Raw genomic sequence first — 144179 nt, forward strand, 5'->3', positions numbered from 1 at the left:
TGGGCGGCCCTCTCTGCAGGTTTGTTGTGGTGCACATTCTTAAATAATAATGGATTTAATGGTGCTCCGTGGGATGTTCAAAGTTTTGGATATTATTTCATAACCCAACCCTGATCTGTACTTCTCCACAACTTTGTCCCTGACCTGTTTGGAGAGCTCCTTGGTCTTCATGTTGCAGCTTAATTGGTGGTGCCCCTTGCTTAGTGGTGGGGTGTCACGCCCTGGCCTTAGTATTCTTTGTTTTCTTTATTATTTTAGTTAGGTCAGGGTGTGACATGGGGAATGTTTGTGTTTTGTTGGTTTTGGGTGTTTTTTATGGTAAAGGGGTTGTTGGGTATAGTATATGGGTTTGTGTGGAGTACATGTGTCTAGTGTTGTCTATGTATGTTTAGTTGTCTAGGAGAGTCTATGGTTACCTGAATGAGTTCCCAATTAGAGACAGCTGATTTCGGTTGTCTCTGATTGGGAGCCTTATTTAGGGTAGCCATAGGCTCTCATTGGTTGTGAGTAGTTGTCTATGTAGAACGTTTGTAGCCTGTGTGTGTATGTGCACAACGTTATTTAGCTTCACGGTCGTTTGTTGTTTTGTATAGTTTGTTAAAGTGTGTCGTGTTCGTTCATCTTCTTTAAATAAAAAGAGAAGATGTATCATTATTCCGCTGCATCTTGGTCCGTCTCTCCAGTACACGATCGTGACAGAATTACCCACCAATACAGGACCAAGCGGCATGGAAAGCGGCAACAGGACCCACCTACACAGGATTCGTGGACATGGGAGGAGATACTGGATGGTAAGGGGCCGTGGGCACAACCGGGAGAATATCGCCTTCCTCGTGAAGAGCTGGAGGCAGCTAAAGCCGAGAGGAGGCGATATGAGGAGGCAGCACGGAGACAAGGCTGGAAACCCGTGAGTACAACCCAAAAATTTCTTGGGGGGGGCCTTAAAGGGAGTGTGGCGAAGTCAGGTAGGAAACCTGCGCCTACTCCCTGTACTTACCGTGGAGAGCGAGAGTACGGGCAGACACCGTGTTACGCAGTAGAGCGCACGGTGTCTCCTGTACGTGTGCATAGCCCGGTTCGGTACATTTCAGCTCCACGTATCGGCCGGGCTAGACTGAGCGTTGAGCCGTATGTCATGAAGCCGGCCCAACGCATCTGGTCACCAGTGCGTCTCCTCGGGCCGGCGTACATGGCACCAGCCTTACGCATGGTGTCCCCGGTTCGCCTACATAGGCCGGTGCGGGTTATTCCACCTCCCCGCACTGGTCAGGCGACGGGGAGCATACAATCAGGTAAGGTTGGGCAGGCTCGGCGTTCAAGGGAGCCAGTACGCCTGCACGGTCCGGTATTTCCGGCGCCACCTCCCCGCCCCAACCCAGTACCACCAGTGCCTCCTCCACGCACTAGCTATATGGTGCGTGTCTCCAGCCCTTTACCACCAGTGTCTAAACCACGCACCAAGCCTCCTGTGTGTCCCCAGAGTCCTGTGCGTCCTGTTGCTGCTCCCCGCACTAGCCCTGAGATGCGTGTCCAAAGCCCGGTGCCACCAGTCCCGGCACCACGCACCAGGCCTACAGTGCGCCTCAGCCGGCAGGAGTCTGCCGTCTGCACAGCGATGACTGAACTGCCCGTCTCCCCAGCGCCATCTGAGCCATCCGTCTCCCCAGCGCCATCTGAGCCATCCGTCTCCCCAGCGCCATCTGAGCCATCCGTCTCCCCAGCGCCATCTGAGCCATCCGTCTGCAATGAGCCTGCAAAGCCGCCCGTCTGCCATGAGCCCACTGAGCCGCCCGTCTGCCATGAGCCCACTGAGCCGCCCGCCAGACAGGAGCCGCTAGAGCCGCCAGCCAGACAGGAGCCGCTAGAGCCGCCAACCAGACAGGATCTGCCAGAGCCGCCAACCAGACAGGATCTGCCAGAGCCGCCAACCAGACAGGATCTGCCAGAGCCGCCAACCAGACAGGATCTGCCAGAGCCGCCAGCCAGACAGGATCTGCCAGAGCCGCCAGCCAGCCATGAGCAGCCAGATCCGTCAGCCAGCCATGAGCAGCCAGATCCGTCAGCCAGCCATGAGCAGCCAGATCCGTCAGCCAGCCATGAGCAGCCAGATCCGTCAGCCAGCCATGAGCAGCCAGATCCGTCAGCCAGCCATGAGCAGCCAGATCCGTCAGCCAGCCATGAGCAGCCAGATCCGTCAGCCAGCCATGAGCAGCCAGATCCGTCAGCCAGCCATGAGCAGCCAGATCCGTCAGCCAGCCATGAGCAGCCAGATCCGTCAGCTAGCCATGAGCAGCCAGATCCGTCAGCTAGCCATGAGCAGCCAGATCCGTCAGCTAGCCATGAGCAGCCAGATCCGTCAGCTAGCCATGAGCAGCCAGATCCGTCAGCCAGCCATGAGCAGCCAGATCCGTCAGCCAGCCATGAGCAGCCAGATCCGTCAGCCAGCCATGAGCAGCCAGATCCGTCAGCCAGCCATGAGCAGCCAGATCCGTCAGCCAGCCATGAGCAGCCAGATCTGTCAGCCAGCCATGGGCCGTCCCTCAGTCCGGAGCTGCAGTCCCTCAGTCCGGAGCTGCCATTCCTCAGTCCGGAGCTGCCATTCCTCAGTCCGGAGCTGCCATTCCTCAGTCCGGAGCTGCCATTCCTCAGTCCGGAGCTGCCATTCCTCAGTCCGGAGCTGACATTCCTCAGTCCGGAGCTGCCATTCCTCAGTCCGGAGCTGCCATTCCTCAGTCCGGAGCTGCCATTCCTCAGTCCGGAGCTGCCATTCCTCAGTCCGGAGCTGCCATTCCTCAGTCCGGAGCTGCCATTCCTCAGTCCGGAGCTGCCATTCCTCAGTCCGGAGCTGCCATTCCTCAGTCCGGAGCTGCCATTCCTCAGTCCGGAGCTGCCATTCCTCAGTCCGGAGCTGCCATTCCTCAGTCCGGAGCTGCCATTCCTCAGTCCGGAGCTGCCCCTTACCCTGGTGCTGCCCCTTACCCTGGTGCTGCCCCTTACCCTGGTACTGCCCCTTAGTCCGGAACTGCCCCTTAATGCAATGGGGTTAATGTGGAGGGGGGTCATTTGGAGGAAGCCTAGGAGGTGGTTAGGGACTGTGGTGACGTGGGGACCACAACCAGAGCCGGAGCCGCCACCGTGGATGGAAGCCCACCCAGACCCTCCCCTAGACTGTGTAATGGTGCGCCCGGAGTTCGCACCTTAAGGGGGGGGTTATGTCACGCCCTGGCCTTAGTATTCTTTGTTTTCTTTATTATTTTAGTTAGGTCAGGGTGTGACATGGGGAATGTTGGTGTTTTGTTGGTTTTGGGTGTTTTTTATGGTAAAGGGGTTGTTGGGTATAGTATATGGGTTTGTGTGGAGTACATGTGTCTAGTGTTGTCTATGTATGTTTAGTTGTCTAGGAGAGTCTATGGTTACCTGAATGAGTTCCCAATTAGAGACAGCTGATTTCGGTTGTCTCTGATTGGGAGCCTTATTTAGGGTAGCCATAGGCTCTCATTGGTTGTGAGTAGTTGTCTATGTAGAACGTTTGTAGCCTGTGTGTGTATGTGCACAACGTTATTTAGCTTCACGGTCGTTTGTTGTTTTGTATAGTTTGTTAAAGTGTGTCGTGTTCGTTCATCTTCTTTAAATAAAAAGAGAAGATGTATCATTATTCCGCTGCATCTTGGTCCGTCTCTCCAGTACACGATCGTGACATGGGGCCTTTCAGAACAGGTGTATATATGCTGAGATCATGTGACAGATCATGTGACACTTAAATAAAGTCCACCTGTGTGCAATTAACTAATTATGTGACTTCTGAAGGTAATTGTTTGCACCAGATCTTATTTCAGGAATTCATACCAAAAGGGGTGAATACATATGCATGCACCACTTTTCCATTTTTATTTTATTAGAATTTTTTTCATTTCACTTCACCAATTTGGACTACTTTGTATGTCCATTACACAAAATCCAAATAAAATCCATTTCAATTACAGGATGTAAAGCAACAACTCCAATCGGGAAGAATACTTTTGCAAGGCACTGTATAATGTTAGCCTAAAACATAATAATTTCTAACCTTGCTTACATTTGTATACAATCACGTGTCTCTTTATTATGCGTGGGAATACTTGGGAACAGATATCTTCAATGAAAATCAATTGGAGTTTATTTCCTGGTGTTTTTCCAGTCTTTCCATGCCAAGAGTGTGCAAAGCTGTCATTAAGGCTAAGGGTGGCTATTTGAAGAATCTCAAATATAAAATAATTTGTTAAAATATGTTGTTTATCACTTTCTTGGTTACTACATGATTCCATATGTGTTATTTCATGGCTTTGATGTCTTCACTATTATTCTACAATGTAGAAAATAGTTAAATAAAGAAAAATCCTTGAAAGAGTAGGTGACCAGTAGTGTAAAAGACTGGAAAAACACCAGGAAATCAACTCCAATTGATTTTTATTTAAGGTATCCCCACGCATAATAGAGAGACACGTGATCGTATTGTTTTATTTTCCTTTGCTCAGCAAAACTGGGGGGCCAAATAAAACCACCCACGGGCCAAAGTCCAGTTGGGGAAGCCTGCTGTAGGCTTTTTGCAGAAATTTAACCAACTGTGTAATTTGGTTTCTATGGTTTTTCAGAGCTTGCCATGTGTGATGGTGTACGCCAGAGAGACATGGCCGAAGACTTCTGATGTCTTGTGCTCACCCCTTTCCTTCGGGCAAGACTAGTCACACACGCACAAACATGCACAGAGTTTTACATACAATAACCGGTTTATAAGGTATAAGAGCAGCAAGAACACCTTCGTAATTGCCAATAATAATTTGCATACAGAAAGGTTACAAACAGTGTATTATATAGCAAGTTATTGCTTACACCGTTCCTTTCAGCAAAAAAAAGTTTTTTGTTATCGTTTTTTGCACCACCACACACTTTTATTTGTGAGTGAATAACTGCCTTAGGACTACAGTAGAACCTCAAAGATACAAACCTTAGATTTACGAACTGACCGGTCAAGCGAGCAGGCAATATTAACCTGGATGGTTTTTTTTGTTATCCCCCCCAAAAAACGCATTAAAACAATACACATTAATGTAAAATACTAATTCATATTTTCCATAAAGGTGTATGTCAAAGTTATTTCAGTGTTCCCAACGACCTCCATTCTTGATCTGAGGTTCTACTGTCATTCATCTGTTTGTCCTCTGTATGATATTTTCACTTCGATCACAACGATGTCACTGGTTTAGAAGCAAATATTTTGCCATTGCCAGAGAAGATATAATATCTATCAGTGGAAGAACCTAGAATCAATGTTTTCCTATGATTTAGTGCCCTTCGTGTAAGTTATGAAACATCATGAACTGTCATTGTGCTTACTATCAAACAGACAGCTGTTCTCAACCACTATGGGTAGTGAGAAGGGAGTCTGTGGCCACACAGAGATGGATGAAACGTATGAAAAATGAATATGCATTTTTCACTGTCCATTCAACTCGTTTCACCTTTTCACATATGAGTTGCTAACTTTAAAAAAATAATAATATGGATAAGGCTGTGCATAGACATTTATCATTTCTGTTGTCCTCAACCTATGACCCCCATAGAAAAATCCAGTGCCTCAATACATTTTTTTGACGGATACTAAATCTGTCTTGCCGCAACCTAAATTGATTGAAAAAGATCCCATAATGATAATAGTGTCTATACTAATACAATAATAACTACTTCCACTAATTACCATGTGTATAAAATATTTGTATTAATTCCCGCTATATTCTGTTTATATTTGCACATCTATCAGCCCTGTGTATATATTCTACTGTATATATTAGCATAAAACACGTTTTCTTTGTTTGCACTGTTCTGTCTGTGGATCTGCCCAGAAGGGGAAGAGTTTTGCCTAATTTATAGTCTACTTAAGTACTCAGGACAGCCATTTTGCATTCTTGCATTGCATACTTACATTGACTATAAATAAGCTTTTAGAATATACTAACAGAGGTACACTTCATTTATATTTCCCATTAACATCTAAAGCTTGTCATTATTTGTCAGTCACCAAATATTGTACATTCCATGCAAAAAGAGTACATTCACTATTAAAAAAAAAAAATCCCATGATGAGCTTTGTGAAACGTGTATTTAGTTGTATTTATTTGTTTTGTATTGTACAAAACAGTTTTATTTTCATTAAAGTGCTGATAGAATAGCGATCCACTCAGTCTTCGTGATTGTATCTGTGTATGAAACTCTATACCTGATGCTGGAATTCACTGTCGATGGTAATAAATATAGTTAATTCATAGCATTGTATATTTAAGCAATAAGGCCTGAGGAGGTGTGGTAGATGGCCAATATACCACGGCTAAGGGCTATTCTTACACACGACGCAACGCGGAGTGCCTGGATACAGCCCTTAGCCGTGGTATATTGGCCATATTTCACAAACCTCCATGGTGCCTTAATGCTATTATAAACTGTTTACCAACCTAATTAGAGAAGTACAAATAACTGTTTTGTCATACCCATGGTCTGATATACCACAGCTGTCAGCCAATCAACATTCAGGGCTCGAACCACCCAGTTTATAGTTGGTAGTAGGTAGTTACAGTACCACTTTTTCAGTACTACGTTTCACCACTGGAGGGCCACATGAAGTTCTTAGCACAGAATGTGCTGAAAGCTATGTGCAGTGCAGGAGGTAAACAAGACTGGTTGACAAGACTGTATAAAGTCTAGATCTGGAACTGAACTTGGACCGCGGGTCATCTGCACTTCACTCGAACAACCCTTATTTTCTGAAAATAGTTGTGGCTCGTCAATAGTTATGTATCATTAATAGACTTATCAATTAATCAACAATCCATCAACACTTTAGGGCCATACTTTGGTTCATTGAAGTGGTAGTCTCAGGTCAGTTATAGCAATAGAGGCTTGTTATGTGATACTGTACAGGTCAGTTGTAGTCTGGGAGGAGGATGTGAAGGATGAGGTTTAACAGTGCTTCGTTGACCAGCAGTAACGCTTATGTGATCTCCTCAGGGATCACTACTAATGGCCTGAGTCCTCTCTCTCCCTCTCTCTCTGTGTCTCTGTCTCTGTCTCTGTCTCTCTCTCTCTCTCTCTCTCTCTCTCTCTCTCTCGCCTAGCTCCCTGATATCAACTCTGATAGAAACAAATTCCTGAATGGTTGTGTAACCTCCTCTGACGATCCCTCTGTTACGGTGATCAATAAAGGATGAGGAGGGACAAATGAGCTAAAGGCTGTCTTTAAGCACCGTTCGGATATCTGATACAGACATGGCCCAGTGAAAGTGACATTTTAGCTTTCCTGTACAGTATAATTATCCAGTTTTGTAACTTGATAAAGTGAAGACAGGATTAGGATACCAAGAATAGGATATTGTGTCTATGAATGTACACAGGCCGAGGTTGTCAAACTTTTTACTGTGATTTTGCCCTCCTTTCTTTTTGCTGTATTCAGTTATAAAGGAACTGTAAAGTACACACCCCTGGCGTGGTATACGTATTAGTGGCCAGGGTTGTAGTGTGTAAAATGTGTGTGCATGTCTTAAACAGTATTTTAGTGTGTAATGTGTGGACATGTCCACAGGGGCAGCAAATCACATTAGAGGTAATAATGTAATGACCGCTTAGCCCACTTGCCCTCCTCCGCCATTTTAGAAATTATACCCCAGACATATGTAAGCTGCTAATTCTCTCTGCTGCACCGGCTCACACATCACGTCACAGTTTGTGAGGAGTGAGGAGAAGAAGGCGTGGGTCATTCCATGGCGTGAGAACCAACCTACACGACAACACAACGGAAGCCATGATGTTCTAAGCAGGGCCAAGGACCTTCCAAATCCTCCCTCCCTCAGATCAGGGATAAAAGGGAAGAAGATTCTATTTCAGCACTACAGCAGCTCCATCGATCCTAGCCGTCACCACTTCCCTTCCCTCAGTCTGGCCCTCCCTGTATATGGCAGCCTGGCCTGCGGAGGAGGAGGCAGGCAACCTGAGTAGAGCTGCATCGATTCAAGCCGTCCATCATACAGGAGGCAGGGACTTACAGGAGGAGAACCTACCCAGCCAGGGCTGACGGGCTGGCGCTTAAGTGGGTGATTGAGTCCCCTGATCTCCAGTCTCTTTACTGTCCACCTGCAGCCTGCTCCTCCCCCATCCTCCCGTCCTCCTCCAGTCATTATTCTGGACCAGAGGGGGAGTACAAATACACAGAGAGGAGATAAGTGCCTGGGTGGAGCCGGTGGTGAGGAGAAGAGAGCTATATACTGTGTGTGGGGAAAAGGAAAATAAGCTGTCTTTATCTTCAGAGTCCCTCTCTATCAGTGGTGTGTTGTTGTTGTTGTTGTTGTTGTTGTTGTTGTTGTTGCTGATGTGTGGGCCAGTGCGGACGGAGATTGAAAAGTCAGGATTGTGAATGATGCTCTGTTGAAAGGCGGAAGTGCTATAATTGCCTGTTGAATCGATTAGTTCCTGGTCCATCTGCCTATCCTGCCCAGCCCAGCTGATGTTGCTCTACCTCAGTCTGGCCATGGAGTCCAACGAGAATGGGGAGAATTGGAGGGAGGAGGAGAATGGAGAGAAGTGGATGGAGGACCAGTGGGAGAAATGGTACAGTAGTATTTATATACTGTAGAGTTAAACCAGGGTCACATTCATTCAGGGTAAAAAGTAACAAAATGTTGTTCCAATGGATAACTAAAACAAGTGTTTACCAGACAAGCGTTTATTTGCCATTAAGGTCTAGACTTCTTGGCAGTGCCGTGCAGTAATGCTAATGTAAGACATAGAGACCACACTTTTTTCCTGTCTTTCTCGGGCCTTCATGCGAACCCCAATGCAAGCCTTTTAGTTAAAGGGTTTAGAGCTTTTTGATGTCAGCACAGATGGTTGTCCACCTGGTTGTACAACTGCCACTTACCATCAGGAGTATCAAGCACTACCTCACTAAGGTGAACGTGTGACTAAGTCGTTTGTCTGCAGAGAGCGACACCCCTGTGTTGACTCTCTCATTGATGTGTGTAAAAACAGTGTGCTCTGCCCTCAGCTCTCAGAGATGTTGAGTGACGGCGTGGTTTGTTTACTGTAGTGTGGTGTGACACGGTGTGTGTATGTCATGTCCTCAGGCTGACCCATGACATCAGCCTGGAGGAGTTTGAGGACGAGGACCTCTCTCAGGTCACAGAGATCACCGGTGAGGCGGGAGCCAGCCTTAACTACAATGACCTTGACTCTCAAGTAAGCTAATCTACATGTACACACACCAGACCTGGGTTCAAAAACACTTTCAAAGTGTCTAATGTGCTCGGATTGCAATTTTGCGACTTTTCTATTGGTCCATTAAGCCAGGCAAGCTCAATCAAGCACAGATCAAGTATTTGAAAGGATTTTGAATAGTATATGAACCCAGGTCTGGCACGCACAGTGTGGTGCCAGACTCAACTAAGACAACCTGGAGGACCAAGTAAGCTCCTCTGCACCAGTTTCCTTCAACAAACTCCTCCCTCCCTTCTCCCACAACACACCGTCTGACTTCACTCTGTTGCGGTCTTCTTTTTCAAAATATGAATATTCATAACGGAAGGTTGAGATATTGAGATAAATGTCGCTTCCATTATGTGCTTGCTGTTATTTTGGGGCTGTCACCGTGAGATGGTAGCCGCAGCGAAAGCACAAGCGGTAGTGGAATCCAGTTTAAGTAGTCCAAAGTCACTAATCAGATTAATGACTGCAGGCGGGGATGGTCTTGGTACACATGTGTTCCAGAGCCGAGTAGAACTAACATGCCACACGTCGTTAAAGCCTGGCCATCGCATCACTGGCCTCCGCCTTTAGCCCTGCAGATAGTCTACTTAACTAGCTGCTAGGGTGAACTGTCATTTTAGTACCAGTCAAATGGAGACGTCAGACCATACGTTAGCTTAGGGGAAGGTTGTATGATGTTGATGCACAGTCCAGCAGGTCTGTGGGCATCTTAATATTTTGTGGTTCAGGAAATGATTCCGTATTAAACATTAACTTTAGATTTGACGTCCGTGTAAAGACGGTAAGGATGTTACACGCTGCTGTTGTATACCTCACAAAACAGAAGAGTAGCCTAGCTTCGCCTGTGTTTGTTTTCAGGGAGGTTTATCCTACGACAGTATGATTGAATTAGAATGGCATTACAGTGAGCATGAGCAGAGAACGAGCCACAGGCTCAGGCTGCTGATGTCATTGCCAGGCCGTGATTGACTGGCTCCCTCTCTGCTCTCCTCCTCCTCTTCCCCTCCCTTCCCTTTCTCCTCACTGAATCCTTTTCTCTCTCTCTCTCTCTCTCCACTCGCTCTCATTCTTGCTTTCTCCGCCTCCCTCCCTCTCCCCCTCCACCTCACTGAATTATTCTCTCTATCTGCTGCAACACTGCTGCCTGGCTCTTCCCAGGACCATGTGACGTGGCCAGCCAGTAGCGAGGCGGGGAAGGCAGACGGGCGGGGGTTCAGGGAAGTGCAGGCGGAGGTGCTCCACTTGGACCTGATCGATGCTGAGGAGGAGATCCAGGAGGAAGAGGAGCACTGGGGCCTGATCCATGGTTCCCTCGACGACCGCAGACTCAACCAGGAAGAGAGAGGGGCCGTCGTTCTAACTCCTGTCAGACAGAAACAGCCCAATGTGATAGAATTCAAATCTGCTGAACATCCAGTCGCTATGGACACGTACAGGCCCAAGAGACCCACCACACTAGCGCTGTTTCCACAGGTGCAGCCTCAGCCTCCAAGGACTCAGGTGGGGACTGTTTATTTCTACCCTCTGTGATGACACGGCATCATCACATCATCTGTTTGGTCCATGTAATGTTGGATTAGCCATAGAACGGAATCTGTAAAGAGGCATTAAAGGGGCTGCTTCTATATCTTCCCTGGGATGACAGGCAGAACACATACGGTATCATAGATCATGTTAGGTTTGTTTGAAATATGAGATTCGATAGGATGGGATCTGTATGAGAGCAGTATAGAAGCTGGTAGCTTACACCCAGCACCAATTTACAGTAGAGATCCTGCTTATTTTCTCCTCTGTGATTACAGATCGTCTGTTTGGTTTAAATAATTAATGGGAGATGAGATAGAATTGAATCTGTATCGAGGCAGCATACCTTACCCAGGCACCAATTATCAACACGGATTTCCTTTTAATGTGATGTAAGCAATATGTCTACAGTGTGTATTTGTTAACGTCGTTAAATGGAAATATTTTCATTTCACATTGACAGCCACTGTACACCAGAAAAATCATCATGCTGGGACGGCCGTGGTTCTCGATCGAACCATTGTAACAGTAGAGGAAATGTTATTTCGTGTGACAACGAATGTGCTCGTTCTCTCTCGACGGAGCCCGTGCCTGCGACGGTGTTTGTAGCATGTGCTCCGTTCGATGTGCTGTGCTGTCCTTGATCTTTGCTGTCTGTAAATAGCGCACCCTTCCGTCCTTCTGTGAGTCTGTCAGCTTCCACCGCCAGCTGAGTGGCATCAGACAGGGAAGGAAGGGTGTGCTCTGCTGACTAGGGATAGCGATGGAAAGGACAAGTGTCAGTCCAAGGATAGGGCCGTTTACAATGACAATCCTATGTAGAGTGACTAAACGAGTGAGGATCTGCTCCCTCATCTTTCATCCGTTGCATCTCATGTTGATCTTTATAAAAAATATCTTTGATCTTTCCCTCGGAATAGACCTCTTGCCAGAATTAGATTTTGTAGGTTAGCATTTGTCGTAACAAAATGTGTTTATTATTGCTCGGATGCTTTGACATAGTCCAGTGAGCTTCAGACCTGTCTTCATTGAAGAAGTATACGACGAGGAGAGGGCTGTCATTTCTCCGGAGCAGATTTGGAATGATCTTAGTAATTGCCCACAATGCTCAGCACGACCAAATGCTCTACAGTCTCTAGTAGTAGAGTGCAGACTGCAGGTTGAATGTTTGACGGTTTCATCTTTTCACCTAAGCCATTCGTAGGAATATTGTAGTGTATGTACTGTATGTATGATACATGTACCCACCCAAACATCTCCACCCAGTTATAACTAGTTAAAATCAGGTATAACCAGTTGAAACCAGCGAGTTAGTTATAACCAAAACGTTAAGATGCTAAAAAGAAAATGTTTCAGAGAATCTGTTTCACAAGGATATTCATGAATGATGAGCACAATGTCTTTGTGGCAGATTAAATTCAAAGAAGATCAGGAATACCAAGATAAGGTGCGTGAACAGATGTAGGTTTGGACAACCTGCTACACTGACTGGTTAATCCTTACCCTGTCAAGGTTTCTTCCCATCAAATAACTTAACACCACATCCACTTTAGACTCAGATTCTGTCTGGCACTCTCGGCAGACTAAAGCAAATGCTACAAAGTATTCGAAAGATTTTGAAAGTATTTATTTTGAACCCAGGTCTGGCATGGGGAGGATGTTTTCTCCTCTGGGAGGTGTAATTCCTAATTCTAGCCCTGTCAGACCTGGTCACGTGACTATCGTCTCTGTGTATGGCACCACAACACGCCCTGACCTCAGAGTCCTGCTGCTGCTCGTGGTCTCACGCTGTGTTGGGAAGGATTAGGCGAACCACGGTTTAATGTCTCACTCCTACTCTGTCTGAGTGGTAGCCTGGTACAATGACAGAGACACTTGAGCTCAAGGCCTGGGGAAACGGGGAGTGAAAGCTTGATTCAGATAGCCTGGTCCCAGATCGGTTTGTGCTTTAGCAAGGCAGCACAAACCGATCTGGGACCAGGCTATCTGAATGGTGGTGTTCACTGCCTATTTTCACAGTCCTTGAGATTACATCCCCCTCAAGATCAACCCTGTTTCTGTAGGTTTTAGCTCCAAACCTAGTCTAGCGCCCCTGATTCTAGTAATAGTTAGCTGGTTGATAAGCTGAATCAGGTTAGTTACAACTGGGGTGGAGTGAAAACCAACAGGAGGCTAGCTCTCCAGCAACAGGGTGGTAGAGCCCTGCTCTATACTATATCACACCCACTCAGGTTTCTAATGTGATCAAGGTGAACGATTACTTAGAAACCTTAGCCCCTTTGTTGAGACTAAAAACCGGATTACTTTGATTGTGAACAACATCTGCCAGCCATATGTCACCATGGCTGTTGCCGTCACTATGTGTCCTACCTTGTTACATCACGCTGATGTGATGGATGGGTTGAGCCGTGTGTGTGTGCGTGCGCACGTGCGTGAGTACGTATGTAAGCTGCATTGGACAATGCAATGTGTGGCCAATGTAGCTTATGGAGCACACGGTTGTTCAATTATCATTACAGTCATCTCGGTTGTTTATTTGGGCTAAACACTTTTCTGACAATTAGGCTATTAGACATGATGATACTACTCTAAACTATGCCGGTGCCATGTTGTCTGAGACCTGAATCTCTCAGAGCAATATGACTGATTATGGTGGTGTCATGAATCGGATTACACAGTGGATGGTTATCAGTTGCCGGGGTTGGTTACTGTGGACAGGAGGACAGGAGGCCAAGGGGGAGGGTGAAGTGTACCAAAGTTTGTGAATCTACGTGAAGAGTAACCTTACCTGAGAGCCGAAGACTTCAACCAAAGGGATAACAGCTACCAAAATGATAACACAGTCTTGATAAACAGTCAGCCCCATGAATTCCAAAATGTCTTATTTTCATTTCATAAATAGAACTTGGAGCATTTCAACATCAAACCGTTCTATCAACACAAACCCCGACACACCAAAGAAACACACACACACACACACACACCTACACACAGTTTCTCTCTCCTCCAGTTCCTGGCCACGGTAACCATGGTAACAGAGCCAGTTCCAGTGCCCAGCAGCAGCTGCATCACGACTGTGAGTCAGCATCATCACTGTGAATGATCTCTATGACAGTGTGCTGCTGTGTAGTGTAACAGTCTTGACTTCCTCTTTATTGGCTAGCTCCTGATTCCTCTTCCTGGCAGCCGGATCAGATTGTGATGGTATGTGAGATGATGTCATCAGGGCTTGGTGAGTCTCGCCCCAAGCCAGCGCCATATATTTAGATGGCTGGGATCTCGCATTACCGTACTCCAAAGCCTCGTTCATCACTCGGCTGCAGGAAGCCTGGAACAGAGGCTAGGACTGAATAGATGTGATTGACAGCTGAGACAAGTCATTGATCATAGAGCTGCTTGGCTAGAAAAGGGCTGTGGACTGACTGGGCTGGACTGTGTGGTAGTAATAGAGAACAGCCGTCTTCTTAGGCAGAACAACCACTCATGCTTTTTAACAGCCACTCGTGTGTGTGTGTGTGTGTGTGTGTGTGTGTGTGTGTGTGTGTGTGTGTGTGTGTGTGTGTGTGTGTGTGTGTGTGTGTGTGTGTGTGTGTGTGTGTGTGTGTGTGTGTGTGTGTGTAACTATTCTTGTGGGGACCAGAAGGCTATTTCTATGGGGTTTAGGGTAAAGGTGATAATTAGGGTTATAATTATGTTAGGGTTAGGAGCTAGGGTTAATTTTAGGGTTAGGTTTTTAGGTTAGGGTTAAGGTTGGGGTAAGGGTGAGAGTACAGGTTAGGGGTTAGGGAAAATAGGATTTTGAATGTGACTGAATTGTGTGTCCCTACAAGGTTAGCTGTACAATACTGTGTGTGTACGCACACTCTTAAAGGGTGATGTAATGTTTATCAAATAAAAGTTACATCGAACTATCTTTCTCTCCTCTCTCTCTTCCTGTCTCTCGATCTTTACCTCTCTCTGTCTGTAATATCATTGTAGGACAAGGATACAATTAACAACAACTCATTTGGAAAGAAGGACACGTGGAAGGAGAATCTGTCAAACTCCAACTCCTCCTCCCCCCACATAACAGGTGAGAATGGGATATTCACTGGTATAAACCACATACTGTGCATGTATACAGTACTTTCTTGTGAGAGTAATATACCAACATTAACTTTGAACAAGGCAGCAACGCTTCTGTTCGCAGAAGTGGACGCATTTCGAAAACGACAACTTCCCGTGGCGTTGTTCTAGACATTTTTCTTTAATTTGTGTCAATGAGCACAAAGTAATTCCACACATGTCAACACCACAGTACAGTATTTTATTCAACTCCAATCCGCTAATCCCCTCATAAAGGCGAGCCCGACATGAACACTCACAGTCATAATCCTTAACATTTTCAAGAGATAGAAAATATTAAAAGCCCAGCATCTTCACTGTTCTCATACTTCAGTATGATACATACAACAAGAACATGTTGGCCAGGAAACCCGACAATGGCTCTCATCCTGTAACTCTTTCCCATGCAGCACGGATACTGTTACTCTAGCTACATCCCTTATAATCCTTCAGCAGTTTGAGGCCTAATTAATAATCTTTTGTTTTTGCTTGTGTTGTTGTTTTGCTTGTGTGTGTTAAAGGCGATCTGACACCCACTAATGAGCAGGTCAACGATGAGTCTAAAGTCCAGCAGCACAACGATGGCTCTGTGGCCAAACAACCCCAACACAGAGGTACAGTCCCAGAGAAGGCAGTCAAGGCATACAGCAAGGACTACTCCACGTTCATCTCACATGGACCTACAGAATCACGGGGCAGGCAGCGTGGCGCAAAGCAGCGGGACAAGAAGGCCTCCACTGCTCCACACAACCAGACTACAGCAGCAAAGCCGAAAGCAGGCAGTATGAGAGACAAAGCTGTGGATGGGGATAGGGATGGGAGCAGAGGGCGAGGAGGACAGGGGCAAGGGCGGGGGTGCTGCCGCGAGGAGAAGCGCCAGCCAGAAGCCACGGAGGAGATCTACCTGACACCGGTACACCAGAAGAACGCAGACACTGACCGTCCAGACTCTGACCGTCCCTTCCTGTCTCAGAGCAGCGAGGGCAATCGCATGTCGATCAGCTCCGACGCGGAGGGACCCCCAGCGTACACAAACACTGCCCTCCCCAACCGAACAAACCCCTCCATCAGCGAGGAGGACGAGGTCTACCTGCAACCCCCTGCACCTCCTCCGCGTTCCTCCTCCATCTCCTCATGCTTTAGGCCATCTGACAGTGAGGGAGGGGAGCGGGAAAGAGAGTTGTGGGACAGGGGCTCTAAGTCTAGGTCTAAGGGTGAGTCGGGGGGGTCGGGGGCCCTGCGGACTGCACACGCTCAGAGCTCCGAGGCCGATGGCCTCTCCTATGACTCTGTTAAGTACACCCTAGTGGTGGACGAGCACGCCAAGTTAGAACTGGTGAGCTTGAAGCAGTGCTACCAGAGCTACAGTGATGAAAGCGACACAGAGACGGTATATGAGTCAGCCAACGAGGAAGAGGACTATGAGGTGGATCACAGCGAGCTGAAGAGAGAAAGGAAGTCATCACGTCTGTCGAGGGCTTCTTCGTCCTCTGAGGCAGGAGTTGGCGGGGGACCTCGAACACGCAAGTTCCGCAATGTGTTCGTGAACAGACATTTACACTCTTCTGGTGAGTTTTGTGTGACTGGCTGCTGCCAATGATCCTTTTCTTCCCCCGAGGCAGACCAGGCTCAGGATAATGCTCATACTCAATTGTATTGTAAATTCATTGAAACCATGTTTATATTTCTGAAGACAAAGGACTGAACTTACTTTCTTACTTCAAAGGAATTACAGAAGTTAGAATGCCCTATTTAACATGATTAAAAGACACCAAATTCAGCAAAGTTACTCCTGTATAGTACTCTTGTTTTGGCACTTTGTTATTCCATTTTTATCACAATGACCTAAAGCTCCTCTCCTGCCTTGTGTCCTCCAGGTGCGGAGTCCTTTGGCCTGTTCTCCTGTGTGTTAGATGGAGTAGAGCAAGAGCAGAGCCACAGAGCTGTGTTCAGGTGAGGCATTGCTTGGTTTTACTCTTCATAAAAACTTAGTTGATATAAAGACTCATGAATGAGCCATTATAAATGAGTTATCCGTAAGTGATAATCAACGACGAGCGTTCTATGGAAAAAGTTACATTATTTGCCAGAGAGCGCATAGAGCCACGGCAGCTAGCCTAGTGGTTAAGAGCATTGGACCAGTAACTGGAAAGTTCACTGATTTGAATCCCCAAGCTGACTACGTGTAAAATCTGTTGATGTGCCCTTGAGCAAGGCATGTCACCCAATTGCTCCTGCAAGTCGTTTAGGATAAGACCGTCTGCTAAATGACATGTATATATATTTATACCACAGCGTTGATGGATACTGGTTCTGATTGGTTAGCATTCTAGAATGGACAATAGAAGCATATTAACCATATAACGGAAACGGTTTGAAAAGATACCGGGACAGTTAGAAAAGATACCGGGACACCTTGCAATCACGACACAATAAGCCCCTACACATGCAAACCATACAAAGTTACAGAAAGCTAAACCAACAACCACACCAACCTGAAATTGGATACAATGTAAACGCAGGTCCAACAAGGAAACAACGTGGTGAACATGAATCCTACTGTTGCAGTCTTGAGGCATGTGGAGCTACAGTTGAAGTCGGAAGTGAACATACACCTTAGCCAAATACATTTAAACTCAGTTTTCACAACTCCTGACATTTAATCCTAGTAACAATTCCCTGTTTTAGTTCAGTTAGGATCACCACTTTATTTTAAGAATGTGAAATGTCAGAATAATAGTAGAGAGAATAATTTACTTCAGCTTTTATTTCTTTCATCACATTCCCAGTGGGTCAGAAGTTTACATACGTTATATTAGTATTTGGTAGCATTGCCTTTAAATTGTTTAACTTGGGTGAAACGTTTCGGGTAGCCTTCCACAAGCTTCCCACAGTAAGTTGGGTGAATTTTGGCCCATTCCTCCTGACAGAGCTGGTGTAACTGAGTCAGGTTTGTAGGCTTCCTTGCTCGCACACGCTTTTTCAGTTCTGCCCACAAATGTTCTATGTGATTGAGGTCAGGGCTTTGTTATGGCCACTCCAATACCTTGACTTTGTTGTCCTTAAGTCATTTTGCCACAACTTTGGAAGTATGCTTGGGGTCATTGTCCATTTGGAAGACCCATTTGCGACCAAGCTTTAACTTCCTGACTGATGTCTTGAGATGTTGCTTCAATATATCCACATCATTTTCCTGCCTCATGATGCAATCTATTTTGTGAAGTGCACCAGCCCCTCCTGCAGCAAAGCAACCCCACAACATGATGCTGCCACCCCCTTGCTTCATGGTTGGGATGGTGTTCTTCGGCTTGCAAGCCTCCCCCTTTTTCCTCCAAACATAACGATGGTCATTATGGCCAAATAGTTCTATTTTTGTTTCATCAGACTAGAGAACATTTCTCCAAAAAGTATGATCTTTGTTCCCATGTGCAGTTGCAAACCGTAGTCTGGCTTTTTTATGGCGGTTTTGGAGCAGTGGCTTCTTCCTTGCTGAGTGGCTGTAACGGCTTTCGTCTTCCTCCTCGTTAGAGGAGGAGAAGTTAGAAGGATTGGAGGACCAATGTGCAGCGACGTAATTGTTCATCTTTGTTTAATAAAAGTGAACACTCAAAATACAAAAAAACAACATGTGAAAAACCGAAACAGTTCTGTCTGGTGCAGACACACGAAGACTGAAGACAACCACCCACAAAACAGGCTACCTAAATATCGTTCCCAATCAGGGACAACGATTGACAGCTGCCTCTGATTGAGAACCATATCAGGCCAAACACAGAAATAGCAAAACATAGAAATACAAACATAGACTGCCCACCCCAACTCATGCCCTGACCATACTAAATAAAGACAAAACAAAGGAAATAAAGGTCAGAACGTGACAGTACCCGCCTATAGGGGAGGGTCTGGGTGGGCATCTGTCCGCGGTGGCGGCTCTGGCGCTGGACGTGGACCCCACTCCACCATTGTCTTTGTCCGCTTTCTTAGCGTCCTTTGAGCGGCGATCCTCGCCGCCGACCTTGGCCTGGGAACCCTAATAAAGGGCCCCACTGGACTGAGGAAACTCTTCATTACTGAGGGGCAGCTCAGGACTGAGGGGCAGCTAAGGACTGAGGGGCAGCTCCGGACTGAGGGGCAGCTCCGGACTGAAGGGCGGCTCTGGCAGCTCCTGACTGGCGGGCGGCTCTGGCAGCTCCTGACTGGCGGGCGGCTCTCGCAGCTGCTGACTGGCGCGTGGCTCTGGCAGCTCCTGACTGGCGTGTTTGAAAAACGAGTTTGACCAGTTGTTTTCAGTTTGACTAGTTTGACCAGTTGTTTTCAGCAACTGACATTTTATTTGATTGTCATATTGGCAGGTTTGTAGCAACAAACTATTTAGCTAGCTTCTAGCCTAGTGTTTGATATGTATTGAGATTTCCTTGTCATGACCCGTGTCGAGTGTCCCTTGTCATGACCCGTGTCGAGTGTTGTTTGTAGCAAGTACAGTCTGCATGTGTCGGCGCTTATTGTGTCATGATTGCAAGGTGTCCCAACATCTTTTCCAACTGTCCCGATATATTTTCCAACTGTCCACTCTAGAATGCCCTTCCAGCCATTCATAAACGACTATTCAACAATGCTATGGTATAAAATGATTAGAATTACTTTGTCTCGGGCCTAACAATACCGTGCCAATATATCCCCTCCAAACACCAGCTCAAGCCCTAGAATGGAATTCTAGCCAGTCAGAGACGAGGACTCAACAATGCTGTGATAGAAATATTTGTAAATGCTTGAAGCAATCTTACACAGGGTCCTCCTTCAGGTACCGACAAACACATTAGAGATTCATTACATGGATTAATATCAAACATAACATCATAGTGGTCAGTGTGATTAACACCTCATTAGCAAGATAATCCAAAAAACACTTTGTAAATACATTTGATTGATTTATTGATTGAATGATTAACCATGCCGTCTGTGTGATTAACAGGTTTGTCCCTCGCCATGGCGATGAGCTGGAGCTAGAAGTGGACGACCCTCTGCTTATGGAGGTTCAGGCTGACGATCTGTGGTGTAAGGCCTACAACATGAGAACTGGGGCCTGCGGCATCTTCCCTGCCTACTACGCTGCCAAGGTCACCCAGGAACCCATCAAAGGTATCAAATATGGTTTATACTGTTTATGATGGTCTATTTAATCCATTAGACAGGCTTTGGACACAGCAAAGGTACTGTCATCAACACACTTTGGGAATCAGTGTTTGGTTATAGGATCAATATAGACGTTCTATGAAATGCATTCAGTTCATTAGCCTGAGTGCAAGTCTGTGCCCTCTTGCCAACTCCTTGTCCCTTATTGTCATGCCAAATATGTTTGCCCATAGGAGTTGGCATTTTGGCAAGAGAGCACAAACAGTATAGGATGGATAGGATCTTTAAATAGCCTGATTTGGCTCTGAATGAACCTCTAATGCATAATATGCTGACAAATAGAACTCTAAGTGTGTCTTTGCCCTTGCCTTTGTCTTACCCTATCTCCGTTAGATGACAAAGAGGACTGGGTAGACAGGTTCCGAGTGAAGTTCCTGGGTTCTGTTAACGTACCCTACCACAAAGGCAACGATGTGCTTTGTGCTGCTATGCAAAAGGTACAGTATCCGCTCCCCTGGTGGTGTGTTGAGGTTTGTAATCTCAACCATAATTTCACAATCCTCAATTGGAAGAATAGAGACAGAACGTGATTAGGCAGCCTATTGTACTTACAGCAAAGTCTGAGAACGGATTGGCTTATTTAAAACCTGAGTGGATACGCTGGCGTGCACATGTAAACAATCAAGCTGCGCTATTGTGTTCGTCAACAGATTGCTAACAACCGCCGGATGACCATGCAGCCTCCCTCTGCATGTATTCTGGAAATCAACATGAAGGGGGTGAAAATCATTGTGCAAGATGAATGTAGGACCTCGGAAAGAGTATGTCCTCTCTTATACACTGAAATGCCCTTTTTTATTGATATCTGTGTTCACAATGCCTCACTGTTATTGGTTTATGCATCAGTGTTCAAGGCCGATGTAAATGTACACATTTTTCATTTCGATTAGCTAGACACATGTTGTGATAAGGAATGTTCCAGTCAGACCAAAGTTAATCCTGTAAGTCATTTGTAGTCATACATTAGTCCTAGTCCCTCATACGTTTGTCATACATTGGAAAATACAAGTCTGGAGTATTTCTGTAGGCATGGAAAATACAGTATAACTAGACCTTTTCAGAACAGGGTTCAAGCAAGGTTCAACACAAGGTTATGTACGACTAGATCTTTTCAAAACAGTCTTGGGTGGAAAGCAGCAGTCCTTTAGCAGGGTGGACATTTCCCTCCTGGGATACGGTGGTCCTGTGGTCGGTGACATAACCCCTCTTGCATAATGACCACTTAGTTTTAAGACTTTTTAATCCTCCTCACTCGTGGTTCCACCAGTGTGTCCCATTGGACTGGCTTACTGTATGAGTAAACTCTCAGACACAGACCATAGGGTCTGAGCCTAACATTATGCTCTGTTCTTACCGAGGTATGGTGTGGTGTGGCCTGAGAGTCAGTCTGTTTCTGCTCTCTTGACAACTCTTTATTGAAATTGCCATGGCAAACATGAGCGGAAACAGACTGGAACCCAGGCTACGCTAGTATAATGCATCCACTCAGGCCCGACAGCCACTGTACCCATAGAAATAGAACTAGCACATTCTATAAGTACTCTCTAATTCTATGACATCACATGCTAGTGCAGGAACTCACCGTGACGATCTCTCATCTCTATGTATATTTTCACAGGGGGATAAGTGCTTTCACTTTTTCCAGCTTAAGAACATCTCCTTTTGCGGCTGTCACCCAAAACATAACAAGTGAGTAAATGACACATACTGTAACGGGTGACGCTCTCCTCATCCTCGGACGAGGTGAGGAGAGAGGGATCTGAAGACCAAAACGCAGGCTTTGGGAAATAAGCCATCTTTTATTTAATAACGATGATGGCAAACACGAAACGAAACAAACACTTTCAAAACTACAAAATAACAAAACGACGTTGACGAGACCTGAACATAAACTTACATAACTAAACAAACTTACGTACAGGAAACAGACGACATCGAAACGAAACAAACAAACGCTACAGTCCCATGTGGTACGAACAGACATACGGACACAGGAGACAATCACCCACAAACAAACAGTGAGAATGCCCTACCTAAATATGACTCTTAATTAGAGGCGAACGCAAACCACCTGCCTCTAATCAAGAGCCATACCAGGCAAACCAAAACCAACATAGAAACAGATAACATAGAATGCCCACCCAACCTCACGTCCTGACCAACTAACACACAAAAACTAACATAAATAGGTCAGGAACGTGACAGTACCCCCCCCACAAGGTGCGAACTCCGGACGCACCAGCACAAAGTCTAGGGGAGGGTCTGGGTGGGCATCTAACCACGGTGGTGGTTCAGGCTCGGGGCGCGGTTCCCACCCCACCATAATCCATCCTAACTTCCTCCCTCCAAGAATGTCCACCCTCTTTCTTCCCCCACAAAATCCTCTTAATAACATATCTAAGAATGACAACACCGGGACAGAGAGATAAACCAAGACAGAGGGATAGATAAGAATATAGAGGTAGAAAAAGATAGAGAGGGAGATCAGGATAGAGGGGCAACTCCGGACTGAAGGGCAGCTCCGGACAGAGAGACAGCTCTGGACTGATGGGCAGTTCTGGGTATCTAGCCTTTTCAGGCTGAAGGGCAGCTCATGGCTGACTGACGACTCTCGACGCTCATGGCAGGCTGACGGCTCTCGACGCTCATGGCAGGCTGACGGCTCTCGACGCTCATGGCAGGCTGACGGCTCTCGACGCTCATGGCAGGCTGACGGCTCTCGACGCTCATGGCAGGCTGACGGCTCTCGACGCTCATGGCAGGCTGACGGCTCTCGACGCTCATGGCGCTCTGACGGCTCTGGCTGCTCATGGCGCTCTGACGGCTCTGGCTGCTCATGGCGCTCTGACGGCTCTGGCTGCTCATGGCTCGCTGGCGGCTCTGGCTGCTCATGGCTCGCTGGCGGCTCTGGCAGATCCTGTCTGGTTGGCGGCTCTGGCAGATCCTGTCTGGTTGACGGCTCTGGCAGATCCTGTCTGGTTGGCGGCTCTGGCAGATCCTGTCTGGTTGGCGGCTCTGGCAGATCCTGTCTGGTTGGCGGCTCTGGCAGATCCTGTCTGGTTGGCGGCTCTGGCAGATCCTGTCTGGCTGACGGCTCTAGCAGATCCTGTCTGGCTGACGGCTCTAGCGGCTCCTGTCTGGCTGACGGCTCTAGCGGCTCCTGTCTGGCTGACGGCTCTGTAGGCTCATGGCAGACGGGCGGCTTTGCAGGCTCATGGCAGACGGGCGGCTTTGCAGGCTCCTGGCAGGCGGATGGCTCAGACGGCGCTGGGGAGACGGATGGCTCAGATGGCGCTGGGGAGACGGATGGCTCAGATGGCGCTGGGGAGACGGATGGCTCAGATGGCGCTGGGGAGACGGATGGCTCAGATGGCGCTGGGGAGACGGATGGCTCTGGCCGGATATGGCGCACTGTAGACCTGGTGCGTGGTGCCAGAACTGGAGGCACCGTGCTAATGACAAGCACCTTCCTACTAGTGCGGGGAGCAGGGACAGGCCACACTGTATTCTCAAAGCCTACTCTATCCCTGATGCGTGGTACCGGCACTGGTGACGCCGGGCTGAGGACAAGCACATCAGGATTAGTAGGGGGAGAATATACAGTGTGTACAGGGCTCTGGAGACGCACTGGTAGCTTAGTGCGTGGGGCCGGAACTGGAGGCACCGGGCTAGATACACGCACTACAGGGAGAGTGCGTGGAGGAGGAACAGGGCTCAGGATACGCACTGGTAGCCTAGTGCGTAGTGTATACACTGTAGGTACTAGGCTGGGGCGGGGAGGTGGTGCCGGAAATACCGGACCGTGGAGGCGTACTGGCACTCTTGAGCATTGAGCTTGCCCAACCTTACCTGGTTGAATACTCCCGGTTGCCCGACCAGTGCGGGGAGGTGGAATAACCCGCACCGGGCTATGTAGGCGAACCGGGGAAACCATGCGTAAGGCAGGTGCCATGTATGCCGGCCCGAGGAGACGCACTGGAGACCAGACGCGTTGAGCCGGCCTCATGACACCTGGCTCAATACTCAATCTAGCCCTACCAGTGCGGGGAGGTGGAATAACCCGCACTGGGCTATGCACTCGTACAGGAGACACCGTGCGCTCTACTGCGTAACACGGCGCCTGCCCGTACTCCCGCTCTCCACGGTAAGCCTGGGAAGTGGGCGCAGGTCTCCTACCTGCCCTTGGCCCACCACCTCCTAGCCCCCCCCCAAGAAATTTTTGGGAATTACTTACGGGCTTTTTCGGCTTCCGTGCCAGACGCGTTCCCTCATAGCTCCGGTTCCTCTCTCCGGTAGCCTCCGCTCTCCTCAGTGCCTCCAGCTGTTCCCATGGGAGGCGATCTCTACCAGCTAGGATCTCCTCCCAAGTGTAGCAACCCTTTCCATCCAAAACCTCGTCCCATGTCCATTGCTCCTTTCTCTCCTGTCCCTTACTCCGTTTCGTTTTCCCTTGCCGCTTGGTCTTAGCGTGTTGGTGGGTGATTCTGTAACGGGTGACGCTCTCCTCATCCTCGGACGAGGTGAGGAGAGAGGGATCTGAAGACCAAAACGCAGGCTTTGGGAAATAAGCCATCTTTTATTTAATAACGATGATGGCAAACACGAAACGAAACAAACACTTTCAAAACTACAAAATAACAAAACGACGTTGACGAGACCTGAACATAAACTTACATAACTAAACATAAACTTACGTACAGGAAACAGACGACATCGAAACGAAAACGAAACAAACAAACGCTACAGTCCCATGTGGTACGAACAGACATACGGACACAGGAGACAATCACCCACAAACAAACAGTGAGAATGCCCTACCTAAATATGACTCTTAATTAGAGGCGAACGCAAACCACCTGCCTCTAATCAAGAGCCATACCAGGCAAACCAAAACCAACATAGAAACAGATAACATAGAATGCCCACCCAACCTCACGTCCTGACCAACTAACACACAAAAACTAACATAAATAGGTCAGGAACGTGACAGTACCCCCCCCACAAGGTGCGAACTCCGGACGCACCAGCACAAAGTCTAGGGGAGGGTCTGGGTGGGCATCTAACCACGGTGGTGGTTCAGGCTCGGGGCGCGGTTCCCACCCCACCATAATCCATCCTAACTTCCTCCCTCCAAGAATGTCCACCCTCTTTCTTCCCCCACAAAATCCTCTTAATAACATATCTAAGAATGACAACACCGGGACAGAGAGATAAACCAAGACAGAGGGATAGATAAGAATATAGAGGTAGAAAAAGATAGAGAGGGAGATCAGGATAGAGGGGCAACTCCGGACTGAAGGGCAGCTCCGGACAGAGAGACAGCTCTGGACTGATGGGCAGTTCTGGGTATCTAGCCTTTTCAGGCTGAAGGGCAGCTCATGGCTGACTGACGACTCTCGACGCTCATGGCAGGCTGACGGCTCTCGACGCTCATGGCAGGCTGACGGCTCTCGACGCTCATGGCAGGCTGACGGCTCTCGACGCTCATGGCAGGCTGACGGCTCTCGACGCTCATGGCAGGCTGACGGCTCTCGACGCTCATGGCAGGCTGACGGCTCTCGACGCTCATGGCGCTCTGACGGCTCTGGCTGCTCATGGCGCTCTGACGGCTCTGGCTGCTCATGGCGCTCTGACGGCTCTGGCTGCTCATGGCTCGCTGGCGGCTCTGGCTGCTCATGGCTCGCTGGCGGCTCTGGCTGCTCATGGCTCGCTGGCGGCTCTGGCAGATCCTGTCTGGTTGGCGGCTCTGGCAGATCCTGTCTGGTTGACGGCTCTGGCAGATCCTGTCTGGTTGGCGGCTCTGGCAGATCCTGTCTGGTTGGCGGCTCTGGCAGATCCTGTCTGGTTGGCGGCTCTGGCAGATCCTGTCTGGTTGGCGGCTCTGGCAGATCCTGTCTGGCTGACGGCTCTAGCAGATCCTGTCTGGCTGACGGCTCTAGCGGCTCCTGTCTGGCTGACGGCTCTAGCGGCTCCTGTCTGGCTGACGGCTCTGTAGGCTCATGGCAGACGGGCGGCTTTGCAGGCTCATGGCAGACGGGCGGCTTTGCAGGCTCCTGGCAGGCGGATGGCTCAGACGGCGCTGGGGAGACGGATGGCTCAGATGGCGCTGGGGAGACGGATGGCTCAGATGGCGCTGGGGAGACGGATGGCTCAGATGGCGCTGGGGAGACGGATGGCTCAGATGGCGCTGGGGAGACGGATGGCTCTGGCCGGATATGGCGCACTGTAGACCTGGTGCGTGGTGCCAGAACTGGAGGCACCGTGCTAATGACAAGCACCTTCCTACTAGTGCGGGGAGCAGGGACAGGCCACACTGTATTCTCAAAGCCTACTCTATCCCTGATGCGTGGTACCGGCACTGGTGACGCCGGGCTGAGGACAAGCACATCAGGATTAGTAGGGGGAGAATATACAGTGTGTACAGGGCTCTGGAGACGCACTGGTAGCTTAGTGCGTGGGGCCGGAACTGGAGGCACCGGGCTAGATACACGCACTACAGGGAGAGTGCGTGGAGGAGGAACAGGGCTCAGGATACGCACTGGTAGCCTAGTGCGTAGTGTATACACTGTAGGTACTAGGCTGGGGCGGGGAGGTGGTGCCGGAAATACCGGACCGTGGAGGCGTACTGGCACTCTTGAGCATTGAGCTTGCCCAACCTTACCTGGTTGAATACTCCCGGTTGCCCGACCAGTGCGGGGAGGTGGAATAACCCGCACCGGGCTATGTAGGCGAACCGGGGAAACCATGCGTAAGGCAGGTGCCATGTATGCCGGCCCGAGGAGACGCACTGGAGACCAGACGCGTTGAGCCGGCCTCATGACACCTGGCTCAATACTCAATCTAGCCCTACCAGTGCGGGGAGGTGGAATAACCCGCACTGGGCTATGCACTCGTACAGGAGACACCGTGCGCTCTACTGCGTAACACGGCGCCTGCCCGTACTCCCGCTCTCCACGGTAAGCCTGGGAAGTGGGCGCAGGTCTCCTACCTGCCCTTGGCCCACCACCTCCTAGCCCCCCCCCAAGAAATTTTTGGGAATTACTTACGGGCTTTTTCGGCTTCCGTGCCAGACGCGTTCCCTCATAGCTCCGGTTCCTCTCTCCGGTAGCCTCCGCTCTCCTCAGTGCCTCCAGCTGTTCCCATGGGAGGCGATCTCTACCAGCTAGGATCTCCTCCCAAGTGTAGCAACCCTTTCCATCCAAAACCTCGTCCCATGTCCATTGCTCCTTTCTCTCCTGTCCCTTACTCCGTTTCGTTTTCCCTTGCCGCTTGGTCTTAGCGTGTTGGTGGGTGATTCTGTAACGGGTGACGCTCTCCTCATCCTCGGACGAGGTGAGGAGAGAGGGATCTGAAGACCAAAACGCAGGCTTTGGGAAATAAGCCATCTTTTATTTAATAACGATGATGGCAAACACGAAACGAAACAAACACTTTCAAAACTACAAAATAACAAAACGACGTTGACGAGACCTGAACATAAACTTACATAACTAAACATAAACTTACGTACAGGAAACAGACGACATCGAAACGAAAACGAAACAAACAAACGCTACAGTCCCATGTGGTACGAACAGACATACGGACACAGGAGACAATCACCCACAAACAAACAGTGAGAATGCCCTACCTAAATATGACTCTTAATTAGAGGCGAACGCAAACCACCTGCCTCTAATCAAGAGCCATACCAGGCAAACCAAAACCAACATAGAAACAGATAACATAGAATGCCCACCCAACCTCACGTCCTGACCAACTAACACACAAAAACTAACATAAATAGGTCAGGAACGTGACACATACTTAACTAAGGAAGTCATTCAACTCCAGGCTACAGGCCTGTAAATACCAAATCAGATTGATGGCCACTTCACCCACTTGGCAAAAACTGGTTCAATCAACTTTCCATGTCATTTCAACCCCCCCAAAATTAAGTGATGACGTTGAATCACCGTGGGAAACTGATTGGATTTGCACAGTCATCAATGAAAGGGAATTTCGTCTTTTTCACTTTAAACTTTGAACCTAAATCCAATGACACGGTTCCAGTTTTTTGTTGATTCCATGTTGAATCCATGTCCGTTGACCACTCAACCAAATCTAAATCAAAACTGACGTCTGTGCCCAGTGGGCAATTATTTAACGAAACTTCAAGAGCTGTATCTCAAGGGCAAAAAGACTAGCAAGTAGCAGCTACTGTATCTGGAGCATGTTGTACCACGCCTCTCCCATTGATTCCAGGTATTTTGGATTCATCACCAAACATCCTGATCACCAGAGGTTTGCTTGCCATGTGTTTATGTCAGACGACTCCATGATGCCTCTGGCTCAGTCGGTTGGGTAAGCTCTCTAACGTGTCTCTCTCCTCCTTTCTCTCTGCCACTCATCTCTTCTTTACTATCCAAATATGCTAATGATTATGAACATCATACTGTTTATAATGATGCATCTTTCTATTCACAAACTACTGCTCACTATTTGTACCTAACCTCTCTTGCGTTGTTCCTACCTATAGGAAAGCCTTCCAGCTGTACTACAAGGAAACGGTGGGCTACTCATGCCCAACAGAGGACATCTTCATTGAGTAGCTTTCTTCTCGCTATAGTACATTTCTCCAATGTTGTGTCATGATGAAACAACTTGCATGGTGGATTACTGCATTGAATGGTAACGCTTTTAGTAATATTGATCTGTCACACAGGTCTACTTGGTGCGGCTTCCTATTCACTGTCATGTTTCCACAGCACAAACATGTCTACAGAAATACCCAAACTAAAGCATTACCAATCCTATCCAAAAGAGCATACATGTATCTTTCTTAAAAAAAAGGTAATTGGCCAAAAATACAGTACTTTTAAAATGTAAAGTGTGCAGCCAAATGTAAGGACCGGCACTACAGTACAGAAATTCCCAAAAGTAGTTACAGATTTCAGATCTAATTCAATATCACATTCAAAATCAAGATAGAATATGTTTCTATATGTGTGGCTTTACGAGCAATTCCAAATGATATGAGATCACTATATCAAGTCACCTGGAAACCTTGTCTTTGTACAGAGGAAGACAGAGAGGCAGTGATTTCAATCTGTCTGTATGTGCCCGTGGACTGTTTTTAAAATCACACTGTGTTTGATTTCAGAATCAGTTAGTATGTATGTTGGATGGGAAAGTGTATTAATGGATTAATGGTCCCCATCACATCATAACAGGTTTTAAATGAAGTCCAGTTCATCATTCTCACCAATGAACTTTGACTAGGGCCTGTCATCTATCTTCCAATACCAAAAAGGTGAATTCACTTTTCTTTTTCTCTTATTCATGTGACTCCGTACAGCCAATGGCAATGTCCGCTTTAGGCTTGTGGATTTGACAGCTCTTAGCACAGTTCCACCTCTGACACCTCCAAAACAACTGCAATGTGGATGTCGGCCAAAGCGGATATGATTTAATAGAGCCCATACTCCTACTGTAACTTGGAAACAATATTTTTGGCCCAAATTGTAAGGTGGGATTACTGAATAAGGAAAACACTTTAATAAATATGATCTTGGAATCACTGTGGTCTTTCCACTTTAAAAGTCACCCAGAAGGCATGTGTTCTAAAATCATGTTTTCAAACCACAAGTAGTGCCTATTTTCTAATTATTGTGATTACTGTATACATTATGTATTTCCTTTTTATTTGAGAAGGTTATCCTGGCACTGTGGGACAGATGTAATACCTGTGCAATATAAATATGCTGTTTGTAAATGAAATGTCCTACAGTAAGTTTGATCAAACCCAGTGTGTATTGCATGATATCAATGTCAAACAAAACAATGTAGAGAAAAAAAACACAGGATGTCAATTCTTGTCATTAAATGTGAAGGTGTTTACATCCTCTCTGAACTTACTGATTTATATTTTCCTTGATGATTCCATCTCTAAACAACCCGCTAAGAGGTAACCTGAGGTGTACAAATCTTCCTGGCCATGCAGTGAGACATTATTGCCATGGGCGACATTGTGACACACAGCAACAATCTTTATGTTAGTTGATACAGGGTTGGTAATCATAAATTACATAGATATATCACATCATAAATAACTACATGAAAGAATGCGTGTTACCAGGTAGGGAACACTGAATTACAGCTCCAACCTGAAGAGACGTTATTGTAAAATAAAACTTTCACACTTTTCAGACAGGGAACGCAATCATCAGACAGGTTCTCATAGTACTAAATATATAACAGTTCTACAGAAAATCGCCTAAAGTACACAGTTGTAACACAGACACTATAGCTGTAACAGGGTTAATGACAAGTTTAGTCCGTCAGTGGAAGTACAAGTGTGTTGATGGGAGACCAAGGGCCATTGGGAGGTCAGCCTCAGTCCAGGCTCAGTTCTCTGAGGAGTCTGTCTCCTCGGTGGATCCGTCACTCTCCATCTCGATCCTCTTGCGGTGGTGAAGGGACTTGCGTGGGGAGGCCTTCCTAGGGGGCTCCTTGTGTCCTGGTACACTGCTGCTGCTGTTGGACGTAGGACTGATAGCGATCTGGGCAATGCTGTAGAGAGCATAGAGATATAATAACATATTACGATATCATACTATTTAATCCTGTTGAGAGGAGAGGACACACAGTACTACGGAACTGACTGAGCTTCCAACCAGAGGGTGACTGAAGGTTCATAGTCAAGGCAATGAAGGCATGCAACATGATCTATTAGCCATTTTTAACAGTGGAGTAGAAACATGGGCAAATTTAGGTTTTGATTATGGTACATTATGTGCTCCAGTTTACTCACAGTTTCTCCACTTCCTGGTCCATCTCAGGGTCAATGAGAAGCTCTGACTTGTTTGGTAGGGCACCTAGCAAGGTCAACTCACAATTATAAACACTAGATAAACAGTGATTAAATGAAAAGTCTAGTAGGGAACATTTATTGTAATGCATTGTAGTTCTATTTCATTATTGGAACAATAGTCTTTGTTATTAATGGATACCAACACAGTAGGCTAGTTCTCACCAATGTCCTGGTTGACGCCCTCATGTCTGACCAGAGTCATCACAAAGCCATAGAATGTCACTCTCTGTGTTAGCTCCAGAACCTCTCTAATGGCAGATGTAGAAGGATGGCTATGGAGAAACACACAAGATCAATAAATCACTCTAACTTAAAGCGGCAATATGTAACTTTTTCGGTGACCTGACCAAATTCACATAGAAACGTGTGTTATAGATCTGTCATTCCCATTGAAAGCAAGTCTAAGATGCAGTAGATCTGTTCTATGGGCACTATTTCTATACTTCCTGTTTTTAAGCTTCGTTTTTGCGTCCTTTACTTTCGGTTTTGTACACCAGCTTCAAACAGCTGAAATTACAACATTTTTGGGTTTGGAAAAATATATTTAAAAGCTGTTTAGATGGTCCAATGATTCTCTACACTATACTTGCTTGTTTTGTCACATAAACTGATATTAGGCAAACAATTTGAATTTTAGCAACCAGGAAATGGTGGAGCAATTTCAACATAGAGCGTCTTTAATCAGGAGTTATGTACCCTAGTAGTTTAATACAACTTAATTTGACCCCCCGGTATAATCTTCTCCCGAGTGCTGGTGTTACCTGAGAATCATTGAATGTTTGTTCATATTGTCATTGTAGGCTAGTCACAATATTTATTTAGATGTATTGTAATCGTGGAACTATTTCTTACTTGTGTTTGAACCTTTCACAAAGCACCTCGATGCACTCTCCAAAGACAGAGGAGTCCACTCCTTCCTGGGCCTCAGTTTCCTCTGTGGCCACCTGGGGGAGCTGTTCCACTGAGGTAGAGGTTGGGACGATCACAGTGTTGGGGCTTTTCCCTGACAGCAGGTCCTGGTAGATCACAGCAATACTCTCCAGGAACTCTGTTAGTGGAAAGTAAAAGGAATACAGGATTTCAGGTGACACTGTGCAACCTAGAGTCTACCCAGTCAGAGACTGAAAAGTATCTAGTGCTCTAGCATTAGAGTTTATGTAACAGCACCGCCTGGTATGGCAACTGCTCTCTGCATCTGACCATAAGGTGCTGCAGAGGGTAGTGCGTACGGCCCAGTACATCACTGGGGCCAAGATTCCTGCCATCCAGGACCTATATACTAGGCGGTGTCAGAGGAAAGCCCCAAAAATGTTCAAAGACTCCAGTCACCAAAGTCATAAGACTGTTCTCTCTGCTACCGCACGGCAAGCGGTACCGGAGCGCCAAGTCTAGGGCCAAAAGGCTCCTTAACAGCTTCTACCCCCAAGCCATAAGACTGCTGAACAATTAATAAAATGGCCAATGGACTATATACATTGCGTTACTTGTTATTATTTTTAACTTTAGTTTATTTAGTAAATATTTTCGTCACTCTTTCATGAACTGCACTGTTGGTTAAAGACTTGTAAGTAAGCATTTCACGGTAAGGTCTACACCTGTTGTATTCGGCGCATGTGACAAATAAAGTTTGATTTGATCATCATGTCAGGTACATAGTGGTGAACCAAAAGTTCTCTCGTCGTGGGTTGATACAGATGTACTTACCTTCGAAGTAGAACTGGATTTGGAAAGAGAAGAGGAAATCCGAGAAGGACATGAGGCAGTCCATGGCATCATCCATTAGCACTATCCTATGTTGAAAGAGATATCAGTTGGATATAGTCATAGTGTTGATGATAAAAAGATGATTGTGGGAGCTGTTTTGTTGGACTTCAGTGAGGCTTTTGACATTATCTGAAAAAACTGAAAAAACGTATATGTTAGGGCTTTACAAACCCTGCTATATTGTGGATAAAGAGTTATTTGTCTAACAGAACACAGAGGGTGTTCTTTAATGGAAGCCTATCCAACATAATCCAGGTAGAATCAGGAATTCCCCAGAGCAACTGTCTAGGCTCATTACTTTTTTCAATCTTTACTAATGACATGCCACTGGCTTTGAGTAAAGCCAGCGTGTCTATGTATGAGGATGACTCAACAATACATGTCAGCTACAACACTTAACAAAGGGTTAAGCTCCTACAGGCCTTAGTTTTGTCGCACCTGGACTACTGTTCAGTCGTGTGGTCAGGTGCCACAAAAAAAGGAAAATTGCAATTGGCTCAGAACAGGGCAGCACGGCTGGCCCTTGGATGTACACAGAGAGCTAATATTAATAATATGCATGTCAATCTCTCCTGGCTCAAAGTGGAGGAGAGATTGGCTTCATCACTACTTGCATTTATGAGAGGTATTGACATGTTGAAAGCACCCGAGCTGTCTGTTTGAACTACTGGCGCACAGCTCGGACACCCATGCACACCCCACAACACATGCCACAAGACGTCTCTTCACAGTCCCCAAGTCCAGAACCGACTATGGGAGGCGCACAGTACCACATAGAGCCATGACTACATGGAACTCTATTCCACATCAACTGATTCAAGCAGTAAAATTAGATTTAAAAAACAGATAAAAGAAATGCCTTAGGGAACAGCAGGGACTGTAAAGCAACACAAACATAGGCACAGACACATGCACACACATACACACACACACGATAACATACGCACTATACACACACTGTGGTATCCCAGGAGGTCTACCCCGGGGGATGGTAATAGAGGGGAGGTACGTGAGGCGACGTTGGCTCCCTCTGCTGGGAATACGGGAGCTGGGCACCCCGACACTGACAGCTAAGTGGAGGTAATTAGAGGAAAGTGCCAACCAGCCGTGGAGGCTAAATAAAAGGAGCACGGTGGCACACCGCGTGAGAGAAGAGAGAGAGACGGACACCAGAGAAGAAAGAGACGGAAGACCGAGCAAACCTGAGTTATTTCTTTGATATACTTATTTTCTGTCTTAAGTAAAGTTGTTTTTCGGACTAAAGCCTCCCTGTCTCTGTGTCAATCTCTGCACGCTCAACCCAACACCCCACAACACCCCACGGTTTACCACAACAGGTACACATGGATTTTGTACTGTAGATATGTGGAGTGGAGTAGTGGCCTGAGGGCACACAGTACATTGTGAAATCTGTGAATGTACTGTAATGTATTTAAAATTGTATAACTGCCTTGGCAGCAGCTAATGGGGATCCATAATAAATACAAATAGTGTATACTTTAAATGTTTACAATCATGTGTTGGCATTCAATTTCACAGAGATGAAAACACACTGAATGTAATGTAGCTAAATTAACATAATATTGTACAATATCAATAAATTATGCCAAATCAGACCTTGCTGCATGTTGTACCATCTCCACTGGGAAGTCTGGACAGAGAAGCTGCAGAAGTGAGCTGTACTCCAACATGGCCAGGAGGTCTATAGCAAGCATACAAAAGCACATCAAATATATAAACACTGACAAGCAACACCAGAGGTATTCATTAATCTCTATAACTCAATGACGAGGTTTTGCTCATCTGAGGTAGAGTATCTCATGATAAGCTGTAGACCACACTATTTACCAAGAGAGTTTTAATCTATATTCTTTATAGCTGTCTATTTACCACCACAAACCGATGATGGCACTAAGACCGCACTCAAGGAGCTGTATACGCCCATAAGCAAATAGGAAAAAGCTCATCCAGAGTGTCCGGGGACTTTAATGCAGGGAAACTTAAATCTGTTTTACCTAACTTCTACCAGCAGAAGCAGGAAGCACCAGTGACTTGGTCAATAAAAAAGTGGTCAGATGAAACAGATGCTAAACTACAAGACTGTTTTGCTAGCAAACACTGGAATATGTTCCGGGATTCTACCAATGGCATTGAGGAGTACACCACATCAGTCACTGGCTTCATCAATAAGTGAATCGATGACGTCGTCCCCACAGTGACTGTACATACCCCAACCAGAAGCCATGTATTACAGGCAACATCCACACTGAGTTAAAGGGTAGAGCTCCTGCTTTCAAGGAGCGGGACTCTAACCCGGAAGCTTATTAGAAATCCCGCTATACCTTCAAACAGGCAAAGCATCAATGCAGGACTAAGATCAAATTGTACTACACCGGCTCCGAAGCTCGTCGGATGTGGCAGGGCTTGCAAACTATTACAGACTACAAAGGGAAGCACAGCCGCGAGCTGCCCAGTGACACGAGCCTACTAGACCACCTAAATTACTTCTATGCTCGCTTCGAGGCAAGCAACACTGAAACATGCATGAGAGCATCAGCTGTTCCGGAAGACTGTGTGATCACGCTCTCCGTAGCCAATGAGTAAGACCTTTAAACAGGTCAACATTCACATGTACTCCGAGCATGCGCTGACCAAGTGGCAAGTGTCTTCACTTACATTTACCACCTGTCCCTGACTGAGTCTGTAATACCAACATGCTTCAAGCAGACCGCAATAGTCCCTGTGCCCAAGAACACTAAGGCAACCTGCCTAAATGACTACCGACCCGTTGAACTCACATATGTAGCCATGAAGTGTTTTGAAAGGCTGGTCATGGCTCACATCAACAACATTATCTCAGAAACCCTAGACCCACTCCAATTTGCATACCGCCCCAACAGATCCACAGATTATGTAATCTATATTGCACCCCACACTGCCCTTTCCCACCTGGACAAATGGAACACCTATGTGAGAATGCTATTCATTGACTACAGCTCAACATTCAACAACATAGTACCCTCAAAGCTCATCACTAAGCTAAGGACCCTGGGACTAAACACCTCCCTCTGCAACTGGATCCAGGACTTCCTGACGGGCCGCCCCCAGGTGGTAAGAGTAGGTAACAACACATGCACCACACTGATCCTCAACACGGGGGCCCCTCAGGGGTGTGTGCTCAGTCCCCTCCTGTACTCCCTGTTCACTCATGACTGCATGGCCAGGCACGACTCCAACACCATCATTAAGTTTGCCGACGACACAACAGTGGTAGGCCTGATCACCGACAACGATTTAAAGGGAAAGAGGGATACCTAGTCAGTTGTACAACTGAATGCCTTCAACTGAAATGTGTCTTCCGCATTTAACCCAACCCCTCTGAATCAGAGAAGTGCGGGAGGCTGCCTTAATCGACATCCACGTCTTTGGCGCCTGGGGAACAGTGGGTTAACTGCCTTGCTCAGGGGCAGAACAACTGATGTTTACCTTGTCAGCTCAGGGATTTGATCCAGCAACCGTTTTGGTTACTGGCCCAACGCTCTAACCACTAGGCTACCATAGGGAGGAGGTCAGCGACCTGGCCGTGTCGTGCCAGGATAACAGCCTCTCCCTCAATGTGATCAAGACAAAGGAGATGATTGTGGACTACAGGAAAAGGAGGACCAAGCACGCCCCCATTCTCATCGACGGGGCTATAGTGGAGCAGGTTGAGAGCTTCAAGTTCCTTGGTGTCCACATCACCAACAAACTATCATGGTCCAAACACAGCAAGACAGTCGTGAAGAGGGCACGACAAAACCTATTCCCCCTCAGGAGACTGAAAAGATTTGTCATGGGTCCTCAGATCCTCAAAAAGTTCTACAGCTGCACCATCAAGAGCATCCTGACTGGTTGCATCACTGCCTGGTATGGCAAGGCACGACCGCAAGGCACTACAGAGGGTAGTGCGTACGGCTCTCTACATCGCTGGGGCCAAGATTCCTGCCATCCAGGAACACTATACCAGGTGGTGTCAGAGGAAGGCCCTAAAAATTGTCAGACTCCAGCCACCCTATTCATAGACTATTCTCACTACTACCGCACGGCAAGCGGTACCGGGGCTCCAAGTCTTGGTCCAAAAGACTTCTTAACAGCTTCTACCCCTAAGCCATAAGACTCCTGAACAGCTAATCAACAAATTTCTGACACTACAGTGGTAGGCTTGATTACCAACAACGACGAGACGGCCTACAGGGAGGAGGTGAGGGCCCTCGGAGTGTGGTGTCAGAAAAATAACCTCACACTCAACGTCAACAAAACAAAGGAGATGATTGTGGACTTCAGGAAACAGCAGAGGGAGCACCCCCCTATCCACATCAACGGGACAATAGTAGAGAGGGTAGTAAGTTTTAAGTTCCTCTGCGTATACATCACGGACAAACTGAATTGGTCCACCCACACAGACAGCGTTGTGAAGAAGGCGCAGCAGCGCCTCTTCAACCTCAGGAGGCTGAAGAAATTCGGCTTGTCACCAAAAGCACTCACAAACTTCTACAGATGCACAATCGAGAGCATCCTGTCGGGCTGTATCACCGCCTGATACGGCAACTGCTCCGCCCACAAGGCTCTCCAGAGGGTAGTGAGGTCTGCACAACGCATCACCGGGGGCAAACTACCTGCCCTCCAGGACACCTACACCACCCGATGTCACAGGAAGGTCATAAAGATCATCAAGGACAACAACCACCCAAGCCACTGCCTGTTCACCCCGCTATCATCCAGAAGGCGAGGTCAGTACAGGTGCATCAAAGCAGGGACCGAGAGACAGAAAAACAGCTTCTATCTCAAGGCCATCAGACTGTTTAACAGCCACCACTAACATTTAGTGGCTGCTGCCAACATACTGACTCAACTCCAGCCACTTTAATAATGGGAATTGATGGAAATCTATGTAAAAATGTATCACTAGCCACTTTAAACAATGCCACTTAATATAATGTTTACATACCCTACATTACTCATCTCATATGTATATGTATATATGGTACTCTATATCATCTACTGTACACTATACCATCTACTGCATCTTGCCTATGCCGTTCTGTACCATCACTCATTCATATATCTTTATGTACATATTCTTTATCCCTTTACACTTGTGTGTATACGGTAGTAATTGTGGAATTGTTTGGTTAGATTACTCGTTGGTTATTACTGCATTGTCTAGAAGCACAAGCATTTCGCTACACTCGCATTAACATCTGCTAACCATGTGTATGTGACAAATACAATTTGATTTGATTTGATTTGAAATGGCTACCCAGACTATTTTACGCTGCTGCAACTCTCTGTTTATTATCTATGCATAGTCACTTTAATTCTACCTACATGTACGTATTACCTCAATTACCTCAACTAACCAGTGCCCCCTCACATTGACTCTGTACCGGTAACCCTGTATAGAGCCTCGCTACTGTTACTTTACTGCTGCTTTTATTTTTTTGTATTTTATTTTTTACTTAACACTTATTTTTCTTAAAACTGCATTGTTGGTTAAAGGCTTGTAAGTAAGCATTTCACTGTAAGATCTACACCTGTTGTATTCGGCTCATGTGACAAATAAAATTTTAATCGTCACTTTTTCACTCAATTGTTTTCACATTTTCCAAATGTTCATAGACAGTGTTACCTCATCACACATACAGACACACACACACACTCATTAGGCCTACCTACCTCCATTCTTCCCGATCTGTCGGAAGCACCTCCAGAGGACGCGGATGAAGGAGGCCCTGTTATGAGCTGTGGCCTTGATGTAGCCGAACTCTCTGAACAGTACATGGTTGCCGTTCTTCACACTGCTAAAGCTGTCAACCAATCACAAAGGAAGTGAAATACAACATAAGGTCCAGTTATTTGACAAAAACATAATAATAATCCATAAACAGGAGATGGCTATAAGTAGTTTAACGTAAGAATGTATATCTACCTACATACCTACACTGTAGCTACAATGTAAAAACTTTGATATAAGATTACTTGATTTGAGGAACGTGGCAGGGAAACGTATTCCACCCCACTGTTCATGATCTGCTCTGAAGAAACAGACTAGTAGAATAGAATAGAAACGTACTATTCTGCAAAGTAACGGACGATGCCAAACTGGGTGTATTCCTCCTTGTGTTCCAGAAGCTGGGTCACAGCATCGTTCAGGTAGAAAAGCACGTTGCTCTCAGCTGCCAGAGGAGAGAGGGTGAGTAGCTACAAACTATTATTTAGCATTGGGTCAAGCAATATTGGTGTCCTTTTATGCAGGTGTTGCTAGCTAACAAAGAACTGTAACGCAGAGCAGCATATCTCTACCCATAGGCCTGACGGCTCTGCTGCCTGGTTAGCTAACGTTAGCTACTCACCAAGGTACTCATCAACTGAGAGGGTAGGGTTGAAACGATCAGGATTCATTTTCGTGCACATTGCAGGGTCCGTAATTCTAAGGTTATATGTTGATATTTTAATGTATTCACTACTTGAATTTTACAGCTGACATTGCATGTTCATGTTACTGTGACGATCTAGCCTTGGTAGGTTTCGGCACAGATTTCGTTTCCATGGGAAACAGTACCGGCTGTTTGGGGTTTTATCAACTAAACCCCCATGGAACATCGGTATTCACTGAAAGGTTCCTAGTGTAACACCCAAACAGAATGCAACAATCATGGGTCTATTGATGTAATGGACAATAAGTGATTGATGAACTATTAATGTAATGGACAATAATTCAAATAGCTTATTACACATTTATTAAAGCAGTCCGTATATGCAATACATCAATATATGAAGTATGTTGGCCTGAGTAGCCTCAATGGTCTAATTTCAACCACAAAACCGTCCTTTGCCGTTGTCATATTAACATTTAAATTAAGGGCCACGTTTAGTTAAAGACAACACAAAACATCTCCACTACCGGTTGAATCAGTGGATGGACTATCTTTCCACAGACCCTGTCTCTGGCCGTTTGTCTCTGTAGGTGCTGTAGAACCACACTCTTTTGACAAAGGAGAGAGACAAAGGATTCACAAAAAGCCTTGTTCTTTGGGGTTTTAGGCTGGGTTTCTGTATAAGCACTTTGTGACATCTGCTGATGTAAAAAGGGCTTTATAAATACATTGGAATTGATCTCTCTCTATTATTATCTCTCTATTATCTACATTTTGAAGCATCTGTATGAGGCATCTTTATGTGCTGCATCTGAGAGAGGGAGTGAAAAGGAGAGATGTTACTCAGGAGGATGATGAGACAGTGGTTTTGGAATCGTGGTATCTTGGTACTAAACATTCAGACACAGCATCATAACACATAGTTAAAGTATTGGAGGTACAGTAAGTCATTTGAAACACAGGATGAAAAGAGGTTTGTTGAGGTTCACTGAGTGACCATGGGGTGGTAAGGCAGTGCATTTCTGTCATCTTCACCTGAGTAGCAGAGGAAGTTGTGATGGTCATCGTAGCGCAGCTCCACCCATAGGAAGCCTCCCCCATTGGTCATCGCTCCACAGGGATTCGAGAAGTCCTTCTTAGGGGGTGTGACTCCCTCCCAGTGTCTGTAGTCCATGTGGTCCCTGATCATCCAGCACCTCCTGTCTGTCATGATGTACCTGCATAGGGTCATAGAATGAAAAAAATAATGTGCACACTCATCTCTCCTTGCTTGTGGATTCATTACCAACATTTCCAATAGCCTTCATCAGGGTGTGGCAAATAGGTTCTCATCACCTCTGTAAATACCTGCGAAGGCCCAGCCACAGTGGGGGGGTGAGCGAGGGCAGGTCGCTGCGCCGCAGCAGATCCCCCACCGCTCTCTGTTCATCCGGACATAGAGCAGGTCCCCATAGTAATCCCTACAGTAGAACAGAGCGTCGGACAAACACAGCTTGTTCGTCACCACTGTCACCTTCCTCCCCCTCAAGAGGACACTGTAAGAAGGAAGTGGAGGAGGGGTGCTGGGCAGGAGAGCGGGTGTGGGAGAAGATGGGGGAGTTGAAGCACTGGTTGAAGAAGAAGGAAGAGGAGTGGATATTGGGGAAGAGAGGAGAAAAGATTTTGGAAGGTTGAGTGGAGGACACAGAGGTGGGTGTGTCTGAAACAGAGAGAGAGTTTCCAATATTTCACTCTTGACACGGGTACACTCACTGACACAGCATGCAGGGAATCTTACCACAATACCAAAAATGTTTCCTTTACTTTATTAAATGTATTTGACAGGGCCAATGCATATCTCTGTAAACGTGCACATCTCTGTAAAAGATTGAAACGGTCAATATGAGTTCAACTGTCTAATGAAGATGAACAGTGAAGACAGTCATGGGCTATTACCTGCAGGAGTGGCATATACCCCCACCTCACATAGCATGAGCAGGTTGTCCTTTCCAGGAATGACCACAATGATGTAGCGACCCTCCATCTAATTACACTGGACATTTTCGGTCTTTCCTGGTCGGATTTGGGAGATGACAACACATCTGGGAAAGTTTGCCATGAAGTGCTGCTACAGGACCTTGCTTGATAGTCTTGGTTATTGTCCTGGTCAATGGCATGAGCAGGTTCACCCTGACTATCATACAGAGAGGACTGAGAGGCCACTCCTCTCAACGCCACATTCTCTAGAAAATATTAAATCAAAATGTCTGGTAGATGAGCCAAAAAGGAGTGGGTCTTTGGAAAACGTAAGGCACTCAGTTATTTGAATGCCTGCATAACCGAGGGGGTGTTTATGATGTTGACTCATCATCAACTATATTAAAAAAATTCCAGCGATTGCTATGTCTTTAGGCCAACTGTTTTACAGAGGAAAGCAGAAATGATATTACGTGTCTCGGCACTGTGAAGGAGGAGAAGGAAGGTGACACCTATAATAAAATAACAATTACATTTAAGGATCATTTTTGGATAATTATAGAATGGTTCATTAATGGTTATTAATAACACAATTATATTATAGTACATTACACAATTTTGAATGTATTTGTTTACATGTCAAATACATCAAATAAAAATAGTATTCTGTGGCATCAATGTTAGGAATATCTACTACTTCTCTGTCTCTTCAGGGCACCCAACTCTTTCTCTCTTTGGCCCCAATGTGTCTGTCGTGTTATACCTTATGGATACGATGTTTCCACTTTTGCATCTACAGTATTTGATTCCCGTTGTTCTGACCACATGCAAAATGTATTTGTCTTGATTTCTTTACAAATAATGCGATGACCTCACCAATGGAGGTTATTGTATTAGTTCAAAGAAATCAAAGACAAATACATTTTGCATGTTGTCAGAACAACGGGAAACAAATACTGTATCGATAACCCACTCCCCCTGTCACAAACCCACTCCTCTGTTCTGTGAATAGTTGTCAGTTATGGAAAATAGATTCTTAACTCAGTGACTCACCTGTATAAATAAAGCATAACATACAAAAAAGTTAACAAATATATACAGTACCAGTCACACGTTTGGACACGCCTACTCATTCAAGGGTTTTTCTTTATTTTTACTATTTGCTACATTGTAGAATAATAGTGAAGACATCAAAACTATGAAATAACACGTATGGAATCATGCAGTAACCAAAAAAGTGTTAAATAAATCCAAACATATTTTAGATTTGAGATTCTTCAAAGTAGTCACTCTTTGCCTTGATAACATCTTTGCACACTCTTGGCATTCTTTCAACCAGCTTCATGAGGTAGTCACCTGGAATGCATTTCAATTAACAGGTGTGCCTTCTTAAAAGTTAATTTGTGGAATTTCTTTTCTTCTTAATGCATTTGAGACAATCAGTTATGTTGTGACAAGATACATTAGGGGTGGTATACAGAAGATAGCCCTATTTGGTAAAAGACCAAGTCCATATTATGGCAAGAACAGCTCAAATAATCAAAGAGAAACGACAGTCCATCATTACTCTAAGACATGAAGGTCAGTCAATGCGGGAAATTTCAAGAACTTTGAAAGTTTCTTCAAGTGCAGTCGCAAAAATTATCAAGCGCTATGATGAAACTGGCTCTCATGAGGACCACCACAGGAGTTACCTCTGCTGCAGAGGATAAGTTCATTAGTGTTAACTGCACCACAGAAATTGCTGCCCAAACAAATGCTTCACAGATTTCAAGTAACCACTACTGAAGGACACCAATAATAAGAAGAGACTTGCTTGGCCCAAGAAAGACGAGCAATGGACATTAGACTGGTAGAAATCTGTCCCTTGGTATGATGAGTACATATTTGAGATGTTTTGTTCCAACCGCTGGGTCTTTGTGAGACGCAGAGTAGGTGAACGGATGATCTCTGTATGTTTGGTTCCCAGACTGTCAGTGATTTATTTAGAATCCAAGGCACACTTAACCAGCATGGCTACCACAGCATTCTGCAGCGACCATCTGGTTTGCGCTTAGTGGGACTATAATTTGTTTTTCAACAGGACAATGACCCAAAACACACCTCCAGGCTTGTAAGGGCTATTTGACTAAGAAGGAGAGTGATGGAGTGCTGCATCAGATGATCTGGCCTCCACAATCACCCGACCTCAACCCAATTGAGATGGTTTGGAATGAGTTGGACTGCAGAGTGAAGGAAAAGCAGCAAACAAGTGCTCAGCATATCTGGGAACTCCTTCAAGACTGTTTGAAAAGCATTCTAGGTGACTACCTCATGAAGCTGGTTGAGAGAATGCCAAGAGTGTGCAAAGCTGTCATCAAGGCAAAGGGTGGCTACTTTGAAGAATGTAAAATATAAAATATATTTTGATTTGTTTAACACTTTTTTTGTTACTACATGATTCCATATATGTTATTTCAAAGTTTTGATGTATTCACTATTATTATAAAATGTAGAAAATAGCAAAAATCAAGAAAAACCCTTGAATGAGTAGGTGTATCCAAACTTTTGACTGGTACTGTACATATATTACATTTTAAAAGGCAATAGCTCTCTCTTCAGGGCATCCAACTATCTCCCTTGGCTCCAATGTGTCTGACAACCCTGAACTTGATGAGTACAGTATGCTGTTTCCACTAATTAATCCATTCATTTGGTTCCTGTTGTTCTGACAACATGCAACATTTATTATATTCCATGTCTTTAAAAATTATACAATGAGGCAAAATCAGAAGATGGAAGCAAGGTAAGCCATTGTCCTGTCATGGAAATCATTGTCCTCTCCATCTTTTCATTGATACATACGCAATATGCAAGTACACAAACTGACATTTGATTTAACAAGTTTACAGCATATTGTTACTGTGTATACCATAGGAATATATTCTAGTCTATGCTGTATAAGTCAATCAGTGGAATTCTCAACTTTATGTACTGTAATTTACATTTACATTTAAGTCATTTAGCAGACGCTCTTATGCTTTCTACATTTAAATTCATTTGTCACAGAATTCCTAAAAGAACTCAGAATATCATCATCCTTGGAAATAGCATAATCACTAGAATATTACTCCCTGCACTGCACTGGGAATTAGTTCAACCTAAAGTGTGATGGTGCAAGGTATCTGACTGTTATTCAATGTGTGAATGTTTTTATTGTATCTGTCCCTAGTCAAATACATTAAAGGGATACTTCATAATTTTGGTAATGAAGCCCTTTATCTACTTTCCCACTCAGATGAATTTGCGGATACCGTACCATTTTAGGTTCAGTTTGAAAGAAGTTGCTAACTAGAGTCAGCGTAATTGCTAACTAGCGTCAGCGCAATGTCTGGATGTCTATGGTAACTGCTAGCATGCATTTCCAAAATCCTGAAGTATCCCTTTAACATGAATATAATAAATAGTGTAGGCCAACCAGGTCAAACAATAATTCAAATTGTGAAGACAAGGCAGTGCAAGGTGTCAGGTATAGCCCCAGAAAGAGGTCATCATGGGCCAAAGATCAAGGCTGGAGCAAGCCAGGGCAAGAAACAGGAGGCGGGCAAGGGTGGAAGGCAGAGAAAAGGAAGGATGGGGCAGGGGAGGACTGGATACAGTAGAGCACCAAGCTGACCTCAGGGCAGGTAGGGACAGTTAGGGAAACACTGGCGATGAAATAGACAGAAGAGAGTTGAGACCATGCTCATGCTGACTATAACTTTACCATTTCAGGGCTCACAAATGTTTTCATTCCATATGCCATATGGCGTTTGCCATATTGGCAGGATTTGGCATCTGAATATATGTATTGTTGAGGTCGAAAAGTCAATATATTTTGACTGACAATTACCTAGGAAGACTGCTTAATTTAAGGTTTGGGCATAATGTTAGCAGTGTGGTTAAGGTTAGGGTTAAGGTTAGGTTTAGGTTTAAAATCATATTTGAACGAAGAGAATGGTAGAAAAAGGCGGGGTTTAGCCATTTGTGGTTGTGGTACGTTACTTTAGTTATGACCCTCCCTCTGGTTCCCCGCCCTTGGAGGCGTATTCAAAGCTTGGACTGGAGAAAGAAATGATCGAATATCGGCTCCATCTAAATAGCTAACACAATTTTGCCTACCAGATAGACCACAGGTAATTTAAAAAAAGCCAGTATTCATTGTTCTGCTTCTTAGCTAGCTAATGAAAGGAGAGTTCACTCAGACAGACTTCATTCATTTCGCTCACTGCTGCGTTGTCTGGGCCTGGCTGTGGTGCAGATGAAATAGCTTTTTTTGAATGTCAGGTAACGGTAGAGTCTTATTTTGTACACGTGCCAGCTTAATGCAATGTCGTAACTTATATATTTGCTCCACATTACACTGGTTGGTGAGAAAGCGTCGTTGTAAATAGTCAACATGGTTGTTGGGTTTTGGTCGTGTTGACAGGTCCAGCTAGCAAAGTTACTAGCTAACGTTACTGTTACTAGCCACGTTAGCTTGACGTTGTCAGCTGACGTTTGCAACGGCATCAGTTTTAGCTTAACATAGCAAGCTAACTGCATTGATGTTTAAGACGTGTGCAACACATTTGTACCGTTATTTGATTCCAACAAAATCTAGTTTTCTAACTAACAGCTTTTTTCCGAAAAATTAGCGCGCTAACTAGTTGGGAGTGGGGCTCTGCCAGCAATGTTCATCATGTTACTGTAACTAGCAACCTAACGTTAGCTTGTAATGTAGCTAGCTAGTTCATTCTGCCCAGCCAAAATATTGAACTAAATGGAAGTAGAATAAACATTTTAGTATAATACAGGAAGGCACAATTTGTAGTACAATATTTAGCTAACGTTAGACATGTATCAGTGAATGGGTGGAATTGGGGGCCAAGTATTTACATTGTGTGGGTGTGTGCTAAGGTGTGGACAGTCAGTGCAGGTGGTCAATCCAGTGTAAGGGTCCAGCAGCTTGATGGCTTGTAGATATAAACTGTCTCTGAGCCTGTTGGTATCAGACCTCATGCCAGATACGTCTGCCAGACGGTAAGGGAGTAAACAGCTCATGGCTGGGGTGTGGGGTCCTTGATTATGCTGCAGGACTTCCTCAGGCACCGTTTCAAGTAGATGTCCTGGATGGGTGGGAACACAGCCCCAGTAATGTACTTGATGTAGCTTGCCAGAATCTGTTGCCATGCTTTTTGGCAAATCTTTACATATCGCTCAGCTATTTGCAAGTAGTTAACTACTTAACTAGCTGGCTATATTGTAACGGCTAGTTTTGTTTTCAGATCTCCACTCACAGTGCATTCGACAAGCAAATTGTTTAACTGAATTATGTCGGCACTCTCCACACAAGTGTTATTGGTGCAGGCCAGAGCATCTCATACTGATGCTTTTGTGAGTGCCATGTTGTTTTCTAAATTCTTGGTATGATCTTCTCAATCTTTTGATGCATACATAGTAGGTTATGTGTCATGGATGAAATTAAGTTAAATAAACATTTAATTTAATCAGAAATGTACAGTGCCTTCATAAAGTATTCACACCCCTTGACTTTTTCTGCATTTTGTTGTTACAGCCTGAATTAAAATTGTGATTTTGTCACTGGTCTACACACAATAGCCTATAGGGTTTAGACAGTTTTACAAATGAATTAAATGAAAAGGTGAAATGTCTTAGGTCTTAAGTATTCAACCCCTTTGTTATGGCAAGCCTAAATAAGTTCAGGAGTAAAAATGTGCTTTACAAATCACATAAGTTGCACGGACTCACTCAGTGTGACGTAATATTTGAATTCGGGCTTCTAACAACAGAATGTGGAATAAGTCGAGGGGTTATGGCTACTTTCTGATGTCATTTTCTGTTATGACTTTACTATTGACATAACAGCACTCACTCCAACTGGATGTTCTGAGAATGGATAGCAAAACTGGTGACTCCCACTTTGTTTTGATATTGTCGTTACAGTTGAATTTGTAAGGCGAAAACAGAGGTCATCATGGGTGATGACAGTGAGTGGATGAAGTTGCCCATCGACCAGAAGTGTGAACACAAGGTGATTACCCCTTACACACACACACACACACACACACACACACTTAAGACAAACCTGACTTTCCACAGTGTTGAATTCTTGCTGGATGTGTTTCAGCAGCTGTGTTTTTGTTTTAGAAAATCTTATCCAATAGCACACCCTGAACTCACATTGTAAGCCAGTGTTTTCCATTAGTGCCAGCTGTCGGCTAATCAGCCGGTTACGGACTCATTTTCAGCCGGTTACCTTTCCCACTTCCTATTAACAACAAGGCTACTTTTCATTTAAAAGTTTAAATTGGCTAGTCCCTCGAGCCCTCTCCCGCTAGAATGAATGACATGCAGTTTCTAGCAATCTATTGATAGGATAGGGGCCTATCATACACAAAGCGAGCGACGACAGGGAAGCGCCGTCTGTCCCATCCCCGGTATAATTAGTGTGCGCTGTGGTTGGTTGCGGTTGAATTTCTTTACATGGAGGAGGGAGAGAGCATGATGCTCGTGAGTTTGTACGTCCCATGTAGTGTAAGTTGTAACAATGAGTCGCAATCCACTTAGCCTAACTATTATTTTCTGCGGCAATGTATTTTCTTTCGCGTCTTTCACATAGCCAGCAACGCAGAGTCGTGACGCATAGGCCATTTACTGTGCTTTATTTGACAACTGAAAAGCAAGTGCTGACTGTTATAAAAGGTGTCGAACCGACTGAATAAAGTCGATGTCCTATATCCCTTTGCCATTAAATAAATCATGCAGCGTGGTTATGTACATGGTGTCACATCGGGACACGTAAACCAAAGGGTTTCCTTTCCTAGGATGTCGGGGCTTGCCAGACAGTGACGCTAAAGTGAGTGACTCTTGTCTCATCGGTCAGTGTAGCCTATCGCGTAGGTGAGGGAGCCATTCATTTGACTCTCTAATTTGCATGTGGACCAGGTAGGCCAAGGTTTTTTGGATGATTATCTGCAGATAAATAACGAAAACATTCGATGAAGAATCATCACTGCAGGAACAATAGGTTGTGGAGAGCCTCATTCTGGTCCAAATATTATCGTTAGGGCCCTTCGGAATCTGGGCATTAAAATGGAATTCAACAATGTAACGATTATATTGACATTTTTAGCAAAATATTTTTTGTGCGTATAAAACATAGGACCTCACATGTTGAGTTTTTTTTAATTTTGTGTTTAGTATAATACTTAAGACTTTGACGGTTTCCATTGAACCTTTTTTCATTTATTTTTCAAGATAATGTGGGCTATTTACGTAATTTTTCTATTCTAATAAAATACGTCATTTGAAAAAGAAACGTGACAATGCATATCTTGCAGTAAAACTGAAAATAAGACTTTAATCTCGAGAATACAGGTTAAATATAACATGTTTAATATTCTTATACTTAGAAAATAGCCCTTATCATATAGACCTAGACAAAATCCAGAACAACTACCAAATACACTGAATTCATACATTTTCAGTCATTTAAATTGTCATGTTTTTCTACACAATACATTTTTCCAATCTGGGAGGTAAACTCGATAAAGTAGCCAATTCAATTATTTCACACTACTGGCCCGGGGGTGCCTGGCTGGCAAATGTTTCTCTTTGATGGCTAGTCTATGTACTTGTGAAAAACACTGGTAAGCTCATTTATGGAGCAGCTTTTCTTGAACACCGTTTCCCCACAAAAACAGCTCATTTCGGCTGTTTCCCGCAGCAAAGAGCTAGACTGAACACTGCTAAATGTTTTTTTCAAAAGGATAGCCTAACATGCAGTGAAGCTTATGATTTAAAGTTTCCAATCCCTGTCTTCAGTCTCTCTCAAATGATTTACACTCACTGACTGCTTCAATCACAACGGAGGATATGCTAGGCCAAACAACTGCCTTCTGTAGGAAGCATCAAAAGAAAGCCCATTTAAAATTTGTTTTTTACTCTGGCTGTACAACTAGAATCTGGGTCACATCAAATCCCTTAGTTATGAACTAAAATGTACCTTGACTCCCTCTCATCACAAGGCTCACTATTCTCCTTCATCCCAACCAAGGTATGGAAAGCCAGACTAAATGGCTATGAAGAAGCCCTGAAGCTCTTCAACAGGATAGAGGACGAGAAGAGCCCCGAATGGGGCAAATACCTGGGCCTGCTTAAGAAGTTTGTGACAGACTCGAACGCGGTGGCCCAGCTTAAGGGCCTTGAGGCAGCACTTGCCTACGTCGAGAATGCTCATGTGGCTGGCAAGTAAGTATTAGACCTAGATCTCATCTGACGACACAAACGGAATTTTGTAAATACAAGAAGAGGTAATAGTAACTCATTGCCTAGATCTTCAGGCTACGTGAATAGTTGAAAAGAAGTTGTGAAAAGGCCTAACTCATAGCCTTGGTCTACAGGTTAGGTGAATACATACAATTATAATACAAGAGACTCATTGTAATTAGATGGATGAATATATCTGCATCTCCCAATGAAAGCTTTGTCTGTTTTAAGTGCTGCTCTCTGTGTGAAACTGGGCTAGTTGTGGAAGCTCCAGTGAGCTTCCACAGGATACATTTTAAGCCTGCCTGATATTTATTTATGGATAGCGCCAGTCTGACATCAGATCTGTATATTGTGTGCAGCCTATCAAGCAAGGATTACACCACTGAATGATTCTAGGAATGACTAGTAGGGACTTTGAGTCTATCTCGGAGTTTACACTTCAAGATTCCACCCGGATGATATCTACTATGTGATGTTTAGTGTAGGTTGATATTTACACATTGTACAAAATATCAAAGCCTAACCTATATTTGAAGTCAAACAAAAAGCCTTTTTTACGTGTGTGTGTGTGTGTGTGTGTGAACATGCTGGAATTAGAATGCACGGTAGTGAATGAGAGAAGACGGGCCGCGAGCATCAACGGCGTCATGCGTTTCAAATTGGAAAGCAAGTGTTTTTTCCTCGCGTCTATCCGAAGCAATGCTGGTAAAGTTAGCGGATAACTAGCTAGAAAATAGACCGTTTGTGGATTGTTATGTCTGTAGTTGTGACATGTATAGTTAAAACGTGTCTATTTAGTGTTTAAGTGTAGCTGCCAGTGCCAATAATACATATTTGAAAACAATAACTTTATGCCTGCCTTTGTTGATTTCGAGCACAGGCATATAGCCTATGCAGGCTACGTCTGGGGAAACTCAGTTCAAGAGAGAATACTGTTATGTAGAAAGAACGAGACTAGCGAAATTCTTTATAAACGGCTAGGTTGTATTAGCTATAACTCTCCTCACGTTTGTGAGCTAACATAACAGGAGGCTCCCGTAGGACATATCAGGTCAGTCAAAAGGAGCACACAACAATAATTCACAAGGGCTACGTAGCAAACATATCATTCAACTGTTTTATTATGGACTCTAATGACAATTAAGCTGGTATACGTTACGCAGTGTCTGTGAATTGACAATTTACTCTCGCACGGAAATTTTGATGGTGTCTCTCTGTGTGGTTTCGGCTTAAGTGTTTTGCATGTGTTCCAGAACATCAGGAGAGGTGGTGTCGGGAGTGGTCAGTAAAGTGTTCAACCAGCCTAAAGCTCGGGCCAAAGAGCTGGGCTCAGACATCTGCCTCATGTACATGGAGATTGAGAGGGCTGAGGTGGTTCAGGACGAGCTCATCAAAGGCCTCGATAACAAAAACCCCAAGATTGTTGTCACCTGTATTGAAACTTTAAGGAAAGCACTTAGGTGAGTTTTCCTACTTCATAGTTTTCCTAAAGATTTCTCCAACCAATTAATTCAGCCATAGCTATTACCATAGCTATTATGCCATTACATAGGCCTAAATCCTGAAATGTAACACTTTTTTTCCATTTCCAGTGAGTTTGGCTCCAAAATTATTACTCTGAAGCCAGTGGTGAAAGTTTTGCCCAAACAGTTTGAGTCGAGAGAAAAGGCAGTTCGAGATGAGGCCAAACTACTAGCAGTAGAGATCTATAAATGGATCCGGGATGCTCTTCGACCTCCTCTCCAGGGCATCAACTCTGTTCAGGTGAGATAAGGCTTCTGAAAACGTTGATACAGAGGCTCTTTCTCAGTTCGTCTTTCCTCGATTTCCTACATCCTCGCTTCCTTCTCAAAACACATTGGAGAAGTAGGTCTGAAGGGAGGGACTTTCTTCAATAATAGGATTGATGCATGGAATCTTCGAAAAGACCAATTGAGATGCAGCCAGAGTTTGTTTATGCTCAAATGCAATATGGGTCTCCATAAATGCTGGAACAACTGATGAATGGGATGTCTAACAGCGGTCTTTCCTCTTCTTTCTTTCACAGTTGAAGGAACTGGAGGAAGAGTGGGTGAAGCTGCCAACCACAGCCCCCAAACAGAGCCGCTTCCTCCGCTCACAGCAGGCCCTCAAGGCCAAGTTTGAACAGCAGCAGGCAGCTGGAGGAGACGAGGCAGATGGTATACTTTATCAGATTTAGCCTATAGTTTTGAAGTCCACATTTTAAGCCACTTTTCCTCTTTTTTCCTAGCCTTGGATGGCAGTCTTTGCGCTGTCTTATGGAACTCCTTATGGAGTTGTTGGCGAGATAGCACAAACAGATCTGTGACTAGGCTTCTCCCCAGCGGCTTATTTCCATTTGTGAAACAATTGATCTTCATCAATGGCTTTTAAGAGAGAATTTGTGCAACGCTTTATGTCTTTGTGGAAGATGTATATAAATGTTCCATGTTATCTTGTTGATGGAAACGGGTCTTGTGAAAACCTTTGCTGAAGCGTCGTCATCAAAAAGTCACGATTATAGAAAAAAACAAGACGAGACTATACAGTACCAGTCAAAAGTTTGGACACAAGGATTTTTCTTTATTTGGACTATTTTCTACATTGTAGAATAATAGTGAAGACATCAAAACTATGAAATAACACACATGGAATCATGTAGTAACCAAAAAAGTGTTAGTGTTACCTTGTCGCAACACAAGGGATTAGCTGAAATGCATTAGGAGGGAAAGAAATTCCACAAATGAACTTTTAAGAAGGCACACCTGTTACCGGTACTTGAAATGCGTTCCAGGTGACTACCTCATCAAGCTGGTTGTGTTATTTCATAGTTTTGATGTCTTCACTAATATTCTACAATGTAGAAAATAGTAAAATAAAATAAGAAAAACCCTTGAATGAGTAGGTTTGTCCAAACATTTGACTGGTACTGTATAGTCTCGTCTTGTTTTTTTTCTATAATCGTGTTGTTGATGAGATGGGTAGGCCGGCCTACATTATCAAATTGAAGGTCTAACACGGTAAACTCTCTTTCAGGAGATAATGATGATGAACCTGCACCTCGGGTAGACCCTTACGAGCTGCTGGAAGCAGTGGAGATCCTCTCAAAACTGCCTAAAGACTTCTATGACAAAATTGTAAGTTTGGGCACCACTGTTTAAGGGACATGACCCTTAAACTAAAAAGGCCTTAAGTGAATCTATTGAATTAATATATTGCTAAACATATGTAGTAATATTTTTTGAAAGCAAAAGTTAAGCTATTATGTGTTTCTTGTTTTGTGTGGAATCCATGTCATTAGACACAAACCATCTCTCATTATATCTGTCCTTAGGAGGCCAAAAAATGGCAGGAGAGGAAAGAGGCCCTGGAAGCAGTGGAGACCTTGGCTAAAAACCCTAAATTGGAGAACGGGGACTTTGGTGACTTAGTCAGAGCACTAAGAAAGGTACTGTAACATTTATGCTTCACGGGGAAACCACTAAGGAGGATACCGGGTAATGGAATGTGTCTCCAGGAAGTAGGACAATGATCAACGTCCTGAAAATAATGATTTCTTGTTTCCCAGGTGATTGGTAAAGATGCTAATGTTATGTTGGTGACCCTAGCAGCCAAATGTGTGGCTGGACTAGCAGCTGGGCTCCGGAAAAAGTTTGGAACATACGCAGGACATGTAAGTTACCTTCAAGGCATTGGTATAGAATTGTGTTCACAACAGTTATGCTAGCCAAGAGCAGTGGATGTGGTGAGCTGATGCATGAACAAGCTGAGTGGGTTAACAGTAGGGAGCAGTGGCAACATGTCTTTGTACATCCTGATTTACTGTGCCAGAAATACCGTGCTTATATTATGCTCTGTGTTTCAAGGTGGTGCCAACAATTTTAGAAAAGTTTAAAGAGAAGAAACCCCAAGTGGTCCAGGCCTTGCAAGAGGCTATTGATGCAATCTTCCTTACTGTGAGTGAACTGTACTGTGTGGATTCACTGGTAATAGCTTGGGCTTTGTTGCTATGTGATTCATATCAAGCTGATTTTGTGAGATCTGGGATGTTGGTACTGTTCTTGTTTTGAGATATTCATTGCTGTTTGACTTGGTCAAGGGACTGCCTATATTTTATGTTCTGTGCCTAACATAATATTTTCCATGTCTTCTTATTGTTTTGCAGACATCTCTCCAGAATATCAGTGAGGATGTGTTGGGTGTGATGGACAACAAGAACCCTTCCATCAAACAGCAGGCCTCTCTGTTCCTGGCCAGAAGCTTCCGCCACTGCACCCAAGCCACTTTGCCAAAGAGCATGCTCAAAGCTTTCTGCCCTGCTTTTCTCAAGGTACCGAAAACATTTCATATTCATAAACAGGCAGTCTAGTTCTGGACTAAAAAGCATGCTTAGTTGAGAGTCTGGATTGAAAGTACTTTTTAGTCCAGGACTAGGCTTAATCTGTGCCTGGGAAAACGTCCCTCTGTGTTCACAAATGATAATGTTTTGTCCTCCATTTTGTGAATGTGTGTGGAATTATGCTCCTACTCCCCATCTCTTGATTAACCCTCTCAGCAAGTGAATGATTCGGCCCCAGAGGTGAGAGACGCTGCGTATGAAGCTTTGGGGACAGCCATGAAGGTGGTGGGGGAGAAGGCTGTCAACCCATTCCTGGCTGATCTGGACAAACTCAAGCTTGACAAGGTGCGGATTGCTATCAGTATATCTTATCATTAATATCAGTGTGGTAGTATCGTCAATATACAGCATGTCCTCCTCGTTGGCATCAGTCGATCTTGTGTGCCGTGTTATATTGTGTATCCTGTGTAAAACTAGTTTACCTCTTGAAACTAAAGGTGAACTAATGCCAATGTAGATGAGTCCTTTATTGGATATAGGGTTGTATTGTTATGAGTAAATGAGATTGTATCCTTAAAGTTGACCCATTTTGAAGAGTAGACGACAAATGAAATGACCTGGCCTCCATCCATCTCTAAATGAACAGATTAAAGAAAGTGCCGATAAAGTGGAACTGCCTGGAAAGAAAGGAGGTGGTGGTGGTGGGGCGGAGAAGAAGGCACCTGCTGCAAAGGCAGCACCGCCTGCTGTGGCTCCAGCTAGATCCTCTGGACCGCCCAAGAAGGCCCCAGCAGCTAAGGTTTGATTGATTTAATTGATTTGGCGGTTAAAATGCATATAAAGCCACTTCAGCCTGAGACGGGGTGAAGCCAAGGCTGTCAGTCTTCTTCACCAGGCTCGCTACACTGTCCCCGATGTGAAACTGTAACCATTGTAGGCGTATGTAAAGAAACTACTAAAAATGATTATTTGTGTTCTTTATTTCGCAGTTGGGTGGACCTCCTAAGAAAGGGAAACCTGCCTCCGCTCCGAGTGCGAAAGGAAAGAAATGTCCCGAAACAAAGGAATTCGTAGAGACCGAGCTATCGGTAAGTCAACTGTTTAAGAGGACCGCAATGTGTCAGCCTTTCAACCGTAGGAATACTCGTGCTTTATTGGTCACTGAATGAGCGAGAACCAGTTTTTCTGCAGTTAACTCTTTCATTTCCCTTCTGTTTGTGTCCACCAGATTGAGGTGTGTGAGGAGAGATCCGCCGCGGTGCTCCCTGCCTCCTGCATGCAGCTGCTGGACTCTGCTAACTGGAAGGAGAGACTGGCCAGCATGGAGGAGTTTCAGAAGGTGACTAGTTTTGACTGTATAATCTGACTTCTTTAGTGTTGTCTTACTCAGATCTCATTAAATGTAACACATCTGTGAACCTGCTCTTTACAACAATGTGTGAATAGGTTAATCAGGGAAGTTAGGTACTTTTATGTTATATTCTTATCATGTGATTGTCACCAGGCTGTGGAGCAGATGGACAAGAGTGAGATGCCTTGCCAGGCTCTGGTTAGGATGCTTGCCAAGAAACCAGGCTGGAAAGAGACCAACTTCCAGGTACAGCATACCAAAGTTTTTAAACACTAACCACAACTACAAGAGCTAAAATGGATGCATAGATACAAATGTTGATTATATCACCTGAGGTTTGTTTTTTAACAGCTTACACCTATGTATTGGACCTTGTATTTGTCCAGCGCCTGTCATTATTGTGGATGTGTAAAATAAGAAACTCTATTCACTAGATGGATCCACATTGCTCTGTCGTCATCACTGACTTTTGGTTCTTGGGTTTGTTCATGGTTCAGGTGATGCAGATGAAGCTTCACATTGTGGGTCTGATAGCCCAGAAGGGATCGTTCTCCAAGACGTCAGCCTTCGTGGTGTTGGACGGCCTGGTGGATAAAATAGGAGATGTGAAGTGTGGAGGCAAAGCCAAGGAGGGCCTGACTGCTACCGCCGAGGCCTGCTCCCTACCCTGGACTGCTGAACAGGTCTGTTGTCTTTCTGACTCCATTTCTAATTGACACTGCGGTTCTGCTTTTACAATTTTTTTCCCTCCCGTGTCTTTGAATTTAAAAAAAGAACACCGGTAAGAAATATCAGTTGTTCACTAGTGTGCTTCATCCCTCAGTTGGTTTCCATGGTTTTTGCACAGAAGAATCCTAAAAATCAAGCTGAAACCCTCAACTGGTTGGCTAATGCCATGAAGGAATTTGGATTTGCTGGGTAAGTGTCTTACTTTCCGTTATTGTCGGTCTATTCATTTGCCAATAACAATATCAAAGCATTCAGTGTCCTATGATAAGATGTTCTAATTCACACGATCATTGGGGTAACACAAGTATAACGCTTTATAACTTGATCTAAATATGTATGATAATGTGCGTGTTTATCCCCTGCAGCATCAATGTGAAGGGTTTCATCAACAATGTCAAGACGGCGTTGGGAGCGACCAACCCTGCGGTGCGGACCGCGGCCATCACCCTCCTAGGAGTCATGTACCTGTACATGGGCGCTCCTCTACGCATGTTCTTCGAGGACGAGAAACCTGCCCTGCTGAAACAGATAGACGATGAGTTTGAGAAGGTAAGAAAAAACATGGGTGAGGAATAGGTTGCTTTTGAAGATCACAACAATATGGCAGTCTCTAATATGTATAGTATGTATACAATTGTGTATTTGTATTTTTCTAATGAATGGCCTCTCTTGACTCTCTTTTGAAGTTGCTAGCTACAGGTTGATTTCATCTGCTATCTGTTCGCTCTACATAAGATTGTCAGGAAGGCATATAAGAAATGTATATATTGTATGTACATGTATATATTTTCAATGTGACTGATGAGACTGCTTGCTTCAGATGCAAGGCCAGTCTCCTCCGACTGCGTTCAGAGGAGCCAGGAAAGGAGGAGCGGAGGAGGATGGAGAGGAGGCGGACGAGCAGGAGGAGGATGGAGGAGGAGCACCTGACGTCATGGATCTGCTACCTAGAACTGACATCAGGTTAGACTTTCCACTCATACCCTTTTTCACACTACCTTGTCGGCGCTGCTCCATATTTTCAGCAACTATGATGGATGCGTAATCAGGCCAGCTCATTACTGCTTAGATCGGTTTGGCTCTGTTCAGCTCAGCAGTGTGAAGAACCCTATACTACTTTGACTATTTTGATTATGATGGTTCCGTTCTATGTTTTTTAAAATGGTTTAGCCATTCCACCTCATTAATCCACTCCATTCTTCCATCTCCTGTGCAGTGATAAGATCACGCAAGACATGGTGGATAAGATAGGTGACAAGAATTGGAAGATTCGTAAGGAGGGTCTAGACGAGGTGGCAGCGGTCATCTCTGAGGCCAAGTTTATCCAGCCCAGCATCGGAGAGCTACCCATGGCACTGAAGGGACGCCTCAACGACTCCAACAAGATCCTGGTAAGAAGTGTGCTGGGCTCTGACTGAAGAGCTACCTGTCTGTTTTTTTGTGTGTTTTTTTTTCAGTTTCAAATTCAATATAAAGCATTATGAAGACATATGGATTGTTTTAAAGGCAGTTATTTTACGACAAAGTCTTCAAGCATTTTGCAGGCACTCTTTAGTATGTTAAGTCTAAGCTATATTTTCTTCTGTCTGATAGTAGAATATATAGCTTTTTCTGACACCAAAGTATCTCTTCTCTCCCCAGGTCCAGCAAACCCTGACCATTCTTCAGCAGATCGCCGTAGCGATGGGCCCAGCTCTGAAGCAACATGTCAAGAGCCTGGGCATGCCCATCATCACTGTACTGGGAGACGGCAAGGTAAAGACTGTCGTACTCTGACATGCATGCACAAAGGCATAGGTAGCTATTGTGATTAGTGCAATAGAGAATATTATACTGTACGCATAGTACACACAGACGAGCATAACAATCTAGTACAAGTGATAGACTGAGTGACTGTTTGTTGTTCTCAGTATCAGTTGTCACTCAGTATTGTATAGAGTGAATAATTGGTGTTGACTGACTCTGTGTATCCCCCTCTCCCCTGTAGACCAATGTGCGTGCTGCTGCCATGACAACCCTGCAGGCCTGGGTAGAACAGACCGGCATGAAGGACTGGCTGGAGGGAGAGGACCTGTCTGAAGAGCTCAAGCGAGAGAACCCTTTCCTTAGGCAGGAGGTACAAACACAGCCCTTCAGGTCATCTCTTAAAGCCTGCCTCTTGTAGCTTGCAGTACTATGTAATAAAGATGTGGTTAGGTGCTGGTATCATGGGTATTGTGTGGAATCTGAGCACAAGGTTGAAACATTGGGGGCATCTGGAATGGGAAGCGTAATACCTCCCAGCCATGTTGGATGGCCATGTACGTTTAGAATCTCTCCCCGGCACAGCCAGAAGAGGACTGGCCACCCCTCAGAGCCTGGCTCCTCTAGGTTTCTTCCTAGGTTCCTGCCTTTCTAGGGAGTTTTTCCTAGCCACTGTGCTTCTGCATTGCTTGCTGTTTGGGGTTTTAGGCTGGGTTTCTGTAAAAGGACTTTGTGACATCTGCTGATGTACGAAGGGCTTTATAAATGCATTTGATTGAGAAAGACCCATATAGCATGCCCCTTCCCTCCCCAGGTGCTGGGCTGGCTGGCAGAGAAGCTCCCCACCATGCGTACGGTGCCCTCTGACCTGATGCTGTGTGTGCCCTACCTGTACTCCTGTCTGGAGGACCGCAACGGAGACGTGAGGAAGAAGGCCCAGGACGCCCTGCCCATCTTTATGATGCACCTGGGCTACGAGAAGATGTTAAAGGCCACTGGAAAACTCAAGGTACGCCCTGTCATGGAGGAGATGACTTGGACAGGCTAAATTTAAAGATATAAAAGATGACTGAATGACTAATTGATAGTGGAGTGAAAGAAAGTGAAACGGAGCTGGTTTCAGTCTGGATTCCCAGGCTAGAGTACATTGTCTTACGTCCGGTTCATGGCTACGTTGTCGTGTTAGAATGACGCAATCCTTCGGAAGCCAATGGGCTTGTATTGTTGTTCTGTACTGACTCTGTGTCCCCCACTCTCCCTGTAGCCTGCCTCCAAGGAGCCTGTGTCTGCCCTGCTGGAGAAGGCCCGGGCAGTGATGCCAGCCAAGCTTGCTCCACCTCCTGGCAAAGCTGGCGCAGCCAAGTCTATCAGCGGCGGTGCCCCTGCTGCAAAGTCAGGTTGGCTTGCTTCTCAGTTACTGTTTGAATGATAGGTGATCAAATCATATTGTACTTGTCACATGTGCCGAATACACAAATGGTCACCCGGACGATTTACATTGAGCCCCCCCCTCGACTAACCTGTACCCCCGCACTTTGAGTTGGTACCAGTACACTCTGTATATAGCCTCGTTACTGTTTTTTTTTGTTACTTTTTATTACATTTGTTACTTTAGTTTATTTAGTAAATATTTTCTTAACTCTGCATTGTTTAACCTGTCTAGGATCAGCGTGGCGCTAGCGGCACACCCCCCCCCCCCCCCCCCCCCACTGAAAAACCAGTGCCGCGAAATTCAAAAAAAATATTTTTTTAAAATATTTTACTTTCACACATTAAAGTCCAATACAGCTAATGAAAGACACAGATCTTGTGAATCCAGTCAACATTTCCGATTTTTAAAATGTTTTACAGGGAAGACACAATATGTAAAGATGTACATCTATTACCTAAAAACACATTAGCATAATCCACCATCTTTTATTTGTCCACCAACACCAGTAGCCATCACCAATTCGGCTAAACTAAGATATTTATAGCCCCTAACCAACAAAAAAACTCATTAGATGACAGTCTGATAACATATTTATGGTATGGGATAGGTTTTGTTAGAAAAAAGTGCATATTTCGGGTAGATGGCATAGTTTACAATTGCACCCACCGTCACAAATGGACTAGAATAATTACAATGAGCAACGTGTTTACCTAACTACTAATCATCAAACATTTCGTAAAAATACACAGCATACACGAATCGAAAGACACAGATCCTGTGAATACAGACAATATTTCAGATTTTCTAAGTGTCTTACAGCGAAAACACAATAAATCGTTATATTAGCTTAGCACATAGCAATTAGCAGCCCAGCATTGATTCTAGCCAAAGTGAGCGATAAAAGTCAACATCGCCAAAAGATATAAATTTTTTCACTAACCTTCTCAGAATTCTTCCGATGACACTCCTGTAACATCACATTACAACATGCATATACAGTTTGATCGAAAATGTTTATATTTAGCCACCAAAATCATGGTTAGACAATGTGAAATGTAGACAAGCTGGTAAAGAAAAAGTCCTTGCGCCACTTAGACAGTGATCTACTCTTATACATAAATACTCATAAACGTGACTAAAAAATATAGGGTGGACAGGGATTGATAGACAATTTAATTCTTAATACAATTGCGTTATTACATTTTTTAATTTATCCTTACTTTTCAATACAGTTTGCGCCAAGCGAAGCTACGTCAAAAAACATGGCGTCCTAAGCCACTAAAATGTTTCGACAGAAACACGATTTATCATAATAAAAATGTCCTACCTTGAGCTGTTCTTCCATCAGTATCTTGGGCAAAGGATCCTTTCTTGGGAGAAATCGTCTTTTGGTGGAAAGCTGTCCTCTTGCCATGTGGAAATGTCAACTGCGTTCGGGATGAACTGAAAAGCGTGCCCAACTTTTCACATCGTTGCAAAAATAAATGTCCCAAAATCGCACTAAACGGATATAAATTGCTATAAAACGCTTTAAATTAACTACCTTATGATGTTTTTAACTCCTATAACGAGTGAAAAGATGACCGGAGAAATATAACAGGCTAAACTAACGCTTGGAACAGGTGCGCGCCGGTGTCCTCTAGGCTCATGACGCAGCTCCCAAAGAATGACTAGCTTCAGGGTTTTTTCATTTGTAGGGCCTGTGAACGCGCAATCGACCCCGTTGGAATCGTCATCACGTAAAGGCATCCAGGGGAAGACGTAAGAAGTGTCCGTATAGTCATAGCAACGACAGTGCCCTTTTAACTGACTTCAGAAGAGTGGCCAACATTTCTCAAATCTGACTCCATGTCAGGGAAATTGCTGTAGAATGGGCTCTGTTCCACTTAGAGACAAAATTTCAACTCCTATAGAAACTATAGACTGTTTTCTATCCAATAATAATAATACTATGCATATTGTACGATCAAGGATTTTGTGGGAAGCCGTTTAAAAAATTAGCCAAATTAGCATAAATAGTCTAAACAGCGCCCCCATCCCCAACAGGTTAAAACCTCTACCGCTTCTCTCTCCCGGATCCGGCATCCTCCTCATCAAAAAAGCTCACTAGCATAGCCTAGCCTAACGGGACAGGGATATAATTTCATGAAATCACAAGTCCAATACAGCAAATGAAAGATAAACATCTTGTGAATCCAGCCATCATTTCCGATGTTTAAAATGTTTTACAGCGAAAACACTGTGTTTATATTAGCTAACCACAATAGCCAAACACACAACGGCATGTTTTCACCATGTTTCCACCGCATTGGTAGCTTTCACAAAACCCACAAATGGAGATAAAATGAATCACTAACCTTTGGACAACTTCATCAGATGACAGTCTTATAACATCATGTTATACAATACATTTATGTTTTGTTCGAAAATGTGCATATTTAGAGCTGCAAATCGTGGTTATACGGTTATATGTGAATAAGTAGCAACAATTCACCAAAATCTCCGGAGATATTTTGGACAGTTATCTAATCAAGGAACTCATCATAAACTTTACTAAAAAAATACATGTTGTACAGCAAATGAAAGATACACTGGTTCTTAATGCAACCGCTGTGTTAGATTTTTAACAGCGCTCACATATTCTCCGCCTTGTTGGAGCCAACATTTACCACAAAAATACGAAATAACATCATAAATATTCTCTTACCTTTCTTGATCTTCCATCAGAATGTAGTGCAAGGAGTCCTATTTCCAGAATAAATCGTTGTTTGGTTTTAGAATGTCCATTTCCTCTGTTGAATTAGCAACTTTGGCTAGCATTGTGGAGCGCACGTGTCCATCATCTCTTGGCGCAAAGAACAAAAAATTCCAAAAGTCCCAATAAACGTTGAATAAACTGGTCAAACTCGGTTAAAAAATCCTGCTTTATGATGTTTTTCTCATATGTATCAAATGAAATCAGAGCCGGAACGATTTGCCGTGTATACCGAACGCTTTTCAGAAGACAATGTGGAGTTCCCTCGCGCTCCGTCGAAAACTGACAAAAGCTCTTATTCGGCCTCACATCAAGCTAGACAGACACCCCATTCAACCTTCTACTGACTGTTGACATCTAGTTGAAGGCGTATGAAGTGCATACAGATCCAAAAATAAAAGCCAGTTGAATAGGCAGGCCCTGACAGAGCCTCGTTTTCAGATTTTTCACTTCCTGTATGGAAGTTTGCTGCCAAATGAGTTCTGTTTTACTCACAGATATAATTCAAACAGTTTTAGAAACTTCCGAGTGTTTTCTATCCAATAGTAATAATAATATGCATATTGTATGATCTAGAACAGAGTACGAGGCCGTTTAATTTGGGCACGATTTTTTCCAAAGTGAAAACAGCGCCCCCCTATTCACAAGAAGTTTTAAGGGCTTGTAAGTAAGCATTTCACGGTAAGGTCTACCTACACCTGTTCTATTCGACGCATGTGACAAATACAACTTGATTTGATCCTACAGCACGGTAGAAGCTGATAAGGAGCCTTTTGAAACGTAGACTTGGCACTCCGGTACCGCTTGCCATGCGGCAGCAGAGATAAGTCTATGACTTGGGTTACTGGAGTCTTTGACAATTTTTTGGGGGGCCTGATATTGCCTATTATTATAGGTCCTGGATGGCAGGAAGCTTGGCCCCAGTGATGTACTGGAACGTGCGCACTACCACTCTGTAGCGCCTTACGGTCAGATGCCGAGCAGTTGCTGTAACAGGTGGTGATGCAACCGGCCAGGATGCTCTCGATGGTGTAGCAGTAGAACTATGAGTGTGCAGAACACAGGATGCATCCCAAATGGCACCCTATTCCCTATTAAATACACATTACATTTGACCAGGTTCAATAGGGCTCCCCTAAGCCCTAAATAGGGGAGTATACGCCTTTCATGTGGCTATATCAGCAATGTAGCATCAGAAATTGAGTTTGAAGAGGGGGATCTATCTTTTCCAATTTTCTTAACTTTGTTAGGTTCTAATTCTCAGAGTAAAAAACTCTACGGACACTATGAAAGCTTAACCAAGTTTATTCTGCCCAGAGGATCAATACAGCTGCATTAGACAAAAACATTTTCACACAAGCACTGATATTTAACGGTTCCTCATAGGCTGAGTCTCCTCAAACATCGTTCTTTACTGCTAGGCAGGACACTAGTGATACGGGCCATCAACTTTTATTTCTCCCTTAAGGTAACCTGACCTCAACCCCCCCCTCCAACACTAATCCATGGCTCTCTCCCCTTATTAATGCCTGCCACGTAATCACTTCCCTGCACTCAATACATTCCAAGCTTAATTGCACACACTATCTACCTTCCTCCTATAACCATTCACTTCTGGTGTAGACCCTCTAAACCTCAGCACTCCCTCCGTGACATGAATAAGTATATTTCATATTCTCAGAACCCAACATCTTGAGCAAGCAAACATTTCTCTAGCTCCCTTGGACAGGTAGCCTGTTTTGTAAAATGTCGACTTTGACTGTAAATCTACATAAAAGTGTCTTCTATAATAGAGTATTGTTTATATAAGCCGTGTTCATCCCAGAACTTCCTAACCACTCTGTTGTTGGTGTTGTGCAGCTTTGTCTAAAGCTAAACCTAAACCTGTTATTGACGACGACGATGATGATGATGACGACGAGCCTGAGCCCGAAACTAAGACTAAGAAAGTGGTTAAGCCTGGAGCTGCTAAAAAGGTATGCATTTATTCATTTATTAAGTGTTTATTTGTCTGGCACCGTGTACAATTAAAACATACATTTGATGCATTGTTCCAGATATACAGTGCCTTCAGAAAGTATTCATACCCCTTGACTTATTCCACGTTTTGTTGTTACAGACTGAATTCAAAATGTATTAGATTTTTTTTCTCACTCATCGACACGCAATAACCCATAATGACAAAGTGAAAACATGTTTTTAGAAATGTTAGCAAATGTATTGAAAGTGAAATAAAGATATCTAATTTACTTAAGTATTCACACGCCTGAGTCAATACTTTGTAGAAGCACCTTTGGCAGCGATTACAGCTGTCTTTCTGGTTAAGTTTAAGAACTTTCCACACTTGGATTGTACAATATTTGCCCATTTAAAAAAAATAATAATAATAACAATACTTTTTTTTAAATTCTTCAAGCTCTGTCAAATTGGTTGTTGATCATTGCTAGACAACCATTTTCAGGTCTTGCCGTAGATTTATGTCAAAACTGTAACTCAGCCACTCGGGAACATTCACTGTCATCTTGGTAAGCAACTCCAGTGTAGATTTGGCCTTGTGTTTTAGGTTATTGTCCTGATGAATGGGGAATTCATCTCCCAGTGTCTAGTGGGAAAGCATGAAACACGTTTTCCTCTAGGATTTTTCCTGTGCTTAGCTCCATTTCGTTTCTTTTTTATCCTGAAAAACTCCCTGGTCCTTAAGGTTTACAAGCACACCCATAACATGATGCAGCCACCACTGCTTGAAAATATGTAGCGTATTGGATTTGCCCCAAACATGACAAAGTTAATTGCTTTGCACTTGGTATTGTGGAGTAACTACAATGCTGTTGATCCATCCTCAGTTTTCTCCTATCACAGCCATTACAAATATCTGTAACTGTTTCAATGTCACCATTGGCCTCATGGTGAAATCCCTGAGCGGTTTCCTTCCTCTCCGGCAACTTGAGTTAGGAAGGACGCCTGTATCTTTGTAGTGACTGGGCATATTGATAGACCATCCAAAGTGTAATTAATAACTTTACCATGCTCAAAGGGATATTCAATGTCTACTTTTTTATTTTTACCCATCTAACAATAGGTGCCATTATTTGCTAGGCATTGGAAAACCTCCCAGGTCTTTGTGGTTGAATCTGTGTTTGAAATTCACTGCGCGACCGAGGGACTTTACATATAATTGTGAGTGGGGTACAGAGATGAGGCAGTCATTCAAAAACACTATTATTGCACACAGTGAGTCCATGCAACTTATGTGACTTGATAAGCACATGTTTACTCCTGAACTTATTTAGGTTCGCCATAACAAAGGGGTTGAATAATTATTGACTCAAGACATTTCAGATTTTTATTTTTTTATTAATTTGTAGAAGTTTCGGAAAACATAATTCCCCTTTGACATGGGGTATTGTGTGTAGGCCAGTGACAAACAATCTCAATTTTTAAATTCAAGCTGTAACACAACAAGATGTGGAAAAAGTCAAGGGGTGTAAATGCTTTTTGAAGGCTCTGTGGCTAGACCGATAATGTTTGTCTCCAGTCCTTGGGAATCTTACTTGCCACTGTACCGAATTAGATTTTTCATGACAATCTCATTCAGCACTTGGCACACCATGCTACTACTATGTGCCAGCTTTTCTCTCTGAACTGGATATTTCATTCTGCATTCAATAGAACACCCCCCAGGAATCTGTTGTGAGCTTGGATAAAGATAGGGTCAGTAGTCCTAAAAGACTTACAAAGGGGAAGCCTAGCAGCCAGCAGGTACATGGTTGGAGTCGAGCACCACTGTGTTACTAATATGTGACTCAGGTATTACTAACTGGGTGGACTGAGCCTTGCACCGGGTGTTGAGACACTGCACGTGTGTCTGTCTCTAAAACTATGTTGGTCAAAAAAGAAATGCATGTTTTGTGGGTACACCCACAAAACACTCTGTGAGGCTGAACACAATATCTAAACTATGTATGTTTTTGCTTTTATATTTAGTATTATCTTGTAGTAATATTTTGTCTAGCTTCTCATACCCCTTGACTTATTCTCATTTACAGGCTGAAATCCGAGTTCTCTACATTATAAACATATGTTTATAATGTAGTCTTTTAAACCTATGTCTTTGTCTGACCATGCTATAAATGAGTTTTACAACTTTTATATATAGCTTTTATATCTTATGTTTCTGAACTGTCTTTTAAACCCCCCCGTTTCTCTACCACATATTCTGAGCACAATATATATCTAGCTTTTATATACAGGAAATTGCCAAAATGATGGCAACACTTGAGTAAATGAAAGCAAGTGCTTTCATAAGAATTAAGCAATTAACATCCCATTATGCTTAAGGTCATGTACAAAAATGCTGGGCAGGCCATTATTTTGGTCGCCGTGGCTATGCCCCCATCCACAGGGCACAAGTTGTCACTGAATCATTTGATGAGCGTGAAAACGATGTAAACCATGGCCGTCTCAGTCACCAGATATCAACCCAAATGACCACTAATGGGAGATTCTGGAGCGGCGCCTGAAACCACCATCAACAAAACACCAAATGATGGAATGGATTGTGGAAAAATTGAGCCGCATCCCTCCAATAGAGTTTCAGACACTTGTAGAGTCTGTACCAAGGTGCATTAAAGCTGTTCTGGCTCGTGGTGGACCAACGCCCTATTGAGACCCTTTATGTTGGTGTTTCCTTTATTTTGGCAGTTACCTGTAGCTCTATCTTGTAATGATGTTGTTTCTGTGCTTTTTATCTTGTTCTGATAATGTCTCTGTGCTGTCTTGTAAACCTTCCCATTTCTCTCCTCTGTCCCGTCGTCAGGGTGTGCTTGGGAAGAAGGCCCCGGTCACTAAGGCCACTGCCAAGGATGAGGAGGACAGGTCTGGTGTTATCTTTATCCTGGTACCCAACGGCAAGGAACAGAGGATAAAGGAGGAAAAAGGGCTGAAGGCACGTAATATAGAATATAATAATATATGCCATTTAGCAGACGCCTTTAACCAAAGCGACTTAATCATGCATGCATTTCATTTATGGGTGGTCCCGGGAATCAAACCTATATCCTGGCGTGGCAAGCTCCATGCTCTACCAACTGAGCTACAGAGAAGTCCTGTCACCTTTTTAGCTATTCAGTTTGTCACCTTGTAGCTTTTCACTTTGATAAAAGGAGTGGGTGAGGTGTCTCTTTGTTGTCAGGGGAGGTAGTGCAGTGTTGAAGGAAACTCGGGGTTGATCAAAAGGACAGTATTGAAATGAGTCATGTGTTTCATCTGCTCCCTGACAGTTTTTTTTTTTTGTGGCATTTTGGATGCCCAAGATAATACTGTTTGCTGAGGAAGAAATATTGTTTTATTCTATCCTTTGTTTAACCTGGCGAGTCAGTTAAACTGAGTCAATTTGCGGAAAATCTAATTGGCATAATAAAAAAAATTTAAACTTTGTTTCAGCAACGATTATTTTTGGTTCTAAAAGTAAAAAATGTAATGTCTAAATGATCCTTGGTATGACCATCTTAAAACCTATACCCCCCCCGGTAAATGTGAGTAAGTAACGCTGATATACGTCTTGAATAATCATCTCACTTGTGATGCAGGTGTTGAAATGGAATTTCCAGACCCCGCGAGATGAGTATGTGGACCAGTTGAAGACTCAGATGTCCACCTGCTTCGCCAGATGGCTCCAGGACGAACTCTTCCACGCTTCTGACTTCCAACGCCAGGTCAAGGCTATTGGGGTCATGGGAGAGGTAAGAGCCCCGCAGGAGACAGCAAAACACATTTTTTTTATTAGATAGAGCCCTTGGTGAGTCTTTCTTTCTTATTCATACAGGTTTGTGTTATTGAGATTATCTTTTTTGCAACAGAACTATATTCTTAAGAGTGAAAAGGATTCAAATATCTAATCTTATTTTTAGTTTATTTCTGACGGGAGTTACAGGGAAAAGTCTCCTGTTTCTCCACTTTTTGCCTCCATCACCTTCACAAATCAGCCAAAGCCGTGTGGTAGATTCTGCCTATTATCTACAAGTTTATTTTAGACTAAAACCATTAGTGTTTCTTTGAAACGTACGGGCGTTTGTTTACTTGACTGACTACAATGTTATGTTTCCACTCATTAGCGAATGGAGGATGAGCTTGAGGGCACACTCAGCTGCTTGGACCTGATCCTGAAGTGGTTCACACTGCGTTTCTTTGAGACCAACAGCACTGTGCTGATGAAGGTGCTGGAGTACCTCAAGCTGCTCTTCCCCACGCTGAGCAGAGAGAACTACCACCTCAACGAATACGAGGCTTCCTCCTTCATTCCCTACCTCATCCTCAAAGTAAGTCACCTCCATCCCCTACCTCGTTCTCAAAGTACACTACATTACCAAAAGTATGTGGACATCTACTCATCGAACATGTTATTCCAAAATAATGGGCATTAATATGGAGTTGGTCCTCCTTTTGCTGCTATAACAACCTTCACTCTTCTTGGAAGGCTTTCCACTAGATGTTGGAAGGTTGCTGCGGGGACTTGCTTCTGTTCAGCCACGAGCATTAGTGAGGTCGGTCACCGATGTTGGGCGATTAGGCCTGGCTCGCAGTCAGCGTTCTAATTCATCCCAAAGGTGATTGATGGGGTTTAGGTCAGGGCTCTGTGCAGGCCAGTCAAGTTCTTCCATACCGATCTTGACAAACCATTTCTGTATGGACCTCGCTTTGTGCATGGGGGAATTGTCATGCTGAAACAGGAAAGGTCCTTTCCCAAACTGTTGCCACAAAGTTGGAAGTACAAAATCGTCTAGAATGTCCTTGTATGCTGTAGCATTAAGATTTCCCTTCACTGGACTAAGGAGCATTGGTCGACCCATGAAAAACAGCCCCAGACCATAATTCTTCCTCCACCAAACTTTACAGTTGACGCTATGCATTGGGGCAGGTAGCGTTCTCCTGGCATCCGCCAAACCCAGATTCGTCCATCGGACTGCCAGATGTTCCTTGGAGTGATGTATCACGCTTCACCGAGTTTCCACTGCTCCAAGCTTTACACCACTCCAGCCGACGTTTGGCATTACACATAGTGATCTTATGAACAGTTCTTGTGCTGACGTTGCTTCCAGAGGCAGTTTGGAACTCGGTAGTGAGTGTTGCAATCGAGGACTGACAGTTTTCACGCGCTTCAGCCATTGGCGGTCTCGTTCTGTGAGCTTGTGTGGCCTACCACTTCGCGGCTGAGCTATTGCTCTTAGACGTTTACACTTCAATAACAGCACTTACAGTTGACCAAGGCAGAAATATGACGAACTGACTTGTTGGAAAGGTGGCATCCTATGACGGTGCCACGTTGAAAGTCACTGAGTTCTTCAGTAAGGACATTCTACTGCCAATGTTTGTCTATGGAGACTGCATGGATGTGTGCTCGATTTTATACGCATGTCAGCAACGGGTGTGGCTGAAATAGCCGAATCCACAAATTTGAAGTGGTGTCCACATACAAAAAAGTGTATATATAGTGTAAGTCACCTCCATCCCCTACCTCATCCTCAAACTAAGTCACCTTATTCTTCATCTCCTACCTCATTCTCAAGTTCACCTCATCCTTCATCCCCTACCTCAACGTAAGTCACCTCTTCCACCACCCCGACCAGTGTTAAAATTATATCTTTCAAATACTTAAACTCTGCTTGATTGAGCTCCCTTGGCGCAGTAGGATCAGTGGGATAGTCCCACATTTTGAATACCACACATCTGGCACTCAGGGTAGACTTAAGCAAATATTCACAATATTACAAATACTTCAAATACTATTTGAACCTAGGTCTGGGACCACCACACAGTTTCTCCATGTCGTGTGTGGTCTCTGTTTATAGAAGCTATGGTTTGTGTGACTAACCATTTCTTTTTTTACATCCTTTTTTCCCCTGACAGGTTGGGGAATCAAAGGATGTGGTGCGTAAAGACGTGCGTGCCATCCTCACCATGCTGTGTAAGGTCTACCCTGCAAGCAAAGTCTTCCCTTTCCTCATGGACGGGACCAAGTCCAAGAACTCCAAACAAAGAGCTGGTAAGACCAAGTGGACCAAGGCTAGAATAAAGAACTAGACATCATTTATTGCATTGTCAAATCTTATGTTCATTGTAATAATAGTAAAACTTATATAGTGTTTTTCAAGGACCCAAAGTTTCTTAAAGATATACTCCTCCTTAATGCAACCGCTGTGTCAGATTTCAAAAAAGCTTTACAGCGAAAGCACACCATGGAATAATCTGAGTAGAGCGCTCAGGCACCAAAACAAGCCATACAGATACCCGCCATGTTGTGGAGTCAACAAAAGTCAGAAATAGCATTATAAATATTCACTTACCTTTGATGATCTTCATCGGAATGCACTCCCAGGAATCCCAGTTCCACAATAAATGTTAGTTTTGTTCGATAAAGTCCATATTTATGTCCAATACCTCCTTTTTGTTTGTGCAATTAGTCCAGTAATCCAAACGTGCAGGCACTAGGTCCAGACAAAGTCCAAAAAGTTATATTACAGTTCGTAGAAACATGTCAAACGATGTATATAATCATATAGTTAAAAGTGAAATTTACCCAAAATCCAGAAACTCACAAGTGATTCCATACATTGAAACTAGTTCAGTTGAGTTTGCCCTCTCTCTTTCTCTCTGGAGTGCAGAACTGAGAAGGCTGCAAAAACAGGTCATGTCACTTGTGACGTTGCTGGATGCAGGCTTCACTCTGCTCCGTTGTCAGTGAATGCATGATTCACAAATCTGCGAACTGTGACATTCATTGTTTTATTGAAAGCGTAAGGCTGAATCTTGACTTTTGAAATGTACACTGCCGTTCAAAAGTTTGGGGTCACTTAGAAATGTCCTTGTTTTCCATGAAGACATACATGAAATGAGTTGCAAAATGAATAGGAATATAGTCAAGACGTTGACAAGGTTATAAATAATGATTTCTAATTGAGATAATTGTCCTTCAAACTTTGCTTTCGTCAAAGAAACCTCCATTTGCAGCAATTATAACCTTGCATTCTAGTTGTCAATCTGAAGAGATTTCACCCCATGCTTCCTGAAGTACTTCCAACAAGTTGGATTGGCTTGATGGGCACTTCTTACGTACCATACGGTCAAGCTGCTCCCAGAACAGCTCAATAAGGTTGAGATCCGGTGACTGTGCCGGCCGTTCCATTATAGACAGAATACCAGCTGACTGCTTCTTCTTTAAAAAGTTCTTGCATAGTTTGGAGCTGTACTTTGGGTCATTGTACTGTTGTAGGAGGAAATTGGCTCCGATTTAAGCGCCGTCCACAGGGCATGGTAGCGTAGCCTAGTGGTTAGAGCGTTGGACTAGTAACCGAAAGGTTGCGAGATCGAATCCCCGAGCTGACAAGGTACAAATCTGTCGTTCTGCCCCTGAACAAGGCAGTTAACCCACTGTTCCTAGGCTGTAAATCTATATTTCAGTTTAATTATTTAATACCTTTGCGTAACAAAATGTGGAAAAACTCAAGGAGTCTGAATCCTTTCCGAATGCACTGTATGAGCCTTATGTATTTATGACAAGGGGGGTTGAGAAGACAAGACATTGTGCCACCTTCAATATCCTTATTTGTATCTCCTCGTTGTGGCACGAACAAACCATTCTCTCCCTGTATTCCCCTAGAATGTCTTGAGGAGCTGGGCTGTCTGATAGAGAACTATGGAATGAACGTCTGTCAGCCAACACCGGCCAAATCCCTGAAAGAGATCGCTGTTCACATCGGAGACAGGGACAATTCAGTACGCAACGCTGCCCTCAACACAGTGTTGGCTGTGTACAATGTCTGTGGGGACCAAGTCTACAAACTCATTGGCAATGTAAGATACTCCTACTACTACAATATACTGCAATAGAGGTTATGTCACAAAGCAGGATCAATGAGTTAGCCAGCAAACTTAAATGTTCAGAAATTAATATTTTTTAAAATGTTTTATATGCTTGAAATGGCCGTGGACTGTTTCAACCAACAACTCATAGTCAACTTTCACTTTATTAATGAACCAGAAAATGTGAATGTTTTTTAAAGTTGTCTAACTTAGTATCCTGCTTTGGAGTATAACGCCTCTGGAGATGTCATCTCCGGTGTCTAGCTCCAACATCCTGTCTGTCTGTCTTCTGCAGCTGTCTGAGAAGGAGATGAGTATGTTAGAGGAGAGGGTCAAGCGCTCCGCTAAGAAGACCCCTGCAGCAGCCCCACCACCCGCCAGACAGGCTGCAGAGAGAGAGAGGCCCCAGAGAGAGCACTCCTCCAACCCCAACGCCACCTTCATGAGGAAGCCTGCTCAGCAACCTCAGGAGGATGTGCCCGACAAGCTCAAGTATGGGATGGGTCAAATCCCTGACCTGGTGCCTCCTCAACCACCTACCTACCAAAGCATGGTTTTCTATTCTAACTGATCTATGGGTTTTTTAACTTGAGTCTGGTGATCTAGCAGTTACAAGTGCCACTGTACTTTACTCACATTCATGGCAAAAAAACATTCTGTCCATGTCTTAAGACCTTACCCGCAAACTGTCGTAAGGATAAGCCCTCTTTTATGCTCCTCCTCAATGTCCGTCTTTTACTCTTTTCACACTGACGAGATGAGCCGAACCGTGTCGAGCTCTACTGCGCTGGCCAGGTTACGCAGCCGTCATACGTGCTTGAACAACAATTTGAAAGAAGACATATCTGAGCCGGCACAGTGAGATGATAAAAAAAAAATATCGTACTTTGTCGCCAGAAGGAAATTGGTTTTGCACGGTTTGGGTTGGCACGAGGGTGTGAAAAGAGTATTTGCGTGGTCTTTCCTTCTCCTATTCTGTTTGGTTTCATTGCATGGTGTGTGTGTGTGGTCTCTTAATCCTCAGCCTCTCTTCTCCTTTATAATTGCTCTTCTCTTATCGCTGCTCTGCTCTCCATGGACAGAATAATGTATCGCACTTATAGGATGTGAGTACCGCCGTGCCTCTCCCAGACAGTGTGCACTCTGCTCTCCAGAAGCACTCAGAATGGGGATGTAATGTAGATGAATCTAAACGTAACACTCACCAGTCTTAACTAAATAGTTCAGTTGGTGTCGTCCCCCCCCCCCTCTTCCTCGTCGTCCTGTGTTAATGGCAACCTTCCATACTAGCAAACCACTTAGGGTGAAGCAATGTATTACACAGCCATTCCAAATAGTATGCTGGTGCGGGTATATTGGAACGGAGATGTGTGACCCGACCTGTTTGTCTGGGTTGGTTTCGATGACATTGTTCTGAATTATCCTCTTCTGTTCTCCCCCAGCCAAGCGCGGGCTCAGAACGCTCTACGGGAACACTCGCACCCGTCCATCCCCAAGGAGTTTCAGCTGGACCTGGACATGATTGAGAACGACCACACACGGGTCAGTGAGCTGCCCGACCTGGTCCAACACAAACTGGACGAACTGCTGGAGCCCATCACGATGCCAGAGCCCAAGTGAGTGTCTGTTTGAACGGACCCAAACTTTATGCCAACCCGTCCCAAGTCTTAGACCAACGCTGGCCTGAACTTCCATTTCAGTCTTTTTCACAGTAGTTCTGAAATAGCAGAGGGATGAACAGTAGAGGGATGAACTTTTAAAGTATGGATACATGGTTAAACTGTCTGAGCATTATACCAACACTGGCTGGGAGGGATGTGCATTGATCTACTGTAGAAGTTTTTTTTCGAATTTCTAAGATCCAAGAGACTTGTGACGGTTGTGGCATCCCAAGGCAAATGACAGTGAGTGGTTATGTAATTAGTTGTGTGTGTTTCCCCAGGATCCGCTCTGTCTCGCCCCACTTTGATGATCTTCACAACAGCACCGCTTCCACCATCAACTTTGTCATCTCCCAGGTGGCCAGTGGAGACATCAACACCAGCATCCAGGCTCTGGCACAGGTTGGTACATCACTGTAGTATAGGCTCAGGTACACCATGGTGCAATAGCAGGCTCTCCTGTACGGAGTCTTTTATTGAAAAAGAGGTCATCAAACCTCGATTTCCGTCTACCAATAGTTGAGTGAAGGATACTTGGGAGTCTGGAAATGGGAGACTAGGGAACATCAAACTTCGACCTATCTACCTGCAGTACTCTGCTCTGCTCTAGTTAGAAACGAGAAGAGCGCAAGCAGTGGACAGTGTCTCTGTGCGTATTAACCTCTGTCTCTCCCCTTCCCCCAAGATTGATGAGGTGCTGAGGCAGGAGGACAAGGCGGAGGCCATGTCAGGTCATATCGACCAGTTCCTCATCGCCACCTTCATGCAGCTGCGCCTCATCTACAACACACACATGGCCGACGACCGCCTCGACAAGAAGGACATCTTCAAGCTCTACAGCTGTATCATCGGCAACATGCTCTCAGTGAGTAGTGACTACACATTCACACCACTGAGGGGTGATACTGGTCTGTTGTTTCAAAGAGTTGGCTCAGTCTCTCTAAAGAGGTTTTGTTTTAACATCTAAAACCACACTGGAGTAGGCTTAGTAGACTGGTGTGGACATCTGTGCCACTGCTGTGTTTGTGTGTCACCTGTGTACTGTAGTTGTTCTCTATGGAGAGCCTGGCGCGAGAGGCGTCTATGGGGGTTCTAAAGGACCTGATGCACGGTCTGATCACCCTGATGCTGGATGCCCGGGTGGAGGACATCGAGGACGGACAGCAGCTCATTCGCTCCGTCAACCTGCTGGTGGTCAGAGTACTGGAGAAGTCTGACCAGACCAACATCCTCAGGTCAGAACTCAGAACCTTGACTTTATTGCATTCAGTTTTACGGGGACAGTGCACATTAAGTAACATTTCTCGAAATGCCTTGTCCTGAGAAATGTTAGCGATGGCTCGGGTACTTCTGAGCCTCTGAGCAGCAGAATGCACCCTGGCTAAGGTTGATACAGTATTCTGGAAATGCCTTCATCTGTATCTAGTATTTCTGTCTGTCTTTTTCTCTTCTCCCAGTGCTCTTCTGGTGCTGCTACAGGACAGCCTTACCACCTCATCAGGGTCTCCTATGTTCTCTGAACTGGTCATGAAGGTATTACTATTTCATTTGTTATGGGAGTGTTTACTTTTGTCTGGGCATGATATGTATGGTGTTTGCACATGAGCTAGTCAGATGTGTATTCCCTGTTCTTTGGGACATTTGACCTTTTTAGCTCGAAAACAAATGATTACCTATTTCCAATCCAAATCATTCTGAATAATTATTTTGAGGCTCAATGAACAAATTTGAAATGTAATATATTTAACCCTCTGGTACTCGATGTTTCTCTAGTGCCTGTGGCGTATGATCCGGTTCCTGCCAGAGACCATCAACAGCATCAACCTGGACCGCATCCTATTGGATGTCCACAACTTTATGAAGGTGTTCCCCAAGGAGAAACTGAAGCAGCTGAAGTCTGACGTTCCCCACAGGACCCTCAAGACCCTGCTGCACACACTGTGTAAACTCACTGGAGCCAAGGTACGTACTATACATACCCAAAGCTCATTCACATCCAATAGTTGAGTGATTTTGTTGTCTGTGGTTTTGATTAAGTAGACCATAGTGTAGGCTGTTGTTTTGACCGTGTTGCTTTGCTGTGTCTAGATCCTGGACCACATGTCCATGATAGAGAACAAGAATGATTCTGAGCTGGAGGCCCACCTGAGACGAGTGGTCAAACACTCTGGAAACTTCTCTGGCATGAAGTCTGACCGGGGCACCGAGAAAGGCCAGGTGCGTTGAGTTAACGTCATTCAAGTGAATACACCGCTTTTAAAATAGTTGTGGATAACACAAAGTTTTTACCAACATCTCTGTAGTGCAACTTGAGTCCACTTCCATAATAGCCTAATGTATTCTTGCTGCTTCCAGGATGACAGGATGTCGAAAGCTAAAGTGAGCGACATCCTCTCTGAGATATTCAAGAAAATTGGCTCCAAGGAAAACACAAAGGAGGTGATTATTTTTCTTTATTTCCTTGGTCGTTCATGTATTCATACCTTGATTTTACGGTTTGCACCCTCTTGTTAAGGTCTTAATTGTAAAAGATGGTGTTCTCAGTGACTGGCTAAATTAATTTACAGTACCAATCCAGAATTGTGAGTTAACTGTTTGTTGTTTCCCCAGGGCCTGACGGAGCTGTATGAGTATAAACAGAATTACTCAGACGCTGACCTGGAGCCCTTCCTGAGGAACACGTCTCAGTTCTTCCAGAGCTACGTGGAGAGAGGCCTCCGCATGATCGAGTCGGAGAGAGAGGGCAAAGGCAGGATCCAGCCTTCTAGCACAGGTACTAACCCTGAAAGATTAAAGGGGAATTCCACTCAAAAGTTTAAATGAAGTTTTGTTCTTTGCCTTGTAATATTTTATCTGATAAGACTGTCTACCATGTGTCTAACCCAGAGATTGTACAAATCTGTAGCAGAGTAATAGGAAATGCAATCCTGACATCAGCTCTAGTGCTTTGGTATAAACAGTGTTAGTATTGTTTGAATTATTATTGAGGATTACTAGTAGCTAACCACTGTATGTACAGTGGTTAGTACAAAATTTGAGTCTGCTATTCACAAGAAGCATTGCCTGATGTGAACCATGCCTCAAACAAAAGAGATCTCAGAAGACCTAAGATTAATAATTGTTCACTTGCATAAAGCTGGGAAGAGTTACAAAAGTATCTCTAAAAGCCTTGATGTTCAATAGTCCACAATAAGACAAAGTGGAGTGGCCCAGTCAGAGTCCTGACCTCAACCCGATTGAGATACTTTTCGTGCCACTGTATATTATTAAAACAGAGTCTGGTGCTCTCTGTGTGGATAGGCCACTGGGAGTAGACAGATACCAGACTGCACTCTGGTCAAAGAGTGATGACAGACACAGAAGCCCAGTCTAGGTGTTTAATGATGAAGCAGAGTATACATGTGGTCTGTGTACAGAGAGAAACGGAATAAAATAAATAGAATGTTACTACAATGTAAATCAAATAAACAATATTACATTAAACACTAATGTCAACCATTCCTATACACAATTGACAATAAGAGAAAAATAACACCATAATTCCTCAAGGGAATTAACATTAGTTTGACCAACTGGTAGGCTAATCACACAATTGTACAAAATGGTAAGAGAACTGGTGAAGAAAGTTCACCCACTACATGCCCATTTCTTGTACTTACATATAACAATAGCAACAGGAATATTATAAAAGTGAAATAAGTATTTGTCCTGACTACATTTGGTCAAAAAAAGCACAAATATCCCTGCAAATGAAAACGGTCTGATCTCCACAAAAGCCAGCCTAACTAAGAAATACATTTTGTTGGTTGCCATGGTGAATAATCCAATAATTGTTAGACATTTACATTACATTTAAGTCATTTAGCAGACGCTCTTATCCAGAGCGACTTACAAATTGGTGCGTTCACCTTATGACATCCAGTGGAACAGCCACTTTACAAACAGTGCATCTTTTAAGGGGGGGGGGGGGGGGGGGTCAGAAGGATTACTTTATCCTATCCTAGGTATTCCTTAAAGAGGTGGAGTTTCAGGTGTCTCCGGAAGGTGGTGATTGACTCCGCTGTCCTGGCGTCGTGAGGGAGTTTGTTCCACCATTGGGGGGCCAGAGCAGCGAACAGTTTTGACTGGGCTGAGCGGGAACTGTACTTCCTCAGTGGTAGGGAGGCGAGCAGGCCAGAGGTGGATGAACGCAGTGCCCTTGTTTGGGTGTAGGGCCTGATCAGAGCCTGGAGGTACTGAGGTGCCGTTCCCCTCACAGCTCCGTAGGCAAGCACCATGGTCTTGTAGCGGATGCGAGCTTCAACTGGAAGCCAGTGGAGAGAGCGGAGGAGCGGGGTGACGTGAGAGAACTTGGGAAGGTTGAACACCAGACGGGCTGCGGCGTTCTGGATGAGTTGTAGGGGTTTAATGGCACAGGCAGGGAGCCCAGCCAACAGCGAGTTGCAGTAATCCAGACGGGAGATGACAAGTGCCTGGATTAGGACCTGCGCCGCTTCCTGTGTGAGGCAGGGTCGTACTCTGCGGATGTTTTAGAGCATGAACCTACAGGAACGGGCCACCGCCTTGATGTTAGTTGAGAATGACAGGGTGTTGTCCAGGATCACGCCAAGGTTCTTAGCGCTCTGGGAGGAGGACACAATGGAGTTGTCATCCGTGATGGCGAGATCATGGAACGGGCAGTCCTTCCCCGGGAGGAAGAGCAGCTCCGTCTTGCCGAGGTTCAGCTTGAGGTGGTGATCCGTCATCCACACTGATATGTCTGCCAGACATGCAGAGATGCGATTCGCCACCTGGTCATCAGAAGGGGGAAAGGAGAAGATTAATTGTGTGTCGTCTGCATAGCAATGATAGGAGAGACCATGTGAGGTTATGACAGAGCCAAGTGACTTGGTGTATAGCGAGAATAGGAGAGGGCCTAGAACAGAGCCCTGGGGGACACCAGTGGTGAGAGCGCGTGGTGAGGAGACAGATTCTCGCCACGCCACCTGGTAGGAGCGACCTGTCAGGTAGGACGCAATCCAAGCGTGGGCCGCGCCGGAGATGCCCAACTCGGAGAGGGTGGAGAGGAGGATCTGTTGGTTCACAGTGTCGAAGGCAGCCGATAGGTCTAGAAGGATGAGAGCAGAGGAGAGAGAGTTAGCTTTAGCAGTGCGGAGCGCCTCCGTGATACAGAGAAGAGCAGTCTCAGTTGAATGACTAGTCTTGAAACCTGACTGATTTGGATCAAGAAGGTCATAAAAGGACACATAAAAGGAAACATCAGAGTTTACTGGAATCTCTAAATGAAAATACTGGCAGATCAATAATGTCCTTGTAGGTCTAATTCTAGGATTAGACCTACAAGGATTCTAAATGAATATCTAAGGGGCTTTTAGACAATTAAAATGTAGCTTAATTAATTTTATGAATATTGTGGTTTTTCTATTTCCCCAAAAAACTGTAGGCCTAATGGTTTCTATTAGGAAGATATGGCACTGTACAGCGTGTTTCTATTCCAAGAAAACTCAAATGCATTTGTTACTGTAGCTGCTTTAGTGTAACTTACTTATTGGCATAAAGGCCTACTTAAATATATAGTACATCAATAAACTAATTTGTGCACGTCATCACACAGCATACAAGTCTTTAAATGCAGTCAAGCATTTTAGTTATAAAACTAAATGACAAAGGGAGCATTGATTCATTTTTCAATTACGGCTAAAGCAATTTTAATTAAGGGTTTCTGTTAGGAAAATATGGCACTGTACAACCTGACCGGTCAGGAGGAGGCCTAGGCTACTGACTGCGAGTGAAGAGCAAAATAACCCTTACATTGCCACATACAAATCTGATTGATTTATAAAGACCAGTCCTCATACTGTCATTCAGTGATATTTATTCCCACCGCCCCAACAGGTCCACAGACGACATAATCGCCATCACACTGCATACTGTCTTATCCCATCTGGACAAAAATAATAATAATAATAATAATAATAATAATAAAAATACCTATGTAAGAATGCTGTTCATTGACTACAGCTCAGCATTCAACACCATAGTACCCTCTGAGCTCATCATCAACCTTCACCTCAGGTGGTGAAGTTAGGAAACAACATCTCTACTTCGCTGATCCTCAACACTGGGGCACCACAAGTCTGTGTGCTTAGCCCTCTCCTGTACTCCCTGTTCACCCACAACTGCATGGGCATGCAACTCAATCATTAAGTTTGCAGACGACACAACAGTAGTTGGCTTGATCACCAACGACTACGAGACAGCCTACAGAGAGGTGGTGAGGGCACTCGGAGTGTGGTGTCAGGAAAAGAAACTCACAAAACGTCAACAAAACAAAGGAGATGACCGTGGACTTCAGGAAAGAGCAAATCTGTCATTCTGCCCCTGAACAAGGCAGTTAACCCACTGTTCCCCAGTAGGCCGTCATTGTAAATAAGAATTTGTTCTTAACTGACTTGCCTTGTTAAATAAAAGGTACAAAAAATTTACAAATATGGATCACTAGTCACTTTAAAGATATACTTCTCCTTAACGCAACCGCTGTGTCAGATTTCAAAAAAGCTTTACGGACAAAGCACACCATGCAATAATCTGAGTACAGCGCTCAGACACAAAAACAAGCCATACAGGTACCCGCCATGTTGTGGAGTCAAAGTCAGAAATAGCGTTATAAATATTCACTTTGATCTTCAACAGAATGCACTCCCAGGAATCCCAGTTCCACAATAAATGTTTGTTTTGTTCGATAAAGTCCATTTATGTCCAAATACCTCCCTTTTTGTTCGCGTTTAGTTCACAAATCCAAATTCACGAGGCGCAGGCCAGACAAAGTCAAAAGGTTCCATTACAGTTCGTAGAAACATGTCAAATGATGTATAGAATCAATCTTTAGGATGTTTTTATAATAAATCTTCAAAAATATTCCAACTGGACAATTCCATTGTCTTTAGAAATGAAAAGGAACGCAGCTAACTCTCACGGGCGCACGCCTGACTGAGCTCATGGCCTTCTGCCAGACCCCTTAGTCAAACAGCTCTTATTCTCTCCCCCTTCACAGTAGAAGCCTGAAACAAGGTTCTAAAGACTGTTGACATCTAGTGGAAGCCTTAGGAAGTGCAATATGACACTGTATATTGGATAGGCAAAGACTTGAAAACCTACAAACCTTAGATTTCCCACTTCCTGGTTCGATTTTTTTCTCAGGTTTTTGCCTGCCATATGAGTTCTGTTATACTCACAGACATCATTCAAACAGTTTTAGAAACTTCAGAGTGTTTTCTATCCGTAATAATATGCATATATTAGCTTCTGGGCCTGCGTAGCAGGCAGTTTACTCTGGGCACCTTATTCATCCAAGCATCCAGCCATAAGAAGTTTTAAGCAATGCCACATTAAATAGTGCCACTTTAATAATGTTTACATATCTTACGTATATACTGTATTTTATACCATCTATTGCACCTTGCCTATGCCACTCGGCCATCGCTCATCCAAATACTTATGTACATATTCTCATTCACCCCTTTTTAGATTTGTGTGTATTAGGAAGTTGTTGGGAAATTGTTAGATTACTTGTTAATGTTACTGCACTGTCGGAACTAGAAGCACAAGCATTTCACTACACTCGCATTAACATCTGCTAACCATGTGTATGTGACCAATAAAATGTTATTTGATTGAAGTGGAAAAAGTCGAGAGGTTTGAATACTGGACGAATGCATTCATTGATATTACTGTATATGCATGTGCTGGACTGCTTGAAATGCGCTTCAGTTGCTGTGACGAGTTCTGTTGAAGTTAAATGTTTCTCTGTTCCAGTGATTCCCCAACATGGCCTAGACTCTGGCTCAGTGCCTCTGAACGGAGAGGAGATGAAACCTGCAGTGTACTACGAGAGACTGAAGATTCTGAGACAGAGACAAGGACTGGAGAACAACTCCAGGGTTAGTTTATGTTGATCACATTGGTGCCACTTGGCTTACAATTTCACATTCATATTATGATGTTGATGTAGAATTTGAATACTTGCTTTATTAATGACTGTCCCCATTTATATTATAGCTTGTCATACCCAGTGATGTAGCATTGTTTCTTGGCTTGCTTACTTTAAATTTGAAAGCTGATCACCTGTTCTCTTTCCACTCCCTTCCCGCTTTCCCCTCCCTTCTCTTTCCCGTCTCTCTCCCTCTCTCATCTCCATCCTAATAGCAGGCTCAGCTGTTACAGCAGGAGGAGGGGGACAGTGGACTGATGCGTCCCATCACCTCCTTGCTGTCCAAGCCCTCGGTGGCCTCCTCCACAGACATGCTCCAAAGCAAACTGTCTCAGCTCAAAGAGTCCCGCGAGTCCCACTTCCAGCAGGAGCAGTCCCACTCCCACAGCCCCACTCGTTGCTCGTCCCCCTCCGCCAACCTCGACGACCTCAAGAAGAGGCTGGAACGGATAAAGAGCAACCGCCAATAAACGAGCCCTGACCCCCAAGCTCATCTCTATACCCAGTCTATCTAATGTGTTAGCCAGCCCCCACCCTCGACCAGATACACAACCTTGGCTTTACCCACCCCAAAACCCTGCTCTTGTCCTGGCTTTCTTTTTCTGGGTAACCCCCTCTTCTGTGTAAATTCAAAAAGCACCTGTCTCATTGTATAATATTCTGTAAGTGGACAATTTTTTTGTTGAGTATCGTGGCACAATTTTGTGTGTAATAATCATGGATGCTAACCACTCAACGCTTTTAAGTGTCAAGTTAGGGACATAGTGTACAGTTTCCATGTGCAGAATGCTGTAATATGTGTAACTTAATCTAGCCTTTTTTTTTTTCTCTTTTTTTTTTAAAGGTTTTGAATTTCATAGTCAAACCATAACATGTCTCTTCTCTGGGCCTCCAAGCAGGGTTGGGGTCAATTCCATTTTAATTCAGTTATTTCTGGAAGTAAACAAAAAAAACTAATGTTTCCTCAGAGAAGCATTTAGGAAAATCTGAGTAGGAATTGGAATGTCAGTTTACTTCTGGAATTGACCCCAACCCTGTTTCTAGGCTCTGTCAGTTCATACCACTGTTTGCTAAACTTGCTATTTTGCTTTTCCATCTATGAAGTTAAGACTTGTAAAACTTGAAGGATTGATTCTGTTCTCGAAGTAAAGCAAGGAGCATGGCATGAAGTAATTGTTTTTGTAATAAAGTTTGCATTACTAAAATATGCTTTAAGTCATTGGTTTAATAATACTCCCATCTTGCATACTGTAGCAGAACGTCACTAATTCTGATGCATTGTTTTTGTATTTAATTCAAATGGAAGTAGTCTTAAATTGTTGCTCTTATGGGTTTTAAGTGTATAATCGATAGTGAAATGGCAATAAAGTTGTTTTTTTAACAAACTACCTAATGTGGATACGTTTTGCATTTTATTCTTGCTCGATTGAACACATCACTGCACCACATGTTGAGTGATGTACATTTATATTAAGGCATTTCAGAACTTCAGCTCATAAGTTACAATAAAGGCAAATATACATAAATTGCATTTGTGTACATAAATATACAATCTGCGGTAATGTCTCAAGACGATAAAGTGCCGAAAGGACACAACATTTTAGACATCTGACAAGCTATTTTTCTATTCCATACAATATTCTGAAAAGGCCAATGGATAATGGAAGATGTGGCATACACATGCAGGAAAACATTGGACATTTAATGGCAGGATATCAAGCTTTCCACAGATTTCTGTCATCAAATCTTTAAGCCAACGAGCGTAGAAAACCGTGTTTCCAGACTGGAAGCCTGGCCCTCGGCATGTCTTTTTTGTTGTGATTTGCAGCAGTACTTACAGCTGTGTTGACATGACAACTGGGTCTGATTTCCAAACAGAAAGCTATGAAGAGCCATGTAAAATGTTCTGCTCACTGATTGAACGTTGCATACAGTCAGTTGCCTGAATTAGGATTGATTTCTATCTCTTGCTACACAAATCCGTGTCTGCAGTGTTGAAATATGCTACTTTCTTTGTTTACTGTTGTGGTATCATCAGATAATAGCATCTTATGCTTTCGCCGAAAAGCCTTTTTGAAATCTGACATGTTGGCTGGATTCACGAGTGTAGCTTTAATTTGGTATCTTACATGTGTGATTTAATGAAAGTTAGATTTTTATATCATTTTATTTGAATATGGCGCGCTGTATTTTCCCTGGCTATTGGCCAGGTGGGACGATTGCGTCCCACCTGCCCCAGAGAGGTTTTAAATGTCTTCAGCTTTCTAAATTTTTTTTCCCCTTTTATAATAAAAACTCAATAAAAATGTCTGCAAGACTCTGGCGATCCGAAGAAGTCTCTGCTCACCGTACCATCCTCAGACGAATGGATTGGTAGAAAGGATGAACGGGACAATACAGAGGTATAAGCAACATCTGTAGACTGATGTTATAACATATTTAACAGGCAGTAGTGGTTTTGAGTTCATCAATTGCAATGTTATAAAAAAAATCACATTCTAAGAATAACTTGTGCCAGATTTACCTTCATTGTCTTTCTTCTTTTCTGTCAGACCATCAATGCCTACATGTTCCATCTGGTGCGGAATTTTAACAGGCAGTCAACCGAGCAAGCTTTCTACATTGACACCTTTGACATTACTGGCATTTGGCGGAGCAAGAAATCAAAACATAAGGTTGGTTGGATTATTCTCATAATATCTTGTGCCATATAATTTTCTATTCAATCATATTTACAGATCCATCTCTAAATTAGTGGGCCAAAAACCCACAAGCACCTTGGTGCCGTAATGTATTGTTTAAGAACCAAGAATCAAATGACAACTAAATACTCCCCCTTCTACCTGATGTTCGGTAGAGAGGCTCGCTACCCATCAGAGGGTTCCAGAACATTACAGGGTTGGTGTACATAATTTTACATTCTAGTTGATTTGAGAAGTGCAGACTGTCCTTGTAAGTTTAAATTAATATCAGAAATGTATGTTATAGATTGACAGCAGTGTCGAGAAGGTCTTAGCAGTGGAAGACTTAACAGAAGATATGCTGAAGCTCAGTGAGGTTCTCCAGACTGCCATGGACATGGACTGCTGAGGTCCAGAATAAATCCTCCAAAAGAACTAAAGGCACAGTGCCAAAACTTAATGTGGGTGACAGAGTGTGGAGGGTAAATATCTGAAGCCAGCAGAGGAAAGGGGTTAAACTAGATCCCAACTATCTTGGCCCATTTATGATTCGAGGTCTCGAAGGGAAAAGTATGGACTTGGAAGATGACAAGGGGGTTATCTTCCCTAAAACAAGTGTGGATCACCTGAGACCTCATGTAGAGGAGACTCCTCGGATCCCTCATAAAATAAAATCAGCAGCCTCCACAACCACCACACCAGCAGGTGCAGCCTCCACAGCCACCACACCAACGGCCTCCACAACCACCACACCAACAGCCTCCACCTCCACAGCCACCACAACAGCAGGTGCAGCTTCCACAACCACCACACCAGCAGGTGCAGCCTCCACAACTAACACACCAGCAGGTGCAGCCTCCACAATCACCACACCAGCAGATGCTGCCTCCACAGCCACCACACCAGCAGGTGCAGCCTCCACAACCACCACACCAGCGGCCTCCACCTCCTCAGCCACCACACCAGCAGGTGCAGCCTCCACAACCACCACACCAGCAGGTGCAGCCTCCACAACCACCACACCAGTGGCCTCCACCTCCTCAGCAACCACACCAGCAGGTGCAGCCTCCACAACCATCACACCAGCGGCCTCCACCTCCTCAGCCACCACACCAGCAGGTGCAGCCTCCACAGCCACCACACCAACGGCCTCTACAACCACCACACCAACAGCCTCCACCTCCACAGCCACCACACCAGCAGGTGCTGCCTCCACAGCCAGCAAACCAGCAGGTGCAGCCTCCACAACCACCACACCAGCAGGTGCAGCCTCCACAACCACCACACCAGCGGCCTCCACACCAGCAGGTGCAGCCTCCACAACCACCACACCAGCGGCCTCCACCTCCTCAGCCACCACACCAGCAGCAACACCAGCTACTGATATAAACAAATGTATGAATGTAATCTTGTCAGGTGGATCCATTTATATATCTCAGTACAGGTACATTTTTCCAGGTGTTGCAGAGGCTTGGGGAGGAAAAGATGTATATGTGCTGTTGTCTAGAATCGGCCCATATCAAATCTTTTATCAGGATCTCCATAGAACTGGTCCAAATATGGAGCTGGAAAGTGAGGTAAGACTGTGTTGCACATACAGTATATGTAAACACTGTATGTGTGTGATTAATCTGTGTATTTATAAGGAAAACCTAAATTGTTGTTTTTCCATGTAACAGATTTACCTTCATTGCCTTTCTTTTTTTCTGTCAGACCATCAATGCCTACATGTTCCATCTGGTGCGGAATTTTAACAGGCAGTCAACCGAGCAAGCTTTCTACATTGACACCTTTGAAATGACTGGCATTTGGAGGAGCAAAAAATCTCAATTTAAGGTTGGTTGGATTATTCTCATAATATTATATATTATATGTTATATTTGACAGATTTTGAACTCAAGCAACTGCTCTTTTAAAATTCAGATTGATCCAATGATGTACAAGTACATGATTGGCATCATCAATGAACACAACCACTGGACTGTGACGGTAAGAGCCGCTAAGGCAGTACTAAGAACTAAGAAATACATACATAATACGGAATATACATGTGAACACATACACGTGTGTAAAATGTGTGTGTGCCATATGTGTATATTTATGTGTGAATGTAATATGTGTATGTGTGTGTAATGTGTAATGGGTGTGTCTGTCTAAGGTTATGCTGCCATCCCAAAAGAGGGCTCTATTCCTGGACCCAATGGGGGAAAGTGCCAGAAAGATAAAAGGATGCCAGGGGGTGACAAGGTAAAAACTGCTTTTAATATTATTTTTTACAATGGAATCAATAAAGTCTTTGAAACGCTATACTGTTATTAATCTCGATATTGTAATCAATAAAGTGTTTCAAAATGCTGTACTTTTATTAACATAGATGTTCAGATCATTCCTGAGAGAGAAGGGGTGTGATATCTTCAGATGGGTGTGTGGTACCTTCCTCGCCCATTCCAACAAGATGTTACTTCTTGTGGGGTCTTTGCCTTGAAAGTAAGTATGAGTATAAGTAATGCACAATTAACCTACTGAAAGTATACTGACTAAATGGCAAAACAGAACTGTCAAATTATATTATAGCTGTGTCGTTGTATACTTGCGAATTAGAATCTTAAGTGTAACATCATTTTGTTGGAGAAGACTGAAATGCCCATCAACATTTTTTCCCAGTTTGCTGAATGTGTTCTGAAGGAGGAGTCGATTGTCTTTTCAAATACAGACAAAGATGTTAACATCATAAGAAAAGAAATAGCAGTCACTCTCCTTCAAAACACTGGTATGTTCAATTTCTAATTTAATATAATTGTAGATAAAAAAAAAAACATTTATATGGATCTTTCAAGGTTATCTTTGATCTAATGTCTGACTAGATGGCCACTAAAACACATGTATTTGAATAATTGGGTTACAATAAACCTATACTATTCCCTTGTTCCCTGTTTGCTCTGAAAAATACATGTAAAGATGTATAGACTACTTGACATTATGTTTTGCTAGATGACCTGACCCAACTGTGCCACTTCTGTGGGGAGGTGGACAATATTGAGGAAGACACTAACTGGGTAATTGCTTGTTCACTACTAAAAGCACATTTTTAGGAGTATGAATTTGTATAAGCAGTAATATTTCTAGAGGTAGTATCATCTGCTTTGTCTGATAATGAAATAATTGTAATTCAAGAAAATGTATTTCATGTTTTAAATATCTTAACAGTTTTCATCATAAATTTCAGATTGGTTGTGACCGCTACCCACGATGGTTCCTAGCAGTCCTGTATGAAAACCATCCCATCATTGGAGGATTATGTCTGCGCTGCCTGTCAGGACTAGGTTAGGCTTGAGTTCCAGGCGACGGTATCACCTGGAAAAATTTCCATAAAAAGTGGACTAAATGTTCAACTAGCAAGGAAGTCGCAGCGATGAAGAATTGAGTGCGTGCGCGTTCACGCGAAGGGGGGGATTCTGGCATGGGGGAGCTTTTCGGCACAACACCGGCTCTACGGGGTGGCAAAGCCGGGTATGGTTCCCCAGCTAGAATTTTTGCCCACCCCCAGTTTTGTTTCCCATAAACATAACAATTGGTATAGTAATTACCATGCCCAGAGGCTAATGGGTTTGCCAGTAGCGCAGACCGGGACAGATGCTATATGCCGGTGTGTGCTCATGATCTAAAGAGTGGGGAGAAAGGGTGATGTAATAATGTAAAATGTAGTGGTTCAAATCCCAAACGGCATTCTGATTGGGCACCTAGCCATGCAATTTCATTAGGTACTGTCCTCATTACCCTATTTAGGAAGCTCATTGGATCCCAGGACGGGTTCAAACTGTTTTTTTTCCACACCGAGGGGAGAAAAGGTTGTTCACTTTTGCAGACAGCTAGCTTCTTTAAGTTTTGGTACTGGCGCCCTGAATAATTATAGCTAGTTGGCTAAGCATGAGGGTAACATCATAACAAGCACCTGCACCTCCGTTACCCCAGCCACTAGCACCTGACGACGTTGGTGTTGGAGGAAGGAGCCAGCGCAGGCTTGTCTTGACATTTACCTGAGCCTCATTTTAAGTGGGAGAAAGCAGGCCTTTTGTAGCGCCTGGTTGAAGGTCTGCATTTGGTTGTGGTGCACGCTATGTCTGAGGAACTGAGAAGGCGATAGAGGACTTTTTCAGTGCGTGTAGCTCCCTTTATAATTTCATTAGAAAGCCCATGGTGGCTGCACAGTACACTGGGGAAAAACTGAAAATACTTCTTGGTCAGCGATGGACTGGCCACCTCGCCACTGTCAGTCATGAAATCAAGTCACATCACAGATGCTCGGGAAATCGAGTCTTCTCGTGCATATGGCACAGATGTGAGGCCACAGGCTTATTGAAAGCAGTGACAGAGCTGCTCTTCAGGTTTATTGCTAACATGACCCACAAAATCCTCCTACAAACTGCAGTCAATCTACTGATCTGCACACCAGTATCAAACTTGTCCGCAATACGTATGGGTGCTTTGAAAAACTGCAATGTAATGCTCCCTTTCACTATAAAAATCGAATCAAATTGTATACAACAGGTGTAGACCTTACAGTGAAATGCTTACTTACAAGCCCTTATCCAACTATGCAGTTAAGAATATACCTATACATTTTTTTATTTTTAAGATAAATAATTGAAGAGCAGCAGTAAAATAACAATAACGGGGCTATATTACAGGGGGCACCGGTGTTGAGGTAATTGATGTAATATGTACATGTAGGTAGTTATTAAAGTGAATATGTATAGATAAGAGCAGCGGATGGTGTTTGGGAGTCATGTCTAGCCTTTTTCACTTTATAAATGAGTTTAAACAATATGGCACCACTAACTAAAACAAAAAACACAAAAGGCAATTAAAACTTAATGAATAGGATTTGTTTGTTTAGGATTCCTGGCAATGTAAATAGTTTGTATGCATGTGACTATTCCTCGTTTGTTGATATTTGTTAAATAAATAATTGTGTTTAGCCACGCAGTCGTGGGTGAACAGGGAGTAAAGCGTGGCAGACGTGTTGATGCCTACCCTTACCACCTCGGGGTGGTCCCGTCAGGAAGTCCAGGACCCAGTTGCAGAGGGAGGTTCTCACATAGGTGTTCCTTTTGTCCAGGTGGGAAAGGGTAGTGTGGAGTGCGACTGAGTCATCTTTGGATCTGTTGGGGCGGTAGGCAAATTGCAGTAGCTCTAGGGTATCCGGGAGGATGCTGTTGATGTGATCCATGACCAGCCTTTCCAAGGTAGTAAGATATGAATTTTAGCAGGTCAAATTGCATAACTTCAATTAATCCTTGCCACACTTGACAGCATTTACTTGTGGCGCATACATTAGGCAGGAGAGTTCCAAGGTTCCCTCACATTTGGTATGATTTATTTCAAAACAGTTGTACAAGGAAATTTCACAGATACATAAACTTTGCTTGTAGAGGACGTTATATACATGATGTACAAAAACTGAAAAGACTTTAGTTAGTAAACAGACATACTCTTCTTGAAATCCATTTAAGAATTATAAAGGAATCATCCTTATTCTCAATGGCCTTCCTCATTTCTACCAGTAGAGGGCAGCCTTAACCTGTTCTTGGAGTAAATTGAAATATAAATGACAGTAATCTAGTTCAGGTTTTCCCAAACTCTCCCCCCGAACCTCTCAGATCTTATAAAACCAGAGAAATTAGAAGTTAAAAGACCCATTTAAACCTTGTGGATGAAGATTGTCCAGGTAACAAAAAGTGAAACCCTTGAAAGTGAAGGAAAAAAGACAACCCCCCCCCAAAAAACAATCATATCCATCACCATAGTCTCTCCCAATCAGCAGTACATATATTTGTCTCTATGGTGCTTTTAGGTTTTCTTGGCAGTTTGTAACAGGCTGGAACTGACGTTAGAGTTTCTTGAGGGGAAAGGCAGGAGGTAGGACCCGCCGTGAGTTGTTTTTCACCCATGGGTGGTCAATTACATTCCGCAGCGGCAGCCGCTTGGAAGGGTTGTGGCGGAGCAGCTTAGAGATCAGGTCCCGAGCCCCGTCAGACACCACTTTGGGGAACTGCAGGTCCACCTGAGACATGGAGGGAGGAGATGTCCGTAAATCACTGTTCATACCTATGCATTGGTTACTGGATAAATTGATCAATCATTCTTTGAATAAATTACAACTAGGTTGGATAAAAACATGCTCTATATAGCATAGTTTAAAAAAAAGTGCTACACATTGTTGTAATTTCAGAAAATGTCAATATCTCTGGTACTAATAGTGGAATGATGGTGTTTCCTAGTATAACTTATCCTCCAGTGTTGTGACTGGCGGTGATATTCGCCTATTGATTTCTCTCAAGGTATCAGTTGTCAAACTGGGAAAGCTGTTCTGACTGTGGCTGTTTCCCCTAGTGGAAATTGCTGTGTCATTTCTTGGTTGCTAAATTGCTAGTGCAGGAATCATTGTACCATTAAATATCTTTCATACATACAGTTGAAGTCGGAAGTTTACATAGGTTGGAGTCATTAATCCTCGTTTTTTAACCACTCCACACATTTCTTGTTAACAAACTATAGTTTTGGCAAGTCGGTTAGGACATCTACTTTGTGCATGACAAGTAATTTTTCCAACAATTGTTTCCAGACAGATTATTTCAATGTATCACAATTCCAGTGAGTCAAAAGTTTACATACTCTTAAATTGATTGTGCCTTTAAACAGCTTGGAAAATTCCCCAAAAATGTCATGGCTTTAGAAGCTTCTGTTAGGCTAATTGACATAATTTGAGCCAATTGGAGGTGTACCTGTGGATGTATTTCAAGGCCTACCTTCAAACTCAGTGCCTCTTTGCTTGACATCATGGGAAAACCAAAAGAAAATCAGCCAAGACATCAGAAAAACAATTGTAGACCTCCACAAGTCTGGTTCATCCTTGGGAGCAATTTCCAAATGACTGAAGGTACCACACTCATCTGTACAAACAATAGTACGCAAGTATAAACACCATGGGACCACACAGCCGTCATACCGCTCAGGAAGGAGACACGTTCTGTCTCCTAGAGATGAACATACTTTGGTGCGAAAGGTGCAAATCAATCCCAGAACAACAGCAAAGGACCATGTGAAGATGCTGGAGGAAACAGGTACAAAAGTATCTATATCGACAGTAAAACAAATCCTATAGACATAATCTAAAAGGACACTCAGCAAGGAAGAAGCCAATGCTTCAAAACCACCATAAAAAAGCCAGACTACGGTTTGCAACTGCACATGGGGACAAAGATCATACTTTCTGGAGAAATGTCCTCTGGTCTGATGAAACAAAAATAGAACTGTTTGGACATAATGACCATCGTTATGTTTGGAGGAAAAAGGGGGACGCTTGCAAGCTGAAGAACACCATCCTAACCGTGAAGCACGGGGGTGGCAGCATCATGTTGTGGGGGTGCTTTGCTGCAGGAGGGACTGGTGCACTTCACAAAATAGATGGCATCATGAGGCAGGAAAATTATGTGGATATATTGAAGCAACATGTCAAGACATCAGTCAGGAAGTTAAAGCTTGGTCGCAAATGGGTCTTCCAAATGGACAATGACCCCAAGCATACTTCCAAAGTTCTGGCAAAATGGCTTAAGGACAACAAAGTCAAGGTATTGGAGTGGCCACCACAAAGCCCTGACCTCAATCCCATAGAAAATTTGTGGGCAGAACCGAAAAAGCATGTGCGAGCAAGGAGGCCTACAAACCTGACTCAGTTACACCAGCTCTGTCAGGAGGAACGGGCCAAAATTCACCCAATTTATTGTGGGAAGCTTGTGGAAAGCTACTCGAAACGTTTGACCCAAGTTAAACAATTTAAAGGCAATGCTACCAAATACTAATCGAGTGCATGTAAACGTCTGACCCACTGGGAATGTTATAAAGAAATAAATCACTTATTCTGACATTTCACATTCTTAAAATAAAGTGGTGATCCTAACTGACCTAAGACAGGGGATTTTTACTTGGATTAAATGTCAGGAATTGTGAAAAACTGAGTTTAAATGTATTTTGCTAAGGTGTATGTAAACAGAAATGCAGCCCCAAACTTGCAAGTAACCTTCACTGTTGCCTGCAGACATTCATTTGTGTACTGCTGTCCAGCAGAAGGCAGTTTGTTTACTGAACGGTTTCAAATTGACTCATCAGGCCAGAGCACCTGTTGCCATTTTTCTGTATCCCAGTTCCTGTGTTTTCGTGCATAGTTGAGTCACTTGGCCTCGTTTCCATATTGGAGGTATGGCTTTTTTTTTTTTTTTGGCCGCATGTCTTCCATGAAGGTCACTTCTGACCAGACTTCTCTGGACAGTAGATGGTGTACCAGGGTCCCACTGTTTTCTGTCAATTCTGAGCTGATGGCACTGCTGGACATCTTCCGATTGCGAAGGGAAGTAAGCATGGGGTCTCATCTGCTGCAGTAAGTCTCCTTGGCCGACCACTGTGTCGACGGCCCTCAACGTTGCCCGTTTCTTTGTGCTTCTTCAAAAGAGCTTGGACAGCACATCTGGAAATCCTCATCTGCCTTGACATCTCTGCCTGGGAGAGAACCTTGCTGATGCAGTATAACTACCTTGTCTTGCCGTGGTGTATGACTTTTGACAGTAAACTGTCTACAGCAACCTCACCTTGTTTGGCTGTTCCTCAACCAGTTTTATTCCTCCTACACAGCTGTTTCTGTTTCAGTTAATGATTGTGTTTCAACCGACATATTGAATTCATGATCATTAGCACCGGTTTGGCATAATTGTTTAAATCATACACCTGACTATATGCCTACAAAATCCCTGACTTTGTGCAAGTGTACCTAGAAGAATTTATGCTGTTTAAGGCAAAGGGTGGTCACACCAAATATGGATTTGCTTTTGATTTGTTCACTAACTGCATTTAGTTAATTGATTAATATCATCCATGTCTATTTTTGAAAGCATTCTTACTTTACAGCATTTTTTCACACCTGCCTAAAACTTTTGCACAGTACTGTATATTATTCAGAACCCTTGACTTTTTATACCTTGTTACATTACAGCCTTATTCTAAACGTGATTAAATAATTTCCCCTCATTAATCTACACACAATACCCCATAATGACAAAGCAAAACTAGGTTTATAAATTGTAGTAAAATGTTTTTAAAAAGATTGTAAAAAAAAATTCAGACCCTTTACTCAGTACTTTGTTGAAGCACTTTTGGCAGCTATTAGAGAATTGAGTCTTCTTGGCACACCTGCATTTGGAGATTTTACCTTTCCATCATGTTAACGATGGAGGATTGGTTGATTTCCAGTTAAGTATACGTTTTTGCAAGATGATATACAAGAAAATTATCATCCAACCCGTTGTGCATCTCAATGTAGCCGCATATGCCAATTCTTGAAATATGCACAGATTAAAAGTACATTTATATTGTAATACTTTTAAACCGACCCATAACCTTTGTGAAGTATCATTTTTACAGCTGTTTGAAGCTGGGTTAGGGTTAGGGCAGCTTCGAAAACAGTAGTAAAAAATATATTTTTTGTTTATGAAAAATATATGGTCACAGCGATTTAGACAGCTAAGGGCCCTGAAGTTCTGTGCACGATTCTTTACGCACAGTCTCTGCTCTACTTGTAGAGAACAGGCTACTCTATGGTTGCTCGCTGTACATCATTCAAAACACTGTAGGCTACTTCAAAAACACTATAACTCAAGATCTAAATGCATATCCCCACGAAATTGATTAAGATCAAATGGTCGGTATGCAGATGCTGCATGGACGAGTCACCGGTAAAACCTAAATTAGCATTCACAATTGACAGTGAGAAATGTGAAGGCAGGTTCTTGACAGAGTAGATCAGAGATTGTGTAAAAAGTAGAGAATCCCGCACATGCACAGAAGGCTGTTAGGAAGAGGGTTCCAGAAAAGTCAGATCCACAGCCTCTGCCAACACGTTAATGACCATCTAAAAATGCAAACCTTTGTGATGCGCTTGTACGTTTCAGAGTTGCTAGCGGTTTCAAACGGGGGATTTCCAACTAGGCACTCATAGCAGAGCACCCCAATGCACCACAGGTCCACATTCTCATCGTGGGGCTTTCCCTCAATCATCTCTGGGGGCAGGTAGTCCAGTGTTCCACACATTGTATGGCGCCTAGAGGGGCAAGTCAAAAAATACACATGTGATAGGGTTTTTAGACTGACCCATATGTACAAAATAGACCGTCAAGATTAAGAAGGAAAAACATGTCACAGTAAATTAATGACTGAATACTAGGGCTGACCCGAATTATTTGACTGGTTGATGTTGGTGGAGCAAAATTGTCGGGCAGCTGCAAATATACACCGCTCAAAAAAATAAAGGGAACACTTAAACAACACAATGTAACTCCAAGTCAATCACACTTCTGTGAAATCAAACTGTCCACTTAGGAAGCAACACTGATTGACAATAAATTTCACATGCTGTTGTGCAAATGGAATAGACCAAAAGTGTAAATTATAGGCAATTAGCAAGACACCCCCAATAAAGGAGTGATTCTGCAGGTGGTGACCACAGACAACTTCTCAGTTCCTATGCTTCCTGGCTGATGTTTTGGTCACTTTGAATGCTGGCGGTGCTCTCACTCTAGTGGTAGCATGAGACGGAGTCTACAACCCACACAAGTGGCTCAGGTAGTGCAGCGCATCCAGGATGGCACATCAATGCGAGCTGTGGCAAGAAGGTTTGCTGTGTCTGTCAGCGTAGTGTCCAGAGCATGGAGGCGCTACCAGGAGACAGGCCAGTACATCAGGAGACGTGGAGGAGGCCGTAGGAGGGCAACAACCCAGCAGCAGGACCGCTACCTCCGCCTTTGTGCAAGGGGGAGAACTGCCAGAGCCCTGTAAAATGACCTCCAGCAGGCCACAAATGTGCATGTGTCTGCTCAAACGGTCAGAAACAGACTCCATGAGGGTGGTATGAGGGCCCGACGTCCACAGGTGGGGGTTGTGCTTACAGCCCAACACCGTGCAGGACGTTTGGCATTTGCCAGAGAACACCAAGATTGGCAAATTCGCCACTGGCGCCCTGTGCTCGTCACAGATGAAAGCAGGTTCACACTGAGCACATGTGACAGACGTGACAGAGTCTGGAGACGCCATGGAGAACGTTCTGCTGCCTGCAACATCCTCCAGCATGACCGGTTTGGCGGTGGGTCAGTCATGGTGTGGGGTGGCATTTCTTTGTGGGGCAGCACAGCCCTCCATGTGCTCGCCAGAGGTAGCCTGACTGCCATTAGGTACCGAGATCAGATCCTCAGACCCCTTGTGAGAACATATGCTGGTGCGGTTGGCCCTGGGTTCCTCCTAATGTAAGACAATGCTAGACCTCATGTGGCTGGAGTGTGTCAGCAGTTCCTGCAAGAGGAAGGCATTGATGCTATGGACTGGCCCGCCCGTTCCCCAAACCTGAATCCAATTGAGCACATCATGTCTCGCTCCATCCACCAACGCCACGTTGCACCACAGACTGTGCAGGAGTTGGCGGATGCTTTAGTCCAGGTCTGGGAGGAGATGCCTCAGGAGACCATCCGCCACATCAGGAGCATGCCCAGGCGTTGTAGGGAGGTCATACAGGCACGTGGAGGCCACACACACTACCGAGCCTCATTTTGACTTGTTTTAAGGACATTACATCAAAGTTGGATCAGCCTGTAGTGTGGTTTTCCACTTTAATTTTGAGTGTGACTCCAAATCCAGACCTCCATGGGTTGATAAATTTGATTTCCATTGATAATTTGTGTGATTTTGTTGTCAGCACATTCAATTATGCAAAGAAAAAAGTAGTTAATAAGAATATTTCATTCATTCAGATCTAGGATGTGTTATTTTAGTGTTCCCTTTATTTTTTTGAGCAGTGTATATATACACACTCAGCAAAAAAAGAAACGTCCCTTTTCAGGACCCTGTCTTTCAAAGATAATTCGTAAAAATCTAAATAACTTCACAGATCATTCATTGTAAATGGTTTAAACACTGTTTCCCCAAGCTTGTTCAATGAACCATAAACAATTAATGAATACGCACCTGTGGAACGGTCGTTAAGACTAACAGCTTACAGACGGTAGGCAATTAAGGTCACAATTAATAAAACTTAGAACACTAAAGAGGCCTTTCTACTGACTCTGAAAAACACCAAAGGAAAGATGCCCAGGGTCCTTGCTCATCTGCGTGAACGTGCCTTAGGCATGCTGCAAGGAGGCATGAGGACTGTAGATGTTGCCAGGGAAATAAATCGCAATGTCCGTACTATGAGACGCCTAAGAAAGCGCTACAGGGAGACAGGATGGACAGCTGATCGTCCTGTCTCCGACTGTGCGGACAGTGCTCAGACTGTGCTCAGACTGTCCGCAATAGGCTGAGAGAGGCTGGACTGAGGGCTTGTAGGCCTGTTGTAAGGCAGGTCCTCAACAGACAGCACCGGCAACGTCACCTATGGGCACCAACCCACCGTCGCATGACCAGACAGGACTGGCAAAAAGTGCTCTTCACTGACAAGTCAAGGTTGTCTCACCAGGGGTGATGGTCGGATTCACGTTTATCGTCGAAGGAATGAGAGTTACACCGAGGCCTGTACAGCATCATCGGACTGAGCTTGTTGTCATTGCAGGCAATCTCAATGATGTGCGTTACAGGGAAGACAATTTTCTCCCTCATACCCTTCCTGCAGGCTCATCCTGACATGACCCTCCAGCATGACAATGCCACCAGCCATACTGCGGATTCTGTGCGTGATTTCCTGCAAGACAGGAACGTCAGTGATCTGCCATGGCCAGCGAAGAGCCCGGATCTCAATTCCATTGAGCACGTCTGGGACCTGTTGGATCAGGGGGTGAGGGCCATTCCCCTCAGAAATGTCAGGGAACTTGCAGGTGCCTTGGAGGAAGAGTGGGGTAACATCTCACAGCAAGAACAGGCAAATCTGGTGCAGTCCATGAGATGCACTGCAGTACTCAATGCAGCTGGTGGCCACACCAGATACTGACTGTTAATTTTGACCCCCCTTTGTTCAGGGACACATTATTCAATTTCTGTTAGTCGCATGTCTGTGGAACTTGTTCAGTTTATGTCTCAGTTGTTGAATCTGTTCATACAAATATTTACATGTTAAGTTTTCTGAAAATAAACAGCTGACTTTTCTTTTTTTGCCGAGTTTAGTTGATTTTATTATAAACAGTTTGTCTATGGGGAAAAAAATAAACATTTTAAAATTGACAAATCAATTGTATGGAAGAACAGACAACTTTCAATTGACCAAGATTTGTAGGGGACAGCCATATTGAGTACGGTCACATTCAGTTTGAGCAAGACGAGGCTAAGAATCACATCACTAATCGCTTGATCACATAATGAGTAGGTATTTGGAACGCAAGGTGATTTGTAGATTAGCAATTCCACGCAATCTGCCTGCAATATAAACACACATTGTACCAAAAGTAAATGCTGTGAAGGCAAACATATTAGGCCGGAGAGGGTTCTGTTCAGGGTTCCCTCACCTTAGGGATGGTGCGTGGACAGACCAGCCAAAGTCTGCTATCTTCAGCTCCCCTCGGAATCCCAGCAGCAGGTTCTCAGGCTTGATGTCCCGATGGATCACCTTTCTCTCATGGCAGTACAGCAGCGCATCAGACAACTCCTCCATGTACTGACAAAGAACATTTTACAAATATTTGATTATTACAACAATGTGATGCATTTAAAATGCTATGAAAGTCATGTCAACCTCATGAATCTACCTGCCAAAACAAGTCCATAGTGGGAATATTCATGTCAAGTTAATTATTTTAGCATCTATAAACCAAAAAGCACCTTTCAGTCACAAAATGTTATGATTGGAGGTGTTCTTGGGTAAGAATAGATTAATTATCTTGTAGACCATTATAAATAAATAGCCTGCAACACTGATTCCTGTCTTACCGTAGCAGTGCGCTGGTCATCAAAGCGACCACAATTCTGCAGCTCTTTGTACATCTCCCCCCGCGGTGCGTACTCCAGGATTAGGAAGACCCTGGTGCGGTCATGAAAGTAGTTGTAGAAGTGCAGGATGTTGGGGTGTCTAAAGGAGGGAGGAGAGAGCAAGGATTTAATCTCAGAGGTTACCATAATCTGAAAAATTAGCACAATGAACTAAAGGAATGTATGGTCAGTTTCAAAAGTGAACCGAATTAAGTACATTGCATGATATTGGTTCGGGCTTGGACGCACTATTTTTTTTCCATGGCAAAAATGAAAACACAAAAGCAGACCACACAACATGTAAAATATTGTGTGCTATAGCTCGGAAAATAAATGTGACTCTGGATGGCAACATAATGTTTGTTTCCAAAATCAGGGCCGTTTTCCTAAAGAAGTTAAATCCCCTTGTTTCCTTGCCACAATACTAACGAGTATCACAATACTGGTATTGTTCCTGACATAATGTTGGTGTTAATCAACATGCCACAACATTGCCTGCAGAAACACAATAGTAAGGCAACGTCAACCCATACCACTACATTCAAAAGGGCTGGTTTTCCAGACACAAAATATCCATTGAAAATACATTTCATTCCAGTATAATGTTTCAATCTGTGTCTGAGAAACCACCCCTTTAAAACGGAATAAAAGTCTCGATCAAAACTATTGACCTAAGGTGGGACTGAATCTCGATCTCCCTCCTGAGCTGGTGCTCCACGCCCTCTTTCTCCATCTGAGACTTGAAGAGCACCTTCAGCGCCACGATGAAGTCCAGCTTCTTATCCCGGGCCAGGTAAACGTTCCCAAACTTGCCTTTTCCGAGTGGCCGCCCAATGTCAAAGTCATTGATGGTGAATTTCCTGCTTAAAAGACACAGATGTTGCTAAGCCACAACTTGAACGTACAAATATCGTACATAAGATAATGGGTATTTTAGATTAAACACATTTAGTGTCAGGTGATGTATTGTGTGATAGAATATTTACTTTGTTAGAGCTGCACTGGATGAAGATGTGGCAAGCTCTCTCCCAGGACCTTAAGGAGATAGGGATACAGAATTTTGCAACAGAAGTGGTGGTGTATTGAGGTGGTGTGATGTGGCATCTGAAAAGTTATAGAAACACCGCAGGCAAAAATAGTACCTACAGAAATGTAACGTTACCTGTAATTGCCTTTTTATCTGTGGCGTCTGGTGCAGAGGGCATTTGAACTCGCTGAGGACCCGAAGAATCCATTGGAGTTGCCATCTATCGTGTAGGAAAAAATATCCTGGATTAAACCCAATTGCCTCCAGCTCCCCAGTACTGGTACAACGTTCTGAATTGTCATTTGAATGCAATAAATGAATTAAAATGGTAGCTAACTAACTAGACAGCTCAAACGGACATCTATCGTTAACTAGCCAACGTTATTTGCTAGTTACCGGTACGTTAACGTTAGACACAACGCGCTCAAATTTCAGATGGAAATGATGGAAGCAAAAATAGAGAAAATATATTTGTAGCAAAACCTACCGGTCTATGTAGCCCTTTGGGATCACAATTCTCCTTATTCTGCAAAGAGATTGAATGGTTTATCAAGTACTTCAAGTTAGTTCCACCATTGAGCTAATTTTAACTAGCCAAAACCATTTTCAAACAACGCTGGATAGCTAGTAACGCTTTAGCTAGCGATTAGCTAGAGACAGCAGCAATGTGGGAAGAACCTTGATAATTAAACTCTTACCTGCATCATACTGATGTATGGGACATAAAACAAAACGTTATAACGATAATTCTGAAAGCAAACGTTACACTGTCGTTTGGTTCGACCGCCAATGTTTTAAAGACACTGTGTTGTCGTGTGTGATTGGCTACCAAATGTATGACTCCTTGTCGATTGGTCAGATCAGCAGTAACCCGTCCAATTGGTGGCAGTAATGCACCATTAACATTGGATGCCAACCGTCGTTGAACCCAACCAAAGAAGAAGCTCAGCAGTGACGCGCTTCCGTTTTACTTCCTATCGGCGTGCGTTTTCTCAAATACTATATTGACAAGAAGTTTGAGTGACCGCTCTAACAATGGAAATACATGTTCTTCACTATAGAAGGCAGGCGGGAGGAAACAAGATCAGGTGGGACCATTCTAGACAATAAAAGGGCAGATATGCATGTGCACAACGGGCATAGAGATCAGTGGAGGCGCTGAGGGGAGGATGGCTCATTATAATGGCTGGAACGGAGTGGAATGGCATTGAACACATGCGTTCCATTCCATTAGTTCCGTTCCAGCCATTATTTGATACCATTCCACAAACTCCTCTCCAGCTATTACCACGAGCCTGTCCTCCCTTAAGGTGCCACCAACCTCCTGTGAAAGAGATAGATAGGGGACTAATCTTTGCCATTATAGCGTCTGTGACAGCATGGGCAGCGCCATTGAAAGTAATCAATTTTCTTCTTCTTCATTGGCTGATTGCTCCCAACTTATAGGAATCCCCACCCAGTTGACGACTTTAAAATGGTGGAAGCCCTCAATGGCAATGTCCATGCTAAAATAGGTTATATCCATGATGAGTCCTGATGACGGCACCGGAAGAGATGGGTGCCGTTTTACGGGCTCCTAACCAATTGTGCCATTGTGTGGGTTTTTTCACGTTATTTGTAACTTACTTTGTATATAATGTTTCTGCCACAGTCTCTTATGACCGAAAATAGCTTCTGGATATCAGGACAGCGATTACTCACCTCGTACTGGACGAAGATTTTTTATTTAACGAGTCGGACGCAAAGGATTTACTTCAGACACCCGACAAGGCCCAAATCCCCGTCATTCACATGAAGAGGAGATGGAGATATTGGGGACGTAGTTCGGGTGCCTTGTAAGGATCCGACGGCGAGTGAGTAATCCCCCTCTACCATCAATCCTATTAGCCAACATGCAAATGTTGGGGTAGGTTCCTTGTTCCTTGTCAATCATTTGCTTATCAGACAATATCTTTAAGTGAATCAATCAAAAACCTTTATTAATGCAATTGCAGACAGATGTTGACAACGAGAACATAGCATGCATGTTTCCGAGTAAGTTCTGCAAAATAGGAAAGGGTTCAAGTTGCTTTAATATGCTTGCAGTCAACCCATTTTACATTTTTACATTTTAGTCATTTAGCGGACGCTCTTATCCAGAGCGACTTACAGTAGAGTGGATACATTTTATTACATTTTACATACTGAGACAAGGATATCCCTACCGGCCAAACCCTCCCTAACCCGGACGACGCTATGCCAATTGTGCGTCGCCCCACGGACCTCCCGGTTGCGTCCGGCTGCGACAGAGCCTGGGCGCGAACCCAGCCCAGCCTGGGCGCGAACCCAGAGACTCTGGTGGCGCAGCTAGCACTGCGATGCATTGCCCGAGACCACTGCGCCACCCGGGAGGCCCCTAGTGATGTAACTGCCTATGTCAACACCTTCTACTCATGAGACCAATCCCATGCATATACAGTTATACAAACTTGCAGGAGAGACAATGGTTCCAGTGTTTTCTAAGTAACTTTCCACTCCCCAAGTTGCTTTATAGTTGTATGCCTGACTAGTCTCGTATCTCTTTCACTCACCTGCAGGGTTCTGTGTCTATTAGAAGTCGACCGATTATGATTTTAACGCCGATACCGATTATTGGAGGACCAAAAAAAGCCGATACCAATTAATCAGCCGATTTTTATATATATTTGTTAAAATGACAATTACAACAATATTGAATGAACAATGAACACTTCTATTTTAACTTAATATAATACATCAATAAAATCAATTTAGTCTCAAATAAATAATGAAACATGTTCAATTTGTTTTAAATAATGCAAAATCAAAGTGTTGGAGAAGAAAGTAAAAGTGCAATATGTGCCATGTAAAAAAGCTAACGTTTAAGTTCCTTGCTCAGAACATGAGAACATATGAAAGCTGGTGGTTCCTTTTAACATGAGTCTTCAATATTCCCAGGTAAGAAGTTTTAGGTTGTAGTTATTATAGGACTATGTTTCTCTATACCATTTGTACTTCATATACCTTTGACTATTGGAAGTTCTAATAGGTACTTTAGTATTGCCAGCCTAATCTCGGGAGTTGATAAGCTTGAAGTCATAAACGGCGCAATGCCTGAAGCATTGCGAAGAGCTGCTGGCAAACGCAGAAAAGTGCTGTTTGAATGAATGCTTACGAGCCTGCTGCTGCCTACCACCGCTCAGTCAGACTGCTCTATCAAATCATAGACTTAATTATAATATAATGACACACAGAAATACGAGCCTTTGGTCATTAATACGGTCAAATCTGGAAACTATCATTTCGAAAACAAAACGTTTATTCTTTCATTGAAATACGGAACCGTTCCGTATTTTATCTAACGGGTGGCGTCCATAAGTCTAAATATTGCTGTTACATGACACAACCTTCAATGTTATGTCATAATTATGTAAAATTCTGGCAAATTAGTTTGCAACGAGCCAGGCGGCCCAAACTGTTGAATATACCCTGACTCTGCGTGCAATGAACGCAAGAGAAGTGACTTAATTTTCCTAGTTTAATATTACCTGCTAACATTAATTTCTTTTAACTAAATATGCAGGATAAAAAATATATACTTCTGTGTATTGATTTTAAGAAAGGCATTGATGTTTATGGTTAGGTACATTTGTGCAACGATTGTGCTTTTTTCGCAAATGCACTTTTGTTAAATCATCCCCCGTTTGGCGAAGTTGGCTGTCTTTGTTAGGAGGAAATAGTCTTCACACAGTTTGCAACGAGCCAGGCGGCCCAAACTGCTGCATATACCCTGACTCAGTTGCACAGAACGCAAGAGAAGTGACATAATTTCCCTAGTTAAAAGAAACTGTAAGAAATTGTAATAGATACTGGAAACTAGTAATAACAACTTCTCAACATAAGCCATCTTTTGTACAAAATACACATACTCCTCATTTCTCTTGGACATATGCTGGACTCATTAAGACACCAACCACAGACACACACAACTCCCCTCCCCCATGACAACCACAGACACACACAACTCAAGGTTGGAGCACAAAACAAAGAACTATCTCAGGAACCAATGGAACGTTGACACCAGGCCTGATCAGGACTACCCAAGACCCAGATCGACCAATCGGAAGGCCAGACTACAAGATCAACCTACTTTGCTTGTTGCCTATATAACCTGTACAAACTTTTTAGACTGTCTCTTTTCCTGACGATTCCATACGAATCAGACAGAAGGAGCCGTGCTGCACGCTTTGCCTGATATCTTTACACTTGAATAAAACGGCCTTATTATACAAATATCCACCTCGTCCTATGTCTCCACTTGTTCTCCTGTCTCCAGTAAACGTTTTATCAACAAAACTCAGGTTAGCAGGCAATATTAACTAAATATGCAGGTTAAAAAAAGATATACTTTTGTGTATTGATTTTAAGAAAGGCGTTGATGTTTATGGTTAGCTACACCTTGGTGCAACGTCAGTGCTTTTTTCGCGAATGCGCTTGTTAAATCACCCATTTGGCGAAGTAGGCTGTGATTCAATGATAAATGAACAGGCACCGCATCGATTATATGCAACGCAGGACAAGCTAGATAAACTAGTAATATCATCAACCATGTGTAGTTAACCAATGATTATGTTAAGATTGATTGTTTTTTATAAGATACGTTTAATGCTTGCTAGCACCTTACCTTGGCTCCTTGCTGCACGCGCATAACAGGTAGTCAGCCTGCCACGCAGTCTCCTCGTGGAGTGCAATGCAATCGGCCATGATTGGTGTCCAAAAATGCCGATAACCGATTGTTATGAACACCTGAAATCGGCCCTAATTAATCTGCCATTCCGATTGATCGGTCGACTTCTAGAGTCTATGAATCTATTTCAGCCTTGAGGCGCTTTCTCACAGACAGTCTGTTTTGACTGCAATAACTCACACATCTCTCAGACCATTTCTTATAAAGAAGCAGAGAATAGAAAAGAACTGTGGAACAATATTAAACCTTATAATGCATGTATATATACAGTGGGGGGAAGAAGTATTTGATACACTGCAGATTTTGCAGGTTTTCCTACTTACAAAGCATGTAGAGGTCTGTAATTTTTTTATCATGGGTACACTTCAACTGTGAGAGACGGAATCTAAAACAAAAATCCAGAAAATCACATTGTATGATTTTTAAGTAATTAATTTGCATTTTATTGCATGACATAAGTATTTGATACATCAGAAAAGCAGAACTTAATATTTGGTACAAAAACCTTTGTTTGCAATTATAGAGATCACGTTTCCTGTAGTTCTTGACAAGGTTTGCACACACTGCAGCAGGGATTTTGGCCCCACTCCTCCATACAGACCTTCTCCAGATCCTTCAGGTTCCGGGGCTGTCGCTGGGCAATACGGACAAAGATTTTCTATTGGGTTCAGGTCTGGAGACTGGCTAGGCCACTCCAGGACCTTGAGATGCTTCTTACGGAGCCACTCCTTAGTTGCCCTGGCTGTGTATTTCGGGTCGTTGTCATGCTGGAAGACCCAGCCACGACCCATCTTCAATGCTCTTACTGTTGGAAGGAGGTTGTTGGCTAAGATCTCGCGATACATGGCCCCATCCATCCTCCCCTCAATACGGTGCAGTTGTCCTGTCCCCTTTGCAGAAAAGCATCCCCAAAGAATGATGTTTCCACCTCCATGCTTCACGGTTGGGATGGTGTTCTTGGGGTTGTACTCATCCTTCTTCTTCCTCCAAACACGGCGAGTGGAGTTTAGACCAAAAAGCTCTATTTTTGTCTCATCAGACCACATGACCTTCTCCCATTCCTCCTCTGGATCATCCAGATGGTCATTGGCAAACTTCAGACGGGCCTGGACATGCGCTGGCTTGAGCAGGGGGAACTTGCGTGTGCTGCAGGATATTAATCCATGACAGCGTAGTGTGTTACTAATGGTTTTCTTTGAGACTGTGGTCCCAGCTCTCTTCAGGTCATTGACCAGGTCCTGCCGTGTAGTTCTGGGCTAATCGTCTCACTTTCCTTATGATCATTGATGCCCCAGGAGGTGAGATCTTGCATGGAGCCCCAGACCGAGGGTGATTGACCGTCATCTTGAACTTCTTCCATTTTCTAATAATTGCGCCAACAGTTGTTGCCTTCTCACCAAGCTGCTTGCCTATTGTCCTGTAGCCCATCCCAGCCTTGTGCAGGTCTACAATTTTATTCCTGATGTCCTTACACAGCTCTCTGGTCTTGGCCATTGTGGAGAGATTGGAGTCTGTTTGATTGAGTGTGTGGACAGGTGTCTTTAATACGAGTTCAAACAGGTGCAGTTAATACAGGTAATGAGTGGAGAACAGGAGGGCTTCTTAAAGAAAAACTAACAGGTCTGTGAGAGCCGGAATTCTTCCTGGTTGGTAGGTGATCAAATACTTATGTTGTGCAATAAAATGCAAATTAATTACTTAAAAAATCATACAATGTGATTTTCTGGATTTTTGTTTTAGATTCCGTCTCTCACAGTTGAAGTGTACCTATGATAAAAATTACAGACCTCTACATGCTTTGTTAGTAGGAAAACCTGCAAAATCGGCAGTGTATCAAATACTTGTTCTCCCCACTGTATTTGTGAAATTGTACACACTACATAGCGAGCTCTGTTCTATGGACTGCACTCAAGTATCAAAATCAAGTGTGGGCTTTACCTTAGAGAAGGTCCAGTAATTATTGAATCAAGCTGTGTTCTATATGGTATCATACGAAAATAAATACGGTGAAAAGGTACTACATTTTCTTCAGAAAGACAAAATCCATCTGTGCTCTGACAAATGCACAAAGAATGACTCATCTGGGTCAAAACTTCAAATTCTAAAGACAACCAAAACTCTTGCATCTTCACTTACTTAAGATGATAACATATTAAGCAATGGCAACAAGTGGTTCAATGACCGAATAATTGACGGGTATAATGCACTTTTGAAGTCGCATCTTAATGAACAATTTGTGTTAATGTCTCCTGCGTCTTTTGCGAGTCAGGAATTAGAGAGTCTGCTGTGACCAAACAAAGAGGTTATGCCAGATGTGCCTGGAACGTTGCACAATTGATGGGGTTTTGAGCGTGTGAAAGTTCCTGTGAACTTAAAGTCACATTGGACAGTTATAGATGAAATCTAACAATTATGGATTCCTTAAGTCAGTATGAAAGAGAATTAAAGGATACACTACTTCCACTTAAGAAATACCTGGCATGACAGAATCTGGCAATTCATGGATTTGTGGTGGATGTGACACTAAACTATGAATTTTCTCATTGGTGCCCTCATTTTTAGAAAACAGTCAGATGGTAGTAGTTGAGGTGTGTGTGTGTGCTTATTCTCTAAAGCAATCTTATTAGAGGGCAATGTGAATGCGCTTTCTCACAATGGCATGCGAGAGTAGGTTTTATATGAGTGATCAGAGAGAAAAATACTATGTAATACATTTGAAACGCTACAGAAAAGGTCTTTGCTGACCTTGATAGATAATACAGAACACAGAGACGTGTTTATTCTCTTTCAATCTCGTCTCTGTTATTGGTTTTGACAACTTGGTTAGTATGACTTCACAGTATACTGCTAACCTTGTTAGAAAAGCAACACACGGAGGCCTATAACTTGTAAATAATGTTCTTCGTTATTGTTCTGAAAGCTTGATTACGCTGCGTACTGTTAGCCTTGTAGCTTTGTTGCCTATTGTAAGCCATTTCTAACTCTACAAAAGTGTCTTTGCTGACCTTGATTGGATAAATCATGACAATATAGCTTGTAAATAATCTCGTCTCTGTTATTATTCTTTCAAACTAGGTTACAAGGCCTATGCCTTTACTGTGTACTGCAAACCTTGATAGATAAGAAGCGTATATCGGCCTACAACTTGTGAATAATTTCCTCTGTTGCTGTTCAGAAAGTGTGATTATACCGTGTCCAAATAGCCTGGTGAATTTTCATGACATTTCAAATTTGATTTTGTTTTGATAAAAAAAGGTTAGCCTTTTGTGTTTCTTTTTTTTATGACTGTGTATTTATTTCAGGACCATGGATAGTACCCAGTCATTTAAAGCTTTGTTGCTGGATATGTGCGCCACAGTCCCCCTCCAAAACTACACATATATTTGTTTTAAAAATGTCACCTTTGTTAACTAGGCAAGGAAGTTAAGAACAAATTCTTATTTACAATGACGGCCTACCCTGGCCAAACCCTAACCCGGACGACGCTGGGCCAATTGTGCACCGCCCTATGGGACTCCCAATCACGGCCGGTTTTGATACAGCCTGGAATCAAACCGGGGTCTGTAGTGATGCCTCTAGCACTGAGATGCAGTACCTTAGACCGCTGCGCCACTCGGGAGACCATCCTGAGTATTTCCCATCCTACTTTAGCTGAGAAAGGTTGTAACGTTTTCTGTCTACAAGCCAATATGTGTCCTATGTACAGTCTATTACAGTGTATTGCATTGGGGACTATGGAGATGGTGGAGACCAAAGTGTTGCTGGGTATGTACGACACACTCCCCCTCCAAAAATACACATATTTGGTTAGCAGAGAACCTACTGAGTATTTTCAACCCCAGTTTAGTTTAGACAGGTAGAAAAGTTCTCTCTAAAGCCCAATATTCTCAACATATCAGTCTTAACATGGTATTCTTTCATTTGTGGGAAGCTGAGTTGTGTTTACCGGTGAAAGGAAAAAGATGGCGGAAGCGGACGAGGAAGTGGATTCTGAATCTAAGGGCGGTAGAATCAAGGAGAATTTGAGTATTGTCCAAAATAATGGAACATGGAGCAAAGTAGTGTACAGTGAAGAGAATGTCCCTCCGTATCTAATAGGATTACGGTTTGTTAATGAGGTGCAGTTGAGCAGATTACAAATCTTGAAGAAACCATTTGAGATATCCAAACTGGTGGAGAGAGTGCTGGTGGAGGGGAATGAGGCAGTTGATGTACTGGCTAAACAAACACTTAGTAGTGGCGAAAGTCGGGGAGGGGAGGACGGTAGGAAGGGACAGAAGAGAGGAGGGTATTTTTTACAAGATAAAGGGTGGGACACGGCCAGTTGAATAAGACCTTAAATGTGATAGGAAAGCATCCAACAGGAAAGTGTGATTATAGCCAGGAAACAGACCATGGAGCATGTCCTGTATTGCTACAGTGTAAGCCGTATCAGAGGGAAAGAGAGAGGCTGAGATACAGTATGAGGGAGAAGGGGACACAGGAAATTGGTTTTAAAAGTATATTGAGTAGAACGTCATTAAATATAGTCTCAAATATTTTGTTATCTTTTTAAAGAGCAGGTAGGATTTAGTTTCTCCGTCTCTGGCCCGCACGCCAGTACAGTAGGTGGCGGTAATGCACCAAAACGTTGGATGCCAACCGCCGATAAATCCCACCAAAGAAGGAGAGCATGCTGGGGAAAGTGAAGGCTGTGAGGATCACGACAGGCGGGCATGTTTAGATTGTTTTGGACCAGAAGGAAGGTGCGTTGCGTCTCCCCCGATTTGATGAGTCGTGTGTGTCTCCTTGGAACAGGGCACCACTCTGGTGTCTCGTGGGAAGTCGATTTTGAAGAGATTAAAAATATTTCTGGAGAAATTGATGCACGTCGGATGAATCGTGTGGCGAATGGTGAAAAAGTGAAGAGTAACGTTATCTGTTCATTTATCCCAAGACCAATGCAGTGTGATCATTGTAAAGTTGTTGGTCATGTTTCAAGTGTTTTTAGAAAGGAGATGTCCAAGTTGTGGAAAATATAATGTAATGTTTTTTAAAAGTGAGGAAAATGTGACATTTTGCAATTGTGGTGGGAACCATGAAGCTACGTGTTATGATTCCCCAACATGGGTGAAAGAGAATAAGGTGGCCAAAGCATATCATATGCAGCAACTGTTAAAGGGTTGGGGGTTGAATGGTGCACTTGATTAGTCCATGGTGGTGGATAGGCCTAAACTGCAGGCTGCAGGGGTTGCCTTTCACCAGCAGGATTGTGACATTTTAAAGGTTAGGAAGGTGGACTTGGTGGCCTTTATAGCTATGGTGATAACTGGCACTGCCAAGGTGGAGAGAAGGTCCAGGAAGATAGAAATCATTGTGGAAGCGGTTCCTCGTGAAAGATTTTTCGCGACGGAGTTACATGGAATATTGTCACAAGCCTTATCACCCTCTTGAGAAGGGAGATATGGACACTTGGAAAAAGTAGGAGTTTTATTTTGTCGGATTCTTTTAGTTTTCCTATCACCTATGGATTTTCTTTTTACCTTGTTTTGGTTTCAACCCGTCCAGATGGTGGCGGCAATACACCTTTTTGGGTTGTAGTCCGCCATAAAACCCACAGAAGAAACATCGTTTGTGCTGCTGGCAGACTACTAGTGAAGAAGAGAACGTTTGTTTGTTTACAGAAGTAGCTAGCTCGGAAATGCTAGTTGTCTTTTAAGTTTGTTAGCATAATTTACTTAAATATTGTTTTGCTAAATCATGATAGCATCATGATGGTAAAGATTTCATAGAAATCAGACGCGGTCTATTAGAGCAAGAAAAACCAAACTAAGCTAAGAGATGTGCTAGCTAAGTTAGCTAGCGGAGCTTGTTTATCATTCAACCGTCTGTTTGCGTGGTACAGCTAACGTTAGCTTGATAACTAACTGTTTGGATTTAGGTCTCCTGAGGTGGTGAATTGAAGCCACAGGATAACCGACACGATGGGGGCCGAGCAAAGTGGTGATTCTGAGCACAAGCACTCTGACTACAGCACCTCGGGTAAGGGAGAACACGCATCGTCAGTCTAGTAGGTGACGCGCAAAGTGCCTACCCTACATTATTCCTTGCCCTCTTTTACACATAGGATACTGAAAAAAGTGGTGGTTGCAGGATGTAAACTACAAAACGACAGTGTTTCATATTAGCAGGGTGACCTATGATGTGTCCCAAATGACCCTATTTTGCTATATAGACCATTACGTTTGACCAGGGCCCATAGTGATAGGTCATTGTTTAGGAGCTCTAGTTAGCAATCTTTCAACATATAAAACAATTACAAAGGAGACAAGGGAGCTGATCGTGGACTACAGGAAACGAAGGACCGAGCACACCTTAATTCACATCGACGGGGCAGTAGTGGAGAGGGTCGAGAGCTTCAAGTTTAAGTGTCTTTGTGTCCACATCATTATGGACCTATCATGGTCCAAACACACCAACACAGTCATGAAGAGGGCACGACAATGCCTCTTCCCCTTCAGGAGGCTGAAAAGATTTGGCATGTCACCTTAGATCCTCAAAGTTCTTCAGCTGCACAATTGAGTGCATCTTGACTGCCTGCATCACCGCTTCGTATGGCAACTGCTTAGCATCTGACCTCAAGGCGCTACAGAGGGTAGTGCGTATGGCCCAATGCATCACAGGAGCTGAGCTCCCTGGCATCCAGGACCTCTATACCAGGCAGTGTCAGAGGAAGGCCCTAAAAATGGTCAAAGACTCCAGCGACCCAAGTCCTAGACTGTTCTCTCTGCTACTGCACAGCAAGTGGTACTGAAGTGCCAAATCTGAGGGCCCATGCCAAATATTTTCAGTCTCTTGAGGGGGAAGAGGGAATTGTCGAGCCCTCTTCACACCTGTGTTGGTGTGGTTGGACCGGAGTGCCAAGTCTGGGACCAAAAGGCTTCTACCCCCAAGCCATAAGACTGCTGAACAGTAAAGCATTTAATTAACTAGGCAAGTCCATTAAGAACAAATTCTTATTTACAATGATGGCCTACTACTGTCCAAACCCTCCCCTAAACCGGACGATCCTGGGCCAATTGTGCGTCGCCCTATGGTACTCCCGAGCACGGCCGGTTGTGATACAGCCCGGTATCGAACCCGGGTCTGTAGTGACGCCTTTAGCACTGCGATGCAGTGCCTTAGACCGCTGCGCCACTCGGTCCTCTAGCTAATCACATGGCTAGCCAGACTATTTGCATTGACCCCCTCTTGCACTGGCTCTGTGTTCACTCACTGGACTCTACCCACACATTACACGGACACTCCCAACACAAATACACTCAAACACACAACACACACACACATGCATATTGACGCCACACAGTCACACTGTATACACACTTTCACACTATTTTAACTCTGCTACTCAGATAATAAAACAATCCTTATTGCCTAGTCACTTTTACTCCTAGCTACGTGTACATTCTACCTCGTGCCCCTGCACGTTGACTCGGTACCGGTACTCCTTGTATATAGCCTTGTTCTATTTTAAATATTTTTTTCTGTAATTTATTTTGATTTTAGACAATACACAAATATACACTGTGTATAAAACATTAGGAACACCTTCCTAATATTGAGTTGCACCACCTTTTGCTCCCAGAACAGCCTCAATTCATCTGGGCATGGACTCTACAAGGTGTCGAAAGCGTTCCACAGGGATGCTGGCACATGTTGACTCCAATGCTTCCTACGGTTGTGTCAAGTTGGCTGGATGTCCTTTGGTTGGTGGACCATTCTTGATACACATGGGAAACTATTGAGCGTGAAACTAGCACCTGCTACCCTACCCCATTCAAAGGCACATAAATCTTTTGTCTTGCCCGTTCACCCTCTGAATGGCACACACAATCCATGTCTCAATTGTCGCATGGCTTAAAAATGATTCTTTAACCTGTCTCCTCCCCTTCATCTACACTGATTGAAGTGGATTTAACAGGTGAAATCAATAAGGAATCATAGCTTTCACCTGGTCAGTCTGTCAAGGAAAGAGCAAGGGTTCCTAATGTTTTGTACACTCAGTGTACATAGACAATTTAACATTCCACAAACAGATCCAAATAGATATGACGTTGACTGGGACTTAATGCGCAACATTTAACATAAAGAAAAATACAAAAAACACGAACTCAGACGTACATAAATTTCAACAATCATTAATGACATCACACTTGTTTAATGCCACATAATCACACCGTATTCACACCCATCGCGTCCGTCTCACAATAACATCCCTTTCCCTTTCTCATCTTTTGGATATCTCCAGTGCTTGTAACACAAATTGCACTATGTTGTTTCTCTCTGTAGCCAACATTTTTTCAATGTTTAAATAATAATGTATTTGATTCATCCGCTGTCTTAATGATGGAGGATCATTTGATTCAATTTTGTAAGTGTATATATATATTTTTTTATGACCGAGATAAGTATGGTCCAACCCATTGTGTATCTCACCGCACCCTGATATGCCGTGTTTTGAAATACAGTATGTAGATTAAAAGTTAAGTTACATTGTAAAACTTCTGACAGCCAACTTTCTAACTCCGTTATGGTTATTTTATTGTGTTACTATTTCCGTTTTTTTATTTGCAAAGTATTCTTACTTTTTAACTCGGCATTGTTGGGAAAGGGCTCGTAAGTAAGCATTTCACGGTACTTGTTGTATTCGGAGCATGTGACATACTTTTTTATTTGATTTGTATTACTTATAGGTGGGAATTTTTTTATTTATTGCTTTGTTGTTGCAGTGGTGCCCTCACCAGCAAAGCAGAAGGCTAAAATGGATGACATTGTGGTGGTGGCCCAGGGGACACAGTCATTGCGCAACATCCACAATGACCCTGATGTCATCAAGCTTCAGGAAATCCCAACTTTTCAGCCATTGTTGAAAGGTAAGCTCAACGGCCTCTAACCAAGATCTAGACTTCTTCTCTGCCTTTACAGTATTGCAGAGATTCGGAGGAGAAAGCAGACACAAGTTTGAATACGCTACATAATAGTCCAGGAAAATCACATTGTGAGAATGTGCAAAAGTATGAATAGGTCTAGACATTCCTTTATGACCATGAAGTCTACAGAAAGACTGCTAATGTCCAGTGTTTTGAGGGTCAGTCTGTCCATGTCTCTAGGTGTGCTGAGTGGCCAGACATCCCCCAGCAGTGTGTGTCTGGAGCGGCTGGACTATGCCCAGGTGCTGCAGCTCTGCATCCGCTATCAGGACCACCTACGCCAGTGTTCTGAGGCCGTGGCCTTCGACCAGAACGCCCTGGTCAAGAGGATCAAAGAGGTAACTAATGCCGTAATTAACTGTCTGCATCCCTATAGATAGACGAAAGTGGCCTCCTCTCCTTGTCTCTTTTCCTTCATCTGCACTGAACTCACAGATGTAGGAGAGGAAGGCACTTTAGGCTATTGAAATACATGCCATATCACCAAGAACGTCTGTCACTTGTGTGCCACAGTCAGAAAGGCATATTCTTTCCTCACTCTTCCTCCCAGATGGACCTATCGGTGGAGACTTTGTTCAGCATCATGCAGGACCGCCAGAAGCGCTACGCCAAGTACGCTGAGCAGATCCAGAAGGTGAACGAGATGTCCATGATCTTGCGGCGTATCCAGATGGGCATCGACCAGACCATCCCTCTGATGGAGAGGCTCAACAACCTGCTGCCGGAGAGCGAACGCCTGGAGCCCTTCGGCATGTTGCCGGAGGGGGACGCTGCAGCCAAGTAATAGTAGTAGCAGCATTGCCTGAGTACGCTGATACACTCACTGTCATGGACCTCTAGTCTTACCTCCCATGCCCCTGCCAACCACCACTCCAGAGAGACTTCTGAAAGCACTTTATTGAATCATTTAGAGAAAGAGAGAGGGAGGGAGCGAGCAAAAGAAAGAGAACGCTGCCCCACCAGCTCCCCAAGCCATCTTGAACCCTTCACGTCCACAATTCACCATCCCACCAGGCCTGGACATTTAGCTCAGCCCCTCACCATAAGCCATACACACGTCCCACCAAATCCAGCAGAAGCAGTGGGGTACAGGGACAGCTGCACCCCACACTGGGGTTTACATGTCAGTGAGTGTTAACCACCTTCAGTCAAGGAATTGGAAGACTGCAAAACAGAAGTTGACTTGATGATGCACTGAAGGGAAACTTCTTGGATTACTGGTACTTTGAGGACACCACACGAAGTGTGGTGACAAAATGACTTCCAAAAATGACTTCATCTCTAGAAGTAATATTGGTCAAAGATGAGCTCAGAAGACTCCCATAAAAGAAGCTAACTTATTAGCTTATTAGCCAATAAGCTTTAGCTTGTTATTCAGCTCTGGCAACTGACCTATAGATTCTGTGTTGCACTGTGCAGCATGTGAGAAACCTAGTAGTCTCAAATGTGGCATATTGTGCAAATTAGGCCTACACATAGGTACAGCTTTGTGGAAGATCATTTATGGATATCACTTCAAACCATCGATAGTAATCTGTGTGAATTTTGTGAAAGTTATGTGTGTTAGACGCTTGAATAGTTTTGTTTCTCTGTGAGTTTCAAATGATTTACCTAACGACGGCGTTTTATTTGGGAAAGAAAGAAAAAAAAAAAATAGGAATTTGAATCATTTGAATTTCTTTCCAAATGTATAAAGGTGCTTATACTGTTCTGTTTACTAAAGAATCAGATACTTATCCTCTCAATTGGATGTGATGTTTGGTTATAGGATATTGACATTTGGTGTTATCACATAGTCAGGTCCAAATTTATTGGCACCCTTGATAAAGATGAGCAAAAAAGACTAAAATATATAATACAAATACTGTGCTATATTGTATGCAAAAAAAAAAAGGGGGGGGGGGGGGGGGGCAAACATTTTATACTTTACAATTGCTCAGAGAAAGAGATTTTGTCAGTACTCACCTTGTGAGGATAATGGCCCTGAGCCTTTTCCTCAAATGTTTTATGAGATTGGAGAACACATTGGGAGGGATCTTAATAAAAGGTCACTAAAATGTGCAGTTATGTTTCACTATATTGCATCACTCCAATATATTGGTATCACTCCGCGGCGGAGGGATACACCCGAGGTGAGGATTTACAGATTTACTCTCGTGTACACCTCTGTCACGGCTGGGGTCCGCCCCTATATATAGACCCCATGGCTGCGACACACGTTCTCTTTCATTATGGTTTGAGGTACAAACTTTCTGAAGTTCGCTTGATAAGTCACTGGCAAGTGTTATATCTTGCGTGGATGTATCCTCACTGGCTGGGCCAGCCGCTTGTCTTGAGTGCTCCACTCGCTGCGCGCGGTTGATCTGAATCTGTCGCCCGTGGTTTGTCGTACTTGTGTTTCGTTAGAGTTACATTTTTACTCCGTGTGCATCCATTAGTATGGTGGATCTTGCTGCCACAAACTGTAATTTACCTTACACAACTTACCCACTGGCTTGTTCTATGTGTGTGTGTTGTGAATTGCTTTAACATGCTGCTTCTCTGCTAATTACCCTGCAGGGTTTTTTTTCTTGTTCTTTCCCCCTGCTGAGTGTAAGAGTATGTGGTGGGCTTTCCACTACATTGAGACATTAACTTTGGAGATCCTTAACGGAATTACTCTATTATATGGTGCTGTTTTTACTGCTTGGATATTAAATCGGCTAGGTAATATTGCAGTTGGCGTAAAACAAAAAAATCTAATCTATTACCTGGTTGCTGTTTTTTTGTTTGCCTGCGTTTCCAACACGGGTCTTCCCTGTTTTTTTGCAGAGGTACTGGGTAATTTATCCCTCACCGGGTTCCTATTCCTCGAAACGGGTCACGATATAAGCTCTCCCTGGGTGTCGGACCCCTGCTCCGTGGCCTTATTGGCTTGGCTGAATTTATGGCTTCCCTTTGTGACAGGTATGATGGTGGCATCCCCCCTGGGGATCCGCATACCTCGTGTACGCACTGTCTGGGTTTGAGCCACGCGGAGGGAGGGCATGCGGAGGGCAGTGGAGCACCCTACTGGATGCCTGCTTTGTGTGGTGCACTCAACACGCCTGGCGCGATTGGAGGCCATGCACGAGTGGGTCAGTCGGGCTCAGGCTGGGGATGAGCTCCCGTCCTCAGCAGTGGTGCGCCAGCAAGCTGTTAGTCCTTCTACTGGGCCCAGTACCCCTCCCAGGAAGCATGGCTGGAGCCACCCCAGGCAGAGACCATCTGCTGCCAGTCCTGGACAAGGGCAGGAGTCGGACCGCTGGGACCACCTTGAACGGAGGGCGCATGCACTGCATCAGGAGGTTGATAGCTTCGATGGCGACGACAGCTGTTCCCTTTTGGCCAGTGATAGGCTGTTCCTGGGGGACAATGCTGGCACTGTTCACCACCGTGAGCGGGGCTACCAGGCTGACAGGCCATCAGAAGCCGGCAGCTGGGCTTCATCGCCCCCAGCGGCTCGAGAGGCTATGAGGAGCCTACTCACTCGGATAGCCACGGCATTGGACATGAAACTGGTGGACAGTGATGACTCTCCATCTGTTCCCATCTCTGCTGAGTTCCGCAAGTTCCTCCAGGAGAGCTGGGCGTCTGCCAGTGGGTGCTTCCGCCTGCCCCATCGCCTCATGCTGAGGGACGACAGCGGGGAGGGGCACAGTGTGCGGTGCAGCAACAACCTGTCAACCTTCACTGCCATAGGGACATGCCTGGGGGACCCAGGCACTCGGGGCGCCATAGGGCATGCCCCCTGGGTGTTGTCCACAATGCTCGAGGGGTATCGACTCCAATTCTGGTGCCGGCCCCCGTCCTACAGAAGTCATGGTGCCACCACAGTGGCAGACCCCCTGAAGAAAACCCTGCGGCTGGAGATCTCCTCACTCCTGGACAAGGTTGCCATCCGCAGGATCGAGACATCAGAATGGCTAGATGGGTTCTACTCCACTTATTTTGTGGTTCCAAAAAGAGACGGTGGGTTTCGACCGGTTCTGGACCTCCGCAACCTCAACGGGTACTTGAAGGTACTGATGTTCCACATGCTGCCCCCAACCTGTGTGTTGCAGGCCGTGTCCAGGCACCAGTGATTTGTGACGCTGGACCTGAGGGATGCGTACTTCCATGTTCCTGTTCACCCAGCTCATTGGCAGTACCTCTGATTCGCTTTCGAAGTAACGGCTTACGAATTCATGGTTCTTCCCTTCGGCCTCTCCTTGGCACCCCACACTTTAACAAATAGCATGGACGCTGTCTTGGCACCTCTCACACCCCGAGGATTGTTAATCCTCAATTTCCTTGACAAATTGGCTGATTTGTGCCACGACCAGGACCCAAGTCCTGTCAGACAAAGATATGCACCTGACCCACATCGGTGGGCTGGGCATTACTGTAAACAACAAGAAGAGTCGCCTGATGCCCACCCGGAGGGTGGCCTTCATTGGCATGGAACTGGACTCAGTCCTCATGAGAGCATGCCTGTCCACCAGAAGGGTTCAGATGATCTTATCTTGCCTCAACCACTTTCGGCAGGGGCAGGTGGTATCCACCCTGATCTGCCAATGCCCGTTGGGCTTGCTGACGGTGGCCTCGCTGCTGATTCACCTGGGCCTGCTCCATCTCTGGCCTCTTCAATGGTGGTTCAACTCCCACCAGCTCCACCCAAAGTCTCACCACCACCTGCGGGTGACTGCAGGTGCCTCAGGGCATTGTTGAGGTGGCGCTGTCACTCCTTTCTCTCAGGTGGGGTGGAGATGCTTAGGATGTGATGCCGGGAGCTGGGCAGCACAGACACCTCCAAGATCGGCTGGGGGGGAGGCTGTGAGACCAAGGGCAGGTTAGTCAGCCCTGTTGGCTACCCCCTTGGAACGGCAGGCACATCAATACACTAGAACTGGAGCCTACATCCCCAGGTGGTGCAGCTCCTGTGGGACAAGTTCGGGAGGGCGCAAGTGGACTGTTTGCCTCCCTGGACAATGCACACTGCCCCCTGTGGTACTCCATGTCGGAGAACCAGGGCCTCTGGACTTGGATGCTCTGGCTCACTATTGGCCAGGGCTGGAGCGTTACGCATTCACACCTTTTCACCTGATCCAAGCTTTGCTGTACATGACCAGAATTGCGTAGCATCGTCTGCATACTGGCCAAGACGACCTGGGTTCAGCCTTCTCCTGTTCCTGTTGTCTGAGAAACCTTGGCAACTGCCACTGAGATCTGACCTGCAGTCTCAGGCTGGGGGAACTCTGTGGCATCCGAGACCGCACAGCCTCAGTCTGTGGGCTTGGCCGCTGAACGGCACCAATGGTCCATGTTAGGACTACAGGAGAGCGTAATGAACACCATGCAGAGCGCAAGGGCACCGGCTACAACCGCAGCATACCAGTTGCGCTGGCGGTTGTTCTGCTCTTGGTGCACTGGTATTGAGGTTGTGCCCGGGTCATGCGGGGTGCAGTATGTCCTCCAATACCTGCAGTCTCACTTGGATGAGGGTTTGGCAGCCTGTACACTGAGAGGGTATTTGGCCGCTATATCTGCCTGCCGTGTGGGGTGGATGGACAGGCCAGAGGAGCACCATCCCTTGGTCTCCAGGTTTATGAAGGGGGTTCGTCGCTTCCGGCTAGCTAGGACCCACTCAATGGCAAGATGGGATCTGGATGCGGTTTTAGCAGCTTTGGCAAGCCGCCTTTCGAACCATTGGAGTCTGCCTCCCTGAAACTCCTCTATATACAGGTGGCTTTCTAGGTAGCGATTACTTCCATGAAGAGGGTGGGTGAGCTCCATGCTCTTTCGGGAAAGTTCTGAGTGTTACTGGATGAACCCCGGTGGGAGTAGTATATCTCTCAGCCCCAACCTTTCATTCCTCCCAAAGGTTCTGTCTGACAGGCATGTCTGCTTATGTCATGTCTCCCTCCGGCATGCTGAGCCCGGTGCGGGCACTGGCTGCCTATGTGGAGTGAACACAGTCAGTGAGAAAGAGTCCTGGGGGCTGGGTTATCAAAGCAGAGGCTCTCACTGGATCGTGTACACGATTACAACAGCATATCGCCTGGCTGGCAGGCCAGTGCTGGGATCTGTGGTGGCACATTCAACACGAGGTGTGTCTGCGTCCTGGGCTCTACTGAGTGGAGTGCCCCTCGCTGATATCTGTGCTGCGGCCAGCTGGGCTTCCTCTTGCACCTTTGCTACGTACTATTGGGTAAATGTGGCACCTCCCTCCCTCTGCTGTTGATTTGATGGTCCTGGGCGTCGCCTCCCCTTCTTGGGAATTTTATTTTTTATTTTTTTTTTTTACCGTTATTTTACCAGGTAAGTTGACTGAGAACACGTTCTCATTTGCAGCAACGACCTGGGGAATAGTTACAGGGGAGAGGAGGGGGATGAATGAGCCAATTGTAAACTGGGGATTATTAGGTGACCATGATGGTGTGAGGGCCAGATTGGGAATTTAGCCAGGACACCGGGGTTAACACCCCTACTCTTACGATAAGTGCCATGGGATCTTTAATGACCTCAGAGAGTCAGGACACCCATTTAACGTCCCATCCGAAAGACGGCACCCTACACAGGGCAGTGTCCCCAATCACTGCCCTGGGGCATTGGGATATTTTTTTTAGACCAGAGGAAATGTCCCGGGACCCCCCTTCCACATTGACGGCCCCAACGTCTCGGTCCCGCGCTGGGACTTCACCGCTGGCTGGCCAGGTCCCTCTAGCACCAACTAAATCTGGTATGGGTATACCAATATATTGGAGTGATCCCTCTTTGCCCCCTTGTGGAACCGGGCCTACATGGCCAAAGAGGTTTATTTTCATTTTGGAGTAAATAAAATGGAGGCATCAGCAGGAGAGTACCTTATACCGACTGCAAAATATGGTGGTGGATCTTTGATGTCATGAGGCTATTTTGCTTCCACTGTTCTTGTTTAAGGCTCAGTGCAGTCAATAATGTGATTTTAGTGTAAGAGCTGTGTGAACAAACTGCCTGAAATGTCAGCCTCTTTTAGAAGGAAGGAGTTTTGGCTTGCCTGGTGATATCACCAGGCACTAACCTATCTAGTAAACCAATAAGAAAGTGAGTTCCAAAGTTCTCAGGCCGTTCCCAGACAGTCCTAGCAAAATTCTTTGCTTGAGAAATCGCTCTTTGCTAAGAAGTTATTTTTGTTTCTTTTTGACCATTTTAATTAAACAATTCACAGTAAGGAACTTGAATTGTTACTCAAATGATTTGATATGGAAATAAAAACAGCTATATTGGACCTTTATGGTCAACAGCATCATGAACTTTACCAAGTACCTGGACATTTTTGCCAAAAATGTGGTTGCCTCTGCCAGGAGGCTGAAACTTGGCTGCAAATGGCTCTTCCAGCAAGACAATAACCCCAAGCACACATGAAAATCCACAAAGAGATGTTTAATTGACCACAAAGTAAAAAAAACTGCAATGGCCATCTCAGTCACCGGACTGTGGTTTGAAATAAAGAGGGCAGTCCATAAGAGAAGACGAAGGATATCAAGGATCTGGAAAGATTTTGTTTGAAGGAATGGGCTAAAATCCCTCACAATGTGTTTTCCAATCTCATAAAACAGTTTAGAAAAAGTCTGTGTCGTTATCCTCGCAAGGAGAGGCTGCAGGAGTAGTGAAAACAGGGGTGCCAATAATTGTACTATTATTACTTGTTAAAGAGGCAATCAGTAGTTGCTAAATCCATGTTTTGACTTATAAACTAATAATATGTACCCATTGATTCTTGAAGAATAAACAGTGGTGGGGAGAATGCTTTGCTATTGTTTCAAGTGCTGAGTGCCGCTTTAAATAATATCTCTTTCTCTGAGCCATTGTATAAAATAATATATACAGTACCAGTCAAAAGTTTGGACACACCTACTCATTCCAGGGTTTTTCTTTTCTTTTTACTATTTTCTACATTGTGGAATAATAGTGAAGACATCCAAACTATGAAATAACACATATGGAATCACGTAGTTACCAAAAAAGTGTTAAACACACTTTGACTTGGTGACAGCTTTGCACACTCTTGGCATTCTCTCAACCAGCTTTACCTGGAATGCTTTTCCAGCAGTCTTGAAGGAGTTCCCACATATGCTGAGCACTTGTTGGCTGCTTTTCCTTCACTCCGTGGTCCAACTCATCCCAAACCATCTCAATTGGGTTGAGGTCGGGTGATCTGATGCAGCACTCCATCACTCTCCTTCTTCGTCAAAAGAGGTGGTGTGTTGGGTCATTGTCCTGTTGAAAAACAAATGATAGTCCCACTAAGTGCAAACCAGATGGGATGGTGTATCGTTGTAGAATGCTCTGGAAGCCATGCTGGTTAAGTGTGCCTTGAATTCTAAATGAATCACAGACAGTGTCACCAGCAAAGCACCCCCACAACGTCACATCTCCTCTTCCATGCTTCATGGTGGGAACCACACATGCGGAGATCCTCCGTTTTTCTACTTTGCGTCTCACAAAAAATATACAAATGTTTTTCTTTGTTTGTTTAATACTTTGTTGTTTAATACATTATTCCATATGTGCTATTTCCAGTGGTGGAAAAAGTACTCAAAAGTCATACCAGACATCACAATTATCTTGTTTATTTATTTATTTACAGATAACCAGGGGTACACTACAACACTGACATTCATTTCCAAACAAAGCATGTGTTTAGTGAGTCCACCAGAACAGAGGCAGTAGGGATGACCAGGGACGTTTTCTTGATAATTGTGTGAATTGGATAATTTTCCTGTCAAAATGTAAGTACTTTTGGGTGTCATGGGAAATATATGGAGTAAAAAGTACATTATTTTCGTTAGGAATGTAGTGAAGTAAAAGTTAAGTAAAGTACAGATACCCCCAAAAACTACTAAAGTAGTACTTTAAAGTATTTTTTGTTAAGTACTTTACACCACTGGTTATTTCATAGTTTTGATGTCTTCACTATTATTCTACAATGTAGAATTTTTTTTTTTTTTAAATAAAGAAAAACCTTGGAATGAGTAGGTGTGTCCAAACTATTGACTGGTACTGTGTATATTTTCCTACAATATAGTGCAGAATTTGTATGATTTATTTTAAACGGTCTTTTTTAGCTCATCTTTATCAAGGGTGCCGATCATTTTAGTTTTCACTTATTCAGTGAGGATGTGGCCATTGAATTTCAATCTTAGCGTAAATACTTCATTAGCATTGTGGAGAAAAGTTCTCTCCCTCGCCTCTGTAACTTTCAATGTATGCGCCTTTGAATTCTAATGTTGGGACTCTTTTGAAATATGATCGCCTTTCACATGTAAATGAACAAGGACGAAATCCCCCAAATTGCTTAGGGGGATTTGTTTGAACATGGAAACTGGAATGGAAATGTGAGTCAGTCTGTACACAGACAGAGAGCTAATGTTCATTCTTGTGCAGAACTCCTTTGTGGTTGGAGGGTTCTATTCAACCTACCTTTGTGCTGTGAAATGAAGAATAGGCCTAGCCTGATGATCCTCATAGCCTGGATATTAATATAGCAAGATGATCCAATATAATTTGCCATCAGGAAATTCATTTCTGAGAAATCCAATTTCCACACATAGGCCTACTGCTCATTTGAATATAAATCAAATGGACAGTTTTTATACTTTTCTTCTTTTTTGTTTCTGTATTCCGAATCGATCCATAGCTAGGATTATGAGTGTGAGAAGATTCTCATCTGTTGAAATGTCCTGCTGTAAAGTACAGAACCCTGATTCTCTCTTTCTCTGAGGCTGGACTAGGTGCATACTAATGAGCAGAGCTATTAACTGCCTGAATACTCTCTGCTGTTGTAGAGAACCGTTCTAAGTCAACTACCTTGTGGTTTATATGATTATAATTTCAGACTGGATAAGTATTCAATGTTTCTCTGAACAGGCTGTACCTTCATGTTCTGTATTATTTCTTGGGTTGTAATTCATTTCTAGAAGAGGAATGAAACATTAGACAACTGTGCCCGTAGTAGGCCTATCGACTGTTTGGGTTTCAGTTGGAGAATAAGACAGTACTTCCTCTTATTTGACACACAGTCACAACAACGGCTTGATACAGATGGCATGGTTAGACCTGAGAATTGCTTTGTTTGGGCTGCTCAATGATGATGCAGAGAGCTGTTAGTAGATGTTAGCTAGCCACGTTTTGTCACTCTAAACTTCAACAAACAGCCAAAACTTTTTATTGGTAGAGGTTATTCCTAATCCGCTCTATCCATCCGCTCAGTGGGGTACAGCCCACCTTTCTCTTTAGAGACAGGCAAGCTAGCCAGTTAAATTATTTAGAGCACGGAGCATGATCCTGGAAAAGGAGAACGAAGCTAGTAAGCATTAGAAATCTTATCTTTCTCATTCCAGGTCGTCCAGACCGGAAAGGTAGTCTAAATCTTAGCACGAGCTGTTCGGTCTGAAAAAGACTGACAAATCATGGGAATTTGAAGAGCTATGAAGACATTCATACCTGTGAGTCAAGCGTTGCTAGGTAACAGTAGCCTTGGCAACACTGCTCCGTTTTTGGCTAAAGCAAGTGTGAAAAGCATGGTAACTTACAGTAAGTTTGTGCTTTTAATATGAATTTAATACTGCACTCTAACACAATGTCTTTGCTAGATGCATGATAGTGTTAGACAAAGCACGGAAAGTGAACTTCAAAACGTGATGTAGTTTTATTGGAATTTACAGCTGTTGGTAAATAATTAATCTGCTAGTTTCTGACATGATTTACTGCATCAAGAAAGAGAGCAGTTGATGGGTTACTAAAACGGCTCCATCTACAGATTGGTAAACCCTATTCCTAATTTGACAAGCAGAAAAGTAGGGGAAGATTTCATAACCTCTATGTCTTTGTCTGACTTGTTGGGTTAGTGGTACAAATGGCAGTTGTTTGTAAAAAGTTTGTGGGAATGCAGTTACTGAAACAGCTGTAATGTAAGATCTGAAGTGAAAATGTTAGTTCCATAAACATATGAATAGCAGAGAAGTAGAGGAAGATTTCATACCCTCTAACTTTTTCTTGTCCAACTTGTTGGGGTAGTGGTCAAAACGGGGGCTGTTTGCGGTAACTAAAACAGCCATGTTGTTAGATCCGTAATGGATATTTCTGTTATTATTTCAGATTTGAATAGCAGAGAAGTAGACCAAGATGTCATACCGTATAACTTTTTGTCTAAGTTGTTAGGAAAAGGAAAAGACAGTGTAAGAGAGGCCGACGTGCGGGCGCCCTGACCAGTGGCAATATTAGCATGTAAATCTTGGTGGGGGAAAAAATAAAACACAACACTAAACAATACATTAAATCAAATCAAATTTGATTTGTCACATACACATGGTTAGCAGATGTTAATGCGAGTGTAGCGAAATGTTTGTGCTTCTAGTTCTGACAATGCAGTAATAACCAACGAGTAATCTAACCTAACAATTCCACAACTACTACCTTATACACACAAGTGTAAAGGGATAAAGAATATGTACATAAAGATATATGAATAAGTGATGGTACAGAACGGCACAGGCAAGATTCAGTAGAAGGTATCAAGTACAGTATATACATATGAGATGAGTAATGTAGGTAATAGTAATGTAATTGCACTATAACAGTGACAAATGGTGCCCACACACTATTAGGGGCTACATAAAGCTGTCCCTACAGCAGTCCCAACACCTTTCCACTGCTACACCTGGCTATCAGCGGAGCCTTGTCTGGCAGCGAAACAGTTCATTCAGCCTCATTTACTGCCTTTAAAAAAAACATTGCTGATGTGGCTGACTTGTTTAAACAAATGTGGTTTCTACTGACAATTGAGATGTACAAACTATGGCATAAGGGGACGACGAGCGGATAAGAGACAATGTGTAATTTCGATTAAGACATTAATGAGCGAGCTAGGATGGACGTAGTCAATATAACTACTTATTCAGCACTTTTGAAATGTACAGCGGCAGAATTCAGAACATGGGCCGTTTTTACAGTATTTTTACACCAATTCAGAACCATATGATAATAAAGGGGCCATATAAGCAGACAATGAAAGCTCTTACAATATTTGATTACATTTCTCTAAAACAGGCCATAGGCTACATGTGCACCACCAAGTCAGAAGAGTAGGTGAATTTAGGAGGGGAATTTAGAATTTAGAACTTCTAATGTAACTCTATGGCAGCACCCAAGGGGCCTGAATTTTCAAGATTTAGTGGTGATGTAGTGTCCCCATGAGTGACAGAACACTGAGCCACTCACGGCGCAACTAGAGAACATTACCAACTCCGTATTTTCCACTGGCTGCCCCACCACCACAGAAAGCACTGAGCTAGACTGAAACACCTGCATTTTGGGTCTGAGTTACTCAAGAAAGCAAAAAAGAGACCAAGTTTGTATCCGGCTTTATTAACTCAAAGGTGTATACAGTGGGGAGAACAAGTATTTGATACACTGCCGATTTTGCAGGTTTTCCTACTTACAAAGCATGTAGAGGTCTGTCATTTTTATCATAGGTATACTTGAACTGTGAGAGACGGAATCTAAAACAAAATTCCAGAAAATCACATTGTATGATTTTTAAGTAATTCATTTGCATTTTATTGCATGACATAATTATTTGACCATAAGTATCACCTACCAACCAGTAAGAATTCCGGCTCTCACAGACCTGTTAGTTTTTTTTTAAGAAGCCCTCCTGTTCTCCACTCATTACCTGTATTAACTACACCTGTTTGAACTCGTTACCTGTATAAAAGACACCTGTCCACACACTCAATCAAACAGACTCCAACCTCTCCACAATGGCCAAGACCAGAGAGCCGTGTAAGGACATCAGGGGTAAAATTGTAGACCTGCACAAGGCTGGGATGGGCTACAGGACAATAGGCAAGCAGCTTGGTGAGAAGGCAACAACTGTTGGCGCAATTATTAGAAAATGGAAGAAGTTCGAGATGACGGTCAATCAGCCTCGGTCTGGGGCTCCATGCAAGATCTCACCTTGTGGAGCATCAATGATCATGAGGAAGGTGAGAGATCAGCCCAAAACTACACGGCGGGACCTGGTCAATGACCTGAAGAGAGCTGGGACCACAGTCTCAAAGAAAACCATTAGTAACACACTACATCGCCATGGATTCAAATCCTGCAGCGCATGCAAGGTCCCCCTGCTCAAGCCAGCGCATGTCCAGGCCCGTCTGAAGTTTGCCAATGACCATCTGGATGATCCAGAGGAGGAATGGGAGAAGGTCATGTGGTCTGATGAGACAAAAATAGAGCTTTTTGGTCTAAACTCCACTCGCCGTGTTTGGAGGAAGAAGAAGGATGAGTACAACCCCAAGAACACCATCCCAACCGTGAAGCATGGAGGTGGAAACATCATTCTTTGGGAATGCTTTTCTGCAAAGGGGACAGGACGACTGCACCGTATTGAGGGGAGGATGGATGGGGCCATGTATCACGAGATCTTGGCCAACAACCTCCTTCCCTCAGTAAGAGCATTGAAGATGGGTCGTGGCTGGGTCTTCCAGCATGACAACGACCCGAAACACACATCCAGGGCAACTAAGGAGTGGCTCCGTAAGAAGCATCTCAAGGTCCTGGAGTGGCCTAGCCAGTCTCCAGACCTGAACCCAATAGAAAATCTTTGGAGGGAGCTGAAAGTCCGTATTGCCCAGCGACAGCCCCGAAACCAGAAGGATCTGGAGAAGTTCTTTATGGAGGAGTGGGCCAAAATCCCTGCTGCAGTGTGTGCAAACCTGGTCAAGAACTACAGGAAACGTATGATCTCTGTAATTGCAAACAAAGGTTTCTGTACCAAATATTAAGTTCTGCTTTTCTGATATATCAAATACTTATGTCATGCAATAAAATGCAAATTAATTACTTAAAAATCATACAATGTGTTTTTCTGGAATTTTGTTTTAGATTCCGTCTCTCACAGTTGAAGTGTACCTATGATAAAAATGACAGACCTCTACATGCTTTGTAAGTAGGAAAACCTGTAAAATCGGCAGTGTATCAAATACTTGTTCTCCCCACTGTATATCTTGACCCTGACCCTGACAAAACTACGTTGGCAAATAAATAATCAGTCTCTACCCTCTGTTGTACTGGTGAACGTAAATCACTGGAGAGGAAACTGGACGAGGTCTGATTGAGATTATCCTATCAACGGGACCTGAAGAACTGTAATATCCTATGTTTCTCAGTCGTGGCTGAAGAACATTGAAAATATACATCTAGCTGTCAAGACCGTGCGGCAGCATTGGGTAAGGTTAGGGAGGAGGCGTGTGTTTCTTTGTTATCAACAGATTGTGCACTATCTCTAATATTAAGGAAGTCTCATGGTTCTACTCGCCAGAGTTAGAATACCTCATGATAAACTGTAGATCATACTATTTACCAAGAGAGTTTTCATATATATTTTTCGTAGCTGTCTATTTACCACCATAAATTGGTGCTGGCGCTAAGACCGCACTCAACCAGCTGTATAGAGCCGTAAGCAAACGAGAACATGCTCATCCAGAGGCGACGCTCCTAGTGGCTGGTTATTTTAATGCAGTGAAACTGAAATCCATTGTACCTCATTTCTACTAGCATGTCAACCATGTCACAAATATCATACCCGCAAGACATTGTCATGACTGTCCACGAGAATCCAAATAGGTCAGATCAGGTTTGCAATGAATAACTTCAATCAGACCCCCTCTCACTCTACAAGGGGAAGGAAATAACTAGTGGGGGTTAGCAACTCATGCCCTTTTGTAAATCAAGGGAGAGATTCAGGCATGCGCTCTCAAGATTCACCAAAGGAATGCTTTGTTTCAACTGACTTTTTCCCGCTGAAACTAACACGTTCCATATTTCTAACATAGAATGTGGGGAATGGTCAGAAGCGAGATATAGAACACTAATGTCATTTTGTTTGTTCATTTGTGATGTCATTAAACATTTTATAAAGGAAATACTGTAACTTGGAAAGTATATCCACTGTATATATGACGTTTCCATGTTTTTGTTAAGAGAGGGATGTGATTTGAGAAGCTATAAGAGATAATTGTTTTACCTAACTTTGCACAGTGAGTAGTTAGGGAAAGGGGGATACCTAGTCAGTTTAACTGAATGTATTCAACTGAAATGTGTCTTCCGCATTTAACCCAACCCCTCTGAATCAGAGAGGTCCAGGGGGCTGCCATAATCGACATCCATGTCTTCAGTGCCTTGCGCAGAGGCAGAATGACAGATTTTTACCTTGTCAGTTCGGGGATTCGATCCAACAACCTTCCGGTTACTGGCCCAACGCTCTAACCACTAGGCTACCTGCCGCCCCTCCCCCGGAGTGAGGTCAGGGAGTGTGCCAGCCTGCCGGAACCGCCCCTTTCGAACAAATTGTATAAATGATGGGTTAAGAAAAAAACCACATTGGACTAGAAAAGTGTGAAGCTGCACGTTTAAAGTGGTCTGAACTTTGAATCTCAACATGAGGTGGAGACGATAAACTCACTTTCCGGACAGTCACTTGTATGGCTGATTAGCTGTCCTAAGTAAAGTATCTTCGAAAGCTAATTTAAGTAGGACCATCCTGGTACTCTGCTCAAACCATCGTATTACTCTACTCTCATCACCCCACTGGGAAACCATCGATACGGCTGGCTAGCCTATATTCAAAGAAGCATCTTCAAGAGCGAATGGAAGGAAAATCAACTCTGTAGTTCTGTTCAGGACTACACGGCAAGTCATCGGATACCGGACAACTACAAAGAACAACAGTAGAATACTTGTTGGAACCATTTCGGACAATCAGAGCCTTCCAAGCGTGCCACGAAAAGGCCCACCCCCCTTTCCAAAGCTGCCCTGTTCACCGAGAGATCCCCGGCAAACCCAGGCATTTCACGTAAATACATTCATAATTTCTTATTCAAGGTGGGCGACGGTTCATGTGCAAAGTATATGGTTACTGAAGGTGAGAGTAGTTTCTGAATGTACCAATGTTAAGTGTCTCTGTTCCTCTCTCTCCCTCTCTATCTCTTCTTTAACAAGCATAAATGTTGTTGTCATTCCGCTAGGGACCTGTTTTCAACGTATTAGGTCTTCAGTCAATAACCGGTGCAGTGTGTATGTTTATCCTGTTTTTCCCATTTAATTAGCTAGTAAATAAATAATTTAACCAATTTGTGTAGTACTGAATCATAAGTAAGACTCAAGCTTTTGCAGATGCAAGGAGTTTACGACTGTTCAGAATGATGATATGATATGTGGTTATGAGTAATAAGTTGATTGTTTATAGATGTGATAGGTAAAGACTTTTCAGAGTTTAATTCGGGAGATGGTAAGTCTTTAAAGAACAGCTCTCGTGGTGCCCCAGATCTGAATGAGTTAATTGTTACATGATTCATTTAATCTGGGAACATTTAAACATAGTTAGTTAATTAGATAAATAACAGTCTTCATATGAATGTTAAAGTCAAGTCACAACAACATGTTAACCTTTCACTATTACAATAACGGGAGGTATGGTTTTTTTTGGGGGGGGGGGGGGTATGATATTTATGCCTCTGTAACTTTCTCACTCGTCATACACAATACATTCAGGATTATGCGTTATCATGGTAGTGTTCACATTAATGTAGAAGTGTTTATAAACATTATATTCCTATTTAAAATGTGACTCCAAAATTATTTACCCTGAATTTCTATTTGGGCGCAAAATAATCTGAAACACAACCAAAACAAACAGCAAATGCATCCAACAACAATTTGTAGAGCCACACGTTTGATGCAACCATTGAGTGCAATGAATATGGGACCAAATACCTAATGTTTTACTACATATATAAGTGAATTGTTTTGTCCCAATACTCTTGGTCCCCTAAAATAGGTCTATGTACAAAAAGTGCTGCAATTTCTAAATTGTTCATCTTATATGGATGTAAATACTCTCAAATTAAAGCGTACAGTCTGCACTTCTTTAACCTCATAGTTACTGTATCATTTCAAATCCAAAGTGCTAGAGTACAGAGCCAAAACAACAACAAAATTGTCACTGTCCCAATACTTTGAGCTCACTGCAGTTCCTCCTTGCCCTAAATAATGTACAGGATGTTGAGGGCAACTCAGTGACTCAGTGCCACGGGGCAGTTGTCATGACGGCAGAGTGACAACATCATTGCTCATCTAAAAGCACGTGGCCCAAACAGCACCTCATTAGGGCTCTGCTCGGCTTTGTGTGTTTATTCCGTTGGAGAGCAAGGTGACATTATGGGCCAGAATGGAAATGAATCTAATTTCCATCTTGCAGTTAATTTATTAATGTTCACTAAAATTCAGTTACAATTCCTAGAATTCTTACATTTGAAGTGGGATCGTCGTGATACCAGGTCACAAGAACCATCCACGTAGGCCAATCTTCAATGATTATATTTAAATGAAAATATTTAAATGAAAATATTTATTAATTACTGCTCGGCAGTCTTCTTTTGTAATGTTCTTTTTTTCTTCTTTTTTTCAGTGGTGTAGTGATGCCTGGAAAAGTGGGTATACTCTAATTTTGCCCAAAAACTTCCCAAATTGCCTGCCAGGCAAAAGAAAGGCGCCCTGTGTGAAAATTTATGTTTTCCAATTTCCTATACAGAATGTGGTATAACTGTGTGACATAACCATCAATTTATTTGTTCACATTTGTTAATCCTTTATAGAGCAATAAAATACAGTTATAGATGATTTGTGACCAATTTCTTTTGTGCTTATAAAGCCTACAGTTGATGTCGGAAGTTTACATACACTTAGGTTGGAGTCATTAAAACTCGTTTTTCAACCACTCCAGATATTTCTTGTTTACAAACTATAGTTTTGGCGAGTCGGTTAGGACAGCTACTTTGTGCATGACACAAGTAATTTTCCCAACAATTGTTTACAGGCAGATTATTTCACTTATAATTCACTGTAGCACAATTCCAGTGGGTCAGAAGTTTACATGCACTAAGTTGACTGTACCTTTAAACAGCTTAGAAAATTCCAGAAAATGATGTCATGGCTTTAGAAGCTTCTGTTAGGCTAATTGACATCATTTGAGTCAATTGGAGGTGTACCTGTGTATGTATTTCAAGGCCTACCTTCAAACTCAGTGCCTCTTTGCTTGACATCATGGGAAAATCAAAAGAAATCAGCCAAGACCCCAGAAAAACTATTGTAGACCTCCACAAGTCTGGTTCATCCTTGGGAGCAATTTCCAAATGTCTGAAGGTACCACGTTCATCTGTACAAACAATAGTAGGCAAGTCTAAACACCATGGGACCACACCGCCATCATACCGTTCAGGAAGGAGACGCGTTCTGTCTCCTACATTTACATTTAAGTCATTTAGCAGACGCTCTTATCCAGAGCGACTTACAAATTGGTGCATTCACCTTATGACATCCAGTGGAACAGCCACTTTACAATAGTGCATCTAGATCTTTTAAGGGGGGGGGGGGGGGGCAGAAGGATTGCTTTATCCTAGGTATTCCTTGAAGAGGTGGGGTTTCAGGTGTCTCCGGAAGGTGGTGATTGACTCCGCTGTCCTGGCATCGTGAGGGAGTTTGTTCCACCATTGGGGTGCCAGAGCAGCGAACAGTTTTGACTGGGCTGAGCGGGAACTGTACTTCCTCAGTGGTAGGGAGGCGAGCAGGCCAGAGGTGGATGAACGCAGTGCCCTTGTTTGGGTGTAGGGCCTGATCAGAGCCTGAAGGTACTGAGGTGCCGTTCCCCTCACAGCTCCGTAGGCAAGCACCATGGTCTTGTAGCGGATGCGAGCTTCAACTGGAAGCCAGTGGAGAGAGCGGAGGAGCGGGGTGACGTGAGAGAACTTGGGAAGGTTGAACACCAGCCGGGCTGCGGCGTTCTGGATGAGTTGTAGGGGTTTAATGGCACAGGCAGGGAGCCCAGCCAACAGCGAGTTGCAGTAATCCAGACGGGAGATGACAAGTGCCTGGATTAGGACCTGCGCCGCTTCCTGTGTGAGGCAGGGTCGTACTCTGCGGATGTTGTAGAGCATGAACCTACAGGAACGGGCCACCGCCTTGATGTTGGTGGAGAACGACAGGGTGTTGTCCAGGATCACGCCAAGGTTCTTAGCGCTCTGGGAACTCATCCTAGAGATGAACATACTTTGGTGCGAAAAGTGCAAATCAATCCCAGAACAACAGCAAAGGATCTTGTGAAGATGCTGGAGGAAACAGGTACAAAAATATCTATATCCACAGTAAAACGAGTCCTATATCGGCATAACCTGAAAAGCCGCTCAGCAAGGAAGAAGCCACTGCTCCAAAACCTCCATAAAAAAGCCAAACTGTGGTTTGCAACTGCACATGGGGACAAAGTTCATACTTTCTGGAGAAATCTCTTATCTGATGAAACAAAAATAGAACTGTTTGGCCATAATGACTATCGTTATGTTTGGAGGAAAAATCGAATCAAATCAAATGTATTTATATAGCCTTTCTTACATCAGCTGATATATCAGTGCTGTACAGAAACCCAGCCTTAAACCCCAAACAGCAAGCAATGCAGGTGTAGAAGCACGGTGGCTAGGAAAACTCCCTAGAAAGGCCAAAACCTAGGAAGAAACCTAGAGAGGAACCAGGCTATGAGGGGTGGCCAGCACTCTTCTGGCTGTGCCGGGTGGAGATTATAACAGAACATGGCCAAGATGTTCAAATCTTCATAAATGACCAGCATGGTCAAATAATAGTAATCACAGTGAACAGGTCAGGGTTCCATAGCCGCAGGCAGAACAGTTGAAACTGGAGCAGCAGCACGGACAGGTGGACTAAGGACAACAAGGAGTCATCATGCAAGGTAGTCCTGAGGCATGGTCCTAGGGCTCAGGTCCTCCGAGAGAGAGAAAGAAAGAAAGAAAGAAAGAGAGAATTACTTAAATTTACACAGGACACCGCATAAGACAGGAGAAATACTCCAGATATAACAGACTGACCCTAGCCCCCCGACACATAAACTACTGCAGCATAAATACTGGAGGCTGAGACAGGAGGGGTCACCCCCGGATGGGAAAAAAGGGGAGGCTTGCAAGCCGAAGAACACCATCCCAATAGTGAAGCATGGGGGTGGCAGCATCATGTTGTGAGGGTGCTTTGCTGCAGGAGGGACTGGTGCACTTCACAAAATCGATGGCATCATGAGGCAGGAAAATTATGTGAATATATTGAAGCAACATCTCAAGACATCAGTCAGGAAGTTAAAGCTTGGTTGCAAATGGGTCCTCCAAATGGACAATGACCCCAAGCATACTTCCAAAGTTGTGGCAAAATGGCTTAAGGACAACAGAGTCAAGGTATTGGAGTGGCCATCACAAAGCCCTGACCTCAATCCTATAGAAAATGTATGGGCAGAACTGAAAAAGCATGCGCAAGCAAGGCCTACAAACCTGACTCAGTTACACCAGCTCTGTCAGGAGGAATGGGCCAAAATTCACCCAACTTATTGTGGGAAGCTTGTGGAAGGCTGCCCGAAACATTTGACCCAAGTTAAGCAATTTAAAGGCAATGCTACCAAATACGAATTGAGTGTATGTAAACTTCTGACCCACTGGGAATATGATGAAAGAAATCAAAGCTGAAATAAATAATTCTCTCTACTATTATTATTATTTCACATTCTTAAAATAAAGTGGGGATCCTAACTGACCTAAAACAGGGATTGTTTACTAGGATTAATGTCAGGAATTGTGAAAAACTGAGTTTAAATGTATTTGGCTATGGTGTATGTAAACTTCAGACTTCAACTGTATATGAATGCTTTATGAAGTCTTCATAAGATGCACTTCAAATATTTTTTATAGGTTTTCCTATAGAATTTTCAGGTTTTCACTCTCAATAGTTGATGTTTTAAAGTCCACAACAATGCTTAAAACACACCAGGACCATGTTTTAGATTTTTTTTTAAGAAACTTTTGGGAAGGTGTAGTTACATTTTAATTCAATTGTACACCTAGCAAGAGACCATTTGGCTACCGGTGTTTCTGTACTGTGCAATGTTCTACATGTGATGGCAGAGTTTGCAAAACATATGCACTTCCGATTGATACAAATCATCATGATGTACACGACATGACCAAAAGTATGTGGACACCTTCTCGTCAAACATCTCATTCCAAAATCATGTGCACTAATATGGAGTTCATCCCCCTTTGCTGCTATAACTTCCTCCACTCTTCTGGGAAGGCTTTCCACTAGATGTTGGAACATTGCTGCTGGGACTTACTTCAATTCAGCCACAAGAGCATTAGTGAGGTCGGGCACTGATGTTGGGCGATTAGGCCTGGCTCGCGGTCCGAGTTCCAATTCATCCCAAAGTTGTTTGATGGAGTTGAGGTCAGGGCTCTGTGCAGGCCAGTCAAGTTCTTCCACATCGATCTCGACAAACCATTTCTGTATGGACCTCGCTTTGTGTATAGGGGCATTGTCATGTTGAAAGTGGAAATGGCCTTCCTCAAACTGAGGCGGCAGGTAGCCCAGATTTGTCCATTGGACTGCCAGATGGTGAAGCATGATTCATCACTCCAGAAAATGCGTTTCCACTGCTCCGGAGTCCAATGGCGGCGAGCTTTACACCACTCCAGCCGACGCTTGGCATTGCGCATGGTGATCTTAGGCTTGTGTCCGCCTGCTCTGCCATGGAAACCCATTTCATGAAGATCCCGACTAACAGGTATTGTGTTGATGTTGCTTCCGGAGGCAGTCCAATTGTGTTGCAACCAAGGGCAGACAATTTTTAAGTTGCACACTTCAGCACTCAGCGTTCTGTGAGCTTGTGTGGCCTACCACTTCCTGGCTGAGCTGTTGTTGCTCCTTGACTTTTCCATTTCACAATAACAGCACTTACAGTTGACCGGGGCAGCTCTAGGAGGGCAGAAATTTGAAGTGACTTGAACTGACTTGTTGGATAGGTGGTATGCTATGACGGTGCTACGTTGAAAGTCACTGTGTTCTTCAGTAAGGCCATTCTACTGCCAATGTTTGTCTTTGGAGATTGCAAGGCTGTTCAATTTTATACACCTGTCAGCAACCGGTCTTGCTGAAAGAGCCAAGTACACTAATTTGTAAGGGTGTCCACATACTTGTGTATATATAGTGTATATCCTTCTGCCAGGTAGGCCTACTTTGCAGTCAACATTTATTTGGGAAGGTTTTTTGGGAAAGCCTTTAGAAGTGTTCATTCAAACTGCACATTATGACTGAATTGCACATCGCAAAGATTCAAGCAAGAATTCGGACCATACTTTTTCAATACCGGGTAGGCATGCCTACCCATTGTTACCTAAGTTATTATTTACTGGTAGATATAAGAAACGTCTTTCCTATGCTACCGATGTCGTTCTTCTGTGAGCTGCTCCGTATGACAACATTGAGAGCTGCATGCTCTTGATGCCTGGCAGATGAAATTCCGCTGAATATTTGCTTTGCGTTTGTGTAGTCTAATTTGTGCATGATTTCTCTATCATACTACATAATTGATATGGCGTATACCTCCACTACACTACTTTGAAATGCATCAGTGGGGATCAAAGGCCAATTTATACTTGATCCGAAAATGTGGTTGGAGGTTTCCTATGGAGGGTGTGACTTAATTGAGGAGCCTCTGGAGGCATGCAGAGGCCAAATCAAGCAACGTACCGCATCGCTGTGCACCTCTTGAATTTTCTAACAATGTGGAGGGCTTTGTATAGCTCTGCTTTGACATTTGGTTGATGGTAGGTGAGGGCGGGAGGTGCTGTATAAACACAAACTCACTTCCTTAACAACTTCCTTCACAACAGCTCTGCGCTGCTAATGCCCTCACTTCTGCAGAGGTCGTATGATCGTAAATTCTGCACTGCCAATGCAGTGGACGGATTGACCATGCAGCGCCTTTAAGAAAGTGAGTGTAGGCTACGCAATGCCCACTGCGTATACTGTGCATTGTCTCCACTCCGCCACTGCTCTTTTCTGTGAAGGCCATGTTAGGCTGAATTCAGTGCATGAACTGTCACTTTACTGTAGGAGGAGAATGGAAGAAGGTCCACATGACAGGACTCATGTCTGGCAGAGTCTCTTTGTGTTATTCACCAAGACAACGGAGTCAGTCAAGCCCCAAGGAGTTTTTGTATTGGAGGTCAGTGGTCTCTGATGTTTAAATATGTCACGACTTCCGCCGAAGTTGGTGCCTCTCCTTGTTCGGGTGGCGTTCGGCGGTCGACGTCACCGGCTTTCTAGCTGCCACCGATCTACGTTTCTTTTTTCATTTGTTTTGTCTTGATTGGACACACCTGGTTCCCATTACGCTATAATTTATTCCCTATTTAACCCTCTGGTTCCCACATGGTTTTGTGCGTGTTTGTTCTTTGTTTAGTGTTCAAGACTTCTGTGAGCTGGTGTGTGTTTTTCCCTGCGTGGAAATTAGTGTTGTTTCTTTTCGAGGAAAGTACGTCTTTTACTCAGTTCTGTGTCCTGCGCCTGACTCCGTCCTAACTGCTGCACACTGACACTTGACAAAATACTGTAGTGCCCCTGAAGTCTTCTTGTGATACGGAATAGAATCAATGTCTACCTTTTTTTTAACTTGATTTTGAACATAATGCAGGACAATGTTGAGTCAGTTTTATTAAGACCAGAACATATAGAATAGGTATGTAAGCCTACTTTAGTATAAAAAATTTCCGAAACCATGCACATGGTAGGCCAAACTCTACTTTTTTTATATACCATAGTAATACATGAAAAAGGCAATGTGTTACAACAAAAATATGTTTTGTGTTGCCAATAGCAGCCCATCCTGTCAGACGTGATTGTCATGGTTGTCTTGATATATAGGTTGTTCTGACCCTGTAATAACATAATGTCACGACTTCTGCCGAAGTCGATGCCTCTCCTTGTTCGGGAGGTGCTCAGCGGTCGACGTCACCGGTCTTCTTGCCATCATTGATCAATTTTTCATTTTCCATTGGTTTTGTCTTGTCTTCCTACACACCTGGTTCCAATCCCATTCATTACATGTTGTGTATTTAACCCTCTGTTTCCCCTCATGTCCTTGTCAGAGATTGTTTGTCTGTATATTCGTGTATCATGTATTGGTGTGCGACGGGTTCTTGTACCCACTTTTATTTTATCTTGTATTTTGATTACGGAGTTTTGCCAAGTCTATTAAACGACTCCATTTATACCAAGTTCGATTCTCCTGTGCCTGACTTCCCTGCCACCTAGACACACGACATTACACATAAGTTGAAGTCGTGAGCGTTTCCTGACCCCACTTCAGAATTAAACTGTCACTGGGCTCTGCCCTTATTATTCATTATTAACACAGCAATTGGATTTAGATGGACTTGAATACATCAGTGAGAACAACACCCAAAACATGGGTAGGAGGAACAACTTAATGTAATGCGAACATAATGACGTTGAAGCACTTGCAGTTGGAGCGTGCTCTGTTGAACAAAGCCTGATTTGGAAAATGAATTATTCCTTCATTATTTCAAATGCAGATTATTACTCAGTTGTATTATTTGTGTTCAAACCAACACGATGTGAACTTGCAGCGACCGCGAGTGGCTGTTTAAGAGGGAAATGCTGCTCCTAAAACTAAGCAATACACTCATAGAAATAATACAACTGAGTAATAATCTGCATTTGAATGGAAGAAATAATGAATGGAATTATGCAACAGACAGATATTGCATAATTTAAATAAAACCTGCTGAAACTGGGTAAGGGGTTCTGATTGAATAGTGCCTCAAGTAACCTTTTTGAGATAAACCTCAAACATCTACAACTAGATGGTTCAGCCATGCTCAGAATTGAATGTGCACATTCCTGCTAAATAACCTAACGTCAAGCCAAGTAATTCAGTTTTGGCAGTATTGTTGATATTGTCTTCAAAATGAGATTCAAGAAAAGCTTTCCTATTACACACACACAATCAAGTCCCAAGGTGCTTGTGTTGCTTAACGACTTGGTTTGCTGCCAGTTCCTTTGCGGTGATTTGGGATGGTGTCCCATTCACTCTCACTGTTTTAGCTCATCAGTGCTATGTATTGTATATTCCACCATATTTCTGTGAATCAGACCCCCCACACTGAGGGCATCTGATCTGTGCGATGACAGTTGAGAGGACCATGTAGCTCATGCCTTCTCCTTCTCCTCGCATCTGCTCTCCCTTGTCTGCCCTTCTTGTTCCACTTGGGTGAAATCTGAATCTGGGTGCCGCTCTGCTTCATTGAATTGTCAGTGAAACTGGGATTTATCCACAACACCTCAAATTAGAGGATATGAAAAATTCAGACTCTTCCAACTCCACAGGGAGAGCCAGCCTGAGCCTACATGGCAGGTTGGCAGGCTGATTTGAGTGACGACCTATGAAAGAAGAAGTCCTGTGCTCCCAATGCATTGCGCACACACACACGCGCACATTCACCTTTGGCTAACCTCATTAAATGATGACATTGATGCCTGTCAAGCCAAGCATGTAATCACAGAGCATGCAAATAGACAGTAATTAGCATCAGGGAAGCATAACCTTGACCTTGTGTACATTACAGTGCATATAAGGAAATCAGTCAATATTAATTAATTAATTAGGCACTAATCTATGGATTTCACATGAATGGGCAGGAGTCCAGACATCAACCACACACTTGGGAGTAACGGTGACCCACTGGGGAGCCAGTCCCAGCTAATCAGAATGAGTTTTTACCTACAAAAGGGCATTATTACAGATATAAATACAATTGGTGGCTTATGGTAGAGAATATGAACATTAAATTCCCTGGCAACAGCTCTGGTGGATATTCCTGAGGTCAGCATGGCAATTGCTAGCTCCCTGAGAACTTGAGACATCGGTGGCATTATGTTGTGTGACAAAACTGCACATTTTAGAGTGGCCTTTCATTGTCCCCAGCACAAGGTGCACCTGTGTAAAGATAATGTAGTTTAATCAGCTTCAAATTTGTTTACACCTGTCAGGTGGATGGATTATCTTGACAAAGGATAAAATGCTCACTAACAGGGATGTAAACAAATTTGTGCACAACATTTGAGAGAAATAAGCTTATTGTGCATATGGAACATTTCGGGAATCTTTCATTTTAGTTCATGAAACATGGATGAAGCAGGACGATTTTTTTAACATTTCATTTGACAAACTTGTCTCTTTCTGAAAAGTTGAATGGCCCTACAATGCTACATGATTCTGCCGGTAAGATTTAAGGACCTGTCAATCTATTCTATCAACCTGGGTGCGCTCTGAAGCTGTTCTCTGATTCTCTACGTGGCAATTTTCTTCTAGGAGTGACTCTTACCCGTCATTTCATAGTGGCCATGGTTATCACATTGCTGTACCCGCTGATATGCAAGACTTTCAGGCAGAGAGAATGGCATGTAAATTAGTTTACATCCCTCCACACTATGAGAATGATTCATGCATTCCAGGAATTAATAATACATTCCAGGAATTACTAATATATTCCAGGAACAACAGAGGCAGGTGTCGTGGAGAAGTTGTGGCATTTGTAATCTCTCCAATTGCTCCAACTTTTTCATGTCTGACCCTCTATTCGACCACCTGTTTGCCAAGAAGGCTAAGGTTCACTCAGTGTTGTAAAGCAATCAATGCAATGTGTTTGGTAAGGCTTTGCTTAGGCTGCATGTGTAATGCATTATGATGCTGTTATAAATGCATTGTAAGAATTGTCAAAATCATATATGACCCTCTTCACAGGTCAGTGAAGTACAGATTTTTTAATAGTCGTTTCATGTTTGTTGGCCAAGCCATCCTTTCTTGTCAATGTTCCTCTCCTCCTCCATCCTCTACCATATGATGTTGTTGGTGAAAGATAAGGGAGAAGCTATCCATGGAAGAGCACTTGATAGCACAACATACATTTGTATTAATATTCATTCATTTAGCTAAGCTCACTTCCAAAGTAGAGTACACGTGAATACCTAAAGCACACATAGACCCCCAGTTTAACCAATTTAACTACAACTTAACTTCAGATTAACTACAGAGCAGACTGTCTGTAAAAATCAGAGATGGGAATTGTTTGGAGCTTGTTTGCTACTGTAGAGGAGGGTGACATTGCTGCAGAGCGCAGTCAATGCAATGTGACTCTTACCCGTCATTACCCGTCAAGTATACTTTTTTGACTCTGCTGGCAATTTCACCCCAGGGTGAGTTGCCCCTGGGCTCAACCTGGTGTTTTAACCCAGGATGTTTTCAAACTTGTGTCGGTCATCTCTGGGTTGGATTTGATCAGTGAGTATTCTTTACAGAACGATGGGAAAGGCATTTTCCTAGGTGTAAGAATGGTCTATTGGTCTCTTGTGCAGATCAAATGGAGCACAGTTGAATTGAGTTCATGCTTACAACAGTGAACAGTGAACCCCAACACACCAAGACGAGGTGATGTGTTGGTGTAGATGATTTAGAGTGTTCCATTTAAACTGCAGCAGCCACCCTTGAAATGCCTTATTAACACCATGATTATGCAGGGCACCAAGCGCCTCACACCACAAAGCTCCACCACTGGCAATGTTATTATTCACTCATTAATCTATGATTCATGTCTAGGCATTAGAAATATTGCATGAGAGAGAGCACCGTGGTTGGCACAGTATACTATGTACTGTATGTATCTACATTTTAAGGTGCAGCAAGTCTCATTTAATTGCAAATAAATACGGGGGGGGGGTAACACATTTTTTAAAGGGAACACTAATGGGCCAGTACATTTTGTATCCGCTCTCGTTGAGAGAGGATTAACACTTACTGAAATCTGTCCATTAAAGGGCCAATCAGCAGTTGACACAATAACACAGCATCTTCCCCGCCACTGTTTCGGTATAAAGCTGAGGAATGGGTCTGGAGAAATGTAAATACTCTCGAATTCATAGACAGAGCTATGGACGCAAGGACTGACCATCCACGATATCAGAATGATAGTTTTAACCATGTTTTGAGGCTATACATTCACTTTGTTGCCAAACCTTGGAGTAAAACAAGCTTTTATTTGGGGTTTTGATGGGATACGACAGTTCAACTGAGCTCATGAGGCATTTATAGGTTATATTCTTCAAGAATCAATGGGTACAGATCATTAATTTAATTCATCGTTAAGTCCAAAAATGGATGTAACAACTGCTGATTGCCTCTAATGACCTTAGTATGCTCTTAGGCTGTACTTTTTTGGATTGGTTTAAGTCTCTCAGTCTAACTGACAGATGGGTATCTCGAGCCACCGGGTTGAGGCTGAGTGATGCACTTCAATGTGTTGTCACTTTAAGACCAAACGTCTGGAAAGGGGAGGGGAGTCAGCAGAGGGAAAAACTGACAACAAATGAGGAGCAGTGTATGTGCAGACACAGTGACACCTTGGTGAGGAGAGTCAGAGCGGGGGAGTGAGGCAGGCAGAGGGAAAGAGAGTAAGAGGGCTGGAAAAGAGAGACTGAGATCAGAGAGAGCGAGAGAGAGATGGAGACTGATGGAGAGAGGGGCGAATAGCCTCACCAGACGACTGCCATTATAATTAGTGTTTACGGGAACTTTTTTGAGAGCTTAATGATCTGCTCTTGTGTGAGTCGTGGAGATCATTTAGACTGGTGGCAACGTGCAGCACAGAGCATCGCCAGAACGCCTTCACATTCACACAGACAGCAGGCAGGTGAGTGTGCCTGTCACTTCATGGGCTTTCTTTCTTTCTTTCTTTTTGAGTAACTATCACTTGTTACTATACTATTACCATGTTATTACCATGTTATTCTGTGCTGTAATGTAAAATGCTCCCACAGGTATGGTATTTTATACACAAGTATGTTTTGGTTGCATTAAATATTGAACTACTGTTCCGTTGTAAAACCCACTCTTCTCTCACCGAGACTTGCAGCTCATCTGTCCTGAAAATGGCTGTATATCCAAGGATTTATCATGGCTTTGCCTGGTGACACAAATCCCCTTCCTCTCAGTGATGTGGGAATAACTTGCTCTCCTCTCCCTCACAGTTTATAATGAGCTGGGGGCACTACTGGTCTCCTCTCTGTCAGTCAGGGTGTTTTTCTGGCTGTGACTTTGACCTATAATAGCATCATCTAATGGTATCATATGTTGTGGGCTCTTCTCCCTGTCAGACTGAACAGATTTGAGCGGCTTCCACTAAGCACATCATGTTGTAACTTGCCAAACCAGTTGCTATTAATGTTGGTTCCCTTTATGACCCACTTCACCTGTCATACCCGAGTGCTAGACAGAGGTTGCATCCCAAATGGTACCCTATTCCCTATATAGTCCACTACTTCTGACGAGGGACGTATTGACCCTGGTCAAAAGTAAAGTAGAGCAGAGCAGAGTAGTGTAGAGTAGAGTAGCGTAGAGTAGTGTAGTGTAGTGTAGAGTAGAGTAGAGTAGAGTCTTTATTAACCCATGGGGCAATTCATTTTGCAGCACATAGTAAAAACACATTGAACACAGAAAAATAAATATACAGCAATATGTACACAACTAACAGTACTCCTTCAGCTTATGGAGAAAGCTGATAGCAGCTGGCATGAAGGAGAGTTTTGAGCCTTTTTAAACCTGGGGAGTGTGTACTGTATCTGCGCTCTGGGGGAAGCAACATAAATTCATCAAACAAGGGATGCTGGGAGTTCCTCAGAATGGATTGCGCCTTACATATGACTGGTGTCTGTAGTGCACTACATAGGGAATAGGGTGCCATTTCGGCCCCAGTTAGAGTAATCTTTATATACGGCTCTCTCTCTGGTGCTAGACAATAATTAATGGACCCCTTAAAATGTTAAAGTACTTTTATTGGAGATTGGAGTTACCTTCAGACAGGGAAACCTCTGCTCATCAGTCTTGGTGTGCGACTCAAATGGTACCCTATTCCCTATATAGTGTGCTATTTTTGACCAGAGACCTGTCGGTCCTGGTCAAATGTAGTGCACTTAATATGGAATAGGGTGCCATTTGAGATACAACCCTGTTTCGGTAAAGGACATCCCTGGGGCTATTTTTATGTATTTTGGCCAGACTGCTGGATAGTCATCAACGGCTGCCCTGAGTGTAAATGGAGCTTATCTCTTTTATTGATCCCTGTCTATTAGTCTCACCATAGACCACAAACTTATTAAGGCCTAGATTCAATCAGATGAAGCGTTAAACGGCGGTAGCCGGCATCTCCATAGCCGGTGTTTGGGCGGATGTCGGGGTTGTAACTGCATTAGAGCTGTCAAATCGGTGAGCAGCTGCTCATGTGGTTGTCACTAAGCCATACACATTCCAGTAGAGGTAGAACACCGGGAGCGTTTGCCGATTTGATAGCTCCAACACAGTTACACCTCTGACGTCGTCCAAATAAAAACAATGAAACTACTATGCAACTGTCGGTTATCGCGGGTGAAGGCGGAACTGATTGAATCTAGCCCTAAAATCTGGGATACCGTTGCACTGTAACAGCAGTCAGTGTTGACTTGGCCCAAAGGCCGGCAGATGACGATATTGAGTCGTGTCGTCTTACTGTCCAAAGGGAATCTATTCAGCTGGCTACACACTAGTTTCCCCCATAGACCGGTTCGTACATAAAACATTCTCCATTAAGGTGGTATTTGTATTTTGTATTTGTATTTGTTATGGATCCCCAGGGGTCCAGGAAGAACAGTTATAACATTTTTAAAACATTACAATACATTGACAACAGATTTCACAACACATTAAGTGTGTGCCCTCAGTGTGTGCCCCCTACACTACTACCCCATATTTACAACACAAAATCCACATGTACCTGTGTGCATAGTTATTGTGTGTGTGTATGCATGTGTCTGTGCCTATGTTTGTGTTGCTTCACAGTCCCCGCCGTTCCATAAGGTGTATTTTTATCTGTTTTTTAAATCAAATTTTACTGCTTGCCTGAGTTACTTGTTGTCAAATAGAGTTCCATGTAATCATAGCTCTATGTAGTACTGTGTGCTTCCCATAGCCTTTTCTGGACTGTGAAGAGACCTCTTGTGGCATGTCTTGTGGGGTTGCATGGGTGTCTGAGCTGTGTGCCAGTAGTTTAGACAGACAACATTCAACACCTCTCAGAAATAAAAGTAGTGATGAAGTCAATCTCTCCTACACTTTGAGCCAGGAACGATTGACATGATTAATATTAGATCTCTGTGTACATCTAAGCGCCAGATGTGCTGCCCTGTTAGGTGCCAATTGCAATTTGCCTAAATCCCTTTTTATGGCACCTGACCACACGACTGACCAGTAATCCAGGTGTGGCAAAACTAGGGCCTTTAGGACCTGCCTTGTTGATAGTGCTGTTAAGAAGGCAGAGCAGCACATTATTATGGACATATTTCTCCCCATTTTAGCTAATGTTGAATCAATATGTTATGACCATGACAGTTTACAATCCAGGGTTACTCCAAGCAGTAGTTGAGGTTTAGGGTTTAGTGAATGATTTGTCCCAAATCAATCAATCAATCAAGTTTATTTTATATAGCCCTT

General features: G+C 43.9%; 5 protein-coding genes across 16 annotated transcripts; 3 read left to right on the plus strand and 2 right to left on the minus strand.

The window, feature by feature from the left end:
• The first annotated feature begins 8551 nt into the window (after nt 1–8551).
• LOC129867677 (C-Jun-amino-terminal kinase-interacting protein 1-like) lies at nt 8552–30002 on the plus strand. The gene is made up of 12 exons (XM_055941246.1): nt 8552–8631; nt 9147–9258; nt 10264–10785; nt 14788–14881; nt 15435–16481; nt 16791–16866; nt 19886–20052; nt 20440–20543; nt 20757–20867; nt 21725–21795; nt 28351–28449; nt 28625–30002. Exons 1-12 carry the CDS (start codon nt 8552–8554, stop codon nt 28695–28697), a joined length of 2556 nt encoding a protein of 851 aa, XP_055797221.1. The 3' UTR covers nt 28698–30002.
• Nucleotides 30003–30113: 111 nt separating this feature from the next.
• On the minus strand, nt 30114–39350 carry cstpp1 (centriolar satellite-associated tubulin polyglutamylase complex regulator 1). Its single transcript, XM_055939514.1, has 9 exons — nt 39115–39350; nt 38835–38937; nt 38438–38568; nt 34340–34424; nt 32663–32748; nt 31811–32006; nt 31121–31230; nt 30899–30962; nt 30114–30657 (listed from the first exon to the last, which is right to left on the minus strand). The coding sequence occupies exons 1-9, from the start codon at nt 39173–39175 to the stop codon at nt 30492–30494; spliced, it is 1002 nt and encodes a 333-aa protein (XP_055795489.1). The 5' UTR covers nt 39176–39350; the 3' UTR covers nt 30114–30491.
• A 5765-nt stretch (nt 39351–45115) lies between these two features.
• Nucleotides 45116–82632, plus strand: LOC129866700 (cytoskeleton-associated protein 5-A-like). Of its 3 annotated transcripts, none has more exons than XM_055939515.1 (44): nt 45116–45248; nt 47059–47146; nt 49172–49365; nt 50640–50846; nt 50979–51150; nt 51434–51566; nt 52423–52523; nt 52721–52834; nt 52955–53059; nt 53253–53342; nt 53552–53716; nt 53942–54070; nt 54372–54524; nt 54715–54813; nt 54954–55064; nt 55230–55322; nt 55574–55759; nt 55900–55994; nt 56171–56354; nt 56626–56768; nt 57022–57196; nt 57447–57560; nt 57793–57921; nt 58363–58557; nt 58813–58945; nt 63596–63711; nt 66552–66680; nt 67324–67476; nt 67849–68052; nt 69641–69776; nt 71391–71584; nt 71889–72085; nt 72676–72699; nt 73036–73209; nt 73536–73656; nt 73940–74119; nt 74302–74489; nt 74712–74787; nt 75028–75216; nt 75343–75471; nt 75610–75693; nt 75865–76027; nt 81070–81194; nt 81460–82632. In XM_055939515.1, the coding sequence occupies exons 2-44, from the start codon at nt 47090–47092 to the stop codon at nt 81712–81714; spliced, it is 6114 nt and encodes a 2037-aa protein (XP_055795490.1). In that variant the 5' UTR covers nt 45116–45248; nt 47059–47089; the 3' UTR covers nt 81715–82632. The 3 variants fall into 3 exon arrangements, with proteins under 3 accessions (XP_055795490.1, XP_055795492.1, XP_055795491.1); XM_055939516.1 differs by lacking the exon at nt 45116–45248 and adding an exon at nt 45297–45399; XM_055939517.1 differs by lacking the exon at nt 72676–72699 and having other exon boundaries at nt 45117–45248.
• Nucleotides 82633–89285: 6653 nt separating this feature from the next.
• On the minus strand, nt 89286–99788 carry LOC129866702 (aurora kinase B-like). 2 transcript variants are annotated; one of them, XM_055939519.1, is made up of 9 exons: nt 99643–99788; nt 99432–99470; nt 99080–99164; nt 98904–98952; nt 98589–98777; nt 97879–98017; nt 97458–97606; nt 93901–94075; nt 89286–89989 (listed from the first exon to the last, which is right to left on the minus strand). In XM_055939519.1, the coding sequence occupies exons 1-9, from the start codon at nt 99649–99651 to the stop codon at nt 89816–89818; spliced, it is 1008 nt and encodes a 335-aa protein (XP_055795494.1). In that variant the 5' UTR covers nt 99652–99788; the 3' UTR covers nt 89286–89815. The 2 variants fall into 2 exon arrangements, with proteins under 2 accessions (XP_055795494.1, XP_055795493.1); XM_055939518.1 differs by having other exon boundaries at nt 98589–98780.
• Nucleotides 99789–99906: 118 nt separating this feature from the next.
• On the plus strand, nt 99907–114402 carry LOC129866703 (BLOC-1-related complex subunit 5-like). Of its 9 annotated transcripts, XM_055939526.1 has the most exons (6): nt 99909–100032; nt 100596–100797; nt 109609–109709; nt 112457–112600; nt 112838–112995; nt 113208–114402. In XM_055939526.1, exons 3-6 carry the CDS (start codon nt 109652–109654, stop codon nt 113439–113441), a joined length of 594 nt encoding a protein of 197 aa, XP_055795501.1. In that variant the 5' UTR covers nt 99909–100032; nt 100596–100797; nt 109609–109651; the 3' UTR covers nt 113442–114402. The 9 variants fall into 9 exon arrangements, with proteins under 9 accessions (XP_055795503.1, XP_055795501.1, XP_055795502.1 ...); XM_055939528.1 differs by lacking the exon at nt 109609–109709 and having other exon boundaries at nt 99907–100032; XM_055939527.1 differs by having other exon boundaries at nt 99909–100797.
• Nucleotides 114403–144179: the final 29777 nt, after the last annotated feature.

This window comes from Salvelinus fontinalis, chromosome 12 (assembly GCF_029448725.1).
Source record: "Salvelinus fontinalis isolate EN_2023a chromosome 12, ASM2944872v1, whole genome shotgun sequence".
NCBI classification, from domain to species: domain Eukaryota; kingdom Metazoa; phylum Chordata; class Actinopteri; order Salmoniformes; family Salmonidae; genus Salvelinus; species Salvelinus fontinalis.

Bases quoted from the DNA above. Each gene is read 5' to 3' on its own strand.
- LOC129866700 (XM_055939515.1), top strand. From the start codon at position 47,090: ATGGGTGATGACAGTGAGTGGATGAAGTTGCCCATCGACCAGAAGTGT. The intron at 55,995-56,170 runs GTAAGTGTCTTA...TATCCCCTGCAG, and splicing joins AAGGAATTTGGATTTGCTGG to CATCAATGTGAAGGGTTTCA. The intron at 81,195-81,459 runs GTTAGTTTATGT...CCATCCTAATAG, and splicing joins GACTGGAGAACAACTCCAGG to CAGGCTCAGCTGTTACAGCA.
- LOC129867677 (XM_055941246.1), top strand. From the start codon at position 8,552: ATGGAGTCCAACGAGAATGGGGAGAATTGGAGGGAGGAGGAGAATGGA. The intron at 16,482-16,790 runs GTGAGTTTTGTG...TGTGTCCTCCAG, and splicing joins CAGACATTTACACTCTTCTG to GTGCGGAGTCCTTTGGCCTG. The intron at 20,868-21,724 runs GTATGTCCTCTC...ATATTTTCACAG, and splicing joins AATGTAGGACCTCGGAAAGA to GGGGATAAGTGCTTTCACTT.
- cstpp1 (XM_055939514.1), bottom strand. From the start codon at position 39,175: ATGTGCACGAAAATGAATCCTGATCGTTTCAACCCTACCCTCTCAGTT. The intron at 30,963-31,120 runs GTGAGAACTAGC...TGACCTTGCTAG, and splicing joins GGGCGTCAACCAGGACATTG to GTGCCCTACCAAACAAGTCA. The intron at 30,658-30,898 runs GTGAGTAAACTG...TGCTCTCTACAG, and splicing joins GACCAGGAAGTGGAGAAACT to CATTGCCCAGATCGCTATCA.
- LOC129866703 (XM_055939527.1), top strand. From the start codon at position 109,652: ATGGGGGCCGAGCAAAGTGGTGATTCTGAGCACAAGCACTCTGACTAC. The intron at 109,710-112,456 runs GTAAGGGAGAAC...TTGTTGTTGCAG, and splicing joins CTCTGACTACAGCACCTCGG to TGGTGCCCTCACCAGCAAAG. The intron at 112,996-113,207 runs GTAACTAATGCC...TCTTCCTCCCAG, and splicing joins TGGTCAAGAGGATCAAAGAG to ATGGACCTATCGGTGGAGAC.
- LOC129866702 (XM_055939518.1), bottom strand. The intron at 97,607-97,878 runs GTAAGACAGGAA...GTTCTTTGTCAG, and splicing joins ATGACCAGCGCACTGCTACG to TACATGGAGGAGTTGTCTGA. The intron at 94,076-97,457 runs GTGAGGGAACCC...TTGCCCCTCTAG, and splicing joins GTCCACGCACCATCCCTAAG to GCGCCATACAATGTGTGGAA.